Here is a 144,179-nt window from a genome sequence, read left to right on the forward strand (position 1 = left end):
GGAATTCCTGATGTATTTTGTAATTCCTTGTGTCTTCGAAATTGTGAAAAATATGCATATTGAGGAAGGTACTTGACTGATGTGACTTTTAATTTAACAGATAAATCCTTTTAAACACATTAAAGCTTTAATTAATAAAGATAATATATATAATTTATGCATTATATATGACGAGAGCAGAACTAATTGATCAGTGAAGGTGTGATTAATAGAAGTCTTCCTTCTAGGAATCACAGCATCTCTATTTCCACCTGAGATGAATTTCAATGGAACAAATAATAAACTATTTGCATTCTAGAAACATCTTAATCTTTGTAGTAGAGAAGATCTGAATTTGGATCCCTAGTCTATTGCTTACTAAGATTTCTTTAAAAAATTACTTAGGCCAGGAAGGGCAGCTCACACCTGTAATCCCAGCACTTTGGGAGGTCAAGGGAGGAGGATCAGGAGGTCAAGAGATCGAGACCATCCAGGCCAACATGTTGAAAACTGGTTTCTACTAAAAATACAAAATTAGATGGGTGCAGTGGTATACACCTTTAGTCCCAACTACTCAGGAGTCTGAGGCAGGAGAATTGCTTCAGCCAGGGAGGTGAAACCTTCAGTGAGCCAAAATCATGCCACTGTACTTCAGCCTGGTGACAGAGTGCGACTCTGTCTCAAAAAAAAAAAAAAGTTGAATTATGTGAACATCAGTTTTCCTATTTGTAATTTGTAGCTACACTGGAGTTACTATGTGGTTAAAATTAAAACATTTCTAATATTCCTGGAAGATAGGAAACTAATTCTTGTAACAAGTGTCCAGTTGGAATTCCACAGGGTTCTGTCCTTGACAAAGTTTTTTATATTTCCCTCACAACTTATAGGATCATCGGAATTTTAGAACGTGGAATGTCAACACTAGGCCTTATCGAAATTTTACCTTTCAAAGTTGGAATGAAAGACGAATGCAATAGATGATAGGTAGAATCAAGATTTGGGAAAGAAATCTTGGAAAGGGATCTTTTAGAACATGAAATTATAGCCTCTGTTGAAATCCCTGAGTTTGAGACAGGTAATAAATCTTAAAGATTTTTTATTGTAAAATCTCCTTTTCTTCTTATAAGGGATAGCAACGAAGAGAGGAAATGCGGAACAGAATTCAACATAAATGATAACATGGTACATTTACTTCCATACTTATGCTAAAGGGGCCTGAAGTATTCAAGCACTGCATAGGGAAGTTTTATTGGGTGGCTGGTAAGCATTGTATTAGATCAGTTTTTAATATAATATAGAAGGCAGTGGCTGGAAAGTCCTGTCTAAAAAAGTGTATCTCTTTCCCATTGTCTCTATTGAGATGAAACCAATAATTCAAATGGTAAAGATTTATGCCAATTTAAAAAAAGACAATGGCAATGATGTTTTGCTTGTATGTAAACCCACTAGAAGGCTAATACATTAAACTGTCAACTGCTAATGCTGACAGCCATATTGTCAATGAGCAAAGCCCTAAGCACAGTTAAGAATAAGGCGCTTCAAAAATGGAAAATATGGCCAGTGAATTTTGATGAGGAACACAGACAATAATTTCAGATCAAATAGTCATAGATCATACTGCTCAGGTCAGGTTATAGAGAAGTTTATAGGAGTTCCATTGATTTGCTTTTCTTTCCTCTATTAGAGCTGGAGAAAAATATAAGTCAGGGCTAGTTTTATAACTGTAGCATGTCCTCCATACCTTTGTATTATTCGAGCATGTGTATTTGCTGTCAAATAAATACATGTAGCTGTCATCCCTGAGATGAAAAAGAGAAAACCCCAGAACTTGAAGAATTCCATAATTGTAAGAAGACAAGTAAAAGCTCTGCCCATGACTTTTCCCCCATAGATACTAATGTTTATCTTGACATCTTCCTCATTACCACTTCCAAAGGTAATTGGGCATAATTATCCAAATATAATTGCTAGATTAGTTTTCATCTTCCCATCTCCAAATCCTATACCAAGCCCTGTAGACTCAATCATTTTGTACATATTCTTTACCATTTTCATAAAGTTCTATTTTAAACAGCTCCTTTGGGTGTTTGAACAGATAGCTGGGATGAGTGGGAGGTGCCTGACTATTGCAGTATGGACTTCATTTCAAAGTGAGAAAATTAAGGAACACCACCTTTAGAAGATGTCATTTTGACCTTAGCTGGATGTTCTATCTTTTCAAATAGCAGTAGCACAGAATACTTGCTTACAATCTCAGGCTATGCCTAGGCCAGATCTGAGGGCACCATAGTCTTTCCTACAGAGACAAGTAAATCCTATAATGAGTATGGTAATCTTGTTAATATTTCTCCAGTTTCAAATTTTTGAAATGGTCTTCAAGTCAGAAACCACCAGAGAGCTGTCATTCTTTCCAATGGCTAGCAACTCTATCAGCTTCCTTTCTCTCTCTTTGAAAATTCAGGGTAATATATTCACTTCCCAGATTTCAGGAGTGTGCTTCGTTTTTTAATATATATATATAAATGGGATTATAATATTTTATTTTTATTTATTTATTATTTTATTATTATTATTTTAAAATATATGTTTTATTGCACTTTAGGTTCTGGGAGTGTGCTTAATGGCCTAAGCTTTAATTATCCATCAACCTCCTTTGTGTTTCTCTTCATTGAGTATAGTTTATTAGTCCAAGCCTAGAAAGAAACTCAGGCCTATCACTTGATTCCAAAATGAATCAATTTTTTGTTTATTTATTCAACAAATGGTAAAATTTCCTCTATCCTGGAATGGTGGCTAATGCCTGCAATCCCAGAACTTTGGGAGTATGAGGGAGGCAGATCACCTGAGATCGGGAGTTCAAGACCAGTCTGGCCAACATGGTGAAATCCCGTTTCTACAAAAAATACACACACACACACACACACACACACACAGCCAGGTGTGGTGGTGGGCACCTGTAATCCCAACTACTTGGGAGGCTGATGAAGGTAAATCGACTGATCTTGGGAGATGGAGGTTGCAGTAAGCTGAGATGGCGCCACTGTACTCCAACCTGGGTGACAGAGTGAGACTCCATCTCAAAAAAAATAATAATAAATTCCTCTAGCTCATATTGTATTAAATAAACTATATAATTAAACAAGTGAACATATAATCAGAATAAAATACTTTCATATTATGAAATTCATTTATTTAAAATAACTCCTGCAAAAATGATAGGACTCTAACTAATAGAAAGTGAATGGCTTTAGGACTAGTGGTCCACGAGTAAATGATGATGCTTTGTGGTGACTGTAATCTGGTTTCCTGAGGATCATGTTTATATTACGGGCACACTTTATAGTCACTCTTTCTTTACACTTTGTAGCCGCTGAGCAAATGTAAGCTGCAACATGAACATCTGGGACTGCAATCACTTTAGCTGGTAGTTTCTTTGTCAAGCATGCTTTTCCACCAGTGGGTAGAGGGGTTAAGTAGGGATCACAGTGAGAATAATTTTACTTGTATGCAGAAGATGTTATTGGCTATACTGGGTCAAAGGTAAGGAAAAAAAATGACAATACTTCTCAAAGCATTCATTGAATAATCGCTATTTCAATAAAATAGGCATTTCCAATAAAATACAACACAGACATTTGAAAAAATGTCAAAACTCAGATAATTAATTTTAAAATATATATTGTGTTAGCATATGTCTATTTTACTCTTCAGAATTTATTTTTCTGTCCAGCATATAACTATTATAATGTTTATAAAATTTCATTGAAAGAGAAGATTTTATTTGCCCCTGTAAATAAACTATACAATTAAAAACAGTGACATGTAAAGTGCCTTGTAATTTCATTTTATTTGGGCTGTTAAATAAATCTCATCCAGACAAAATACTTTATATTCTATAAAGACATAGATAAAGCAAATTGGGGAAATGCTGAAGCATCGAGAGCTTTTAATCTAGTATAAAATACGCTGAAACCTGCATTCACTGTTTACTTATAAGAGTGAATCACCATTTTTAAATGAGAAATAAATCGCTGCAAATATTTTTAGTACCCGAACTGCTAAACAAAAGATAGAGCACGTTGTGACATACTTCTTAGGTTTGATGTAAATAAAAATCCACCTCAATATGCGTCTTTAAACGTATGTATTTATAGATGTCACTGAGGAAAGTATGTGTACAATATAGAGGTAAAAAGAGTGGGTGTGAGGGCAGTTTATCCTTCAAAGCAATGTGAACTTTCCTCAGTGAAGTGCATATGGCATGTGATTTAGCAAAGCCTCTCTGGCAGCCTCCTATCTTCCCTCAGAGTCTCTATTGCAGAGTACCCTTTAAGACATGTGTCTCTCATGTGGTTCGATTTCAGACTCCACACATGCACCCCACTATGAGTGGCACACCTTCAGTAGTGTCGAATGCAATTCCCTTACACATGAGCCACTTTCTTCTTCTGGTCCCTTTTGGAATTATCCTGACAATTCTGCATTCCTTCTTCCTCACCAAAAAGTATCCCAGAACGTATGTATTTCTCACCCAAGGGATTACCGAGTCTCTAAACTAAAAACTGCTGTTGGGTTTACTTCTGTTCTCTAAACGTACCTTTCCCAGGGCTTCCTGGAGAATACCCTCCCTCAAATCTGCCATCTCTTGAAGTGTTTGATTCTCAATTCTAGGACATAACTACTTAATTTTTTTCTTCCTCAGAATATGATCTAGTATGAGTTTTGAAAACCCCTAAGATAGTTTGTATTATAGTAAATGAGCAGTATAAAAAATGAACAAAATAAAAGAAGTAATCTTCTTCTAGCAAAACAAACTAAACTTTGAAACACCTATCTTTGAACTGAATATTCTTTATAATACAAGATGCTTTGTTATCTATCTTTGGGGATGTGTAACAAATATCCCCAAAACTTAGTGGCTTGAAATGACAACAATGTATCACATCTCATAACTCTGCAGATTGACTGGACATGTCCTCTGCTTCAGACGGTGTTACCTACAGCATTGCCATCGCAAGAAGGACCAGGATCACCTTCTCACGTGACTGCAAATTGGTGTTGGCTGCTGGCTGCTCACTGGAAATACCACTGGGACCTCGCCACTTGGCTGTTTCGACTTCCTCTCAACAAGGAGATTGGAGTCTAAGAAGGAGCTTTCCAGGAAGGATGTGAAAACTGTCAATCATCCTAAAGCTTGGGCTCAGAAATCTTTGGAATAATTCTGTTTGTCAAAGCAGTAAAGGGGCCAGCACATATGCAAGGGTCGGGACCAGCAGGGAGGAAGCAAAGGGCAGAAACCATGTTTGGAGAGTGTCTACCATGGCATTGGGAAAAACAGTCTCCACAGAACTAAAGTACAGATTTTACCCTTCAGGCACATGTCTAAATTATCCCATAACTTCTTTCAGAGTCTAAAATAGACCTTCTTCCAAAGGACTCTGACTCACAATGATGTGGTTAATTCCTCTCAAAGCAACGCCTCTCCTTTGGGTTTCTGTAAGTAAAACCTATCCAAGAAATACATTTCCCTGGGCTACTAAAATATTATCCTGCTACGAAGTACAAAGAAGATACAGCATGCACTGATTATCTTGTCATCAGAATGCCTCATTATGTCTTTCTTTTAATAAGGGCTTTATTTGTGAGATTCTTTAGCTATGAAATACATTCTAATTAATTTTGGAATATTAATTGATTTTAAACATTCTAAATTTATAAACCAAGAAGAATAAATTTCTTTATATGGCATAATCAATTCCATGTTGTGAGCGATTTATGGCAAAATGTTGGCTGACCATGGCTATAGATACAGCAGCGTACACAATTAAAATGGCAATACAGATACTGAGAAACTGTTTTATACCAAATGAAGTTTTAATTAGAATCTGATCTTTCAAACATTAAAAACATATATACAAGCATGTGGTAAAATAACTCTAGAACAATTTCTATTGAAAGTTATGTAAAGAAAGCATCCATGCTTACTTAGCAATATTAGACTAAATGGCAGCCTATGTATCTATCATCTAGTCATCTTTCTATGTGTGTCGTAACTGATCTTGTACCACAGAGCGTCTAAGTGATCAGCTTTCGTTGTTAGATCCAACTTTCCATTCTTCATGGATATCTGGGCCTTTGACAAAGACTCAGTCATCACCTTCGCTCTCCAGCATCATGCTATCGACCTCCTCTTGCAGACACTCAACCTAATTACAGCTTGAGGACACACACACGCACACACACACACAGGTACACACGCACACACACAGGCACACGGACACACATGCACACACACGCGCATGCACACACACACACACACACACACAGGCACAGCACACACAGATTAACTATGGCCTCCTTAGTAGGCACTGATTCCTAAACTAGGCTAAAGGGGATGTAAGGATAAGCCTATATAGATTTTCTTTTACCTGAGCAGAAATATATATGGAGGCAGAGTGACCCATGAATAATATAGGACAACAATATGGAACAACGGATATATTATTTTAGTAATATACTTTAGTTCAAAGAGTTTTCTTTGTAAAGCATAAAATTGCGCCAAAATTAAAGTGGCTTAAGTTTTCAAGAAAGTCTATTCTTAAATTAGCATGAATCGGTAAGGAGGTCAAAGCACTTTTCTTTGAAATACTGAATCTTCAAACACTATGTTACTTCCCCAAGATAACAAGAGTCTAGTAGCCACCTTACCTCTTATCAGAACCATCATATATAACCTTATTTATCTTTAACAAAAATTATTACTGAAAAATTAAAAAACAGATGTTAAACTTTAAAGTTTATCATTTAACTTTGTAGGTTATCTGCACAAACTACACATAGCAATCTCCAATTTGAACAAGAAATAAAAGATTTTCGATGTTTGAGCTCTGTCCACCTTCTTTCCTTTAGCTGATTTTATAGATTTCTTCCTGAGGTCACTCTTCCATCTCTTCAGAATGGATCATTAAAAGAAATTCAGGGCCGGGCGCAGTGGCTCACGCCTGTAATCCCAGCACTTTGGGAGGCCGAGGCGGGTGAATCACGAGGGTAAGAGATCGAGACCATCCTGGTCAACATGGTGAAGTCCCGTTTCTACTAAAAATACAAAAAATTAGCTGGGCACGGTGGCACGTGCCTGTAATCCCAGCTACTCAGGAGGCTGAGGCAGGAGAATTGCCTGAACCCAGGGGGCGGAGGTTGCGGTGAGCCGAGATCACGCCATTGCACTCCAGCCTGGGTAACAAGAGCGAAACTCCGTCTCAAAAAAAAAAAAAAAAAGAAATTCAGTACCAGTTGAGCTACATGTGTAGGCCTTGATCTATGCATACAAGACAAAAACATCTTAAAATTATCTGAAATCCAAATTGATGAACAGATAGCTCCATTATAAAATTCAACTGATTTAAAAAGTATTGACAAACACTTTCAGATAGATACATTCCATGATTTAAAAAATTTAAATAACATCTGACCTTACTAATTTTCATTGAGAAACTCATTAGCAGCCAAAATGGAACAGTGTTCAAAGAGCAATTTACTGGGTGGGAACCTAATACACACGACATTCATGAAATGACATTGGCCAAAATATGCTGGGAGAAACATATTGCTTTGTAAAACTCATTTCAATGACAAACTTGCAGCCTCTTCAGCACAGTCTAATTTCCCCACCCCAAGCTTGTATCATAAGGAATGTCCTTTTGAAAGCAAGATCTGTAGCTGCACCTACGCATTTGTGATGTGGATTAAGAAGCTGCTCTGCTGTAGCAGGTGACAACCTCAGCACACATCCCCGAGCCGGCCCTGGTGAGCAACACAATCATCAACAGCAGGCAATCACTTCGCTCTTCATTTCTGATGGTGTCTGTGTCAAAATGACAGAGTAAAATGCTGCAATCTATTTTCTTAGTCTGACCATCCAGGCTACTGTTTATGGCAGACATTGTGCGCCACGTCCAAACAAATGAACATCCTAGTGAAAAAAATGTGAGAACTCTGCACCATGGTAAGAAATAATGGGGACTCAATATATGCGCATTGTTCTCAGTCTTTCCTTCTTTAAGTGACTGAGAATAAAACAGAATTTAAGTATCTTTTTTGAGATAATTATAATTAGAGATGGAATGTCTTCAGAATAGAAAACAAGGAAATTCATATTTATTTTTAATATTTAAATTAATGTTTCATCTTCTGTATGCCAGAGTAATCGGGAATTCATGCTTTCTCAATCATTAGGTCTTTCCTAACTCTGGGATTGAATTGTCCAGAAAACTGCGGACGTGTAGAGCCCCAGGGACAAGCCATGGTTTAAAGCCATAGTGTTCCTGACATCTTCCATGGACTTCCATGGACTCCACTTCCATGGAGTCCACTCTGTGCTTCCATGGACTCCACTCTGTGACACAGCATCACCACAACAAACACTGGACACCAACAACTGGGTTTTGCCTGCAGCCTCTAGTGCTGATCTACAGTGTTTTTCCAGGAAACTGTGAAGGAAGTAGAGGTGTCTCTGTCACCAGCCTTGGGCTGGTCTTGGTTGCTCTGTGCCCAGGCGCTGAGCTGCTCCGTGTTGCAGCAGTTTATGTACAAGTGCTAGCACATGTCTCTGAGCAAATGACCATGGTTGCTAGAGAGAACACTTTCTTTCAACACTCCATGTGGGTATGAGGGTTCCCATTGTGGGCTGAGGTTTAATCCTTGCATGTGGAAGAATCCACAAGAAAACTCACTAACCCAGCCATGATGGCTGGTATCTTAATCCATTGGAGCTGTTATAACAAAACACCAAAACTAAGTGATTTATAAATAACATGAATTATTTTTCACAGTTTTGGAGGCTAGGACCTCCAAGAACAAGGTACCAGCAGATTCAGGGGCTGGTGAGGGCCCATTTCCTGGTGCAGAAATAATTGTCTTTCCCTCTATCTTCACAGAGTGAAAAGGGCAAGGATGTCTTTTAAAAGAAGCATTAACCCCATTCATGAGGGCTTGACTCTCATGACTTAATCACCTCCCAAAGGCCCTTCCATCTGGGACCATCACCTGTTGAGGTAGGACTTCAGTATGTGAATGTAAGGAAACATAAGCTGTTCAGAGCACAGCAGCTGGATTGGTCAAGAAGCGCTCATGTCTACCTGCCTCCATGTCTCTCATGAGTCTTTGAACTCTACATCAAGTAGAGTAAGACACAGCCCAAGCAAAGTCTCAGCAGAAAACTGCCCTGCCACACAATCACCCTTGACAACAGCCACTACCTTCCCTATATGTACAAAACTGAAGGAGGCACTTCAATATTCTTGCTTAAGGAAGAATAAGGAAAATCTGATTTAAATCTGGAAGCTTCTCCTACACTAGGGAGAAGTTAGCAACTTTCAAATAAAAACCACACAAAGTTAAGCTAGAAGTGCCTAACCAGAATTTGTAGCATATAAATAACATGGGAATTTATATTTTATTCAGTGAACTTTACGTCATTCACATTTTTATCAGCTTTTGTGTTTCCAGTCCCAAACTCATGCCTTTGAATTCAATATTTCCTTAAATAAATTTACATTCTCAATATCCATTGTTTAGGGAACACTGAATCTAAATTCCACGGTCTAATGAGGTGTTTGTAGATATTAACATTTTGTTCACTTTGAACTGAAATTAACATTTTTATACCTAAAGAAATTATTTGCATTAATAAAAACACTGACAAATTCCTGCTTATATAGATACACTGACATGTACAGAGGACACACACTGTTTTCTTCAGGCTAGAATGCTCAAAAGATGGGCTGTCTATAAAAAACCATGGGCCAGTGTGGTGGCTCACACCTGCAATCCCAGCACTGTGAGAGGCTGAGGTGGGTAGGTCATGAGGTCAAGAGATTGAGACCATCCTGGCCAACATGGTGAACCTCATCTCTACTAAAAATACAAAACTTAGCTGGCCATGGTGTCCCATGCCTGTACTGTAGTCCCAGCTACTTGGGAGGCTGAGGCAGGAGGAGACTCTCTTGAAGCTGAAAGGTGGAGGCTGCCAGGAGCCAAGAACACGCCATTGCCCTCCAGCTTGGTGACAGAGCGAAACTCTGTCTCAAAAAAAAAAAGTCATAAAGTTGGATATGTGGCAACAAGCAAATCAAAGAGGTTATTTGAGTTTTTGCATTTTTGTTTGGCTGAAACATCTTTGGACTGCACTGATTTGTAGTTTTATTGCCTTTTAAATTCCAGATATGGAGCAAGACTTAACTTACAACATTATTAGTATACAGCAAGGTAAGCCATACAACACGTTTCCTGATAAATTCAACAGAAATGGTGTTTGGACAAAAAGGAAGATATTTGAAAACAAGTAATATCTTGTCACAATACCTGATGTTCAATTTGTGTATGAAAACATATTTTCTGCACACTCAAACATGCATTCCACTTTACAGCATAAAGGCATATTCACATTGATATCTTGATCTCATTCAAAGAGTAAATATTTGTCATGTCTATTTAAAATATTGCTACCTTCCTACATAAACCAGAAAATCAAGATAAAATTTATTTGAAGGTGAAAGGGAAATAGCTGAAATGCACACAAAGGGTACTTAGCTCTCAGAGTTGACGTGGTTATGATGACAATTACTATAAATTGAAAGTTTCCCTTTAATAAGACTATTAGAAATATAGAAACAAAACATGTAACATACATTCATAATGCAATCTATGATTGATTCTATATTTTTCACTTGAATATACTACACATGTGACTAGATATTTTGAAATATTTAGACATGAATTTTGGCTTTAAATTTTTAACAAAAACATGCAAAGTGCAATCACTTTTGTGATGTCTCCAAAGCAAAGAATTATGATTAATTACATATTGATATTTTCTTTAAAATATATTTATTTAAATGTCATTCAGTAATCAAAATTTTATTTGAATCAATAATCCATGTTTATACTGAGATTACACTGAGAAAAAAATCTGAAAAAACAGATAGTAATTCAAATACTTTAACCCATAATTTTAATGTTGTAAAATAATTGCTGATTTGCAATCTGGTTTTCTGATTTGGGTTGAATATCTTAAAACAGAACATTTTTATTGTGTTTTTCTTCAATTCTAAAGTTTAATCGCTATTATTTTTTAAATTAGATATGATATCTTTCATATGAAGTCTTAAATTGAATCAGAGACAATTTATCAGCCTGTATACTGGAACCAAAAGAACATAATTCAACAGAACTTAAAACAATAATATCAAGAATCAGTAACTTTTCTTTCTCATCTGATTTCAGAAAGTTTTCCTACCTTCATACTTTGGCATCTGCGACATTGCAAGTACCTTGGTGAGAGTATCACTCACTATGTCTATCACATTGTAAGAGTGAGTTAAAAATATTTCAATGAAAAGTTTGTGATTATTTCAGAGCCAAATAGTGAGAGAGAAGTAAGGCACTGGGTGCCAAATGTTTCAGACTTGTGGAAATACAGAAATGAGGAAGAACAGGGGAAGCAGCGTTGTAATGACAAACCCTGCTTGCTGTGCAGTTCTTCCTCACCTTGGCCTGGAATGTCTTTGAGTATTTTGATTATTTTGAATTTACCATGTTTAAGCGGTTATACTTTTTCCACTTGATAGCGTATTGCTTTATATGAATTTATGAAAAAGAGATTGTCTGTTCTGAAAAATAATGATGTGTGAATGTGAAGTGAGATGTAAAATTTTGCCAGGATTTTAATTCAGAAGTCATATTAAAGTATATATAGAATTTTCTGAGAATTACATTAAAAAATCACTCCCTCCAAGATGATGTAAGCTTATATGTAAAATCAAAGGGCCATATTTACAAACCAAGAAATGTTTGCACTTCCTAAAACATTTTTAAGGTATCATTATTGATAATTGAAGTTAAAATACAAGAATAAAATCCATGATTTGGATTTGTATGTATCTATCTATTCCTATTTATAATAGGAAATAACAACATAAAATATTCTAACTCATCAATATTAGACATATCAGAAATAAAGAAATTAGAAATAGTACTGAGAGTGATTCTGGTGGTTCAGAAGCCACAGTGCATAGTGACACTTCATATCAAAAAATAACAAAGTAATATTTTACCTTATCCTGTTTTATGCTCTAAAGTTTCAAGAAATATCACACATAATAACTAACATGAAAATTCTCATAATTAATTAATTATTACTATTTTTTTAGGTGGAGTCTTGCTCTGTCACCCAGGAGTGCAGTGGTGTGATCTCGGCTCACTGAAACCTCCACCTCCCGAGTTCAAGCAATTCTCCTGCCATAGCCTCCAGTGTAGCTGGGACTACAGGTGCCCACCACAACGCTCAGCTAATTTTTGTTAGGACTATCATGCAGTTTGTGTTTTTTCTTAACTCAGTAATTGACTAAAATTAATTTAAAGGCATATATGCATACCCCTCCTGGATAGAACATCATCTACCTAAGTCCTTGCTTTCTGCAGGTCTTAGGCTAAGAAAATGTCCTAACATCAATGATTATGTTCCCCTTGTGTTAGATATAGCATGTGAAAATAATGGCTTTCTCAGAAAAACACGTAACTTTTCAGATGACTTGAAAAAATACTTAACTTTTAGCCTATTAATACTTACAGATAATGTTTAATATAACAATGGGCAATCTTTTTCTAGCAGGGCAAAAGCACAATGTAGTCTGCATCAGCCTGTGGGGGAAAATGCGCATATAGTAATTCTTTGGTTGGAACAAACAGCATTCCTTAATAATGTCGAGATTCATGCTTCTATATTGTAGCTAAATTGGTTATCTGAGTTTTCTTTCAGGTACAGTTGAATACTGTAACCGTGTTTGTAGGATAAGCAATGGCTTCCTTATTCCAGACAGTAAAATGAGAAGTGTAAGATGGCAACAATATCAAAGACAACAGTTGGTCTGTCCTACAGCAGATGATTCCCTACTGCCTATCTTAAAATGCTGGGATATTTTCCTATTGATATACTACTGATTATAGACATTTGATGTAACAGCTTTTCATATTTTCATTAAGAGCTTATTGAAACTAATACATGCGGTAGAACTACCATATTATTTCATATAACCTGCTTCTGGCTCATTTAGTGGCCTTGGAAGAATACTCTTCTTTGGAAGTTATGAATGTCTCCTTAACAAAGTTCCATCTGAGGGTTTTGGCAGTCTATTTTCTTTAAATAACATACTAAGTCTGTTCTAGTTGGTAACTGGAACAGGTAAGCTCCATCATTATTTCCTATTCTTTCAAGCACCACTTTCCAGAATTCTAATACAACATTTCTATATGTTCGCTAGGTTTCACAGCTTGTCAAATTATTAAATTTTCTCCACCTGTGGTAGTTCGCCTGGCCATGAAAATGTAAAGAATGAGTCTTAATGTATTTAATAACTGCCAATACATTCTGAAGTTGAGATATAGAATATATTCTATATCTTGCAAGTTCCTTGGTTAATTTGAAGACTATTTTCTTAGTCTAAGACCTGTAGAAAGTGGGGACTTAGACTAACCTTTATTCCTTATACTTCACTGGAAGGCAGAACCTCAGGATAGCAAGAGTAGGGGTTATGAGGCAGTATAGTATGGGGAGTAATGCAGGAGCTACATCACTGTGCGGGTCACTGCTTCACAAGAGGCTATAGAATGACCTGTTGAATGTCCAGCAAGCCCACTTGTGCTGCCTTCAGCATCATCTCGAGAACAGAGACACTGCCTTATGGCATGGAGGTTTATGCAAGGCAGAAGTGGGGAGATGAGCTAGAAATGTGGTGAATGATATTGGCCAGCCACAAATAGTGGAACTGAGGAGACTGAACAAAATTGGTTAGCTGTGAGCATCAGCTAAGGCTGAATGTATTCGTTCATTTTCATGCTTCTATGAAGAAAAACCTGAAATTAGGTAATTTATAAAGGAAATAGGTTTAATTGACTGACAATTCTGCATGGCTGGGGAGTCTTCAGGAAACATACAATCATGAGGGAAGGGGAAGCAAACATGTCCTTATTCACATGGCAGCAGGAGAGAGAAGTGCAGGATGAAGTGGGAAAAGCCCCTTATAGAACCATCATATCACGTGAGAACTCACTACTATCATGAGAACTGCAACCTCCACCACCTGAGTTCATAAATTCTCCTGCCTTAGCCTCCAGAGTAGGTAGGACTACAGATGACAGCCTTCATGATCCAATCACCTCCCATAAGGTCCTTACCCAACACATAGAGATTACAATTCAGATTATAATTCAAGATAAGATTTGTGTGGGGCCACGGAAACAGAATGCATCACCGAGCTAAGCAACACAGTGTCAGGGGAAAATGTGGCCAACAGAAGCTCTGGAGGTACCTAAGGTAGGTCTGGAAAAGAAAACACATTAGACTCGGCATGTTGTGACCCTCATATCCCATGATCTTTGCCTGAATGCCCAGGGCATTTCAGTGTTACACTCCACTTTTGCTCTGTGAGTTGTGATCTGAACTTTAGCTGCATCCATAGCAAGATTTCTCAGCCTGGCTCTGTTGACATTTGGGCCTGGATACTGTCTGTTACAGAGCTGTCCTCTGCATTGTAGGATGTTTACAATAGCATTCTTAGTTTCTACTCACTAGATGCTAGTGGCTCCCCACCCAAATTTTGACAATCAAAAGCATCTTAAGATATTGCTAACTATTGCACAGGTGGCAAAATTGCTCTAGTTGAGAACCACTGATTTATACATACTCATTAGAATCTACCTGTCTAGTCTCCCAATTCCCTAGCCTACTTTTACTTTCTGAAGAGATTGCCTCTACAATTGTTAAGATTATACACAAGCAGGCTATAATGAAACACTGCAATCTGGTTTTCAAGTTGTTCCCCTCCTCTTCCCTGAGAACCCAGTCCCTGACTTTTTGACAGTTCATCTTCAAGGAGCCTAAATAATAGTTTGAATACAGAGGTCATGTTTGCAGATCTGGCCTACTCTCTGCGTGTATCAAATTATCTTTGTGAGCTGGATCCCAGTATTTTAAGCATCCCTATTTGAGTGGAGTGGCATAAGCATGGGCTCTGAATCAGATTGGCTAGCGGTGAATCCTAACTTCACCTCTTAGAGCTGCTGGAATCCTAGGGGAGATGTTGAAAATAAATAGCAATATCCACCTCTTAAAGCTGTATTCGAACTACAGGAGAAAAGTAACATCATGAGCGTAATATCAGTATAGTAGTCATGATACTTGGCATATTTTAAACAATGAATCCTCCCTATTATCCTCATCTTTGATTACATTGTGATCTCTCACCTGTGCTTTGCTCCACGTCTTCAGGAGATATGCGCTTATTTCTTCTGAGATCTAAATATTTTGCTTCTCATTGTTCTCATCAAAACAAACCCACTTTGTACTACTTTGCAAGGACACAAGCTTTGCCTTTCTCTGAATTTAAAATTTTTTGAGGTGGCTCTACCGTTATCTTCCACATCTAGTCCTCTTATTCTCTCTTGAATATAATATCACCTCATATTTGGATTGTGCTTTATGGTTTTGAAAGCATTTTCAATTTGGTTCTTTCAAAATACCAGTGACTCAGGAAGGACAAGTACATTTGGTATTAATTCAAAAGGAAAATAGTGCTATTTAAAAAATACTATGAGGCAGACACTGTTCTGGTTTCCAGGCAATGAAAATAACGATCATGTCCCGGATTATTATAAAGTACCTAACTTGTTACCTTGGCTCTGGGTCGGTCCCTTTGTCTTATCTTCTGGATAATTTTGTCAAAATACACTAGCATAAAGATCTAAAATCACCCCATATGCTACCAAAGAGTTTTCCAGCACCAGCTTTGAATGTGACTTGTATTTCCCAGTACTTTTTATAACATTTTAACTTCTAAAACTCCATTTTGATCAAGGAAGTATGCTCACTCTCTGTCATATAGTCTGGGTTCATGTAACCATTTTTTTCTCCCACTAATACTGCTTTTTTCTTCATGGAATTCTAGTCTTAATCTTTTTGGATTGTGTAAATCCTACATGTTATTTACAAGTGCAATTTGCTATGCCTGCACTAGTGTAGGATGGTATTTCATAGGTCTGGGCTCTTTACAATTCTAAGTTTTACACTGTTTAACATGTAATTATTCTCCAATTATTTTATACATTTTAGATTCTGCCTCTTGGCCATGCTGGTAAACCTAATAAAAGATGGAATCATACAGGCCAGTACTTTTATGCTTATCAGACATTTAGAATTTGATGTCTATTTTTAAATATCTTCTGGATGAGCATTTGATCTTTATAGAGATGAAGAATAATGACTTATTCCAAATAGAAACTATGATAGAGGAAATTTCTAGTACACTGGTCATCTGGGGCTTGCAGCATCTCTGAAAACATACCATATGCCACCCACTTCTTCTAGTTAATATTCTTTCTGGTCATGCTCATTTAGACATGATTTTTTTGCCCTTCAACAAGGCTGATTAAAAAAAAAAACCCACTCTCTGAAAGCACTCTCCTTATCATCTTGGCAGAAAATCTTCTTTCTCCAGCCAAGCCAGGAGTTACATCACAACTTCCAGAAATGAGTGACTCACTTATACCTAGTGCTTGGTGTTGTCACAGTGTGTTTTCAAAGGTAAAAGATTAGTATTGCATTAGAACATATAGGTATGTCGAGGGTATTCTTATAACTTTATACAAATGAAAACTTTTTGGAGGACGGGGAAAGAAATAGATTTACAGTCCTGTAGAATTAGTCCTAACATAAACAAGTACTTTTAAAAATTTTATTTTTTTGTCTACAAAAATCACACCTGATTTTACATGTTATTCTCAGGGGAAGATTGGAAATGACACTGGCAGTTAAGAATTGGGGCTAGTATAATTTCAGTTTTCACTTGTATTCTTTTGCATCAGTCCAAAGAAATTTGGCTTTCAGGTCAATTTCATCTTTCTATTACATACAGTCCATTAAAATATACAAAAAAGGACATCTGTGTCAATCAGTTTTCTAAACACAAAGATCCCTTATTTTCTGTCTTTGACAATAAATTTGAAAGATTTCTCCACTCTGAAAATTTGTCTCTTCTAATAAAATATGTGTAAGTTATGTAGGTTGAGTTTGAGTGTTATTAAATTTAATCACTATACATTTAGAGATTTTTCAGGATGCTTTAAAACTGAATTGTGGATTTTTTTAAAAAGTTTAAAATTGTAATATTTATTTCAGAATTATGTGGCTAAGATGTTTTCCTGAGTGGTTTCAAAGAATGATACCTCACTGTGGATTTTTGAGACCTGCGAAGTCAGTTTCTTCAACCTTTTCCCATGGTTTGTCAGAACACCAAACCTAAATTTCTTGATGGTTTCCTCTTTCTGTGTTTAAATGTAAATATCAAATCTCAGATTCAGATACAAAAGAAGTAAGTAGATGTGGAGGAAGGTGAAAGAGTTTCTCTTTTAGCTACAGAGCCAAACGTGAGTCTCTGAGTAAAAAAGCAAAGAAAAGCTGAATCCACAGCAGCAGCAGGATTAATCTATGGACTCTCCTCACTGGGCAGCATCTTAAATTGAAAGTGTTCTAAGGTCACCACGGTTAATGAGTCTTATTTACAGGAAGTAATTTAAGTAGCGACTTAACTTCCACATCATGCACAACTGTGCCTTGACCTGCAAAGGAAATAAATAAGACTTTGTCTATGTCTCTGGGGTTACAATGTATGTCCTGTGAACTCATCAAAGGAGCTGGGAGATGAGTAATTATTTCTTCCCCAGTGAACAAGAGGAATAGGAGCCAGGTGAAAAGGAAAATAACATTCTTGAATGCCGAATGCTGCTGTTTCAATACCATGTGTTGACCACTGAGGCAAAAATACATCTTGTGACTATGACATCTGAACCACTGGTTGAAAAGTGAAAAATCCATTAACAAGCTAAATGTTCTATTTGAGAACTAAGTACGATTGTAAAATCAGAGGACTGAGAGTGCTTTCCACTTTAGAAAGCTGTTGAGTAGGTGTGATCTCTGACCGACGACTTCTAAGAAAAAGAAAAGAATAAATAATCACTATGACAGTGGCAGATCTTCCAGTTCCAGCTATGGAATCTTTTGGCAGCTATGAGGAGCATGCTATCTGCCAACTATTCCATAGCATGAAATGTCACTGGCCGCCGTGAAGGGGATGTGGCAATTAACTTTCGTCTTCCTGTCATTTGAGTGACAAGGTGAAATTTCCAAAAATTACATGAGGATAGTTCAATATTAAACATAGACGTTATTTGGAAGCTTCTCATCTTCTCAAAAATTAACTAAGTGATCATTTAAAAGTGACTCCAAATATTCTCAATAAATATTTTTAACAATTGAGCTAAGTTCCTTATTTTGCATGTGGTATAACCTGGGATAAATTTATTATTTCCTCATTTGACTCATAAGTAACTCTTTGCTGTTATACTCTCAAAACTTTGTGTAAGCACTATCTGCTCTGCAAAAGCTTGCCTAACTTCCACCCTGTGTACCCCTGAAAAGAATAAGATTATTTTCTTCATCCTTCATCTGCTTGTAAGGTGTCTGCCTATTAATAAAATTTATTATAATATACATATTTTTGAGACAGAGTCTTGCTGGAGTGCAATGGTGTGATCTCAGCTCACTGCACCTCCGCCTCCTGGATTCAAGCAATTCTCCTGCCCCAGCCTCCCGAGTAGCTGGGATTACAGGAACTTGCCACCACAGCTGGCTAATTTTTGTATTTTTAGTAGAGATGGAGTTTCGCCATGTTGGTCAGGCTGATCTCAAACTCCTGACCTCAGGTGATCACCTGCTTCAGCCTACCAAAGTGCTGGGATCACAGTCATGAGCCACTGCGTCTGGGTTTCTAATAATATTTTTCCGTAAATTTGTTTCCTCTTTTGGTCAATAACTTTCTCTGAGTAAGTTTGTTGCACAAATGTTGGAAGGATACACCTTGGTGTCTAGCAGAGTAGATAATTTTTAAATAGATGAGTATTTTTGTTGCATAAAACTAAACAATTTCCTCATAATTCTGTGTTTTCTCAAGAGTTTGGGTTTGGATTTTATTATAAATTCTGATTTTATATAGGAAGTCATACTATTATAGATATAGCGTGTGTGTGCATTTTTACACGTGTGTGTGTGCACCAAAGTAACTCTTCCCTATATCCTTCCCTGGAAGTCTAGGACAGTCTAACCAGTATTTCTACGTGTACAATTCCAATGTGGAAGCAGAAAGAAGGTTGGACTTGGATTTCAACAGTTTGGGAATTAAATTTCGCTTTCTTCATTCACTAGATATATAAATCTGCAAAAACATCTGAATTGCTCTGAACATCCATTTCTTCATGTGAAAACTGGTGATGAAAGGAGTACCCCCCTCAAAGAGTTACCTGTGATGGTAAGTAAATTTTTTTTTCCTGAAAATTCTTGAGAAAGTGAATCATATCAAATGATTTTTTTCAGTCACGATCCTTTAGACATGCTTATTTTTAGCAATAAAAGGTCTGCCTTGTAATTAGCATTTTTATTCCTGTGTCTCCCATTATAATGAGAACTTCTCAAGGGCAAGTGCTTTGTTTTTCTAACATTCTAACCCTATGTAATACACAATAGGGCGCTTTAAAAATGTGTTGATTTAAGGATGCGCTCCAGACTATAGAGAACATAGAGAAAGTAACAAGAGAGAACAGAGAATAGCAGAGGAATAAAGGCAGAATGCTGTATTCCATAGCGGAGCGTGTTGTTGAAGTTCTGACCTCTGCTCTGCAGTCCTGTCTTCACCTGGACCCGCTAAGCAGCCTAAGAAAAGGAAGTCATTCTTCTTAAACGCACAGATGCTCCTTGCCTGTGCCTATGAGAAGACAGTAGTGTGAGCACTGTCAAGTTTGAAGATCAACCCAAAAGGAACATCTGTTCGATTTCCAATCTAACTAATTCTTTTAAATTTGGGTATGGAATTTGTAGTTTATTAAAATATATAATTAGTTGCGTAACTTAATTAGCAAACTACTTTTAATTACTCATTTCCAGTTTGTGGTGTCCAATATTATACTTTGTATGCCATTTTGGAAGCAGCTTTGGAAAGGAACAATTAGACAATGAAAATAGTTTTTCATAAATTAAACTCCTTTAAGATTTGGTAACAGCTGGGAAAACAGTTGTGATGAGGAGATAAAGTGAGATTTGACTAGAAACAGGTGTTAAAAGAAAACAGCAATAACAGACGTTTAGGCTCATAAGGAATAATTGAGGAAGTAGGTCAATGTGACGATGTGGATCAAGCGCCTTATTTCTACATTTTAAGGCTAAGAATATTACTAAAGAAGAGAGAAGCTATCTTGAAAATAATTTTAAAAATCTTCAGCTTTGGTAACCTCTTATAAATTCATACCCAGATACTGGACTCTACACTGAAAAGTTTACTTAATTATTTGAAAACCTGCATTCCAACTGTTATTACTGAATTCAAGTATGCATGTATCTATATATTTACAGTCTAATTTTCTATATTAAGTAATAACACCCATCATATGTAGAGGACTATAATTTTAATATGCTAATAATAAAACATAGAAAAGAACACAGTGTTCTAATCCTAAAGTAGTTACCAAATTAACAGAAAGAAAGATAACCGTAGAAGGCACTGTGAGGCTGAGTGTTGGATTTTGATGCCAAGTGCTATTTATTGTAGTGGTTCTCAAACTAACTGATCTTATGAATCAACTAAGCAGATTATGAAGTATATAAATCTCTTTTGCCACACTTGAGATCTGCTGAAATTTTATAGAAAAGTAGACATTAAGGTATAAATAAACTTGAAAAAAGCAAACATTGGTCATAAGAGTATGTGGTGGAGCCATAAAAAATGGCAAATTCTTTTTGCAAGATGATCACTAATAATTACGGATGACAAAATGGAGTGAAGCAAGGGTATTTATGAAGAAAATAAAAAGGTCATAAAAACACTTACATGTTCTTCCCTAGATAACTAGAATGTTAGGCAATGTGGAACCATTGATATCTTGGGGACAGGGAGATAATGGGGAAGGACTATCTGTCAGCAAAGACATATTAATGGTGTCAACAACGTCATGTCAATCATGATGACAAGATAATGAGATAGACTAGAGAGTGCTGGTATGACATTTTAATAATAATTCAGATGAGTACAATGGGGCTGTGTACATGGACATTATTGGAGGGATTTGGAGGAAGGGTGGCAGGGATGGTGTTAGCTTTCTAGCATAGAACTTTAGATTATTGCATTAAGTCAACTAAGACAAGGACATAGAAGGAAAATGATTTGTTCAGATTGGTCATTTTGCATGTATAATACCTATAAGATATTCACATGGGCATATGCAGCAAAAAAGCTGTAAATGTTGGGTAGAAGTTAAAAAGAAAACTGAAAACTTGAAATATAAATTTGAGCATCATTTTAGATGTGACATTAATGACAAACAGCAGATGAGATCAATGGTAGAGATGGCAGAGATCAGAAATAACATAAAGGAAGTGAGAAATGGGGAAAATTTGAGTTAGAGAAGAAGAGAATAGATGGTCAAGAAGGTAAGGTGATCATCAGAAGAATTTAAGTGCATATACTACAAATCATGATGATGAAGAAAAGTGCTATGAGGAAAAATAATGGAATGAAGAGTAGGAAGACAGGATTTGGTGCTTAGGAGGAAAATGAAATTCTGTGCTGATAGTAAATGTTAAATGCTTTTGCCTACTCACAATCCAGCCCCCCTTCTTCAGGTTCTACCTTGCAGGTGTTTCTTTGGATAACTAGCCTTTTTTTTTTCAAAGTACCTATGATAATACTTTCAACAGAGCTGTTAAATGATGGACACATATTCAAAAGTTAGCAAATCGGAATGTTTCAAAACATGACTCCACAGTGAAAGAAACTAAAAATGATGGGAGAAGATTAATCTTTAGAAATATCCTATGTAATATGGTTTAGCTGTGTCCCTACCCAAATGTCATATTAAATTGTGATTCCCACAGTCCCCACATGTGGTCAGAAGGAACTGGTGGGAGGTAACCAAATTATGGGGGCAGTTTCCCCATACTGTTCTCAGGATAGTGAGTAAGTTCTAATGAGACCTGATAGTTTTCTAAGGAGCTTCCTTCTTGGCTTGATTCTCATTCTTCTCTTCCCTTCTTCTCCGTGTGTAGAAGGATGTGTTTACTTACCCTTCTGCTATGCTTGTATGTTTCCTGATGCCTCCCCAGTCCAGTGTAACTGTGCGTCCATTCAACTTCTTTCTTTTATAAACTACCCAGTCTCGGGTGGTTCTTTATGACAGCATGAGAACGGACTAATACCCCATGCAAAGTGTATATTTGTTGATGCTACTTAGCCTCCAAACCTGCTGTTTTCCTGCCATTTTGTGGCCTGCTCATTTGACATCGCCACCTATCTCATTTTCTTCCAACAAATGCTTCTTTTGCTTAAATTAGTCAGATTTAGTTTTTGTTGCTTGCAGTCACAAAATTCTAAGTGAAATGGAAATTAACACAAGTAAGGGTTAACATAGAACAGAATAAAGATACTATAATGTTTGAATCTAGGTAGGTGAGAAAGAAGTGAGAGTCACTCTATGTTGATCTAGAAGTTGGTTCCTGCCCTATGTATTTTTTTTTATTTGATTATAGGTTTTGGGGTACATGAGCAGAGCATGCGAGACAGTTGCGTAGGTACACACATGGCAGTGTGCTTTGCTTTTCTTCTCCCCTTCACCCACATTTGGCATTTCTCCCCAGGCTATCCCTCCCCATCTCCCCCTCCCACTGGCCCTCCCCTTTTCCCCCCAATAGACCCCAGTGTTTAGTACTCCCCTTTCTGTGTCCATGTGTTCTCATTTTTCATCACCCACCTATGAGTGAGAATATGCCCTATGTATTTTAAGATGGCTTTTAGAATCTTAGCTAGAAACATTCAATACATGGAACTGGATTGGCCTCTCACTGTAACTTCAGAAAGGTCTAATCTCAAAGAGACAAAATTTGTTTAAATCTGACCAGGGTGGTAACAAATGCAGAAAGGAAATGTTACTCTGGAGATATATTTTGGTAAAGAAAGAGATGATAATTTTGGTCCAAGGATTCCTTGTTTTCTTCTAAGTACAGGGAGAGAAGACATGAATATACTTGTACATTTAAAGAAGGATGCCTTGGGAAGAAAAAGACTCATGCAAGATAAGAGAAAATAAAACCAGTGACCTGCAAAGCCAGAAGGAAATGAGGGTAACAAGGGTCCCATGCTCATTCAATAGGCATTTACTGAGGGCCATGGATCACTCAGAGTGAAATCGTGGAAGCTCTCCATCAGTCCTCAGTGCCAACCCTACCTAACAAGATATTTCAAAAATAGTGTCCTTGATAACTCAGTGTATCTTCTGCCTTCACAAACAGTATCCATTGTATGCTTCCTTATGCAGCAAGTTTGGAGCTACTGCTACGGAGTGTTAATGGTGAAGTTACATGGCCATGATTAAGTCAAGATAAACACCTGCCCTCACAGAGCTTGGGGTGGTGGGAAGTGAGGAGGAGTGTGTACTGAAAAAAAAAAAAACGATTAAGGAGTCTCCTTGCACTGTGGTGTGGGGAACTATCTAACCAGGTTTACAAGGGAAATAAAAATCCTATTGAAAGGAGTGACATCTAAGGTAATATAGAAAGGATATGTTTAAATGACTCAAGGAAGGGGTCTGGAGGAGGAGGAGAGTGTTCAAATCAAAAGGACAGTGGGTACAAGAAGGAAAGCCCAAGATTATGCTGAGAAAATAACAAACCTATGCAAAATAACAAATTAGGCTCAAAATGACAAATATAACAACATTGCTGCTTTCTTAATATAGCAAGTTCATATAGAAAGACTAAATAATTTAAAGAACATAATATAATCAGGTAACACAGTAAAACTGGAAATTGGAAAACATTAAATCAAGTTTTTTTCGGTGTAATGAAATATTATGTTTACCTTAGAAATGTCACTTAAAGTAATAGAAATTCCTCTCTACAGACAGCTATTCCTTGACATAAAGTGATCACATTCTATATAGCTTTATACCTATTTTCCCTATTTTATATTTCATATACTTAATATTATGCATGATTCTTATATTTTTACTTATGATTATTCAAACTTGACTTTGTTTAAGTTTAGAGATGAAAGAACAGTTTACATTTTATGTTTTAATAAATGTGTTTATAACCCATTTCCAGGCTGGAATTTTAAATTTTGTATAGGTACTTGTAATTTCTTTGTTTTGAAGTCCTGTATGAATATATTTATTTAGTGTACCAGTTGATTCTCTTTTTCCAGTCAGGCTTCCATGTTTTTAACTTCTTCTTTTTTAAGTGTTTAGTATCTCATGGATTCATGTTAACTTTTGTATACCTTTGTATCTTTCAGGGAGTGTCATGTTAGTTATTTTACTGAAAACAGCAACAGCTTTGGCGCTAGAGACATGGATTGCTTTTCTCTCTTTTCCTCTTATTGGAGGATCCTACAGAATAATTCTTAAGTTGTCTCAGCTTTAGTTTCCTAAACTCCCATCTAATGATGTTTTTTCTCCCCTAAAATGGTTTGACACTTTAAGCATGACTTAAAAATTTGCACATCTAGTTGAGAAATTTAACTTTAGAGAATATCGTCTGCAGAAATAACACCAATACATCATAAGTGTGAGCAAATACGTTTGCTTCAAAATCTTTTCAATAACAATAAATGGGAAAAAATGTAAATGTTCGTCAACCATGGAATGACTGAAAAATACACTTCATCTTCATGATGTAGTTATAACAGACACTTATGCTGTTAAAAGCAATTAGTCTTCTAGTAATGACACGGAACGATACGCATAATACGCTGAAATAAAAATTGTAAAAGAAAGCCATTACGAAATAATTATTTACTGCAATAGCTAAAGCAATGAATGCATTGACGCGCTGCATTGAAGGAGCATAGTGAAGACGTGGCAGCCAGATCCAGGAAGGGCCAGGGGCTCATGGTGATTCCAGAGAGGCCACAGTCATCTTACAGAGGTTACAGGCTTCCCATAGAAGTTACAACAGTCCCACACATGTCATGGCCATCCCGTAGAGGTTACTGTGGTCACACTCAGGGTCAGAAGGATGTGGCTTCTCTTAGGTGTGGGGCAGAAAAGAAACATGAAACCCAGGGTTCCAGGGTGTTGATTTCTGAATATATGAATTGGATGTCTAGTAACATTTAAACAAACATTGGGAATCACCACAAACTTTTCATTTGATGTTGAATTTTACCAGAGGTGAGGTAATTAAACATTTAACATCTCCCTGCAACCTACTGTTATGTCAAAACACACAAGAAATTATATTTTACTTTAAGATGATCAAGAATCCTGGTCTTCTGGTGGCTCTGCAGACTGTACAAATCCACTTTGTAAAAATTCTGCTCCTTTGTTCTAATTTTTCTCTTTTTGATGCAGACTGGTGAATAACCCCAAACTGGCACATAGACATGACTCTAGGAGCACCTGCCACAGTGTCCCCATTAAGGACCTGAAGAGTAGACTCAAATGCGGAAGGAAGATAAAGTGAAGGCTGCTTCCTGCTTCCTGGTCTAGATACTGAGTTTGAGAGAACCTCCACTTGTATTTTTATAGTGTCATGCATAAAATACAGCCAATGGTCTTTATTTCTCTTAAGAGTCCCCAGGCTCTAATATTTTGACAAGGCCATGGCTTATTTTGGTTTTTTTTTTCCAGCATGTTATTTGATCCAAAGATTGTAAAAGCATGAATCCAGGAAATAACCCCAGTTTCTAGAACTAGGCTGACACCATCAACAAGGCTATAGATTTTTAGCTGATCAACTGAACGTTGTATCTTCCTTGTGCTCAGCTAAATCAGAGAGAGGATCAGGATCACAGGATGAGAGTATGGGCTGAACTGAAAGGCGAGAGCCAATTGCCTCAGCTGTAAAGGCAATGGACCCAGACATGAGAGTGTAAGCTGATTATTACACTTAGCTAGAAGCAAGGCATTAAAACAAAACACTAGGAGCTCCCACCCTAACTGCCATAGCTAAGGGGATGCAAAAACAGGTGTCCTTGTCTAAGGATATGCCATGCACACCACGTGAATAATCCATGTGGAAGTCAGATGGTACCGGCCATTTGGCATTTGTAAAATGTAACCTGGTGTGAGGCAAATTTTTAATAATGTGATTATGAGCTGAATACTTCAGAGAGTAGCACACTTATATACATTGCTGAATTTCTGTGTAGAAATATTGTTGATGGCCTTTATTGTTTATGAACTTCTGATTTGATAGCTGAAAACAATTAAAAATAATATGTTGGTCTTTGAGAATCTCAAGTCAGACTTGCTTTTGATCCTTAGACTATTCTGGCTGTTGTAACAGAATGCCATAGACTGGGTGGCTTATGAACATCAGTAATGTATTTCTTACCACCCTGAAGTCTGGGACGTCCAAGATCAAAGCATCAGTAGATACAGTGTCCAGAGAGGGCCCACTCACTGCTTCATAGATGATGCTTTTCACTATATCCTTACATAGTTCCTCCTCTGTTTGCCCATGAAGAGGGAGAGAGCTCTGATACGTCCTCCTCATCTCAGAAGGACATCAGCTCTATTGTACTGAGACCCCACCCTTATTACTCAATTTAACATTGATCACCTTTTCATGGGCCTCTTTCCAAATGCAGTCACACTGCAAGTTTGGACTCACTTCAACATATCAATTTTGTAGCACACAATTCCGTCCATCTCAATAGCTGTTATGGATGAGATATTTATATTAATTAAACTCCTCAACATTCAGTGAAAACTTGTGTGCCATTTGGTTTCTGTAAGTAACCGGGAAAACCTGGCAGGGTGCAACAGCTCACAACTGTAATACTAGACCTTTGGGAGGCTGAGGCTGCTGGATAGCCTGGCTTTAGTCCAGGAATTTGAGATCAGTCTGAGTAACATAGGGGGACTTTGCTGCTACAAAACAACAACAGCAACAGCAAAGAAATGAATTAACTGAATGTGCGTGCCTGTGGTCCCAGCTACTTGGGAGGCTGAGGTGGGAGGATTGCCTGAGCCCAGGAGGCAGAGGTTGCAGTGAGCCAAGATAATGTCACTTCACTCCAGCCTGGGACAAACAGTGAGATCCTGTTTCAAAAACAAAAAAAAAAAAAAAAGAAAAGAAAAAGAAAGAAAGAAAGAAAAGAAAAGAAAAGAAAGAAAAAAACAACAACAAAAAACAAAGCTAGGCGTGGCCTTTGGGGTAAACCGCCTCCTCTTCACTCCTCCCAGAACACTAACGCTGCATGGCACGTTTTATGTGTTCTGTGTGTTCGGTTGCATTAAAATACTCAGGAGAAAAGCAAGCTGGGAACGTTTTTATAAATTCATCTTATAAAATGAGGAATAAATCACTATAAAGGAAGGGTAATAAGTGTATGAGTTTAGAATCAAATGGCATAGTAATTGCATGTAGATTGGGCCCAAGGAAGAGCCCCAAATAACTTTGGTGAAGGAACAGTTTGCACGGGTGAGGTCATAGGGAGGGAGTTGGAATCCCGTTAAACTCTTTGTCTGCATAGTAAAGAGCAATACCCCATAAGAGGTAAACCTAGATGCGGAAAACGTTCACTCAGGCACAATTGAAAGCAAATGTAATAAACAGTTTTTATAAGGGTTCATGTACCAAGAAATGTATTACATAGAACTTAGATTTCATTTTCTTTCAAAGATTTTACTGGATTATTTTCTTGTGTACAATTTAAAAAGAAGAAAAAATTGCTTTCATGTATTTCATTAAAAATGTGCATTTTAAGAGCAAGCACAAATGAGAAGATTGGGTGTTCTATTTATGATGCTTGATTATAATCACCCAACAACGCCCCCGTAATTTTGTTCAAGGCAGTCTAAACAGAAATTATTAGGAGTTAAAGTAGAATCCAGGGAAGTGCCTATGGAGAAACTGCTCATTTTCATTTTCATAAGACTAGACTGTAGCCCACGGCATTCTCTGATGACAGAAATGTGCCGACTGACAAATTACGGCCATCTCTACATTGTTTTGCTGTGAGGTCCAGCTAGTTTCTCCTTACAGTGGCAGAACCAAACAAACTCAGGATCTGCATTTATTCTCCTCTGCATTTAATCTACTGTCCAGGTTTTACATTGCTGCCGCTGCTTCCTAGATCAACACATCAGCTTCTGCCTTGAAATAGCTCGAAAATATGAGCTATTTTAAAAAAAAAACCTTTTAAAAATTTTTCCATAAATGTACTGAGACACGCTAACATGAAGTTTATCTGTGTTGCTCCTGTGTGTGTTGAGTCTGTGTTTTCTAAATCCTAGAAACTGCTCAGGGACCACTGCATGGAAAGTAAAAATGAATGGTGAGAGGAACAAAAGAATCTACTTCTCTGAATCCTTAGTTGGGCCTGGTGGTGAGGGCACTTTTCCCTAGTGGCATATTCCCATTCCTGTAGATCCTATTCCAGTTCTGAGGACCTATTCCTCAGCCTCCAGCCCACACGGGACCCCTGAAGCTGTGTGCTGATGTGTTTCCAACGACATCCTCTCACCCAACCATCTTCCTTCTGTGCTTCCGCAGGACATTAAAGTTCTGATCTCCATGACTGGATCACATGCTGGAAACCCTCATACAGGAAGGAATGATCTCCCCAGACATGGCTGTCCTTAGTTTTTTGCAGGCAGTCCTTCTGCTTCCACAAACCTGTGTCTGTGTCTGGCAGCATTTTCTCGTGTCCCTTGTCAATCTTTTCTTCCTTTATCTGTGAGAGGTGGTTCAGACCCACCCCGTGTCTCCGACCTCTTGCACATTCATTCTTAATCTCTGAAATGATAGTGCCCACATCACGTCTCACATCCCGCAATGAAAGACACTGACAGCTTTTAATTTCCATTTTGTCTCCTGTCCCCTGGCTCTTTACCCACTGTCATCAGATTCACCTCCACTCAATTCTGCAAACTTGTCTTTCATTCAATGTCTTATTATGTTGAACATTCTTTTCCCTTGGTTTTTGAATAATCTCTTCCTATTTCTTTGCCTTCTAGTACTTTGAATTTCTTCTTTATAAGAAATTATAAGATTTGGATTCCTTGTAGAAAATAGTCAAAGTTTTTTTGGGGGCAAATGTTCTGAGAAGTTCTCTTTTTACTCCCTAGTTTTATCCAGATCTGTATTCTTACTGGAAATGTACCTACTTGGGATGAGTATTTCATTTCAATTAGACATGAGATCAGCTCAATTATTTTTCAAAGAGAAAATCCTTCCAGTTACAGTTTTTGGTTTGCAGTGTTTTAGGTAGATGGAATATGTTGTATATGGAGAGAGAGAGAGAGAGAGAGAGAGAGAGAGAGAGAGAGAGAGAGAGAGAGAGAGAGAGCATGTGACAGAGAGAAGGAGAGAGAGAGAGAAAATGAAATGCAAAATGTTTCAGAATTATATTTCTGTCTGTGAGCAAGTGAAATATTGAAATCCGAATGTGGGAGTGAATGCTGCTGAACTGTTATTTTCTGGTTCAATATATTTCACATGACAGGTGATGTCTTACCTGTTGATATAAGCAAACAAGGCAGGCTTCGTAACAACTTGACCAACTGGCAATTTGACAAAACTTCATTAATTGATTTAATATCCACAATTATATAAAGCCAGGAACATATCTCCTAGTTTTAATGTAAAACCCGTCAAACCCATTCAGTTGCTATATTGTAATTCTTAAGATGAACCATACCACTACTCAGAAGTGACAAAAATGCTGTTTTAGTCTAAAAATATTCACTTGGTGATGTCAAACCCATGTGAGCTACTTCTTTTTCTTTTATTTTAATTAAAAATATATAAATAGGCTTCCCATGCTGAACTCAGAAGTTGCTACTGTGGAAGGAAAATAAATCTTGGGGCCCCCAAATCACTAAGCTTAAGGGAAAAGTCAAGCTGGGGACCGCTTAGCGCCAACCTGCCTCCCATTCTGTTCAAAGTCACCCCCTCTACTCAATGGGATAAATGCATATCTGAGTTCAGTCTTTGAAGAGGCTAATCAGAAACTCAGAAGAATACAACCATTTGTGTGTTGTCTACCTATGACCTGGAAAATGCCTCTCTGCTTTGAGTCTTCCCTCCTTTGCTTCCAGTTGTCCCACCTTTTCAGACTGAAACAATGTTCAGCGTGCATATGTTGACTGACGACTCATGTCTGCCTAGAATGTGTAAAAACAATCTGTGCTCTGACTCCCTTGGGCACATATTGTCAGGATGTCCTGGAGCAGTGTTACAGGCACCCGTCCTCAACCTTGGCAAAATAAACTTTCTAAATTAACTGAGACCAGTCTCAGATTATTACAGGGGGGTTCACACTACTCTACTCTAACAAGTAGAAAATTAAACTAATAGAAAAATCAATAACTCTTCTTAAATCCATCAGAAAGGCGAGGTCACAGGAAAAATCATGGTCCCAAAACTTGCAGAGACAGACAGGTGCATACAGAGAATCACAATCTACCAGAGCAGACAACTTATGAGCAGAAACCTCCACAGAACCAGTGCCAGAATAGGGAAACCTAATCTACAATTGACAAATTGTTAGAGGCTCAGAACGGACAAGGCTGAGAGTGAACATCTCCAGGGAGACTCTGGCGTAAAGGAATCCCTACACTTTTGTGCATTTTACCTCTAGGAGCTCTCCCAGGAAGACAGAGCAATTATAGGAGAAAAATCCCCTCATTCTTCCTGCAGCAGCGGAAGAAAGGGAACCATTCTGAAATACACCAGAGCATTCCATTCTTCTTTACAAGGTCTGCCTCAGGAAAAACTAGGTAACCAGAGCCTAACCTCTTGGGGTTTTTCATCAGAGGCTAACTGACCTAGGGGAAGAGAAATACCCAGGCCAGCTCCCTTGGTTTACCCCATCCTTCCTAAGAAGGGGAAGAGTAAGAAGCACTAGTGAAGCACACAGCCCAGGGCACAAGCTCACCAAAAAGCTGACACCTAATCACAAAATCACAGAATTCTTCTGATGTGGTTTGGCTCTGTGTCTCCACCCTCATCTTATGTCAAATTTTTATCCTCACATGTCATGGGGGAGACCTGGTGGGAGGTAATTGGATCATGGGGGCAGATTTCCTCATGCTTTTCTCACGATAGTGAGTGAATTCTCACAAGATCTGATGGTTTAAAGATGTGGCACTTTCTCTCTGTCCCTCCCTCTTTCTCTCTCTCTCTCTGTCTCTCCCTCCCCCCACCTCCTGTCACCATGTAAGATGTGCATGGTTTCCCCTTTGCCTTCTGCCATGATTGTAAGTTTCCTGAGGCCTCCCCAGCCATGCAGAGCTGAGTCAATTAAATCCCTTTTCTTTACAAATTACCCAGTCTCAGATAGTTCTTTATAGTAGTATGAAATCAGACTAATAAAGAAAATTGGTGCTAGGAGAGTGGGGCATGACTTTAAAGAAACCTGGAAATGTGGAAGTGATTTGGAACTGGGTAACAGGCAAATGTTGGAACAGTTTGGATGGCTTGGAGGAAGACATGAAGCTGTGAAAAAGTCTGGAGGTTCCCAGAGACTTGTTGAATGGTTTTGACCAAAATGCTGATAGTGATATGGACTTCACAGTCCAAAGCACTGAGGAACTTGTTGGGAACGGGAGTAAAGTCACTCCTGCTATGCCTTAGCGAATATACTGGTGGCATTTTGCCCTTGCCCTAGAGATCTGTGGAACTTTGAACTTGAGAGAGATGATTAAGGGTATCTGGTGAAAGAAACATCTAAGCGGTAAATTGTTCAAGAGGAAAGAGCACAAAAGTTTAGAAAATTTACAGCATGAAAATGGACAGAAAAGGAAAACCCATTTTCTAATGTGAAATTCAAGCCCACTGCAGAAATTTGCATAATTAATGAGGGGCCGAATGTTAATCACCAAGACAATGAGGAAAATGTCTCCAGTGCACATCAGAGTCCTTCACAGCAGCTTCTCCCATCACTAGCCCAAAGGCCTAGGAGGGAAAAATGGTTTTGTGGGCTGGGCACAGGGTTGCCCTGCTCTGTGCAGTCTTGAGACCTGGTGCCCTACATCCCTGTACTTCAGCTTCACCCACGGCTAAAAGGGGCCAATGTATAGCTCAGGACATTGCTTCAAAGGGTGGGGGCTTACGGGTAGCATTGGCCCTGTGGGTGAAGAGAAAACAAGACCTGACATTTGGGAACCTCTGCCTAGATTTCACAGGATGTATGGAAATGCCTAGATGCCCAGGCAGAAGATTGCTGCAGGGGCAGAGCCTTCATGGAGATCCTCTACTAGGGCAGTGTGAAAAGACAATGGGAGGGCCATAGCCCCCACAGAGTTCCGAGCTGGGGCACTGCCTAGTGGAACTGTGAGAGGAGGGCCAATGTCTTCCAGATCCCCAGAACAGTAGATCCACTGATAGCTTGCACTGCACACCTGGAAAAGCCACAGGCACTCAACACCAGCTCAAGAAAGCAGCCAAGAGTGGGGCTGTACCCTGCAAGACTATAGGGGTTCAGCTACGTAGGGCTGTGGGAGAGCCAACTTTGTGCATCATTGTGACCTGGATGTAAGACATGGAGTCAAACGAGATCATTTTGGAACTTTAAGGCTTAATGACTGCCTATTTGGATTTCAGACTTGCATGGGGCCTGTAGCCCCTTTGTTTTGGCCAACTTTTCCCATTTGGAATTAATGTATTTACCCAACGACTGTACCTTCATTGTGTCTAGGAAGTAACTAACTTGCTTTTCATTTTACAGACTCATAGGCAAAGGGAGTTGCTTTGTCTCAGATGAGACTTTGGACATAAACTTTTGTGTTAAGGCTGGAATGAGTTAAGACTTTAGGCTGGGCATGGTGGCTCATACCTGTAATACCAGCACTTTGGAAGGCTGAGGTGGGTGGATCACAAGGTCAGGAGTTCACGACCAGCATGGCTAACATGGCGAAACCTTTTCTCTACTAAAATTAAAAAAATTAGTTGGGCATGGTGGCGGGCATCTGCAATCCCAGCCACTTGGGAAGCTGAGGCAGGAGAATCACTGGAAACCAGAAGGCAGCAATTGTAGTGAGCTGAGATTGCACCACTGCACTCCAGCCTGGGCAACAAGAGTGAAATTCCATCACACACAAAAAACATAGTAATAAATAAAAGACTTCAGGGGACTTTCGGAAGGGCATGGTTGTGCTATGAAATGTGAAGACATGAGAGGGGAGGGGCCAGGCACAGAATGATACGTTTTGGCTCTGTGTCCCCGCCCACATCTCGCGTTGAATTGTAATCCCCACCGTCCCCATGTGTCAAGGGCAGGGCCTGATGGAAGTAATCAGATCATGGGAGCAATTCTCCCAAGCTCTTCTCCGGATAGTAAGTTCTCATGTGATCTGGTGGTTTTATAAGCATCTGACATTTTCCCTGCTTTTCACTCATTCCATCCTGCCCCACTGTGAGGAAGGTGCCTGCTCCTCCTTGGCCTTTTGCCATAAATGTAAGTTTCCTGAGGCCTCCTCAGCGATGTGGAACTGTGAGTCATTTGAACCTCTTTTCTTTGTAAATTACCCAGTCTCAGGCATTTCTTCATAGCAGGGTGAGAATAGACTAAAACAGAATGGAAACATTTACCCAATGCCTCTACCCACATCGTTTCTGGGAAGTAACTCACTTGTTTTTTATTTTCCAGGCTCCTAAGCAGAAGAGACTATCCTTGTCTCAGATGAGACTTTGGACTGGACTTTTTGGTTAATGCTGGAATGAATTAACACTTTGGGGACTGTTGAGAAGGTATAATTGTGTTTCTCAATGTAAGAAGGACAGAATATGTGAAAGCAACCAGGGGCAGAATGATATGGTTTGGCTCTGTGCACCCACCCAAACTTCATGTTGAATTGTAACTCCTATATGTCAGGGGACAGACCTGGTGGGAGGTGACTGGATTTTCGGGTAGTTTTCCTCATGCTGCTTTTGTGACAGTGAGTGAGTTCTCACAAGATCTGAAGGTTTAAAAGTGTGCCTCTTACCAGCCCCATCTCCTGCTGCCATTTAAGGCATGCCTTGCTTCCCCTTTGCCTGCCATCATGAATATAAGTTTCCTGAGGAATTCCCAACCATGTAGAAATGTGAGTCAAATAAACCTCTTTTCTTTATAAATGACCCAGTCTCAGGTAGTTCTTTATAGCAGCATGAAAACAGACTAATACAAAACTTCCCATCTATACCCCTTATGAGCACATCACGAAAGGCCTGTTTACCCCGAGTCCTTTTACACAGTACATTATGTCTACTGTGTAAAAAAAAAAATTACAAGACAAACTAAAAGGCGACAAATAAAATTTGAAGAGTCTGAAAAAGAGCCAGAACAAATGTCAGATACGGCAGGAATGATGACTAATCAGAAATGAAATTTAAAAATGTATAGTTATTATGCTACGGAATTTAATAGAAAACTTAGACAACATGAAGGAGAGAATCACTTGAACCTGTGAGATAGAGGTTGTGGTGAGCCTAGATCATGCCATTGAACTTCAACCTGGGCAACAAGAGCAAAACTCTATCTCAAAAAAAAAAAAAAATAGAGGCTATTAGAAAGGATAAAAAAATCCAATTATATGTTATATAAAATACAACCACTTTAAACATATAAGCACAAATAGATCAAAAATAAATGGATGGAGGAAAGGTATACCATGCTAACACTAAACAAAAGAAAGCAGGAGTCACTATATTAATTACAGACAGAGTAGACCTCAGACCAAAGAAAAAATATAACAGATTAAAGGGGCATTGCATAATAATGAAGGGGCTTGTAAACCAAAAGCTATTGTGGATGTGCCCAAGAAAAAGAGGCACCAGCTTCAGTAAGACCTGTGGCCTGTACTTCTTCCAAAGAGGACTTTGAGGCTACCAGTATTTAAAGGGGAAAAGTGGGCAATGGGAGGGTAGATAAAAGAGGAAAGGTGTTGGTTTCTTTTGTGGTTGAGATCAGCAAAAGGAGGAATTGGAAGCATTTGTCTTGTGCTCAGTGAGTCTTCATTTTTACATAAGATTAAATAAACACAGAGTAGAAGACACAAATAGAGATTTGTCTCAGGTGAGGGGAAGCTTGACTTCTGTTTCTGCTTTGTCCCATACCTGTAATAAGCTGTTAATTTACATTGACGGTATGAGATTCAACAAAAATCTTCTGGGCAAATATCAGACATAGGGTCTGATGTTGGAATAAAGATCTTGAGACCCACAGAAAATTTTCTGAAGAGTCAATTGTGAGGAAGCCCCCCTGGGGAAGTATGCGACCTTCGATCTTTATAGCTATCTGTTTAATGACAAAATGGGAAGCAGTTTTGTGTGACTCGGCTTCCAAGCTTAACATTTACCTTGGCATAGGGTGTTTTGGATCTCAAGATTTCGTTTTCCTTTTACAAATTAATACTCCAAGGCCGGGCACTGTGGCTCGCACTTGTAATCACAGCACTGTGGGAGGCTGAAGTGGGTGGATCACCTGAGGTCAGGCTTTCAAGACCAGCCTGGCCAATATGGTGAAACTCTATCTCTGTTAAAAATACAAAAATTAGCCAGATGTGGTGGCATGCATCTGTAATCCCAGCTATTTGGGAGGCTTAGGCAGGAAAATAGCTTGAGCCCAGGAGGTGGAGGTTGCAATGAGCCGAGATCCTGCCACTTTCCTTCAGCTTGGGAGACAGAGTGAGAATCTTTCTCAAAGAAAATAAACTTAGTACCCCAAGAAGATATAACATTATTTAATATGTATTCATCTAACAACATATTGCCAAAATGTGTGAGGCAAAAACTGATAGAACTGCAAGGAGAAATAAATGAATCCACTAATATAGTTGAATATTTTATCACCCCTTAATCAGAAACACACAGATCTAGTGAGCAGAAAACTAGTAAGGACATAGATGAACTCAATACACCATTAATCAACTGAATATAACAGACACGAATAGGTTACTTTATCCAAGAACGGGAGGATACACATTTTTAGCAATTTTATATGGAACATTCACCAAGATAGACCACATTCTGTGCCTTAAGTTTGTTTGTTTTTTATTTTTTTATTTTATTATTATTTTTTGAGATGGAGTTTCACTCTTGTTACCCAGGCTGGAGTGCAATGGCACGATCTCGGCTCACCGCAACCTCCGCCTCCTGGGTTCAGGCAATTCTCCTGCCTCAGCCTCCTGAGTAGCTGGGATTACAGGCATGCGCCACCATGCCCAGCTAATTTTGTATTTTTAGTAGAAATGGGGTTTCACCATATTGACCAGGATGGTCTCGATCTCTTGACCTCGTGATCTACCCGTCTCGGCCTCCCAAAGTGCTGGGATTACAAGCTTGAGCCACGTCACCCGGCCAAGATTTTTTTAAATAGAAATCATGCAATGTCTCCTCACAGACCACAGTGAAATTAAACGAGAAATGAATAACAAAAAGATAACTAGAAAATCTCAACATACTTGGAGATTAAACATCAGACATCTAAGTAACCCATAGGTCAAAAAAGAAGTCTCAAGAAAATTAAAATATTCAGAGCGAAATGAAAATACAACTTATCAAAATTTGTGGGAAACAGTGAAAGGAATGCTTAAAGAAAAAAAAAACAAACTCTGAACTTTTAAACTAAATATCAGAAAAAGAGAAGACCTAAAAATCAATAATCTAAGTTTTTACCTTAGGAAACCAGAAAAATAAGACCAAGCAAAATGCAATGTCAGCTAGAGAAAAAAATAATACAAATTGAAGCAGAAATCAGCAAAATAAAAAAGACAAAAAATCAATTTTTTATAAATCAACAAAATTAAAATCTGGCTCCTTGAAAAGATCAATAAAATCAATAAACCATTTGTCAGGCTTATGGGGAAATAAAAGCTTTGCTCAGAGAAGGTTTTTTTACCCTTAGAAAGAAAGAAGACCCAAATTACTAATGTCAGAATAAAAAAGGGAAATTGCTACAGATCCCATGGACATTACAAAGATAATAAAGAAATATTATGAACAACTTTGTGACCACAAATTTGATAACGTAGGTGAAATTGGACAATACTTTGAAAGATATGATTTACCAATTTTCACACAAGACCAGATAAACACTGTGAATCTGCCACTTAACAAATTAAATAAATAAATAATAACATTTAAATAACCCCAGATGGGCCACTGGTATACTTTACCAAATATTTATGGAAGAAATTATATCTACTTTCTACAATCTCTAACTTAAAATAGAAGCAGAAGGTATATTCCCAACTTATTTTATGATACCAGTATTACCCTAACAAGACCAGATAAAGGCATTGCAAGAAAAGAAATCTGTAGACCCATCTTGCTTGTGAACAAGATAGAAAAATACAAAAACCCTCACAAAATATTAGCAAATCAATTCCAACTGTATATAAAGAGAATTATTACCATGACTAAGTGGGATTTATCCCAGCTATGCAAGTCAGGTTCAACATTCAAAAATCAATTAATATAATCCTTCACATCAACAAGTTACAGAAGAAAAATCACATGGTATCAATAGATACAGAAAATGCATTTTAAAATAATCCATTATGCATTTGTAATACAAACTCTCAGCAAATGGAAGACAAAAGGAAATTTTACATATTTTATAAAGAACATCTACAAAAAACCTATAGATCATATCATAATTAAGGGTGAAGAACTTGAAGCGTTCCTGCTACGTCAGACAAGACAAAGGTATTTCTTATCAACACTGTTTTTCCACATCATACTGGAAGTCCTAGCTATTGCAATAAGTTGCAAAATAAATACAAAAATATATAGTTCAGGAATGAAGAAATAAAACTCTTTGTTCTTAGATAATGATTGTCTATGTAGAAATTTGGGGGAACAAATGTCAGAAAAAGAAACCCTGGAACTAATATGCAATTATAGCAAGTTTGTAAGACACAAGTTTAATCTGGAAAAGTTTATTTCCTAAACACCAGCAATAAACAAGTGGAATTAGAAATTAAAAACATATCATAAAAAAAGAAATGAAAACATATTACCACTTGTATTAGTGTCCAAAAATAAAATAGGTGTAAATTTAGAAAAAGATCACATGATCTATAGAAGGAAATCTACAAAATTTTGATAAAAGAGATAAAAGAAGAATGAAATAAATGGAGACATAGTTTATGTTTATGAATGAAAAGACCCAATATAGTCAAGATGTCAGTTCTTCTCAACTTGATTTATAAAGACTCAATGGCATCCCAATAAAAATTCTAGTAGGTTTTAATGGATATTTGCAAACTGATTCTTAAGTTTATATGGTCAGAGAAAAGACCCAAAATAGTCAAGTCAATATCGAAGGAGAAGAAAGAAGCTGGGGGACTAATACTACCAAAATTCAAGACTTACTGTAAAGCAATAGTAATCAAGACATTGTATTATTGGAGAAAGAAAAGACTGTAGATCAAAGGAACCAAATAGAAACTATATAAATAGACCCACATAAATACTCAACTTTCTTTGACAAAGGAGCAAAAACGGTGCAATGGAGCAACGCCTTTCAAACAAATGATAACACTTGGACATCCACATTTTGCATCATATGTGAAAGTGTAAATCTAGATAGACCTATCACCCTTCCCAAAGTTAACTCAACATGAATCATAGACTTCAATGTAAAATGCGAAATTATAAAGCTCCTAGAAGATAATTAGAATAAAACTTAGATGAATCTGGGTATGGTGATGACTTTTAAATACAGCACTGAAGGCATGATTTATGAAAGAAGCAAATGACACACTGGACTTCATTAAAAAGAAAAAATTGTGCTATGTGAAAGACAGAGACAAGAGAATGAGGAGATAAGTGACATACTGGGAGAAAAACAGAAAACACCAGATAAAATATTCACATCCAAACTATACAAGGAACTCTTAAAACTCCACAATAAGAAAACTAACAACTCAATGAAAAAACAAGCAAAAAAAAAAAAAAAAACCCTAGTACATAACTCATAAAAGAAGACATACATAAGACAAGTAAGAATATAAAACGTGTTCTGTATCATATTTGAACCATGAGATATTGCTACACAGTGCACTGTTAGAAGAGCCAAAATTCAAAACATTGACAACACCAAATGCTCGCAAGGATGTGAAGCAACAGGGAATTTTCATTCATTGCTGGTTGCAGTTCGAAATGATCCAGCTGCTTTGGAAGACAGATTGGCAATTTCTTATGAAACTGAACATGGTTTTATCATATAACTCAGCAATTGTGCCCCCCGGTATTTACTCAAATGCCTTGAAAATGTATGTCCACCCAGAAACCTGCACAAAGATGTTTACAGCAGTTTTATCCATCATTGCGACAAAACTTGGAAGCAAATAAGATGTCCTTAGCTTACTGTAAATTTTCTACTTCATAAACTTTTTTGTGAAATGAATTAGTTGACTAATTTTAGGGACAGGATCTCACTGTGTTGCCCAGATGTGATCATAGCTCACTGCAGCCTTGAACTTTCTACTTCAGCTTCCTGAGTATCTGGAACTATAGGCACATGACAGTGTGCCTCGTCAATTTTGAGGCTTTTTGTAGAGACTAGATCTTGCTTTGTTGCCTAGACTGTTCCTGAACTCCCGGCTTCAAATAATCCTCTTGTATCAGCCTTGCAAAATTCTGGGGTTACAGGCAAGAACTATTTCTCCCATCTCTACTTATAAACTTATTAGAAATGTTTGACCCTTTTGTATTAACGGTTACCTTACAACATAAGCACATCGTGCAGTTGTACAAAAATATTTTTCTTTATATTCTTGTTCTAAATGCTTTTATTTCCATTTCTAAAATTATTCAGTTGCTTTTTAAACGTTTTGTTAAAAACTAAGACACAAACACACATATCGGCCTAGGCTGACACAGGGCCAGGGTCATTCATATCACTCTGTTTCACTAGCACATCTTGTCCCTCTGTAAGGTCTTCAAGAGCAAGAACATGCCTGGAGCTGTCTCTTATGACACTTAGACTGTCTGCTCAGTTACCTCCTGATTGAACTGCCTGAGGTTGTTTGATAGTTAACTTTTTTATTTTTTTTTGTAAAATAGAAGCAGTTCACTCTAACAATGAAAAGTATAGTAAATACATAAGCTAGCAACATAGTTGTTTATTACCAAGTATTATATACTATACTTAATTATATGTGCTATTCTTGTACTTGATTGCAAGTGCTATAGGTTTGTTTATACCAGAATCAACACAAACATGTGAGTAGTGCATTACACTATGACATTATGAGGGCTCTGACATCACTAGATGATTGATAGGAAGTTTTCAGGTCCATTATAATCTTATGGGACCATCATAATATGTGCAATTCATTGTTGACCAAGGTGTTGTTATGTGGCACCTGACTATATCTGTATCAAAAATCTGATTAATTGTCCACATTAAAAATAATTTCAGGGTCTGGCGTGGTGGCTCATGCCTCTAATCCTAGCACTTTGGTGGGCCGAGGTGGGAGAATCACCTGAGGTCAGGAGTTCGAGATCAGCCTGGTCAACATGGCGAAACCCTATCTCTACTAAAAATACACAAATTGGCTGGGCGTGGCGGCGTGCACCTGTAATCCCAGCTGCTCAGGAGGCTGTGGCAGGAAAGTTGCTTCAACCCAGGAGGTGGAGGTTGCAGTGAGCTGAGATCACACCATTGTATTCCAGCCTGGGCGACAAGAGCAAAACTCAGTCTCAAAAGAAAAAAAACGTAATAAAATCAGCAAAAAATGACAAACATTATCCCCAGTCATGTGATGAAGAACAACATTAATGGTGGCAAGTCCCACTGACAGAGTGTACCCTGGATACAATGTGATAAAAACGGCACATTACCACTGTGGTCTTCTCCCCAAAACTCATAACCTCACTCTCTTTATGTGAAAAATACCAGACAAGTCCTAATTAATGGATATTCTGCAAAATACCTGACTCATACTACTCAAACCCTCAAGGTTATCAAAAATGAGGCAAGTCTGAGCAACTGTCAAAGCTAAGGAAACATGACAACTCAATGCAATGTGGTGTCTGGGATGTGAGCCTGGAACAGAAAGAGGACACTAAGCAAATCGAGGTAGTGTGGACTTTGACTAATAACAGTGTATCCTGATCCGCTCATTAATTCTGCTCTATGTACCGTACTCATGGAAGATGTTAATAATAGAGGAAATTGGATGTGGTCATATGGAAATTCTCTGTTCTATCTTCTCAATTTTTTCTGTAAATATAAAACTAGTCATATTCTAAAATGAAAATTTTATTGAACAGCAGATATTCTGAACCTAATATAATTATTATTTATTTTTACGTAATACTTTCTGATGCTTTCACTGAACAGAAGTGATTATAAAAGACTAGGAACATCAAACCTGACACACAGAACAAGAGCAAATCTCTCCCATCAGAATTCTCTCTGAAGGGAACACTAAAATTTGCATTAAGTACAAATGCATTTTCTTAAGCCTCAAAGGTTTATTTACATAATATATAAAATAGCAAGATGCCTTCTTCTGGTCTTTTCTTTACCAGACAGGTAGATGTATCACCTTGGTTATGCTTCTTTCATTCTTGGCCTTACTCTCCTCATTCATAAATAAGAAATTTTGTAATATATGTCCACATCCTACCCTCTAGTTTAATAATTTTATTATTTAATGGTTTTGTTTCCATTTCTTCCTCTACTTGATGTTTTAATACATGAAACTATGAAAAGTTGATCAAAAGGTGCAAAATATTAATCACCAAGCAGCATTAAGTTTTTGGTAACAGGGTTAGTTTGTTTCAAAGGAGAAACAAGTTTCTGTGTTACACATGCATTCTGGAAACATGGTATGATTGTATTCATCCTCTGCAAAAATAGGCAAAGGGATGCATGCTAGAACGTGTTCCCCTAAGTATTTTTGCTGCTGTTCATGGTTTCCCTTTAGTTGTAGCCTAAAAAATAGAGAGAAACAGTCTCTCATGGACCATCACTTAGCTTCATCATCTACCAATATTTTGCCATATTTTATTTGTCCTACTCATTTAAAGAATTACTTCCTCCTGTATCATTTAAAACCAGTTAAATGCTTATTTCCCATTAATTATTAACTTTCAGAATAAATAACTTATTTTATGCAATTGGTAAGGCATTTGATAACATTTGTTTTATTTATTCATTTTCTCTTTCTCTTTTTACTGCTTTTTCTTCATTTTATTTTATTTTTTCTGAGATGGAGTCTTGTTCTGTTGCCCAGGCTGGAATGCAATGGCGAGATCTTGGCTCATTACAACCACCACCTCCCAGGTTCAAGTGATTCTCCTACTTCAGCCTCCTGAGTAGCTGGGATTACAGGTGCATGCCACCATGCCCAGCTAATTTTTGTATTTTTAGAATAAATAGGGTTTCACTATGTTGGCTAAGCTGGTCTCAAACTCTTGACCTCAAGTGATCTGCTGCCTCAGTTTGCAAAGTGCTGGAATAATAGGCTTGAGCCACCATGTCCAGCCCTTTATTTTCTTTTAAAATCTTATTCAGTGCACAAAACATGTTTCAATCAATTGTTGTCATTATTATTATTAGTGTTTAGTTATTCTTTGGTAGTTTGTGGTTTGGTCTTTAATAGGTTTCTCAAAAACGTTAAGGAAAACACAATCTATGAACCTTGCATGTTCATACATATTTGTCTGAGTCATTGTAATTGATGGTCAGTTTGGTTGCATACAAAATCTTTGGCTCATGATTCTTTCCTAGAATCTCGTAAAATTGTGCTACGTCATCTGCTGTTAAGCATTGCTGTGAAAAGCGATGCCAATTTGTTTTGCCTTCTCTGTGACTCAGCTTTTTTGTTCAAATGCCCAAATATATTTTCCTTATCTTAAAAACAAATAGTTCTTCTAAGACGTATCTCAAAATGAAGCAGGCTGAGTTAAACATCATAGGTAAACAATTTTTTCATTCAATATTTAGATCTACGTATACATCCTTTAGAAAACTTTTCTCCGCGAGGTTATAGCATTTGTTGGTTTATATTTTGGGACTCTTCCCAGTGACTTTAAATCTACGTATGTAATAACTCCTTGGCCTTTCCTTTATGTCCGTCATTGTCTTTCACGTCCTTCTGTACATCCAGTTTTATCTGACTCTTCTTTTTCCTTCTCTGTTTTCCTATTCTTGTTTGCATCTATTTTCTCATCTCCAACCACTGTGCTCTTGTTTCATAAAAGTTTTCTCTCCTTTTTTCTTTATTTCTGTTTAGTCACTGCTTCTCTCAAAGCCAGTTTTTGTTTTTCTTCTTTTTCAGTTATTCTCATTCTGTCTCATGGTGAGTTTTCATAGCCTTTTGTTGTGTTTTCTGATTTTTCCCTTGGTATATTTTGATACATCAGTGTACATGTTTTCTGTCTTTTGCATCCACCTTTTATTCAGTCTTTTTGAGACCTGTTGGATTATTAGTCTTTTTTAAAAAGTGTAATTTAATTTAAGTTTCAGGATACATGTGTAGGATGTACACGTTTGTTACATAGGTAAATGTGTGCCATGGTAGTTTGCTGCACCTGTCAACCCATCACCTAAATATTAAACCCAGCATGCATTACCTATTTGTTCTGATGCTCTCCTTCCCCACATTTCTCCTCCCTGACAGGCTCCAATGTGTGTGGTTCCCCTCCCTGTATCCATGTATTCTCATTGTTCAGCTCTCACTTATAAGTGTTCCCAGCTACAAATCGGAAAGTTTATCTTCTCTGACAGTGTAACATTCTACACCCCATGGCCTTTTTGTGTACCTATCTCTCTCATTTGCACGATCAAGCCTGAGTCAGACACCTTTCTGGTCTCTAGCTCTGTATCTCCAGAACTCTACCAAAAGTGTCTTTTAAGGCAGAGTTTTCACCTTGAAATATTGTACTTTCCTGTTACAGAATATTTTAGACCTGCTGCGTCTGTGCCTCTTCTCCGCTTGGTATCTGACGTTTCTTCTGCCTGAAATTCTTCAACATTTCTGCCTTACTCAATTTAGATTCCATTTCAAGCAAATTTTAAAAATTACTTCCTGGTGGAGTTCTGTCCTTCTAAAAGGACTTGTTGAATATTTCCAAAATTTTTGAGGGCTCACAACACTTTGTGTTATTTGCATTTTCGTATATGTTCCCAGCCGTGGTTCCTTATGGTCCCACTTTGCTTTCTGAAAGCCTGAAGCCCATAAAATATTCTCCCGGCCTTGCTGATTATTTTGAGATTTGTTAACCTAGACTTTACCCAGACAGAGATGTTCTTCTTTTAGGAGTGAATTTCATTTTGCAATCTGGTTTCCTTTCTCCTCATTTTCTTTGCAACTGGGACTGCATATCCGCTTATCACTCACATGTCATATTGCTGTCTGTGTTTTGGTGACACCTATACGTTGATGCTTATGGGATTATTTATCTCCTACTTTATTGAAGATGTTACCAGTTATTTGTTGCTTTTTCACTATCCTAATTGATTTATCTATTTTGAATGAATAGAATACAATGAAAAATACGTTTATATTACCATTAAATATTTGCCATTTAGTCAGTAAGGATTTCAAATACTTCATCCTTAAAACAATACAACTCAGAAGCTGAGGGGATGACACTGCATGTAAGGTGGTCATGGCAGCCTTGCTGTTACCCTTGCTTAGGTAAACTTCAGACAGGTTTCTTCCTAACTCCAGCCCCTCATCTCTTTTCCTAGAGCATTAAGGAAGCTACAATTATAAACTCTTTCTCTGCTCCTTTACAACGTAAATCTTCACCCAACCATTTTCCAGTTTTACAATCCAGGAATGTCTTTTTCAAGGATCTGGTAGCCATTCTTGTAAAATGTAGTCATCAAGGAAGATGGCCTGCCTTCCATTCTCTGCCTAAGGGTCAGAGACTAACTCTAATACACATCAACTAGCAAGCAGAGATGACCTGATCCCGCTGACCAACTTCCATCCTCATGTCTTCCAGGACAAACTCCTCCCTCCACTCACCCCAGCATTTTTACTTTCACGCTTTCCTCTCAGGTTGGTTGGGCTTGATCTCTTTCTCCTGCTGCAATAACCTTGAATAAACTCCTTCCAGCCCTGTTAACTGATCCGGTGTAATTTGTCTTTGACTAGTCTAAGAAGACCGATGTAAATTTTTATCTCTGCTTGGCCCAAAAGTCACGTGTTTGCTTTCATGAATTTCCAATTCATAAGGTCATTTTCAGAAGACTAAGGAAAACATTTTCTTAAATTCGGGAGCTTACATTTCATTTGTATAAGACCACAGAAAAGATCTTTCATTTTCTCAGACTCGTAAGTACATACAAAGTCAGTGAATCATGTGTCAGAATGAGAATGACACTGATGGATGATAACTTCATAGTTTTAGAAATGAAACATCTTAATGACAATGAGTTGAACTACAGGGCAGAAAATAAAATGATTTAATTCTCTAAATTGATGTTCCCAAACCAAGACAGTCCTTCCACGTATGTTTCACATTCTTAATGTGTTAAAGGGATCAGCCAATGAGACAAATAATACCAGACATGCATACACATGCACACACACACGCACACACACACACACACACACACAAATTAAAAGGTGCATTTCTATCTTTTGGAAATCTTTTATAAATGACAAATTACTTGATCACACCTGGAACGCGGTTTTGTCTTGAATTAGTATTCCAAGCCCCATCTTCACAAGGATAACTACCTCTATAGGTTTAGAAGAAGATATATTGTAATATTAAAATATAGATACGTTCCACTTGAGAGACAACTGCTAGGAAAGCAAGAAGTAATCCATCGTTTCTCCCTTTTTCTTCCTGCTTCTTTCTAAAACCTTCTTGGAGTTGCAACTTCCACCTTCCTCCCAATCTATATATTTAGACAAGTGATTGTCTTACAATTGTGTATGAGCCTGTAGAATTCCAGCACCAGTTTTGTGTGGCAGACAGAATTTCCCTAAATCTATTTGTGATCCATGGTCAAGCAATTGTTTATTTTCTAGTGGGGAGAAATGAGGGTAATATAGTAAGCAGCCACTTTTATTTGAGGAATGTAATAAAAGAGACTCTGTAGACGGGCTTTTGCATCTCATTATCAAACGTTCTACTAAAGTACTTCTTTATAATGGAAAAAAGGAGTCCTTTCTCCTGAGATGAGCTAACGACCCATGCTGTTCATTAAAAGGGCTGAACAGAGAGGTCTCACATCTTTATTCAAAGCTGACATTAGACAAGTCTTTTAAAAAATTATTAGAGCGCTCTTTGTTGCCAATGCTATCTCGTTTCTTTAAACTCATCCTCTGGATGTGCACAGAAACCTCCAAAAAAGCACATCCAATTCCCTTTACTGCAAATGAAGATGGACATGCTACTGTGCCACATTAATTTTAACCAGTCGGGGGGCACAGGCAATCTGGAAGTGTACGCTGAGTTTATTTCTTTTCATTTCTAAAAGAAGCAAATCCATTAAAAACTACTTGACTGGGGCCCAGGAACACAAATTATACTGGTGGTAAAGAAAGAATTACTATGAGGTTTTGAGGCTAAAGATATTCTAATCCTGCCTGGCTGTGATAAGAACAAGCTATCGGGTAACAGAATGGGTCAGGCCAAACTCATTGCTCTGAACGAAGTAATGCTGTTCCTTTTTAGTTCCCACACTGAGACATTTTCTTAATAAACAGTTGAAATTAACCACACATTTTCAGAATCACCAAAGATGAATAACCAAGTTCATTGTCACCCCTGTGAATCATTCTCTTTGGCCTTGTCCCTTATGTTTAGAAAGACAGTCCATGTCCATGAATATAAAAGAAGCTGAAAATAACACATTTTATGTAATTACCATTGAAACCGCCGAAAGTCCCACCTGGGACAAGTTCTGAACCCATAAAAAGACTACAGTATTCACACGCGGCTGGCAGCAGTGAGCGGAAGCTCTGCTATTAAATTTAGAGAATGTCAGGGCTCCAGGTCCATGCATAATGAGAAAGTCTCACCGGAAGCTGGCTTGGTTTTAATACTCTATGGTAATGTGGACACACATGAGGCAGGGATCTGTCTTTCAAACTCTGCTGGGTTGTGAGCTAAGCATAGGGGTAACAACAGGCTCTAAATAGAGCCAGTTGAGGGTCAAAGCCTGATTATCCCTTTAGTAACTGAACAAGCAACTTAATGTGAGATGGGCACAGGGTTGTGGAGGTGACATGAGTTACTAAATATTTAGCAGTTAGAACGCTGACTAGCAAATTCTAGTACTATACAAACAGTTGTTATTTCTAACAGCTTGGTTTTACAATGATGCTTCTTTCTTTCCTTTTTTATGTGACTCACAATTATTGCAAAAACAAATTTAAAATACAAGTAAACCAAAAGAAAATAAGATCACTCCAATTCCCATCATCCCAAATACATAGGTATATAATATCCATGTAATTTGTTTAATACCAATTTATATATTCGTTGATTTAATATATACTTATTATGGACTTATATGTGTCTTATTCTACATGATGTTCTATGTAATTAAGTAAATATTCTGCTTCAAAGACTATTATGAATAAAAAACAACTAATATGTACATACATATATATCTAAGATATTAAATTACATGAGTGCTATAAAAATGTCTGTTAAATAGTGAGTGATGGCCCAAGTTATTTTAGATTAGGAAATGCTTTTTGAGGTGATAATGCAATAGACACCAGAATGCAGTGAGGGGAAATATCAAGCAGACATCTAGGGAAATCATTCTCTAGGTAGAGGAAATAAGGGGCGAGCACGTTTGGCACGCAGGGAGTATTCCAGACACCATCGAATAGGTGTGCCTGGCACTCTGTGAGAGGTGACAAAAGGAGAGATGCAGTTAGGAGCAGCCAATAATCAGATAGCTACGGATTGTTGCTCAGTGCAGGGACATCAAATTTTATTTTAAGTGGAAATGATACCATTGGTGGGGATAGGGGCGAGGAGTCAGAGTAAAGGAATATCAAAATTTGTAAATACCTAAAAATAACTTTCTATATGGTTCTGTAACAAATGCATGTGTTTTATAATTTATACCTCAATGATATAGATAAACAAGCATTTAGTTAGTCGTTGAAACCAAGGCAATTTTGAGAAAAGAAGGGCTGTTAGTCATTACTCTGGGATAATGGAGAGGGTGAACCATTTCAGGTACAGGAGGATCCAATACACAGGAAGTCAATTCCAATGTGATGTTCCCTCTAGGATTTCCTTTCAGGAAGCTGTGCCGGTTCCAGTGACAGAAATGACAATATGGCTTTATAATCATGTAGTCTGTTTGCATGGCCAACCTGAAAGAAATGGTAGCCAGATAGCATCGTGACCCAGATGCCTTCAAACACACAAGCTCAGGTTAGACACCTCCAAAATGTATGCTTTATGTTGGATAAGATAGACCATGTTTTACTCCTCTCTTCGTTATTGTTTTTACTGTATTTATATTATTCTTTAATGTTTTGTTTTATAAGCATGTGGTTTTGTTCATTATTTAGATGTATACTTATTATTCTGATAAGTAGTGCCAACTTGATGACTTTCACTGCTGCCTGACTTCCCACTCCTTCTGGGCAAAGTTTTGATTGTTAGTAATCAACGCAAATATATCAAATTTTTATAAATTATATTTTCAAGTTTCAGTCACGTTGGCATGCCCTTTGTACTTGTTCACTTTTGAATGGCCTGCTCATTCATCTTCACACATTTTCATGTGTTTACTTATTATACGTAGCATTCTTTATGTATTCTGACTATATGTGCCCAATCTGATTCTCCTATGTTTTGTTTTTAAATTAATATTCATTCAAAACTCTCTATATTCATTTATGACGTTTATGTTTTAAGTTGTGTTTCAAAGTCCTGTTTCCCATTTCAAGATTTTACAGATATATATTCTTTCATTTAAGAAAATATTTTTCTCATATTATATTTCATTTAGGTCTTGAACCATTTGGAAGTTTTTGTTATATGATTTAATGCTAGGATTTGACTTTAAAAAAAAATCAACATCCTAAAACATATAATTTCCTCCATGAGTTATGTTTCTGAGGATTTTTGTTCCTCTCCAGTTTTTCCATACACCTTTGCACACCGAGAGATTGGGAAGCCTAGAAGCTGTGTTCCCCAGATGTGATATTAGATGACTTCCTGATAGCTCTGACATGGGAGGTCCCTGCAGGTGCTTGGAGGTGGGAGGAATGAGGAAACCATGTATGTTTCTGCTCTGATCAGCCTCAGAGTGGGAGCGGCAGCAGACGAGGTGGCTTTGGTGCTAATTTCAGTAGCATGAGCAGCTGTCCTGGTACCTGGGTGCCAGCCTGGTGGCTGGGCAGATCCCAGCAGGAGCAGGAGTTGCTCAGGGTGAGCAGTGACACGTGGGCTCCATCCAGGGGCATGACATGCCAGGCACACATCTTTCTCTGTACTGCCCCATCAATGCATTTAATGTTTTAAATCATTCTTTATATTAAACATACATTTCACATGCCTGCAGTGGCTTCCATTTTCTTCTATGGACAATGACTACATGCACCAATTATTTGCCAAGTTGTCATTTTCAGTATGAGAATTCCCTCCATCCCCCATTCAACCCTCATCAGCACTTAGGTTTCATTTCACATGCCCTACTGCAAAAAACCTCTACCTCAAAACACTCAAACAAATCCTTCTGCAGTCATAAGAAACTTTTCCATTTCCAAGTCTCATTGTCATTCTTAGCTTTGCAGAAAAATTTGAAATAGTAACCATGCCTCCGATATATCAGTGTTCTGTAGACAGATCTACACGATGCAACCTGAAAGGTCTCCTTTTACTCCAGTAATGGCCCATCGCAACCGGCATTCATTCTCGTTGGCTATGCAAACCGCACATTCGTCTTATCCCGTCTCTCACATTGCATGTTCCTTTGGACCCACATTTCATGTTCATACTATTTCTTCTCCCTTGAGTACTCTTTCCCTTCGTTCTTTTATAGTCTTGCTATATTCATTACACATTAACTCAAGACCACTCATATCTCTCTGATTAGTTGAACCCCCATATCAGTTTATTTTATTACTGTGTATCTCTCCTACATTCTACTTGTAGTAATGGAGTAATTACAAATTTATGTTTGCAGAAGAGATTTCTGGATTCACATCCGGTCTCCCTTATTCCAACTAGATTCAAAACTCCATGCATACAAGAGCTGTGTCTACGCTTGCTCATTCTTTGACCCCAGGAACTAGCATGTTGCCTGCAGGTTCTATGATTGCTTGTTGTTGCCGTATTTCCGAGATTCTTTATTGGACTCATGTGTTATTCCATTTCTGTCTAGTATTCTTTTGTTTAATTAAGAAGCACTTGAATATGTTTTGCCACATGGAATAGCAAGCTTTTGCATTATTTTTCTGTTTTCAAGATTTCGTTGGCTGTTCTTGCCATTTTTCAGATGAACATTATCATTCTTACTGATACTAAAAAAAATACCAAAACAATAAATTCAATGACATAAATATAAATTATTAGGTTTTGAATAATCATTAATTTTTATATACTGTATTGTTTAAGTGAGGACAGTATTTTTAAGCAGTTCCTTAGTATTGGACATTTGATTGGTTTACAATTGTTTATATTATCAACATTGTGACCATATGCATGTGTAATGTATATTTTATGATGCTTAGACATCTTAAGAAAGAAACTTTATCTCGTCTCTCATAAAATAGATTTTAAAGCAACAAAGACCAAAAGAGACAAAGAAGGACATTACATAATAGTAAAAGGATCAATGCAACAAGAAGAGCTAACGATCCTAAATATATACGCACCCAATACAGGAGCACCCAGATATATAAGGCAAGTTCTTAATGACTTACAAAGAGACTTAGACTCCCACACAATAATATTGGGAGACTTTAACACTGCATTGTCAATATTAGACAGATCAACGAGAAGAAAATTAACAAGGATATCCAGGACTTGAACTCAGACCTGGAACAAGTAAACTTAACAAACATTTACAGAACTCTCCACCCCACATCCAGGAAACATACATTTATCTCAGTGTCACATCACACCTATTCTAAAAGTGACCATAAAATTGGAAGTAAATCACTCCTCAGCAATTGCATAGCATTTCACAAGTTTAAATAAAATATTGGTTGGCTGCTTGTTTGTTATTTTCCTCCCTTATTCCTTCCTGTCTCCATTGTTAAGCACATTTATTGGCATAAAAGAGGTTTTTAATATCCATTTTTAGACTGCATTCTAGCCTGGGCAATAGAGCAAGATTGAATTCTCTCTCCCTCTTTCTCTTCCTCTTTCTTTCTCTCTTTTTTCTTTCTTCTTTTCTTTTTCTTCCTTTCTTTCCTTTTTCTCTTTCTAAAAAAAAAAAGAAGAAGAAGAAGAAGAAGAAAATATAATTTAAGAAAACTTAATTTAAAAAAAAAGTAACTTTATATGTGGGGAGATGCTGCCTCTCCTGGGACTAGTTCATTCTTAGAAGTGGCAAGGGGCCTGCCCAGATGAAGCATGCCTTTCAGACACACACTAGGGAATCCTGCATTCCTTGACCAACGCACCTCTTTTATCTGGTGAATTCACCCTAGAAGGCAATATTCTTCCGCCTTAGTCGTCCTGGGGAAACTTACCAGGCAACTAGAGACAACCTTATATCCCAAAGCCCACCAAAATCATTCAAACCAGACAATCTTGAAATGCTTATCCTGCCCTGCTGTGCTTTTCTATGGAAACCCCAATAGAGGCCATGGCCTAAGCTCTCTCTCTATTTTGTCTCCTGATGACCTTAATGGTTCACACTGTAAGATTGGGTGGCCTGTGGCAACCTCCTCTCAGGAACCCGTGACTATAATAAGCTTCTTCCTTCCAAATCTGGCTCTTGTTTCTTCTGTGGCAGCAAAGATTTCACCATACCATATTCCAACCTGCACATTCTAGAACAGCATGTATCTTCACAGTTTCTATCTCTCTCTCTATATATATTTTTAAGCTAATATATATGAATTAAATAAATTAATACATATGTGTATTAGTTCAAATTCCAAAAAGTGTAATAGCTAGTATTACATTGGTTTTTGAATTAATAGCACAAAAAAAAAAATTAGTAGAGAGACTTTGAAATACAGAGCTCTAATTAAGATGACACATCCTAGAAGTGACATGGCCTTTAAATAATATTTTGAGTGTGTATTTTATATTGATGTATACTAGTGAGCAACCTCTTTCCTATGTTCTCTGTAAGGAGATCAGAATTACAGTGCACATAACTATTTTTATATGTTTTCCTTGGAACAATATGACCATATCAATAAAATGTTGGAACACATAAAAATAATGCCAGTGCACACAGATGCAATCTTGAAGAAAGGGAGCCACTGATAATCAGGATTCTGTATCTCATTTTACTCATCTATATTTATGTATAAAGTTGAGTTATATAACATAGAGTTACATAACCATTGTCATAGTCACTATCATGGCTATATGGCAAACAAGATAATGTCTTACATATTCTGAAAATTGCTAGTCTCTTTTGAATATGAAAAGAAATATAGAAATACATGCATGCTTATAAAATTTTTAATATGTTCTTTAAAGCTAAACTACAGAATATCAGAGAAAAAAATTATTTTTGATATTCATAAGCATCCAAACTAAGTTGCCTTATCTCTTTATACAATTTGACCATCTTTATTTGATGAATACTTTTCTTGTTTCCTTTTTCATGGGTATCTAGAAATAGCCACCCAATGTCTTTTTCTCTTTTTGAAATGTCTGAAAGGCCTTTTGGCAATCATGTGTATTATAACACTCAATTTACTTCTCATAAACTATTGTGTTTACTGCTTATTGCATCTGCAGAATTACAAGACTTATGAAATATTTTAAATATATAAAATATAAATTTTAGACTTCATTGTTTATTATTTCTTGAGAGTTTGATGCATTAAATTGTCCTGTGGAGAATAATCTCCTCTATGGATAAAAATTTCCGCCCATACTTCCTTCATGATTTGTTCTTTTATCAGCATGCAGATTTTGCCATGATATGTTATTTCAAATGTATTGCAAGGCTTTAGTAAACATGCACACTTATAATTACCTTAAATGGCATGCCTAACTTGATTCTCTCTCTCTCTTTTTTTGGAAATTCTTCCATTTTCATTGACATATGTCAAATTAGACATATTTTTAATATGTCAAAATAATGGAATACTAGAAAGGAAATAAACTGGGACCACATGTGGTTTTCTGCCCTTTTAACATAGTTATTTTTTCTCCCATGGTACACAAGATAACCAAGTAGGACTGAATCAGTTTCTTTTTTTTTCTTTTGGCTGCTATCATAAATTATTACAGATTTAGTAGTATGTTGTTTGATCTCATAGTTCTATTTATTTATTTTTAATTTAATTTCAATTTTTTTGTTTGAGCATATCACTCTGTTGCTCAGGCTGGAGGGCAGTGGCACAATCTCAGCTCGCTGCAACTTCTGCTTCCTGGGTTCAAGTGATTCTTGTGCCTCAGCCTCCTGAGTAGCTTGGACTACAGGTGTGTGCCCCAGTTGATTTTGGTACTTTTAGTAGAGATGGGTTTCACCATGTTGGCCAGGCTGGTCTTGAACTCCTGAGCTCAAGTGATACACTTGCTTTGGGATGTGTATCCCACACAAAGTGCTGGGATTACAGGTGTGACGATTTCACAGTTACATTGGTTGCAGAAGTCCCAGCACCATATGACTTAGCCAGGTCCTCTGCAGGGAGGCTCAGGAGGCAAAATCAAGGTGTGGCAGGAAGGTGTTCTTATGGGGAACTGGGGAGAAGCTGCCAGCAAGCTCCTCATGCTGATGGTAGAATCAAATTTCTTGTGAGTGTAGGACTGAGGTCCAGATTTTATTGCTTGCTGTCAACTGACTGCCCTTAGTTTCTAGAGGCCTCTTGCTGTTTTCTGCACATGGATCCCTACATATCAGAGACAGCAAAAAGTACATTAAATCTTCCTCCTACTTGAAATATTCTTGATTTCCTTTTTTACTGCCTCTCTCTGATCCTAGTCCTTTGCCATTAAAGGTTCAAGCCCGCCTGGGTCAACAGGGTTACTTTCCCTACTGTAAAGCTGGTAAGCTTATGTTAACAACTGTTTGCCCACATGAGGTTGGGAGCTGCCATAAAACCATAAAGTCTTGTTGTCAGTAAAAGTATATAGCAGAAAACAAATGCTACTATATACTTGGGAAGAGAGCAGAAGTATTCCCTGGACTTGGGAAGGGAGCAGAAGTATTCCCTGGGAATGTTTCACCACAGACATGAAGCACATGCATATTTGGGGTTTGAACTATTAAAACAATTGAATATAACAAATTTTTTAGCCCCCTGAATTATTAAAACTATTAAATACTACCAATTTACTTGCCTAATGAGTCTCAAGATTTTTTAGATTTTCTACATTAAAAATTCACTACCAGTGGGGTCAAGAAACCTTAATCTGAGTAATTAACCTAAAAATAAGGCTCACAGTGATAATATTTCTAAAGCAACTTCGCAAAGCTAACCTGGAGCTGCATGCCCTCTATCTGGATTGCCAAGAATTTTACAAATAAAACCCCGATGAAGATAAAAATTCAATCCAAATTACAACTCACATTTGAATGCAACGCCCAATAAGTATAAGTTGCAAACATATTAAAAAGTGAAATTAAACCAAAGGAGCTTCAGATAATAGGTGTTTTTAGATCCAATATATATCAAACAAATGATTAAAACAGAAGATTAATAACAAAATAAAACAGTTAGGCTCAAAAGGAAACAGTAGCATATCTATGTGTGGAAAAATTGAGTCTGAAATAAAAAGCCCACCAAGTGAATGAAAAAGATTACTAGACACTGCTAAAGAGACGATAGTAAATTGGATGATAGATTTGAGTAAATCAATCAGAAGACAATATAAAAGGCCAAGGAAATGATAGTATGAATGATATATTTTATACATTAAAGAAGAAATAGAGAAAATGCAGTTACACAGTAAATTGGGTTGCAGCAGACATCTCAGATATGATAGAGCAGAGGTCACATTGGAAAATGTTATGACTGCTCATTTTCCAAAATATATGGAAAGTTTAAATCTTCTGTGTGAGAAAGTCTAGTGAACACAAATGGAATATTTCACAGATATAAAATTATGAAAAGGAATCAAAATGCCAATATCTTCAGAAGAATTCAAATAAAGGTTATAAAATAATGGTATTAGGTTGCTAGGATACTGCAAAAACAGAAAAGAGAACAACAATTTAATATTGTAAAAGTTCTTGTAGCATAAAACCATTTTGATATATACATAGCTAAATCATTGTTCAACAATAAGTATATTCAAAACAAAGATATTATCAAAAAAGCTGAGATACTTTAACACTCACAAAACATCATTTAATGATGAAACAACAAAAAGACACTTAATCAGCAAGGGAGAGAAACAAAACACCAATGAGAAAATAAACTGGTAAAATGTAAGTAAATGCAAATGAGCGCTGCACATAAGGCAACAAAAGTGATGATGATGATGATGATGATGGTGACTGAAGTTTTCCAAATAAGATTGAAATTAAATACTGGATAATAAATATTCAGAGTAACAGAAGAATCATTGCAGTTAATGCCTTTAAGGTCATTATATGGTTTGGGAGGCATTTAAAGCAGTAATTAAGTTTAAAAATTCATAAAATCAAGCATATAAATTGCATTTAAAAGATTCCACTAAAAGTTGACAAATATATAACTTTCATTAATAGAAGGTAAAGTATATACTAAAATTTGAATAATCAAATACAAACTTGCAAAAAGAACTGAAAAATGAAAAGCAAAACTCTTGGTGAATAAAAATTATAAAATAAAAAAAAATAAATATATATATAAAAATAAATTACATCAGAGAAATAAGTAAATATACTGCTATTAAACCTACTAGAATATAGATCTTCCATATTGGTTTTATAAAACTTAAATTATAGTTAAATTTTACAACTTACATTTTTAAAACTTAAATTTAAAAGAGATATCTAAATGTTAAAGACATGAAGTAATCAGGAAAATGCTGACTATCACAAGCTGGGTGAGTTCCCGTAAGGCTACAGACCAAAGGGAGGAAAGATCAGGGATAGGTGGGCAGAGACTCAGGTTTGAGTGGAGGTACCGAGCAAGGGAAAGAGGGAAGCAAAGAAAATTGAGAAGATCTTCAGACTGCAAGGCAGCTCTGAGAAACCGGTTGATGGAAGCCCCTGAACAAAGACTGCCCATTGACGCTACACTGTAGCACTACACTGGGGAAGCCTGGTCCAGCCCTTCCACCTTGTTCCTAATCACTCAGCATCTAGGAGCCATGTGGCAAGAGCATAGGCTCAGCAGGAATCTTGTGGTGGATATGCTCTGAGCAACACGGCCCTGGTTGCAACAGCCCATCCCTCAAAGATCCACTTCTCCACTTCTGTGTGTCCTGTTGGCCTCTGTTCCCGAAGGACTCTTAGAAGATTCGGGTGAGTGGAACAAAGTACACCAGTCTTCAAGGAGGCAGCTGGAGTGCCTCCTCTCCCTTTGGAACCACATTCCAAATTCCTCTCACTGCTTATGCAGTTGGTAGCTGATGTGGAGGATGACCCTAATGCTCATTTCTGAGAGGTCCAGGCCCTGATGCTCAAACCCTTCTCAAACTGAGGCTGCTGTACTTTCCATCCATAGTCACCCTTTTGGGAAAGGAGTAGCCAGTGGCATCCCAGCGTATCCCCTGGACTTCACAGGTATTTCTCCCTGCATTGTGCAGATGTGACCTCCTCCCACTAACCAGGTGTAGTCATCTACGAAGACGGTGACTCCTTTTCTTGTCCAGTTGTCCTTGGAAACAAAGAGTCCTGAGTGCTTAGGTGGCAGCTACAGTTAGCAGATCAAGGGGAGCTTTTCTGTGTCTCCTGGTAAGAGTGCCTCTTTGGGAACCACATCCTATTACTCTGCACAACCCAGAATTGTGGAAACAGAAAGAACCAAGGCCTAAAACAAGTAAGGGAATTGGTGCTAAATTAGGCCACTCCTGCTTCCATCACCTGGCTCTGGTACCCAGGTATTCTCCCAGCACTCTTCCATACAGAGGCCTGTGTCAGTGCATATGCTTCATGGGGGATGATGGTCCCAGATCCCAGCTGGCATGTTAGCTGTGCCTTCCACCTGTGTTCCGATGCTTTCCACTGAGGCAACATCCAGATGGCGTGGTGTGTAATATGATCAGTAAAGCCCATGGTCACAAGCCCATTTCCTCACATCCCTCACTGTAAAGTGGATCCTTAATCAGGTACAAATTGGAGGGACTTTGCCAGACACTGGCAGCCTCCAGTTAGTGGTACCAGCTACGCTTTGTAGTCCCGAAACACAAATCTTTGCCAGGATAGATAATTATGCTTCCAACTGAAACCAACTCCATGGTCCCACAGATAGTTCTTTTGATAAACATAAAACTGACCCTTCTGGTCTTAAAACTTGAAATCTGCATTTATCTGAGTTCTTTCCTCAGGAAACAACCTTCAGTCCTCTAAAAAATAATATCAAAGGACTAATACTTAACAGATCAAAACATCCAGACAATGAGATGCTGGCCCCCAATTCATCATGATTGCCCCCTTGCCCCTCCCTAGTTCCTGTTTTCTTACACATTGCTACATTTCTTCCTGCCTACATAAGGCCCCCAGTTGTAGTCAGGGAGATGAATTTGAGACTGAGCTCCTGTCTTCTTGGCTGTAGCACCTGATCAAAGCTTTCTTTCTTGTCAATAATCATTGTTTCAGTCATCGGCTCTCTGTGTGGTGAGCAGCAGGAACTAGACCTAACCCTTGGTGTTTCAGTAACACAAGGATGAGATACCAGTCCTTCCAGGGTGGAAGGAGGCCAACCAATTAACTTTCCATCAAGAACCCAGTTGGTCTATGTGAGGAATGTGGCCTAAGGGCATTGTCTGTTGATGGTGGTGGACACTCAGGGACTGCAGTGGTTAGCTTAGTTGCTACACACCCTTCATCTCTGTCACTGTGGCCACTCTCTTCCATTGCCAAGTTCTGGAGTCATTGATGCAGAAGGATGGATAATGCCAAATGGCTGAGTTCTGTCTTCTGCTTAGCTGTTCAGAGGCTGTCCCTGAGTGGATGAGTGGACACCCGCTACTGGGTATCAAGCACGAGCTATGACAGTCCTCACACTTGGTGCCCACTCCCATATGTCAGCAACAAACCTGTAGTCCAGACGGCCTTGTCGATGGTTTTCCAGTACATTATTTCCAGGTTCCTGAGCGGCCATTAGGAATAGAATGAAAGACCACTTTTGAGATGAGAGAAGGTGTGTGAAATTTCATACAGTTGAATAGAAGTAAAGCTTCAGATTGTATGAAAGTCCTTCTAGTAGAGATATATGTGTAACTACTATTTGCTATAATCATGCAAACAATTATTATATAGCAAACAATTTATTTTCTAAAGTGGGAACATAGTAAATTATTTTTTGGTGGAGTCTCACTCTATCACCAGACTGGAGTGCAGTGGCCCGATCTCAGCTCATTGCAACCTCCGCTTCCTGGGTTCAAGCTATTCTCCTACTTCCACCTCCTGAGTAGCTGGGACTACAGGCTCACACCACCACATCCAGTTTTTTTTTTTTTTTTTTTTTTTTTTTTTTTTGTATTTTTAGTAGAGACGAGGTTTCATCATGTTTCCCAGTGTGATCTTGATCTCCTGACCTCGTGATAGGCCTACCTTGGCCTCCCAGTGCTGGGATTACAGGCGTGAGCCACTGTGCCCAGCCAGTAAATATTTTTGAAATAATGGACCATAAACGCTCTGTTGCAACTACTTATGTCTGCCATTGTAGCACCCAAGCAACTGCAGACAACATGGAAATCAGTGAGTGTGACTATTCTATGACACAGGACGGGTGCTAGATTTCAGCCTACAGGTCATTCTGGTAAGTAAATGAAATGAATGATTAAAATGATATTTATAATGTGCTAGCAATTACTTACAGCTTTAAAAAGTTTTAAAAATATTTAAACATATGACAACTATTTTTAATGCAGAAAATGGCAGTTCATTCCTAGGTCTAATTTAAAAATCAAAAACAAATATCCGCTAAAGACCTGTAGAACAATATTTATGGCATATTTATTCATGATAATCCCAACTAGAAAGAGCTCAAGAGTCCATCGTTAGCAGAATGAAAAAAACAAAATATGACTTACTTATATGATGAAACAGTATTGGACATTCAAAGAAAATAAACTACAATAAAAATGAATCTCAAAATATTATGGTAATAGAAGCTTTATTTTTAAAAATATGGTATGTATGTCAAATTCTTTTGTTTCTATTAAGTTCTAGAGCAAGTATAACTAATTTATGGCAGAAAGAGATCAGAATAGTGTTTGCTTTGAGGTGGGGGTCGTGTGGATATTTAATAGAAAGTAGCATTTGAGGAGTGATAAAAATATTCTTCATATTTTTAGAGGCTTGAATTACACAGGTATATACATGGTCAAAACTCATCAAAAAATAAACTTACATTTTGTACTTCTTATTGTAAGTGAATTTTACCTTTAAAGAAAAAGAAATAAATACATATTGTACTCTAGATTACATGCTTGCTGAAGCATTTAGTGGTGTTCTGATGTCAGCAACGTACTTTTAAAACATCAGAAAATAAGATTGGTTAATACATGAATGGAAGGATGGATGGATGGATACGATTTTAAAGAAATAATCATTGTAAAATCTTAATAGTTAGTATTTGGCAATACTAATGGTAAAATCGAACTGGTTAGTATTGGGCTGCCTAAATATGTTCATGTTCCTATAATGGGATACCTGAGGCTAGGCAACTTAGAATGGAAAGGGATACACTCCAGTCTGGACAGCAGAGTGAGATCCTGTCTCAAAAAAAAAAAAAAAAAAGAAAGAAAGAAAGAAAACAAAGAAGAAAAAGCTTATTTGGCTCATAGTTCTACAGGCTGTACAAGTAGCAAGGCCTCAGCATGTGCTTCTGCTGAGGGCTTCAGGCTGCTTCCATTGATAGTGGAGTGTGAAGGGAAGCTGATGTATACAGAAATTACCTGGTGAGAGAGAAAGCAGGGAGGGTGGGGTGTGGGGAGCAGGTGCCAGGCTTTTTAACCACCACTCTGGTGAGAATGAATAGTGAGCACTCAGTCACTACAATGAGGATGGCACCAAGCCATTCATGGGGAATCTGCCCCATGACCCGAACACCATCCTTTAGGCCCACTGCCAACACTGGGAATCACATTTCAACATGAGGTTTTGAGAGTCAAATATTCAAACTATAGCAAGTGTTAGTCACGATAAAATTGTTTTAATGTTTCTGTAGGTTAGAAATTTATCATAATAAGATATTGGAAAAATAGGAATTGTAAGCATCATATTCAGAATAATGGTATTTGCTATTATGATTTTATTCCTGCTGCTTCAGTTGAATTGGAGAAGTAATGACTTATCATGGAGAATGTATAGAAAAATAATGTGAAGTTTCACTTTTATATTGGGTTCTTTTTTTTTCTTCTTTTTTTTTTGTGAAACGAAATCTCACTCTGTCACCCAGGCTGCAGTGCAGTGGTGTGATCTCGGCTCACTGCAATCTTCCCCTCCCAGGTTCAAGCAATTCTCTTACTTCAGTCTCTTGAGTAGCTGGGACTATAGGCATGTGCCACTACACTGGCTAACTTTCTATGTATTTTTTAGTGGAGATGGGGTTTCACTGTGTTGCCCAGACTGGTCGCAAACTCCTGAGTTCAGGCAATCTGCCAGCATTGGCCTCCCAAAGTGCTGGGATTACAGGTGTGAGGCACTGCACCTGGCCTATTTGGCTTAATTTCTATTAATATATTCAAATAAACTTGCTTAAAATTTATTTTTTGTTGTCTATGGATCTGTTTTTCATGGGTTATTGATGAGTTCTGGAAAGATTCTGTTAATTAATGTAAAGAAATTTTTTTCCTAGATAAATGATAGTCACATTCTGTATTTTCGTTTTACTGTAACATATTTCCTCATATGTTTCACATGTACTAAATAATGCATTCTACAAGGATCTTTAGTGAAGGAATTTATTTAAACATGGCTGACTAAAATATTTACATGACTCAGTAATCAAAGTAGGTACTTAAACCTTTCTGGCAATATGGTTGACATATGCTTAAAACAAAGTAGTTTTCTTAAATTCAAGGTAAATTATTCTCCCTTTTCTCTTTCTCTCTCTCTCTTTTTTTGAAAGGTGGGTATTCACATTTCTCTCATTAGAAGCTCTCAGATTAAAAACTCCAATTTTTCCAAATTAAAAAAGAGATATCTTATAGGAACACATTTTAAGGTTGTCATTCTTTGCAACCTTACATTGCTACTATATTTATTTTAATATTATTTATTAGTTTATTTTCTTACATAAATTTAAGCTCTTTCTTTCACATAATATTAGTACTTGGTAGTTTATAACGATTACTCCATAGTGTGGGTTGAGTAGCATCCTCCAAATTCCTGTGTTGAAGCTCTAAACCCAGTAACTCAGAATGTGGTCGTATTTGGAGATAGGACCTTTCCAGGCCATTAACGTGAAATGAGGTCACATGGGTAGGCCCTAATCCAAAGTGACTGGTGTTCCTATATGGCGTGGAGATTAGGCCACAGACACACACAGAGGGAACAACAGGTGAGCACACGGGAGAAGATGGGCCTCTACCAGCCAAGAAGAGAAGCCTCAGAAGAAAACAATCCTGAAGATACATTGATCTTGTACTTCTAGGCTGCAAGACGGTGCTTAAGTCTCTCCATCTCTTGAACTTTGTCATGGTTGCTCTGGGAAGCTAACAGGATGTTGGCTCTCATTTCTCAAATTATCCCTCAGGAGGAAAAAGTCTGGAAAGTGTTTTCAAGTTTTCTCAGGTTTGAATACTATGTGATATGTCTCATTTATTTTGGAAAAGATACAGTTCGCAATGACACCAATGGATGGTCATTTTAGATGCTCATATAGAACTGACACAATGGATTAAAAAGGAAACAAAGACACTTAATCTAGATTTATTCATTTTTATTCCCAATATGACATAGCTTTTGAAAAATTTTAAAGATTGTTTAAGAAGATAGAACAGTAAGTGGTTATATTGTGTACACACCTACTCTCCTCATGTGTATTGTGTCTGGATTTTAAAATATCCACTGACAACATCAGTCACAAATTCGCTAAATGCTCTAAGTGAAGCAAGTTAGATGGAATGGAAGAAAATGTACTCTTGGAAAAAAATGTGTTAGATTACTCACTCTGATGCCATAGATATATGTGAATAGCTGAATAAAGTTATTTTACATAAGAGTGGACATATGCTATATATCTAAATTAATATGCCATTTATGTAATATGTTAATTAAATATCTGTAACGAAGTGAATGAATCTTAAAATTAGACATTTAAATACTTCATTTACGTCCTTAGAATTTTGATACCAAAGTTCACGAAAAACTTTCGTTGTGTTAAGGAATATATGATTATTCATTTAAAATAGGCCAGTAGGAGATTGTGTGTGTGTGTGTGTGTGTGTGTGTGTGTGTGTGTGTGTGTGTGTCTGATGCATCTATTCTGCTTTTGTAATCAGAAAAATTGACCTCATAAATAAATTAGGGAAATGTTTCAGCATAAGATTTAAAAAGAGGGATGCACTGACTGCTTGAAACAGTATAACTTGTGTTCTCTGAAGTCTTTGCCCCTCTCTCGTACCAATGAGCCTTCGCAGTGGCAACAAGGGATTCTAGATACTCAGATATTCCCTCTGGGCTGAAGTCCACACAGTAAGTGACTCCCACTTCTGCCCCTGCTTGTTAGTGCAGCACGGGCCAGAGGGGCACGGAGGTGGGAGGAAGAATGCATGAGGGTGTCCATCGGTTTCTCAATCCATCTGCTTTACTCTCCACACTTTTCCCTTTCCACGTGGACTTTGGAATCCTCTGACTCAGTGGAGGAAAGCCATGACCCAGCCCCCACCAGGTGCCTCTTCCCTAACCAACCAAGATAAGGGATCAAACAGTGAGGGAGAGAAAAGATGGATGGATAGTCACATATGAAGCTAAGTAATCTGCCCCTCTGAGGTGAGACTTACATCCTAAGTGTCTTGGGCCAAATGGGCCAAGAAGGAATGGTAACCCTACTAGACAAAATTGGTCATTGAAGGCACTGATAACTTCCCATTTTCTTTGGTGAGATTTTGGAGACAGCGTAGCTGACTGCTGTTCATATCACACCAGCATAGTGAAAGTCACGAGGCATCACTGCTTCTACTGTTACAGAATATCCAGGAGACCAGAGAGGCCAATGGGTGAGACACAAGGATTTTATTAAGGTGGCCACCTGCGGATTAGCATCCCAAGTCTGAGCCCAGGAGAAAGAAAATGGGGTACTTTTATACATTCAGGATGATGTAGCAGCTAACAGGTTTACAGAAGTCAGAACAAAGAACAGTTAATTAATTAGTAACATGTCTTGTGATGTACATTATATTTGAAAAAAATAGCATTTTGTGAAACGCATTGTACATTGTTTGAGTGTTATCTTGCCCTGTGACCTTGCAGCTAGTCACCAAGAAAAATAAGAATCTTGAGATGCCTGAGAACTTTGCTGAGAATGTGGGGACAATAGGTAAGGTAGGCTTTACAGGGAGTTGGTTAATTTTAAGCAGAGCTGGGGGTTAGCTTTTATATCAAACAGCACACAACACAGCAAAATTTACTTTATTATACAGCAGCTACAAAGTATAAGGTTTTGTTTTTACTATTTTTGCTATTATTTAATTCTCTTCTTCACTATCAGAAAGAATCAAGAGGTCCTGATGTCCTGAGAGGGGCATTGGAGTGGCTCGGGGCCACCCGCGGGTAGACTAGACTCCATGGACCAATGCAGAGAAAATGGTGGAATGTAACTATGCTGCAGCACAGGTTGAGTAGAGGAGGGCACTGCTGTAAGTACCAGGGCAATTTAAAAATAACACAAACCTCGCCTTAGTTCTGACCAAGGCGATGGGGGACAAGAACAGACATCATTTTGAGTGACAGTTGGGTATAAAGCATGAAACTCACTCAAAGATAATGCTGAAATTATCAGGATCAAGAACTACAGATCTATGTGTCAGCCAAGCATCACATCGCCATCTTTTGAGCTCCTTTCAACAGCTGCACAACAGATTGCTGATGAGTGTGGGAGGGGTGTTAGCCAAGAACACTTCCAGACTGAAGACACCAAGGGCTGGGATTCATCCCTACTGAGATTTGAGGCGTCACTGCTCTGATAATCATGTCATTGAATAACAGTAATACATCTCTTGTTAAAATGAAAGATTGGAACTATTAGTCTTACAATAAAACTGTATGAATAAAACTGGATTGAGGAATTATTCAAATTCTTATATTCATTCCTAATTATTTAGAAGTCAGGCTACAAACAAAGGCAACATTATTTATAAAAACGCAACTGCTAACCTAGCAATATTATTTTATATGCACAAACCCAATCGAGCTAAACTCACATCAATCTGACAGTTTATGAAAACAGCTCCTTAGAAGACTTTGAAAGAAAATCTGTTAGTTAAAGAGCCAAATGCTGTTTGTGAGTAGTAGAGTGAGAATTATACTCTGTCCTCCAAACACACTTTCCGTTCTGTAAACTCATAGTCAAATCACTATGAAATAGAAAACTCACTTAAATGCTATTTTTAAAACCCATAATTTTGAGATGGAGTCTCTCTCCGTTGCCCAGGTTGAAGTGCAGTGGCGCTATCTCAGCTCACTGAAATCTCTGCCTCCAAGGTTCAAGCAATTCTCCTGCTCAACCTGCCAAGTAGCTATGACTACAGGCATGCATCCCTATGCCCAGCTGATTTTTGTATTTGCCAGGCTAGTCTTGAACTCTGACCTCAGGTGATCTGCTTGTCTCAGCCTCCCAAAGTGCTGGTATTACAGGTGTGGACCACCGTGCCTGGCCACATAATAATAAAAATGATGATTATTAAAAATAATCATTTTTAATTTTATGATTATCAAATAGACTTCTTAGATTGCTAAAATTTTAACAGAAACATTTGAGTAATGCTTCCCCCTGAAAATCTGACTCCTGATGTATCAAGTGAGCATTGTCCTAAAATTTTGGAAACAGATCAGAAAGCCCTCATGGGGCCGTTAAGGCTGCATGTCCTGCCTGCTGCATGTTCCCTACCTTCATCTCAGACCAGCTGCTCCCAGTTTCCTGTCCTCTCCAAAACCCTGGTCTCTTTTTGTCTGTTTGTTCCAGTTTTTCAAAAGTGCCTTGCTCTTTCCCTTCCCAAATGTTTGTGCATGCCATTTGTCTCAGAATAATTGAGCCCAGCCTACCTTTACAAGTGACACCTTCTCCTTTTGTAGATCTCAGATAAGCACCACCCTTTACCTGCCCTCTGCTTTCCCACCTTCCCCACCACAACTGGCTCCAACTCTGCCTTTATCACCTGAACAGTTTACCTGTTCTCAGAGCAATCGGTAATTTTAGACATAGTCTTCATTCAAGTTTGGGACCATTTCCTTTAGGAAATTGTTATTTGATTAACATGATTTTCCTCTCCCAACTTTGAAAGATTCTTGAAGGATCTAAGTGTTTGTTTTGTTACCATGATGTCTTGAGTTTGTGACATATAGTATATGATCAATAAAAAGTTTTCATCTGTTAACAATCTAATGCCAAGGGCCAAATAACATAAACTAATCTTAGATGTTTCTAAAAAGTCTATTAGTTGATTATCATTCTTTGGAGAGATGAAGGGCAAAGCCGATTATTATTCTAAAGCATATTGACAAGCCAACATGTGCCCAATCAACGGGTAGAGAGAATGAAGTGTAATGAGAAGGTCCCTCTCGTGTACCTCTTAACTCCTCCATGCATAAAGATTCTAGTGCACAGATCAGTGAATTTGAATATACAGTCAATGAAAGAGACAGGAGGTCTACCCTTTACAGGCTGTCTTTGGGTATTGACAATTCAATACTGTCATACTTACCGTAGGAAAACCCATGTCCCAAGACAAGCTTCTGAGTCACATCCTGAGAGAAGGAAGAGAGAACCACACGACTTTTCTCAGGTTTTTATCCGGATTCCAGAGTCGTTTGTCTCAGATAGCACTAGTAGTGTATTGGTGTCACAGAAAAGAGCTACATTTAAAAAGTTGAATCTAAGAGTTCATCTTTATTTTGTTATCTAGTTTTTGCCAAATTTTTACAAATCAAAATCATTCTGTTTTTCTTAGTTTCTTAAAACCTGACATTAGTCACAAGGCATAATTAATTGTGTCTTGAAATCATCTTCGTGTGGTTTTCACTGGGTATATAACTAGAAATAAATTGCATTAATAGTTTCTAATTTATCCTGCTTTTAAAAGCAGTCTGAAGATGCAGATTGAGATTTCATATCAAGGAGTATATATGAATTTGTGTTGCATCTTTTGCTCATAAGTAGTTCATATGAATGAGGTTGCTATGGGGTCAGTGAGGGAATCCCCAAAATGGTAGGAGGAGGAAAATTAGAGGAAAGAGGCTTACATGTTTAAAATTAATACATATGCAATGTATTAACAACGCATGGTTTTCAGTAACTGTATTTAAAACTCCCCTTTGCTTTTCTATGCATTTTTCACGTTGCCATCTTTCCTTTAATAAGATTTCCTCTAGTCCTCATGATAATTCCTGCTACCACAGCCTGCAGTATCACCTCTTCTGGAACTATAATGTAGTATCCTTAGCGTCTCATCAGTTTATTAATTTACAAAACTAGCCCAAACTTCAAATCACAGTTCCTGCAACAAGACCATGAATTATTTTGTGCAGAGAATGGCTATCCTATGTCTCAATGTAAAGTGCATCCAGGAAAAGTGAAATTTGTAGCAAGATTGCTACCCAGCCTTCTCATGGCATCTCTTCACCTCTTTGGGTTTAACACAAGAACACGAGGTAATAGGGCTTTTTAAAAATGCATGCATCATTATTTCATGTACAAACCTTCTACACTAAAGAGGTCAGGAAAGTTACTTCGATGGGTAGCTTGGAGAATTTAGTGGCATAATAAACACATACTAAAAGCATGAGAAAACACCTAGCACACCTACAGAAATATAAAACATTATTTTTGTAAAATCATTTTTAATTTTTTTACAATATCTATAAAGCTAACCACAGAAGTCAGAATAATGCCACAAGACAAGATAAATAACACTTCGATAGGCAGGAGTTAATGCGTAAAGGGCTAATGGGAAGGCCAAAATGTCAAATACCCAAACAGACATGAGACAATCACTGGAGAGAGAAAAGGAGTGGACGGTGGGGAAGAGGAAAAGTGAAGAAGACAGCTGGGAAAACGGGTTCATGTAGCCACCGTTAAAGCCGTTTCTATCAAGAAACTGCAGACATTTGCAGAAGTGTCATGGCTCCAAGTTTCCACCGTCCAAGTAACATATTTCTGTAGAAATTTTCTCTGTCCTTTTAGAAATTATCGTGTTCTTTTATCAAGGCAAACATTTTAAGGGCTACAGTGCACTTGTTTGTCTAAGTGTCAAGTGTGAGAGTTTACGTAAGGGGATATGTAATCAGATGCTTCATTTTGTTGTTTAATTTAGCTTTGGGTGTTAGAAGCTAGCCTGTATTGTGCCTTTGGATGAAGAAGAATAAACACTGATGCGGTCTACTGTGGATGAGCCTAAATGTCTGTGCAGAGGTGGGGAGGGAGGTACACTGCCCTCCATCTCTTCAACAAAGCAGAATGCACAGTTATTTTGGCCTGTTCCCACATGAAAGCTGGAAGTGATGCGAAGATGCTTTCCTCACACTTGGACTCAAATTCTTAGGCAAAAGGCCATCTTTCTTAAGTTTAGAGCAGCCAGCTAGCTCTATAATGGAACTTCACCAATAATAACTGAGAATGAAATGAAAACAATTTGTGTTGTTCAGAGATAACAAAATAAGCATAAGAGGAAGAAGAGGTTAGTGCCTCATGACCGAAGAACATTCTTTGTAAACCACAAATTTGACTATTTTCTTTGGTCTCATTCCAAAAACAGGGAAAGAAAAATGCTGTTACTAAGGACTCAGTAGTGGGTGGTGGATAAATAGCATCAAGAAGGATGTGCTAATGATGGTGTCTTAAAATAAGTAAAGGCAATTTTTGTTGGCCAGAAGCCATGCCCTATGATTTATTATGTTCAATCCAAACAGTGTGATTCATTAAGAATCCTGAGAATGAGATGTGACGTCTGAAAGTATTCATGCAGGACACTGAATCCAAGTTAAGTTAATTATTTGAAAGAAAAAACCTGCAAGTAATGCCCTAATCATTTCCACCTGAAGGCACCAACTGACGTCCAATCAAAATGTCTGACACTCCGTGCATTTAAACAGGGTAAGAGGACACTTCAAGCACTAACTACAGAAAACATTCTATCAAAATAAGGGTTATTATAACAAAGATGGCTTTGGTCATCGGTTGTTACATGTTATGCCTATTTGTACTGTTAACTTGTAATAAAAATATTGATATATTTTCTCCATGTATTAATTATATATTTTTGTATTACATTGTGTTTTCAGAGAGACTCCAGAACAACATATATAAAATGTACATTATATATGACATAAAAAAGTATTGTGCTATTACTAGTAAATTAAAATCATATTATTAAAATGACACAATTTAAAAAATTATTTTAGTATAACCCAAGCAAATGTACACTTTCATCTTATCATACAAGGCTCCCTAAGAACCAGAATAAATTATTTTTCTTTACCTTCTGGTTTATAGAAGTCATCTCTTCTTTGCAGAGTCCTTTCTGTCGATAGTAATCCTGGAGCTTTTTACAGATTACATATTTCCGGAAGGCAAAGTCTCATTCAAGTTCGTCCTCTTAAATATATGCAGTAGTTTATTAGAACTGCTACTTTGTACTAGTAATACTATAGTACTACAAATCTAATTGTGTATAATTCTCCGCTTATGTGAAATACAGACAGTGAATAATGTTGGGAGTGATGTTAAGAGCTTAATGGAATGGAATGTTAAGTTTTGAAAAGATTGAATTCGGTCTGTCAGCTCAGGGGCAAGGCGGTAGCAGAGGCTAGAGAATTTCTGAGTTTTCTGAAGACAATGACTGTTAATTGTTCTGATCCTAAATAAGTTTCTGGAGCCAGCATGCATTCATTCATTTATAAAGCTTTTATTGGGGACTCATGTTGTTCTGGGAACCTTGACATAGGATCATGAATATAAACATGGGCACAAACAGCACCAAAACATCGTGCTCTTTTTGTCTATAATTGTTCCTGCTACTGTAATTGAGTTACATCCTCTAAAACGAAATGCTTAGAAATGGGCAAAATAGGCTGGGTGCGGTGGTTCATGCCTGTAATCCTAGCACTTTGGGAGTCCAAGGCAGGCAGATTGCCTGAGCTCAGGAGTTCAAGACCAGCCTGCACAACACGGTAAAACCCTGTCTCTAATAAAATACAAAAAATTAGCCAGGCATGGTGGTGTGCGCCTGTAGTTCCAGCTACTCAGGAGGTTGAGGCAGGAGACTCGTCTGAACCCGAGAGGCGGAGGTTGCAGTGAGCCAAGATTGTACCACTGCATTCCAGCCTGGGTGGCAGAGCAAGACTCCATCTCAAAAAAGAAAATAAAGAAAAAGAAAAAGAAACGGACAAAATAAGCTGAATCCCATGGCTCTGAGAAGTTAATCACTAACAGCTTAACAGACAGGATTTGCTATCATTTAAAAACAATTTTAAGTGCTTGGGAAAATAGTCTCAAAAATCTCTGATGCAAAAACAACATAACTTCTTTTAAGAACATTGCAATTATTTAGTGATAAAATGGCAATGAGTCTCTACTTCACCAATGTTTGCCAATCTTTGTAAAGAAACAATACCTTGAACGAGATGAAATCGGTACACAAATAAGGAAAACTAAATCTTTATACAATTCTGTACTTACACATGGCTGTAATAGTATACTATAATAATACTGAAAAAAATGAATCACTTTTCAATAAGTGTGTATATGTATATCCTGAACTGGGGCATGCAATAAGAAAATCAACCTAAAAATTCTCAGTCACCAAAAATATCTTTATTCTTTGCTAATTGCCTACTTAAAATATAACAGACTATTTACAAATACTTTAAAGAAAGAAATTACATGTTCTGGATAACATTTCTTATGTTGTTACATTTTCTGGGAAGTGCTTAGCCCTATTTAAAGAAATTAATTGCATCTTGTATCTTTTGAAAGGATTAATGGAATGTTTAAGTGTGTACTTTCAGATTTCATAGAAGTGTTAAAACATGAGAATGGCCTTTAAGTTTCAAAATTCAAATATCCTGAAGCACAAATGTAAGTACAAATCATTCACTAACTGTTGTATCACATAAATGGTACCTGGGCAAAAAAATAAAGAGAATGGGCGAGTAAGTAAAACTTTTTCACTTGGAGAACCATGATTTGACTCTTGGTATCCCCAGAAAGAGCTGACAGTGGGTGAAAGTCAATACAAGAAAGATAATCCAGGGTTTCCAAACATATTAGCATTGTTGACACATGAACCGGTTCTGACAGGTATGAACACTGAAAAGTTATTACAAATTAGCCAAACTGTTCACACCATCAATTAGTCCCCAGCTCAGTGATACTCAGGCTTCCTGTTCTTCCTTTTCCGAACAGTCTTTGAGTACCTCCCTCTAATAACCACTCTGGGGTCCCTTTCTGCCCTAATCGGTGATTCCATTTTATTAAATTACTTCATGTTTCCATTATGCTACATGTCCTAGGTGAAATGGAGAATAGAACATGTCAATACCTCTGATAACTAGAACAGTAAAAACAACCCTAATTAAGAAGTCAAAGAAGTTTTTGAGACATGCTTTTACACATGCATGTAATATAAGCTTATTTTAGTCCTGAGTGAATGGTATTGTATATTAGCTTTAATTCATGTCAGATGAAAATACAATTTGATCTGTCCACATCAATTTAGCACCATTGATTTAGCAGCTCTCTGTAAAACATCAACTTTTCAATAAATGGTAAAATGCAGCTCCCTCTTCTTCTTCTTCTTCTTCTTCTTCTTCTTCTTCTTCTTCTTCTTCTTCTTCTTTTTTTTTTTTTGAGACAGGGTCTTTCTCTGTCACCTAGTCTGGAGTGCAGTGACACTATCATGGTTGACTGTAGCCTCAAATTCCTGTGCTAAAAGCAACCATTCTGTCTCAGCCTCCTAAGTCACTAGGATCACAGGCACTTGGCACCATGCACAGCTCATTTGAAAAAATGTTTTTGTAGAAACAGAATCTCACTTTGTTGACCAGGCTGGTCTCAAACTCCTGGCCTCAAGGGATCCTCTTACCTCAGCCTCCCAAGGCACTAGATTAGAGGCATGAGTCACCTCACCCACCAGCCTATACTTTTATGAAGTGTTTGTTCCAATTATAGTTTTGTATGTTTATACTTACATATGTTATTTTTAAAATATAAATATAGATGTGCTGTTGCAATCAGTTTGCCTGTATTTTATTGAAAATTTTTGCATCTATGTTCATCATGGATATTGGCCTGAAGTTTTCTTTTCTTGTTGAGTCTCTGCTGGGTTTTGGTATCAGGATGATGTTGGTCTCATAAAATGATTTGGGAAGTATTTTCTCTTTTTTGATTATTTGGAATAGTTTCAGAAGGAATGGTACCAGCTCCTCTTTGTGTGTCTGGTAGAATTCAGCTGTGAACCCATCTGGACCTGGGCTTTTTTTGGTAGGCTCTTAATTGCTGCCTCGACTTCAGACCTTGTTATTGGTCTATTCATAGTTTCAGCTTCCTCCTGGTTTAGGCTTGGGAGGACACAGGAGTCCAGGAATTTATCCATTTCTTCCAGGTTTACTAGTTTATGTGCATAGAGTTGTTTGTAGTATGTTCTGATGATGGTTTGAATTTCTGTGGGATCTGTGGTGATTTCCCCTTTATCGTTTTTTATTGCATCTGTTAGGTTGTTCTCTCTTTTCTTTTTGATCAATCTGGCTAGTGGTCTGTCTATTTTGTTGATCTTTTCAAAAAACCAGCTCTTGGATTTATTGATTTTTTTGAAGGGTTTTTCTTGTCTCTATCTCCTTCAGTTCTGCTCTGATCTTAGTTATTTCTTGTCTTCTGCTAGGTTTTGAGGTTTTTTGATCTTGCTCCTCTAGCTCTTTCAATTTTGACGATAGGGTGTCAATTTTGGATCTCTCACTCTTCTCATATGGGCACTTATTGCTATATATTTTCCTCTAGAGACTGCTTTAAATGCATCCCAGAGATTCTGGTATGTTGTGTCTTCATTCTCATTGTTTTCAAAGAACTTTTTTATTTCTGCCTTCTTTTCATTGTTTATCCAATCAACACTCAAGAACCAGTTGTTCACTTTCCATGATGCTGTGCAGTTCAAAACTGGAAGCATTCCCTTTAAAGTCAGGCACTAGACAAGGATGCCCTCTCTCACACCTCCTATTCAATATAGTACTGGAAGTTCTAGCCAGAGCAATCAGGCAAGAAAAAGAAATAAAGGGTATTCAAATAGGAAAGGTGGAAGCCAAAATGTCTCTATTTGCAGATGACAAGATAGTATACCTAGAAGACCCCATTGCCTCAGCCCCAAAACTCCTGAAACTGATAAGCAACTTCAGCAAAGTCTCAGGATATAAAATCAATGGGCAAAAATCACAAGCATTCCTCTACACCAATAACAGACTTAAAGAGAGCCAAATCAAGAACGAACTGCCATTCACAATTGCTACAAAAACAATAAAATACCTAGGAATACAATTTACAAGGAACGTAAGGGACCTCTTCAAGGAAAACTACAAACCACTGCTTAACGAAATAAGAGAGGACACAAACAGATGGAGAAACATTCCATGTTCATGGTTAGGAAGAATAAATATTGTGAAAATGGCTATACTACCCAAAGTAGTTTACAGAATCAATGCTATCCCCATCAAGCTACCATTGACTTTCTTCACAGAACTGGAAAAAACCACCTTGAACTTCATATGGAACCAAAAGAGAGCCCGCATAGCCAAGTCAATTCTAAGCAAAAAGAACACAGTGGGAGGCATCACATTACCGGACTTCAAACTACACTACAAGGCTACAGTAATCAAAACAGCATGGTACTGGTACCAAAACAGAGATATAGACCAATAGAACAGAACAGAGGCATTGGAGGCAACACAACATATCCACAACCATGCAATCTTTGATAAACCTGACAAAAACAAGCAATGGGGAAAGGATTCCTTGTTTAATAAATGGTGTTGGGAAAACTGGCTAGCCATGTGCAGAAAGCAGAAACTGGACCCCTTCCTAACACCTTACACTAAAATTAACTCCAAATGGATTAAAGACTTAACATAAGACCTCGCACCATAAAAACCCTAAAAGAAAATCTAAACATAAGACCTAGCACCATAAAAACCCTAGAAGAAAATCTAGGCAAAACCATTCAGGACATAAGAGTAGGCAAGGACTTCATGACCAAAACACCAACAGCATTGGAAACAAAAGCCAAAATAGACAAATGGGACCTAATCAAACTCCACAGCTTCTGCATGGCAAAAGAAACAGTCATTAGAGTGAATTGGCAACCAACAGAATGGGAAAAAATTTTTGCAGTTTACCCATCTGACAAAGGGCTGATACCCAGAATTTACAAAGAACTCAAACAGATTTACAGGAAAAAAAAAAAAAAAAAAAAAAAAACAAGCCCATTCAAAAATGGGCAAAGGAAATGAACAGACACTTTACAAAAAAAGACATACATGAGGCCAACAAAAATATGAAAAAATGCTCATCATCACTGGTCATTAGAGAGATGCAAATCAAAACCACATTGAGATACCATCTCATGCCACTGAGAATGGTGATCATTAAAAAATCTGGAGACAACAGATGCTGGAGAGGATGTGGAGAAAAAGGAACACTTTTACACTGTTGGTGGGAGTGTAAATTGGTTCAACCATTGTGGAACACAGTGTGGCGATTCCTCAAGGCCTTAAAAATAGAAATTCCATTTGACCCAGCAATCCCATTACTGAGTATATATCTAAAGGACTATAAATCATTCTACTATAAGGACACATGCACACGAATGTTCATTGCAGCACTGTTTACAATAGCAAAGACCTGGAACCAGCCCAAATACCCATTTAGATAGACTGGACTGGGAAAATGTGGCACATATACACCGTGGAATATTATGCAGCAATCAAAAATGATGAGTTCGTGTCGTTTGTAGGGACATGGATGAATCTGGAGAACATAATCCACAGCAAACTGACACAATAACAGAAAATTAAATACCACATATTCTCACTCATAGACGGGTGAGGAAAAATGAGAACACATGGACACAGGGAAGGGAGTACTACACACAGGGGTCTATTGGGGGGAATAGCGGAGGGACAGCAGGGGGAGGAGCTGGGGAGGGATAGCCTGGGGAGAAATGCCAAATGTGGGTGAAGGGGAGGAAGGCAGCAAAACACACCACCATGTGTGTACCTATGCAACTATTCTGCACGTTCAGCACATGTACCCCAAAACCTAAAATTCAATAAAAAAGAAAAAAAAAATTGCAAAACTGGTGAACCTTGGCATTATATATTGTCATAAGTGATGGGATTGTATTTTTGCTTTAATTTTGCTTTAAATTGATTTAGCTGTCTACACTTCAAAATAAACAGGCTTTTACATTGAAAACAATAATAAAATAAAATATAAATATAGATATAGATATATAATATAAATGTAAATTTTATATATTTATTCACATGTTTATATTTGTGTATGTTATTATTTTAGATTGTCTTTATTGAGTTATAATTGACATACAATAAATTTTTTATACTTTTTTTTTTTTTTGAGACAGAGTTTTTTGCTCTTGTTACCCAGGCTGGAGTGCAATGGCGCGATCTTGGCTCACCACAACCTCCGCCTCCTGGGTTCAGGCAATTCTCCTGCCTCAGCCTCCTGAGTAGCTGGGATTACAGGCACGCACCACCATGCCCAGCTAATTTTTTGTATTTTTAGTAGAGATGGGGTTTCACCATGCTGACCAATATGGTCTCGGTCCCTTGACCTTGTGATCCACGCCCCTCGGCCTCCCAAAGTGCTGGGATTACAGGCTTGAGCCACATAAATTTAGACAATTATAGTCATGAAGTCATCATCAATCAACAGGTCTATGACACTAAAAAGTCTCCTAATTTCTCTTTGCAATAGTTAATCCCCTCCTCTGACCTCTGGGCCTAGACAATCCCTGGCTTCTCAGTCAATGTTGTATATCTTTTTTTTTCTTTTAGAATTTCATGTAAATAGAATCATAAAGCATGGAGTCCTTTTTTTTAACTTCATACACTTGTGTTTGCATATATTAATTATTCCAATTCACTGCTAATTAGTATTCTATATGATAGAAACATAGCAATTAGTTTATAATTCACCAGTTGATGGTAATTTAGTTTTTTTCTGTTTTTTGTTTCTATTATGATACATGGTTTTATGAACATTCATATAGAAGTTTCTGTGTGGATGTATGATTTTGTTTGTTTGTTGGTTTCTGTTTTTCTCTGGAGTACATACCTAAATGTGGCATTGCTGGGTCATAGGATGTGAGTCTGATTCTGCAAAGACAAAAGATGACCACATGATATTAAATGGGTAACATTAGTACTTGGGAGAATAACTGTGAGAAAATAGGGAGAGAAGCCACAAAGAGAAGGCTTCGGGAGGGTTCTGATTGCAGTAAGTCTGCAGCAATGTGGAGGAGGTGGGTGAGAAGATCTGCTGGAGTCCAATCCAGTGAGTCAGAGAAGCCATGGGCATCCTGAAGCCAAAGTTGGTGAGAGGATGACTGACTCCCCAGGCTGCTGTTGAGGGTCTGCACTGGTAACATGGTCACACTCCATCACTGGCTGGGGACAGTGTATTACGAGCACAGCCTCACTACAGAAATCATGGTGTAAATCAGAGTACAACAATTGGGCCTATTGATCACCTCTGCTTCCAGTCATTGGAGGTCTGGGGAGTGCTTTCTTCAACCCACCATGGATGTGAGAGGCTGCTACTGTGTGCTTCATTCCCACTAGTGAGGGAGGAAACGTTTCAACCACTTCACATCTCATGCTTTTCTTTTTGACTTCCCCCACCTAATGGAACACTGAAGAATCTTCTGTGTGGATGATCAACCTTAGAGTTGCAAGGGTGGAACCATGGGAATTATTAAGAAGCTGTTAAGGTGGTCTCAATGGCAAATGGCATTAATCTAAAGTCACAGTTCTCAATGTGTGCTCCCAGGAGGACACTCAGGGTCTCTGGGGTCCACTCAGGAGTCTGTCGTCAGAACCCTTTCAGTTCTAAGCCTTTTACTTTCTAACTCTTATACATATGGGTACCACTGAATTTTCTAAATGCAACATGACCTGATAGTTTAGTTGATCTGATGGCTAATGCAATGTTTGTTCATCTATTCTGGTGTTTTCTAGAATTTTCTAAATTGGAGTAGGTTGTCATATGTGTGTTTTCAGAGATTATTTACCCCACTTTTAAGTATTTAAACTGTGCTGTTTTCAGCTATCTTTGGTTACACCTGTAAAAATCTTTGTGATCACATTATTATTCAAGAAATCATTAGTTAGAAATCACCAAAATTTATTTGCTGCCATACCAAAAAGCAAGAAATACACTCTGTGATATTATTTAAACATTTTAAAACTTTTCTAAATTTTTGAATTTTGCCCTAACAGATTATTTTCAAATTTAATATTTTTAAACTAAAGGAATGTATCTATTTTAAATTTAAAAAAAAATGGAAAACAAGAGACTCATTTTTCAACCCTAGCTCACTATTTATTTCTTAAGATGCTGAAAGAAAAAACGAACCTAACATATGAGAAAATTCTCTGGCCCATAGAATAGGAAATCCTTTCCAATGCAACTGGATAAAACTACAAATAATAATTAAATAATGCAAAATTTCATCATTCCCTTGACTTATATGTTAACGACTTATCGTTTTAGCAACAGGAAAAATAATACTGGTACTGGTTATGGTAGATCATTTTGAAACTAGTAATTTAGAGTTGTAAAAATTGATTGAATAATTACCATAGATGTGATCAACTCTTTGAAAACCAATAATTATCTGGTACATTTTTCCAATGCACATATAAAAAGAACACTGATGCCTCTTGCTGGGAACATTGTCATATTCCATTGATCGTGAAAGCAATAGCATGGTCAGCATCAAAATCTTGTACAATTGACACTGCTGAATACTTGTAGAAAGAAATGGCAATAAAATAAATCAAGGAAGTGACATTTTCACTGATACAATAACTCACCAAATTATAGCTTTAACTGTAAAAATGCAGGATAAATTAATATTTTGTTTTCAAAATAACACATTTAACATTCAAATGGATGGATCTACAGATGCGGATAGAGCTTTCTTTTGCTAGTATTCATCTGGTGTCAAGAACAACACATCATCAAAAACAGTCATGAATTCTTGGTGATAATCATAATTAGTGTGGAAATACTGAAAATGATACAAACCTTTTTTTGAGTTTCATGATTGATCTTGGAGCAACTGTGAATGCTGAACTGCCACAAGACACAAAAGACTTGCAAAAACACTGTGACCAAACTTTAGCCTGACCTCCACCTGCACTGGCACATGTCCCAAAGCTGACTCCAAGTCCCTGAGCCCCTATGCTAAGATTTCCCTTAAGAAAATGCAATATTGCCAAACTGCAAAAATGTACATTGTCCCAAACTACATTGTCAGACCATTTTCAGACATTCTCCACTCATCCCCCTTCTGTAATTTTCTCTTCACCTATAGCCCACCTGGCTCCTTTTTGTTTTCCTTTTTTTACATGTTGACACAACGTTGTTGACTTTTACACTAATGGTGAAAAACTGATGGGAGGTGATATTCCTGGAGCTTTAGCATGAATCAAGGCAGCAGAAACAAAGTGCATGAGTAGTCATGAAATCCTCACTGCCACAAGCTCCCAGTTAAAACTAATGCCAGTTTTACTTAATTATGAACTTTCCAAGCAGTAAGATATGTTTAATGTTGTTAATCCAGGCTCCTGAGTATACATCTATTTAATATTCTGTGTAAGGAATCTAAGAGTACATAAATCCCCCTGCAGCATCCTGAAACCCAGTGGTTGGCCCCAGAAAAAGCACATCTGTGGTTGAGTTTCAAGTTTAACTAGTTGCTTTTTTCACTCAATAGTATTTTCAATTAGAAAAGTAACCATAGAAAAACAATAGTTTTTCAGGCTTATGCGTTTGTCAGATATGTCTGAAAAAAAAAGCAAGGCTCTCAAATGTTTGTAATCTATGCATATAATATATGTATCATATATACATACATATGAATTTTATATATATACGACTTTAAAGAAATATAATTTTGAAAAACTTATATTTGCCATGGCAAAATAAATAGCTTCCATTTCTTAAAGAACTTTCACATGAGATTTGTGACAATATTAATGAGCACATTTATTTACTATTATGTGATTAAAACTGGCAACACTTGAAAGATCTGTGTAATTCAGTAGACCAGTATTTTCCAAAATGACCTATTCATATAGTCATGATGCTTTGTATGTATGGGTAAAAGATTATTTCAAAGCATAAGATGTATCAATGGATTTTAGCATCAAGATAAACAGTTTTTTTGACATAATTATGCATTTCACATTGTAATTACTCTTTAAGAAACTGCCATTTGACAGGTTTTAGTATAGTAGCAAATACAAGTAATCCATATTTATCTGAAAAAGCTCATTAAAAACTCTTTTTTAGCTACCTTTTTCTATAAGGCCAGATTTTCTCTGCATACTTCAACCAAAATAATACACTGCAAAATGTGTAATGCAGAAACAAATGTGGAATCCAGTGTCTTTTATAAGCCAGACATTAGAGAAGATTTCAAAAATGAACAGCAATATTACTTTAAAAAATTATAACTTACAGTTGTTTATAAAACTATGCATATTAACATGCAACATGCACAGAATTTAATGTTATGGAAGTGAATTTAAAATACATATTTTAGACACATATTTTAAAAGTTTTTCAGTTTATGTCCTGAATTGTTAAATATCAATAAATGGAAAGCTCTTTGGGACTGCTAATACTATGATGTTTAAACCTATAAAGGGAAGTGGATCACAGGGCCAAAAGTTTGAGACCCATTGGCCTAAATGAAGGTAATAGTTGGACAGGCAGTGAGAAGTTGCAAACTTCCATATACATTTTAAAGAAATAATGGATGGCATTTTATAAACAACAACAAATTGGGGATAGGAGGGTTACTGCAAAACATACAGTGGCCATAGGCATGGCAGGAGAAGAGCTGGTTTATGATATGTCAACTTTAAAATTGACTGTTTGATATCCAAGTGAAGAATTTGAGTTTGTTTTTTTTTTTTTTTTGAGACGGAGTTTCGCTCTTGTTACCCAGGCTGGAGTGCAATGGCGCGATCTCGGCTCACTGCAACCTCTGCCTCCTGGGCTCAGGCAATTCTCCTGCCTCAGCCTCCTGAGCAGCTGGGATTACAGGCACGCACCACCATGCCCAGCTAATTTTTTGTATTTTTAGTAGAGATGGGGTTTCACCATGTTGACCTGGATGGTCTCAATCTCTTGACCTTGTGATACACCCGTCTCGGCCTCCCAAAGTGCTGGGATTACAGGCGTGAGCCACCGTGCCCGGCCCAGAATTTGAGTTTTTAGTTGGATGTATTCATCTGGATTTCCAAGAAGCAAGGTTGCTGAATCACACATCGCAAAGTTGTCAGAATGTTGATGACATTTAAGAACAGGATAATGTCACTCATCTCAAGAAAGATGTGGTTAAAATCTACTTAATAGGCCCACCCCATGCCCCATGCCCTCAATTGCTTACAAGTACTTTTCCTTTCTTTTCTTTTCTTTTCTTTTTTTTTCTTTTTTTTTTTTTTGAGACAGAGTCTTGCTCTGTCACCCAGGCTGGAGTACAGTGGTGCGATCTCGGCTCACTGCAACCTCCACCTTTCAGGTTCCAGAGATTCTCCTGCCTCTGCCTCCTGGGTAACTGGGATTACAGGCACCTGCCACCTTGCCTGGATAACTTTTGTATTTTTTTTAGTAGAGACGAGATTTCACCATGTTGGCCAGGATGGTCTTGATCTCTTGACCTTGTGATCTGCCCACCTTGGCCTCCCAAAGTGCTGGGATACAGGCATGAGCCACAGCACTAGGCTACAGTGCTTTCCTACAAGTTTCCCATGTTTAGCCTTCAGGTTTACTTACTTTATTTTCTCTCTCAGAAGCCATTGTTTTAGTTCTTTGGGAAGCTACCAAAGACTTTCCAAGAAACAGAAAACGCTTTGCTCCATGATGATGCCTCTCTGGAAATATAAACTCTGAAATTTGGAGTCAGGGCTGGGCATGGTGGTTTATGGCTGTAATCTCGGCCTTTTGGGAGGCTGAGGTGGGAAGACTGATTGAGTTCAGGAGCTCAGGATCAGCCTGGGAAATATAGTGAGATCCCTGTCTCTACAAAAATTCAAAAATTAGCTGAGTATTGTGGTGTACACCTGTACTAAGCTACACATGAGGCTGAGGAAGGAGAATTGCTTTAGCCTAGGAGGTTGAGAGTGTAGTTAGCCACGATGGTACCACTGCATTCAGCTTGGGCAACAGAATGAGACACTGTCTCAAAAAAAAAAAAAAGCAAACATTTTCATTTTTCTGTAAGTGTCAAGTGTGGTTTTCTGGCTGCTGGGTCTGAGGGAGAATCACAGAACTGGATCATTTCTGTGGGTAAACTCAGCCTTAGGCTTTAATCAAAATAAGATAATTATGTTGACAGAGACTGGTAAAATCTTCAGTGTCTGAGTGGGTTCATTTCTTTAGAAAAAAATTTCTAAGTGTCTGAAAACAGTTATAGTCTGGTATTTTATACATGCACATTCATACAAACACATATATAAAAATATACATATGTACATATTATTATGTATATATATATATTGGATATTTGTACAAACATATATAATGCATATATATGATTTTTAATTTGTGTAATTGATCAGCCACTGAAAATTTTGGTTTGTGTAAAAATGTTTTGGTAAAAATAAGGAATATATTATCTTTCTATTTGATCCAGTCATATATAATATGCTTTTAATTATCTCATGCATAAATTTAATGTTTCTAAAGATGCCCTCCAAAAAACACTTACTCTTGTTCGTTTGTTTGTTTGTTAAAAAAGACAGAAACTCACTCTGTCACTCAGGCTGGAGTGCAGTCGTGCAATCTTGGCTCACTGCAACCTCCGCTTCCCATGATCAAGCGATTTTCCTTCCTCAATCTCCTGAGTAGCTGGGATTACAGATGTACACCCCAACACCCAGCTAATTTATTTTATTTTTAGTAGAGACAGGGTTTTACCATGTTGGCCAGGCTGGTCTCAAATTTGTGATGAACTCAGGTGATGCACCCGCCTCAGCCTTCCAAAGTGCTGGGATTACAGCCATGAGCCAGCACGCCCCACCAAAAAACACTTTTAAAACCCTTTCTAAGGCCAGGCGCGGTGGCTCAAGCCTGTAATCCCAGCACTTTGGGAGGCTGAGGCGGCTGGATCATGAGGTCAATAGATCGAGACCATCCTGGTCAACATGGTGAAACCGCATCTCTACTAAAAATACAAAAAATTAGCTGGGCATGGTGTTGTTCATCTGTAATCCCAGCTACTCAGGAGGCTGAGGCAGGAGAATTGCCTGAACCCAGGAGGCGGAGGTTGTGGTGAGCCGAGATCGTGCCATTGCACTCCAGCCTGGGTAACAAGAGTGAAACTCCACCTCAATAAATAAATAAATAAAACCCTTTCTAATGTTTAATGAAATGTATTTTCTGTAAAGTCTTTATCCTCTTAGTTTTTTAATTCTCTCAAATATTCTCCATAGTGCTAAGATCATTATGTACAAATTAGAAATGGTATTAAATAATAACTTAAAAATGTACTTCTAGTCCTTATCTGGAGTCAACAGCTCTACATTTTCTTTCCCTTCGTAAGTTTGATTTTGAGATGAGAAGTCTTTCTTCAATTTATTCTAGGAACTCATCCAACTTCTTTAGTCCATCTTTGTCTACAAAGCTTCCAATTGTAGCACTGATGTCTAATGCGCCTGATGAAATTATATCTCCCTTTCAGCGGCAGAGTTTCTTTACAACATAATTTTCTGCCCATTGTAATTCACAAGGAATTCTGTAAGTTTAAAACAATCATAGCTGTCCTTTAAAAAATATGCAAGATTAGCAGTATTGTAAGAGTTTTACAATTAAAAAATACTTCATAAAGTCAAAGTAGCCAGGCTGTTCTTTCATGAAAATCACTTTTTCACCTCTCTCCTTGACCAAAACCATAGGTGTGTTTGTTCTTAACGCTGAGTGGAGGCATCTGCAGCTTTGCCTGCAGATCTGCCACCTCCTCTTCTCATCTGTGAGATCTCTCCAGGCTGACTGTGCTGCATCCATGCCACAGCAGACTCACAAGAAAAGATGGCCCTGACAGTCCCTGTTTGGGTCTGTCTAAGTGGCTGGGCTGGTGCCAATTGTAATAGTTCAGTTTGCCCAAGGGCCCTTTTCTTCTGCTTCAACAGCAAACAAAACCATTGACATTTCCCAGGCTGTACCTAATACAGGAGAATAGTTATCCTTTATAGACTCAGATATGCATACTATCTGGAAATTCTGTGGTCCCTCATCCTCCTCCGTTTCCAGAAATGGCCTGGGATCACTAGTAGCACACAGCACCCTCAAGGGTCCCAATGTGTTCTAGGCCCACTGTGTCCTGTGCACTTAGAGTAGCTTTCCCAGTCTGAAGAAAAACATGGCTTTGACTTTGGACTAATCAAACTTCCTTTTAAATCCATATTACTCATGGCAAAAAATTTTTTTGCTATAATGTTCTTAAAGACCAAGAATTTGTCCCTCGACATCCCTTCTTCAAGGAAGAATATATTGCAAGTGTTGTCAGCCACATCCTGGGTGAAATAGAGCAGCAAAGCATATGTGGAAAGGGAGAGTTCTTGGTAATTCAAAATATCCCCTGCTTCACTTTATAAATGTATCTGAATTTCCTTTGAATATCATATATTAATATTTTAAATATATGTAATTTTTATACATACCTTTATTTTTTGGTATTGAAAGTCATCCTCAAAGAGTCTCATAACCACTAACAATTTATTATATTTAATGTTGCAAATATGGAATTTATCTCAGGTTAATTTTCCAAGTTTATTAGAGGCTCTGCCTATGAGACTTTTGACTTCTTCCCCCATTTATATATGTGTGTGTATATATATATATATATAATTTTCAATGTGCATACTTATATATTTAAAATATTTATTCTGAAGAAACACATCCCTGATATAATCTCATAAATAATTTGCTCCCCTTCTAGCACTATTTTTAGGAAGAATATTTTGACACTTTGTCTTTCTTTGTACAGTCTTCTCAAGCATGAACAGTGAAAAAACTGTGTTATGCACACGAACCAATCTTTCCCACAGGAAGTGTGTTTAAAACAGAAAGAACACTTTGTTTCGGAAGGGGAAGGAATGCAGAGTCAATTGCAGATGTCACTATCTTTCGTACCTTTTTTAATCTGGAAAGACGAGATGTATAAAATAAGATTTCTCTCTCCAACATTTCATAACACCACATAATAATTTGATGGTTCTTTACCATAAAAATATGATTTGAGCATTACTTAGAGTCAAATTTACTAGTCTCTGAAATATTTTAAATAACCTTTTATAATAAATATCATTAGTTTTTTAAAAATGTTGTTAGTATACTTGTCAGCACTGAAAAATGTGGACGATCATAGTAACGTTAATTATCACATAAAGGTTTGTGATGTGACGTGTTTCTGTCCCTCCTTTGCATAAATGAATGAGTTTTGGCTACATCTTGAGCTTAAGGTACAACAAAGGAGGAAGAGCTTCATGCACTCAAATGTACACAGTATCTTGGAATTCCGTGGTTCCTCCTCCCCCTTTCCCAGAGATGGCCTGGATTTGGGGGTAGCACACAGCACCCTTATGGGTCCCACTGTGATAAGCAAAAAGGTAAAGAATTTTAGGTTCAAAAATGGTATTGTTTTTATAAATATGAGCAATATAATTGTCTCATTAATAAACTCAAAATTCATCTTTTTTTCAAAAATAGTATCTGCCACAGTTTTTGAAAGCCTTTCCTAATAATCCCTGAATACGAAAGTTCATAATGAGTTCAGTTTTATCTTCTGTGGTAGAAAATCACAGAGAAACATAAGCAGCATCCTTTTGGGGACAAGTCTGAGAAGCTGGATTATGGGAGTTGTGGGGACTTCATCATGGTCACTTTATTAATTTCCTATTGCTGCTGCAACAAATTACCACACATTTAGAGGCATAAAACAACCCAATTTAGAGTTCTGGAGATGAGAAATCCAAAAGAAACTTCATTGAGCTAAAGCCAAGGAGTCAGCCTGGCTGGGTCATTCTGGAGACTCTAGGGAAGCATCTGATTCCTTCACTTTGCTGGCTTCCAGGGGCCACCTGCGTTCCTCACCTCATGATCCCTTCCTCCATTTTCTTTCCTTTTTTTTTTGAGACGGTGTTTTGCTCTTGTTGCCCAACCTGTAGTGCAATGGCTCCATCTCAGCTCACTGCAGCCTCTACCTCCTGGGTTCAAGCAATTCTCCTGCTTCAGCCTCTCAAGTAGCTGGGATTACAGGTGCCTGCCACCATGCCTGGTTAATTTTTTATATTTTTAGGAGAAATGGGGTTTCACCATGTTAGCCAGGCTGGTCTCCAACTCCTGACCTCAGATGATTTACCCGCCTCGCCCTCCCAAACTGCTGGGATTATAGGTGTGAGCCACCTCACCAGGCCCCTTCCTCTGTTTTCAAAGTCAGCACAACATCAACACATATCCATTGCTGACTCTTCACCTTACGGCCTCCCTTTCATAAATACCTTGTGATTATACCAGGTTCACACACATGTTCCAGGATAATCCCTCATCTCAAGATAATTAAACAATTCCGCTATGTCCTTATTGTCATATAAACTAATCTATTCTAGATTCCAGAGATTAGGATGTGGACATATTTGGAGGGCCAGCAAACAGCTGGATAGAACGTGCATCAGTGGTTAAACACGTAAGTGCTTACAGAGAATTCGATGTTCTTTACAACTTTCCTCCATACTGATGCTAGTTTTACAATATCTCTGTATAAACACTTAATGTTTCTACATGAAGAATGCATTCTGCTATCAAATGCAGTAAGTCTTTTAAGCCCTAAATCACCCCAATATTGTAAACTTCTTGCAAGGCTACACGTTTATTTGATTATTCAGATTTTTAAGTATGATTTAGGCTAACTAAAGTTTCAAACTTCTGTTCTTAATGAGAACATATGCAGATAAAATCGTACTGCACTCTTCCTGCAAATCTTTTAAGAAATGCATACACGAAATGCACAGAAACCACAGCTGACAGGTGGGTACAGCACCCCAGATGCACCCACATAATTCATAGTACCATGTCTTGGATTTGCTTCTATTCAGTCTACATTTTGTAACTTGTTTTGATTCTTGAAACTACTACAAAAAGGGTTTGGTGTGCAGTTTGATTTGTTAAATGATTGTTATTTCCGTTAACATCAGGCACTGATTTTTTGTTTTAAGGTTTGCATTGTTCTTGCTGTTTTCCTCTCTCCCACACATCTTATACAGCAGGAAATGAATCCTTTAGTGCACCAGGCATTCAGGAAGAGTAGAGCCTGATAGTTGGGATTCTTTATTTACATTTTCAGTTATTTTTTTAAAGGACAGAATCACTTATTTTAATGTTCATACTAATTATTTGACTCAGTGATTGCATGTGCATTTGCCAATGAGGCTTCCGGAGATTTAAGCAGCTATTCAAGAACTCAGATAACCCCAAAATGGAAAAGCAAATGGAGTTTTTAGTTTGTGTGGAGGCTTTGGAATCTGGAAGCCGGGACAGTCAAATCTAGCTGCTGTTCTTTGGCCCATTTGTGTAGAGTCTTAAACAGGAGGCCTTCCCTAATCGTCAGCTGATCACAATAGAAGGGTTTTGATGCTCAAGCTCTTGCTTAGCATCTGTCATCTAAAAATTGTATAATATTGCATGAGTAAAATGTAAAACATCAATCCACCTGCACTAAAAGGACTGTTATTTAATAAACTTAAATTTAATTTAACTTCAATTAAAACATGTAAACCTTAAATAAAAATACTTAAAATGTTACAATATATTTTAGGTGACTTAAGGGACCTTTCTTTTAAATGTCCTCTGTGTACACTGCATAGTATTACCCAGCGCATGCCCAGCTGTTTTTCACTTTCCTGACTTTCTGATATGCTTCCCCTAGAGAGATCTGTACAAACCTTTGTAATAAAAATAATCAATTGTGGCTAAGCCAATTATAAAACAAGGAGGAGATCAATCAAAAGCTTTGCTGCAATGGATATTAATGTATGTGTGCGTGCATGTGTGTACGTGTGCTGTGCATTTATTAACAAATAATATACAAACACAAAATTTTTCGTAATAAATGTGTGCATTTATTATCAAAAGAAGAAAAAGTTTAAAACTGGATGAAAGAATGACTTGAAAGCCATCCAAAATCTGTGTTTCAAGGTCAGAAGAGTGCCCATCTACCAGCCTCTGTGTCTTGCCAGATACAATAGAAGCGTCCCTGCCCTCATCTTAAGCGACACACTCCTTTTCATATCTCAATTCTATGTGACGGCACTTTCTTAAAAACTTTTCTTCCTCCATTATTCTTCTTCTCCTAGAGCACTGCTATCAGTATGTAAGACATGCTCCACCTTCTACTACTTTAAAAGTACCCTTGACCCCCGTCTCTTTTCACAATCAGCCTATTTCCCTTTTCCCCTAAATAACAATTTGTCCACACAGACTGCGTCCATTTCTTTTTTAAAATTCTCTCTTCATTCATCTCTGATGCAGTTGCCGAACTTTGCATTTTACAGAAACCCTGTCGTCGAGTTCAATTATCTTTCTGCTACTCATATCACTGCCTTTTGTTGGTTCTCTTCTTTCTCAGAAGCTCAGTAGCATCTCTTACTTGAAAAGATCTTGCCTTCTGAAAGATTACATTTTGCTGTACTTGCTTTCCTTTTGAATTTTTTCCTTACCCTCCTTTTAGTCTCTTAGAAGACATTTATCAAACCAATCTTCCCAAACTCTAAATCTTAGATCTTCCAAATTTTATTCTCAGATTTCTCCTCTTTTCTACAAACGTTTTTATTTAAGCAATAGTATTGCCTTGCGTGGCTTTAAAGTGTATGTGATGACGTGCTAAACATTTCCCAAATACCAACTTGGCATTTCCACTGTAGTGTTTAAAAGCAATCTTAATTTAATCTATCCCAAACACAATGCTCTCGGTTCCACCCCTCCTAATGCTTACACACCTGTGTGTGTGAATTTGAATTAGCGGTGGTCCCGCTTTGCTCAACCCCTAAACCTGTGAATCTAGGTTTTTTCCCACATCTCTCATTCCCAATTGAGTAAAAAATTTTACTCCCTTTCTCTCCATCTTCATACAATACCATCAACTGTAGGTAAAACTACCATAATCTTTCTCACTGACCCATTCCACACCTTTGCAAGGGTCTCTCTTTGCTTTCCTTCCTGCCTGTTAAAAAACCACTCCTTGTATGGCACCAAGTACACTTTCTATTGCAATTATTTTGTGTGTGATTTTCCTTCACACAAACAGAACCTAAGCTTCTTGGAGCATGCAGGTCCCTACTGTGGTGTCACAATTTCATTCTCCCCTCTTCGTTCCCTGTGCTCTAGATAGTTCTTCATTCCTAAAAATAGAAGAAAAAAGAAAAGAAACATACGAAAAGCATAGTTCATCCTCTAAGATTAACACACAAAAGTATATTTCTTCCCCTAAGACCAACACACAAAAAGCATATTTCTTCTAAGATTTAGCAGGTGCTGTTGTTGGCCTCCCTTTCCCTAAAATCTTTTCATGACCTACTCTTCTAGTGTCTTACATCTCAGCTGAAATTTTTGCCCTTGATGATACGTTATCTTCTTCCTCAAGTACAAATACGTTTTCTCTTTGTCTGGCAAACTATAATCTAAAAAAACAGTAATACTCATTTCCAAACTGACAGTGGCAGAAAAGCTGGGCTATGTGAATATGATGCACTGCTAGAAGGTGGAACATGAAAAACAAGCAATACTCCCTTCTCCTCGGCTGCTGTGACACCTCACTGGACTCCTTTCTGGCATTGCAGGGAGTCTCTGTGCTTTGCCCTAACTCTGTCGTTCAGCAAAACCCCCTGTGGTTTTTGCCTGTGGCTCTGCCCGTCCATTCCGGGGGATCCTTTTTTGCCTGTCATTTTCCTTGGCCACAGCACACAAGGGAACTTCAGAGGATATCGCCTTTAAACCTGCCCTCTTGGGGACATGGTGATTATTTTAGGGGATTAAGAGTCACGGACATTGGCAAAACAGGTTTAGGATTGTTTTGGCAGTGCTGAAGGCTACGAGAATCTAGCAAGCTGTGGGCCTAATTGGTTTCAGTCTGTTTCAAGTATCAAAAATAATTCAAATAATCAACAAAAGATCATATTAGATCTAATCGCATAGGTGTCTTTCATTTAGCTTCCGTGCTCTGTGGCATCATATCACCCTCTTTCAAATTTAGGCTAGTTCCTAGTGGGTAATTGAAACAATGAGTTTAGATGAAGAGGCAACACCCTTAATCTCAGTGTTGCCAGCAGGCAAACTTTCATCTCTTGCTGTGGCTGCCACTTCACAGCCTGCTTCAGTGCGGGGCATAGAACAGTTGGCTCTTTTCATGGTATAAGGTTCCAAGTGATGTGAATATCGGCACACCTACATTATAATATGTTATATTCCTTTGATAGCCAAGTTTGGGAAGAGTAGAATGTTTTTATTTGTTTATTGATATTTGCCAGTTGCTTAGACTAATGCCTGTATAGAGGAAGTGCAGAGTACCACGTATGTTGAGTAAATGAATGAGTAGGTAAGCCATGTAATTTGTTAAAAATGCCACATGTTTTTGGGGATACATTAATATGTAGTAACATTACAATATATATTTGCTGGGATAACAAGTAGCAGCTTTAAGAGTGGTTTACCACTGTGGAAGATGGAGGAAAGGAAAACTGGGGGACATGGAGCTTTAACTATGTGTGTAGCTGTTTATAATTCACTGAAAAGTTCATTTTTCAAGGCCAGTATTTCAATTCATTAAAAATAATGTTTAAAGCAAATATGGAAAATGTGAAAATATTGGTATTTATTATGTGGAGATACCTGGTAACTTCACGTATCTTTTTATTTTTTGAGATAGTCCCATTTGAATCTTTTTCTAAACAGTATTATTAGGGGTTAATTGATATAACTGCATTTATTTAACAATACAGCTTGAAAGCTTTGCCAAATATGAATACACTTGTTCTGTCACTGCCACAACATGGATAACTGACGTTTATATTTGCACAAAAGCTTCCTGATGCTCTTTATTCCCCTTTTTACATATATTTTGTATGAGGTTAAAGTAGTTTATTATTAAACTTTTCAAATTAATTTGAAACAGCAAAAATAGATTCCATAAATATGCGAAGTTAAAGTGCTGGAAACCTACCTCTGCCCCATTGAACAGTGATAAATGCAGCTGCTCCAGTTTTATGAGGGCCTCAGGAACAATTGAGGCTTCGATGTCACGTGGCAGATGCAAAACTACTGAACAACTTTCTTCCCTTCCTTTTCATCCATTGCTGCCTGTCTCTCTTTGGGTCATCGCCATATGAAATGGAAGGTAGCTTGAGAATCATGGCAGACTGGACTTTGCACCCAAGACTACTCTTCCTATTTAGACCCTGGTTTGGTTTTCTGGAGTTAGCCTTCAAAAAGTTTCCTTATGTTTTTTACTCTTGGAGGTGTTTTAATACATGTATAGTTTCTGTATTCGACACCATCTAAGCTTGGTCTTCCCAAAATATAAAACCTGAGATGAAGACTTGTAGGCAGGTATGTTATCAGGAGATGGGGAAACATGGAATCTAGAAGGAGAGACAGCCCAGCCTAGTAGCATACTTTGTGGACCAGCAGGCAGTGGGTTCTGAGTTGCCAGGCCCCTTATGCATCAGCCCAGTAAGTGTGAAATTCTCCACTCCTGCCATGGGGCTGAAGATGCACTCCCAGACATCTCACCAATGCACAGTGGGAGCCAAGGAGATCCAGGGCAGAACCAAGAGATACACAGTGCAGGTGAGACCAGAGTCTTGGCCTGCAAAGGTAATTGTGGCAGGAATGGCCACAGGGAAGGTGACTGTGAAGTAAACATAGTCCAGCATGGATATCCAGCTCCTTTCAGAATGTGATTACGTTTTGTTTATTCCATAAACAAGCATAGATTGGATGCCTATTAAATAGTGATATAATTTTTTTTTATCACCTTCTAGGGACTGGTTTGTTATTTTGCCTTTTATAGGCAACCAATATTTAGATTTTTTCAACTAATATCATTTCTTATTACATGAATAGCATGCCTAGGTAACTTAATCTTTCTAATGTTTATTAAAATATTAGAAGATTGAGTTCAATTAAATTGTAATAATCACGTCCCATCAAAAAGGAAGCACATTAGCAATAAGTAAATAGATAAACAAATTGAATATTTGAGAGAAAAAAGTAATTACATCCAAAAAATATTAATAAGGGCAAACCACAATATGAAAATTTGTGCCAAGCACTATCATAAGATTTTATACCAATTAAGTCATTTTATACCAATAATAATCTTTGAGTTAATGTCACTGTTTCAAGAGAAGTAAAATGAAGCGCAAAATGATTTGTAACTAGTGTCTTCTGAAAAATAAAATGGAGGAATTTCTAATCCATTGCACTAGATTTTCTTTCTTTTTAGAGAAGAGCAGAAATCTGTGCATAAAAAGTGAACAGAGGCTGGATTCATATCCTGACTCTGCCTAAATTGACTCTGCAATTTTGAATACATTATTATTAATTTCTTTAAAAAAGTATTAAAATTATGTGTAATATAAATAACATATTTTATAAGAAAATAGGTACATTGCCCCAAACAAACGAAACAGTCATTATAAAAATGACTCTCAGCACATGAACCTCCTGAAAACATGTCAGGGGGACCCTCTGAGGAATCCCCAGGACCCACTTTGATAACTGCTGCTAAAAATACCAACATTGATCATCAATTTAAACAATTCACTCCAAAGTAAAACTGTCTCATAAAACACTCCGAAGGAAGGCATTATCTAGACAAATCCAGCAACTGATTGGCTACATTTATCAATTTTCCAGTGACATATATACATATATATATATATAAATTTTTATGAAGATTTAATGTAGCCCATCTGATTTTAAAAAGCTAATCTAAAGGTTTAATAATATATTTGGAAGAAAGGATTCTTTTCATTGGATAGCAAAATACCAATGCAAGAAAGTTTCCAAATGCTTTCAGAATTTCAGAATGCTTAGTTAATCAATTAAACAAAAACACTTAGATATTTCTTTGGCCATGGAGCAGAAGGAAGGTGGGTGTCAGAATTTTGTGTCTCATAATGCTTGTGCAATAGTTCATTAGGTTCTACATGTGAGAACAAAATAAACACTTATTAAAGGTCAATTTCTGGGTACAGCTGCAGGTTCTCTTGCTTTCCTGCTCTTCAGAGAGAACATAAGGAGCCCCACTTGTAAACCTATATTGTATTCCAAGTATTAAGTATTCTTTTATAAGTTTGCTTGCCTTCTGTTTAAATAATAGATAAGATACTCATTTAGCTTTTTCTGTATATGCTTCTTTCTCTTAAAATGCCTGAAGTTTCAGAGCAAAGGTATTTTTCATACAATCCTACTTAGAGATCAGGAAAACTATTGTTGTTACTGGCTGTAGGTAACACCCCCATCTCTAATTGTCAACCACTATTAATTGCAAAATAGTTAATCTCACCCTACCATGCTTCATTCAGTGGTTAAATTGTATTAATCCATCGATTCAGTCAATATTGCTGAACTCACTTTAGTTCTGAAGCATTTAAGCAGAGAATCTGCTCTTGGTGTTGTTTTGCCTGAATTCTAAAACAAGGAAGCTGTTGATCGCTCTGTCTGCATTCCAACTTAGTTAATCCTCCGTAGAAGCAGTTATGCATTAAACCACATTATCTTTACATGAAGAAATCTCAGATTCCCTCTATAGTCTAAATTCCACTTAATGCTTTTGTCATTCTCAACAGAATCCTAAAATCCTGTATGTCACAATTCTCTTGGTGATCATACGCTACAATAGTGCTTTCCTCACACCTGCCCCCTTAAAGAAAAAACTGATGGTAAACATTCTTTTCATGCTGTCCTACTGGAACTCAACTTTCATGTTCTCATGATTTCCTCAAACATTTTCTCTTCTGTTTTCTCCACCTTTTTAATGATTTGGTAAATGTTACAAATTAATTTTGTGAAAATTTGTTTTGTAACATACATCACTTTGTACCTTGCAGTATAGCCTCTGTGGAATTACATTGTTGATTAAAATGTAAGATCTGTAACAGAGTTATTTCACTTTTTTGTTTTCTGATTTATTGTATTTCTTGTACCTAATAATTAATCAATTTTTGCTGACATAAATACCTTACTCGAAATATATATGTCAAAAATAGGCTGCAAAATACTGTTTGTTTTGGTGCCAAGCAAATTTTGAGGAATAAACTATTTTTGCTAGATCTATAAATATCAAAAATATTCATAAGGTGTAAAATTAAGGTAATATGCCACATAAAGTGTGATTGCTTCATAAGATTCATAGAAACTAAACCAAAGTAGATAAAATTAATGTTCAAATGCAAAATATCCCATAGGCTGTATACAGACTATACCACATTACAGCCACTGAAGCCCTTCCTATAACTAATGCTTATATTAATTAATTGCCATTGGTTTTGAACAAAAATAATCCATGAAAAAGCAATAATTTAAAAGATTATTAAAATAATAGCAAATTGTGAATTGTTTTCAGATATAATCCTATTTTGTTCATTTCTGTTTTCTCTAGGAATTAAACTTTCAACATTCAAATAAGAAGACTTGGAAAATTCAAATAGACCAATAACTTTGGAACAAATTGAAACAGTATCAAATGATGACTACTAATAAAGAAAAAAGATATTGATAAGAAAAAAGATAAATCTATACAGAAATTGTTTTCAACTTTTTTTTTATTTTTTTGAGACAGAGTCTTGCTCTGTCTTCCAGGCTGGAGTGCAGTGGCATGATCTGAACTCACTGCAACCCCTGCCTCCCTGGGTCAAGTGTTCAAGCAATTATCTGCCTTAGCCTCTGAGTAGCTGGGATGACAGGCACCTGCCACCACACCTGGCAAATTTTTGTATTTTTAGTAGAAACAAGGTTTCACTCTATTGGCCTGGTTGGTCTCGAACTCCTGACTTCAAGTGATTCGCCTGCCTTGTCCTCCAATAGTGCTGGGATTACAGGCGTGAGCCACCGCACCAGGCCAATTCTTTTCAACTTTTAAAGAACAGATAATGCCAGAAGATTTATTAAACGTGTGCTAGAAGACACCTTAAAGACATAAGAATTATAAGAATGTAATGATATTAAAATTTTTAAAAAATCTTTATAGGTTAAAAAATTTTCTTCTTTATAGATAAAAGCTCTATTTTGATCATTCTATGGAATTTATTGAAATGCAATGTATATTATGGATTGAAATAATTTTTTAGTAAAATAGGAAGAGCTCTATGTTAAATCATAGATCTCTGATTAATCTGAAACAAGCTGACAACATTATTCTAGTAAAAAGCTAGGAAATTCTAGTCACAATCTAAAAAGTGAGTTATTTTGCTGCTATTGTTCATAAATAATAATAAACTAGTACTAGATATAACAATTATCATAATTTTATTTCACAGGCATTATGTTCAACATTTCTTATGATTAATTTTTTTTTGAGTCTGCATCAGCATAGCTCCTAGGGATTAATCAGTTAATAAAAGAGACAAAAATGACTGCCCCGTGGCGTTTACCACAGGCTTATTAGGGAGTTATTATGTAGTGGCCACATTTTACAGATGAGAAAACAGACTTAAAAATGCTAATTAATTTTCTCAAAGTGATGCAGTCAGTGGCAGAAGTGATTCACACCTACGGCTATTTAGTTCCGGGCTCCAATCTCTTATTTATGCCCTTTATTACCGTTCCTTCATTCTTCATAAATTCGTACTGAATTCTTCCAGCAGGGAAAAATCACACATACAAACTATGCAAAGCAGCCCATGAAAGCAGGGATTTGTTTTATTTACTACAGATTTTATGTACTCCCATGGGAAGAAAAGAAAATCCAATAATAAGAAGACCCAGGTTTCTGCAGAGACAGGCTGAGAAACATGTAAATGACAAAAAGAAACAGCTTGCAGGGCCATGTTTCTCAAGAAAAGACCACCACTCTTATGAGTTCCTCACTTGAATCCTAAGGAGGACCCCCAGCAGGAAAATGCTGTCAGTAATTTACCACATAAACTGTGTGTGTTTCATGAGAGCCATAGAAAGCAAATCAAAGTGGACGGAATTAGTCTTCAAATGCAAAGCATCCTGTAAGTGGTAAGACAGACTGTAACACATCACACCCTCTGAAGTTCTTCCTGTCTCTAATGTGTATATTCATTAATTGCCAATGGTTTTCCAAGAAGAATGAAAATTTCTGGGTTGGCAAATGTGACAGTACTTTGTAGGTTAAAATGAGAAGACTTCCTACTTGGAAGAAAGAATAGTTATCTCCAGCTCTCTGCTCTTTTTTCACTTTCTTAGAATCAGCTTCCTTGCATACAGATGCTGATGAGAACTTTGCCTCTGGCTGGGAAGTCTGGGCCAATGATGAGGAGAGGACATTTTCTCCAGTGACGCTTATGCTAACCCCATGGCTGTGCGCAATGAACAAGCCTTTCCTCTCTGTTGGGTTTAGAACTAAAACAACCTCTGGTTCAAACTAAAGAACTTGGTAGAATCCAGTCTAGATCACTGAATTTTTACTTTAAGTCCAGACCATAATAGCAAAGATTACATATGGCTGAATCTTCTAATCTTATTTTGTTTGCTTTAGAAATTTTCGAAGTAGATAGAGGACTAAGAACAGGGTTCAAATATTGCTGGGGTCCTCTGGGTAACATCACCATTCCATCAAGACATTTATTTATGAAAATAAAAGTGAATGATTACATTCAGACATTTGCCTAGGACGATATTTCATCTTATTTAAGTGGTATATTTCACTTACCTTCTAATGAACTCCAAATTACGCTACCAAACCAATCTTCCCACCTCCATGAGCTCTCCACACATAAATCTTCAATTGCTTTATGTTACCTACAGAATAAATTTCTAAATCCTTATCTAATGTTTGATGGTTTCAAATATGGTCCTGAACTGCCTTTATGTTATCTCCATCTATCATTGTATTCAGCAAAAACAATTTTATTTTTGTTTCTCTACTGTATCTATATGTATACCATGCTTTTTTATCCTTCGCTTTAATTGTTATCTTGATTTAGTATATTTCAGTCATTCCTTTCTTTTCATCTTGTTCTACACATAATCAAAGGCTCAGTTTTACTACTATCAGATTCAAACTAGCCTCATTCTCTGGTTCTTGAAATGTCATTTATTCATTTAATACTTAATTATAAGTTGTCTTATGTTATTTTAGTGCATAAGCATCTTTACCCTATATACACTGTGAAATTTGGAGGTTAGCTATGCTGTCTTAAACTTACTTATATTCTCTGAATGTTAGATAGTGCTTGAATATGTTAGGTCTCCTTATTTTTTGTTAAAGTACATGCATATGTATATTATATATCTGTGTGTGTGTGTGTGTGTGTGTGCGCACATGTATGTATGTGTATGATATATGAAATACAACTCTTTGAAATACAAATTGTATGGATGAGGTTTTCTTACAAATACATAGCAGTTAATATGACATTTAAACAAAGGGCAATTTCTGGTGGTGTTATCAGTCTTTCAAGAAAATAGGGAATTTCTGTTTATTTGAGTGATCCAGATAGTCACAGAAAATTCAACTTTCAAAAACCAAAGTGAGTGATCTTTCAGATGAGATATCAAAAAAATAAATGCCAATCGTCCAGAAGGTGACTGAATTTAAAAGTTTAGGTTGCCAAGCAGAATGTGGTATTTTCACAGAAATCTCACCAAGCATGTCCGTCATGATGCATACCACTAATTAGGCATCTGTGAGCACCTTATGGTTGATGAATTAAGAAAAAAAAAAAAAAAACACCTCTCTTTCTTACAGAAAATACACCCACAACTTCTAAAGAAAAATTATTTATGTCTGAAAGTTTCAAAATTGTCACAGTAATGAATTGTCACCACGATGATTGCGGTTTCTGTGAATTATTAAAGTCCATTGTAATCAGTAACGGCATCTGACATTTACTAAATGCCTAACATTGTTCTCAGCATGAGAATGAACTCCATACACTCCCTATCTACAAGAGGATGCTAATATTATTCTTCTAAGGTCCCCAAGCTGGTATTTGACAGAGTTGGGGTTTGAACCAAGGCAATCTGTTTGTTTCTGTGCTCTTAACCACTGTATTATACTATTCACTGTAGGAAGGCAATATTATTAAACAAAGAATTAATGGAAGAGCTGAATTTTAGGCTTAAAAACCAAAGTATCATAAAAAATTTCAAGATACATACTAACCTTAAAATTAATAGGACCCACTGACTGGGCACGGTGGCTCACACCTGTAATCCCAGCATTTTGGGAGGCCAAGGTGACGAATCATGAGGTCAGGGAATCAAGACCATCATGGCTAACACAGTGAAACCCTGTCTCTACTAAAAAAAATTATCCAGGCATAGTAGTGTGCACCTGTAATCCCAGCTACTCGGGAGGCTGAGGAAGGAGAATCGCTTGAACCCAAGAGGTGGAGGTTGCAGTGAGCTGAGATGGCCCACCACACTTCAGTCTGGCAACAGAGCAAGACTCCATTTCAAAAAAAAAAAAATAATACAAAACCAAAAACACAAACCAAACCAAATGAAAACAAAAAACTAATAGGACCCAGGACTGACGCTATGGCTCAAGCCTGTAATCACATCACTTTGGGAGGCAAAGGTCAGTGGATGACCTGAGGTCAGCAGTTCGAGATTAGGATGGCCAATATGGCAAAAACCTATCTCTACTAAAAATACAAAAATTAGCTGGGCATGGTGGCAGGCGCCTGTAATCTCAGCTAATCCAGAAGCTGAGACAGGAGAATCGCTTGAACCTGGAAGGCAGAGGTTGCAGTGAGCTGACATCAAGCCATTGCACTCCGGCCTGGAAGACAGGAACAAAAAAAAAATGTATGTAAAAAAAAAAAAAAAGATCTAATGAACTTCAAATGTACTAAGTAGAAGACTAATAAAATTCCTGTAAGCAAACTGTCCTTTATGTGAGCAGTATAATATTTCATGAGGTGAGTGAAACATTTAAAGTTCTTATGTTTTATTTTATGAATAGAGTATATCATAAAGTTTGTAATTTAAGACAAAAAGATAAAATCAAATTTATTGCATCTTAACAAGCACTATAATGTACAGATCACAGAAGTCCGTAGTTCATGGATTATTTTATCTAAGCCTTGCCATGCCTTAAGAGGTAGTTATTACACTGAAATCACATTTTATGCAAATGTCATGTTTTAGAACAACTTTTCATTGGGTTATAACACATTAGACAATGAGATTATCATATGCAGTTTTTGATACTCAGGCATTACACAGTTGCTGAATTAAGCTGATGGGATATACCCATAGTGTTATGGTTAGTAGGAGTTCACTGTTTCTTACTCTCTTAGAATATTGCATTGAATACATTTACCATAATTTATTAATTCCTTGTAATCATTATGAACCATTTAGCTGTTTTAGTTACAGGCCACTATGAATAATGCTGCTGTGAAGAATTCTGTGCATGTCTTCTAGTGCACATATGTGAGCATGTGTACATATATATAGACACATATATACTACATATATATACACTATGTATATGCACTACATATATACACTATGTAGATATATGCATATCTATGTAAATGTCTATGCATTTACATAGATAAGTGTACATATTTATATATATATGTGTGTAATATATATGCATAGATGTATATAAATTGAAGATATATACACATATATGTATACATATACAGAAACTAAAAACTGTATTTTCTCACTTATAAGTGGGAGCTGAACATTGAGCACATGTGGACATAAATATGGGAACAGTAGACACTGTGGACTCCTAGAGTGTGTAGGGAGGAAACAGGGTTGGGTGAAAAACTCCCAATCAGGTACTATGCTCACTATTTGGGTGGTGGAATTCATAGCCAAAACCTCAGTATCCTGGAATATTGTCATGTAACAAAACTGCATATGTACCACCTTTACTTAAAATAAAAGCTGAAAAATTTTCAAAAAGCAAAAATAAATGTTTTATGAGAAACAAATGGCCCAATAAATCTGCTATCCAATCTAACTCCAAGAATTAATGGTTATGAGTCCACCTGAGGCAATCAAATTATGCATGTGTAATTGGTTAAATGTTGGCTTAGGTTCCTTATAAAGTCTATGAATTTTTTTCTTTTTTCTTTGTTGCCTTTATAATTTTCTCTTTTTCATTAGTTTTCAATATTTTAAATATAGTGCATATTAACACTACCAGGGTTTCTCTGAATTTATCTGTGGTTTTCTATTTTGGTATTATACTTAAAAATTATCACATATAATATCTTTAAATATTTCTTCTTATCCATCTTTCTCATCTCCTTCTAGAGTTTAAATTAATACCTATGTTTGATTATTTAATATTATTTGATAGTTAGTGAATTATCTGCCTTTTCCCTTCTTTATTCTCTGTTTTCTGGTTTGGGTAATTTCTTTAAGGTTTACCTTCAGGTTTACTGATCCCTTTCTTAGCTGTGTCTAGTCTGATGTTATTAGAAACATCATTAGCTGTGTCCAGTAAATGTTTCAAAAACTCTCCTTATCTCTTTTACCACATGACTTGTTTTTACTTCTAGATTATCAGTTTCACTCATTTCATAATATCAGTGCTGCTGCTGAAATCTGTTAATGCATGTTGTCCAATCCTGCACTAAAGTTTTTAACATACTTTCATACTTATTTTTAATCTCTGACTGTTTCCAACACCTGAGTCATTGCTTAGTCTATTTCATTGATTCTTGTCTCACTGCAGGGGGATGTTTTTGTTTAGTATGTCTTTTTGTTTTCCTCCCAATGTAATACTGCATAATTGATCAAATTCAAGGCTGAAGGACAGTTTGTGTAATTTTAGCCTAACTTGAAATTACCTCTCTCTCAAAGGTGTACCCCAACAAAGTTTTTAATTCAGAGCCTGTTGTGAACAATATTGTCTCCCCCACAGCAGAGTCATGAGCTCTTGTGTTTTTCTCCTTCCCACAATGAGACTGATGAGTAGTTCTCATTATATTTAAGGAGTTTTCAGCAAAGCTCTTTAAGCTGTCACCCCAGACAGCCTCAGAATTCAGTAAATGTCTAGAAAAAAAAATTGACCATGTTTTGAGGCCATTGTTGCAAATGCTCTATGGGTTTCTCTTTCCTCCAACAGCAGTTTTCTTCCTAAAAAGATGACTATAATGTCAGTCTCTTACCCATGCCCAGAACTGTCAAATACGCACAAGAACAAATAAACTGCAAGGTATTTGCTTAATTCATTGGGATCTCTTTCTCTGAATTTTTAGCTACTCCTGTTCTTGTTATCTGAGGATCCTCTGATGCTTTTAATGAAATAATTTTTGCATTTCATTTATCAAAATTCTTGTCACCAAGAACATTGGTCTGGCATGAACTACACAACTCTGTCTTGATACAAAAACCTACAGTCCTATTTTGAAATAGGGTGACATTAATGGTCTCATTTATATGAGAAAATTGTACTATAATACCATCTCCCACATTTTGAAGCCTTAACAATATTATGTAATTTACAAGTTGATCCATCTTCCTTGGAAGTTGTAACTTTTGTTTATGCTTTTGCCATAAAATGGTGCTTTTTAAATTACTAAAAAAAATTTTGGACCAGCTGCTTATTTGCATAATATATAGTTAGGATTTTGGGTTTTATGATTGCTATTAGTATTTCAGTTGTTTTAATTTACATAAGATGTTATCTAAATGCTTTTGTTCAGTTTACAGTTCTAGTGTTAAAATTTGCACTCCAAACTTGGAACAGAAGTTGTATTAATAAACTACAACAGTTTGGTGGAACAATCTTCACACTCTTTTCTATTGTTTTAGAAGAAAGAATTTAAAGTAGTATATTAGAGATAATGTCAAAAATGGAAGACAGTATCAAAATAAGACATGCATCCTGTTTATCAATTTATGCGTTCTGTTAATGTTCTTATTTGCAGTAGTCTGTACCTCCTGAAAGATAAATGTAGAGCTACATGAATTCTGAATTATATACTATACAAATGTGTACTATGAAAGAAAATTAAATAACATGGGAAAAGAGCAGCCAATAAATAATAGACTCCAAACCTTATACCTTTAATCATGCTGTACCAGCTTTCGAGGCATCTCTGTAGTTGTGCTCTATTCATGTACTCAACAGAAATTTACTGAGTCTCTACAATGTTCCAGAAGCCATTCCACATCTGGGGATGCAAAGACAGTGAGGACACACCTCCTGCCTACGTTGAGCTGGGAGGCTATCAGAGAAATTCAAGTCTACTGAGAGGTCAAGATGTGACAGTGCTCGAAAAAGCATTAACTAAGAAGAGGAATAACTGGATTTTTTTCCCAGAAATTATTATTTTAGGACTTTGAAATCAATCAACACTACTATAGAGGTGAAAACTGTTACATTATATAACGATTGAAACTATTTAAAAGATTAAACATGAATACTCATTTTTTAGCATTAAAACAAATTGCTTTTCAGAATATTTATAAGCAATAATATTTCATTTTATGTTTATCATACCAAACCCAGTCCCTTTAAATTTAATTCATCAAAACATTGGCATGATCTCTCCTAGTGTACTTCATTAATCCACCTCCCTTTCTATTTGATCATCCTTCTTTCTCTTCGAGGGAGGAATTCTACACATTATCCATCTGAAAAATAGCTATTTATCTTTCAATACCTAGTCTGGAGGTGATTTACAGGATGATTTTGACTCCATCCCACACAATGGACAATGCAACAGAATTTGCATAAAACTTCACTGTTTTAGCATATCTACCACTTTTTTTATTGCATTTTAGGTTTTAGCATACATGTGAAGAACATGCAAGATTGTTGCATAGGTACACACATGGCACCATGATTTGCTGCCTTCCTCCCCTTCACCTATATCTGGCATTTCTCCCCATGCTATCTCTCCCCAACTCCCCACCCCACACTGTCCCTCCCCTATTTCCCCTCAACAGACCCCAACGTGTGATGCTCCCCTCCCTGTGTCCATGTGTTCTCATTATTCAACACCCACCTATGAGTGAGAACATGCTATGTTTGATTTTCTGTTCTTGTGTCAGTTTCCTGAGAATGATGGTTTCCAGGTTCATCCATGTCCCTACAAAGGACACAAACTCATCATTTTCGATGGCTGCATAATATTCTGCTTTATGGCACTAAATTGTTTTCAGATTTTCCTCAGTAAGTGTGAAAACTCAATGAGGGAAGGGGTATAGCTCCTTCATTTCTGTATTTCTCAGCACATAATAAGAGTATTTTTTCAAATAAATTATTTTAGTCCTAAATGTATGGCCTAGAGTTTTCAACCTTTGTCTAGGTTATTATGTCAATGTGTGACAAAAGATCTATGTAGAAATGTTTACAGTAACACTGTTTATATATGGCTGGAATATAACCAGTGTAATTTGTAGGGAGGGGAGCATAGGAATATTTTTGTAGAATCATATGATAGAATACTGTGCAGTACTAAGAAAGAATGTATTGGGGCTAAGTGCATCAACAAGGATGAATATAACATACATAACACCAAAAGCATGTCTCTAAAGTGTAAATTACAAAGTCGTGTCTAGTTCTATGGGTTTCTACACAGGCAGCGAAAGCATGCTATGTTTGGGAATGAAGAATACCAGTGGCAGGGTTCTGGTTACTTCTGGGTGTGCCGGGGCATTAGGTGCAGGTGAATGTCACTTAGGAGGGTAAACCAAAGGCTTCAGTTGGAAAGGAGTGCTCAGGAATTCATTACTCTACTTTCTATGACTTGACAAATGTTTTTCAGGAATACCTAACGTAATGGTTAATTTTATATGTCGACTTAACTGGACTAAGTATGCCCAGATAATGGATACAACATTTCCAGGTATGTTTGTGAAGGCGATTTCCAGCAAGAGTAGCATTTGAATCAGTAGACTGAATTAGGAAGTTTTGCCCTCACCAATGTGGGTGGGCATCATCTAAATCCATTGAGGGACCAGATGGAACAAAAAGGTGGAAGAAGAGCAAATACACTCTCTCTCTTCTTGATGTGGGATATACACCTTCTCCTGCCATGGGACACTGGTGCTTCTGGTCCTGGGGTCTTCAGACTTGGATGAGAATGGACACCATTGGTTCTCTAGGTTCTTAGGCCATCAGGTTCAGACTAGAGTTACAACACCAGCTCTCCTGGACCCTCAGCTTTGAAACAACAGATCATGAGACTTCTTGAGTCTCTTGACATGAGTCAATCCCTAATAATAAATATATATCTCTCTATTGATATATTGAGAGATAAAAAGGTAGGTATCTATGTTGGTACATTTACCTTTCTATTGTGTCTGAGTTCTGTAAGTGTGTGTTTTGCAGGTTCCTTGGGATCTTCTATTTAGATGATCACAGCATATGCAAATAAAAAGTTTTTTTGTTGTTACCTGATCTGTGAGCCTTTTATCTTCTTCTCTAGCCAGAATTTACAATATTTCCAACATTTTCTAATAAAAGTAGTAAAAATTCCTTGACAGTTTTCTCAAGAAATCTCTCTCTCTCTCTCTCTCTATCTATCTATCTATCTATCTAATTGGTTCTGCTTCCTCTGAAGAATCCTACTAATATGCTTTACGATAAATTTTAAATAATAACTTTTTACTATATTCATTATAACTTAAGAAATTAAAAACTTAGCAACTATTTAATTCTCTGTATTTCTCCCTTTTCCATCATGGTTTACTTTAAGTTAATAGATTCTACACATTAGAGGATACCACTAATTACTACAGCCAGGTCTCATTATATTGTGCTTCATATTTTTGTGTGCATTTTTTTTTTTTTACAAATTGAAGAGTTGTGACAAGCCTGCATTCAGTAAGTCCATTAGTGCCATCTTTTTAACGGCACATGCTCTGTTTGTGTCTTTGTGACATTTTAGTAATCTCACAGTATTTTAGACTTGCTTATTATTGTTATAACTGTCATGGTGTTTGGTGATCAGTGATCTTTGATGTTATTTTTGTAATTGTTTTAGGGCATTACAAACTGTGCCTACAGCACAATGACAAACTTAATTGCTAATGCAGGTTCCTGAGTGCTCCACCAACCAGCCGTTCTCCGTCTCTCTTCCTCACCTTGGGCCTCCTTGAGACACAATGATTTTGAAACTAGACCAATTAAGAATCTTACAAATCTTTCTAATATTTCAAATGAAGAAAGAGTTGCACATCTCTCACTTTAAATCAAAAGCTAGAAACAATTAATCTTAGTGAGGAAAGTATGCTAAAAGCCAAGCTAGGTTGAAAGCCAGGCCTTTTGCACCAAAAGGCCAAGTTGCACACACACACACACACACACACACACACAAAAGGAAGTTCTTGAAGGAAATTAAAAGTGTTACTTCAGTGAACACACAAGTGATAAGAAGGTGAAACAGTCTTATTGATGATATGGAGAAAGTCTTAACAGTCTGGATACAAGATCAAACCAGCCACAATATTTCCCTGCTCCAAAGTCTAATGCAGAACAAGGCCCTAATTCTTCAGTTTCATGAAGGCTGAGAGAGGAGCAGAAGCTACAAAAGAAAAGTTTGAAGCTAGCAGAGGTTGGCTCATGAGGGTTTGGGAATGAAGCCGTCTTCACAGCAAGTGCTGATGTAGAGGGTGCCGCAAGTGGCCAGAAGACCTGGCTAGGATCACTGAGGAAGGTGGCTCCTCTAAGACCTGGCTAGGATCACTGAGGAAGGTGGCTCCTCTAAGACCTGGCTAGGATCACTGAGGAAGGTGGCTCCTCTAAGACCTGGCTAAGATCACTGAGGAAGGTGGCTCCACTAAACAACAGATTTCCAGTGCAGACAACAAGATCTGGCTGAGATCACTGAGGAAGGTGGCTCCACTAAACCACAGATTTCCAGTGCAGACAACAAGACCTGGCTGAGATCACTGAGGAAGGTGGCTCCTCTAAGACCTGGCTAGGATCACTGAGGAAGGTGGCTCCTCTAAGACCTGGCTAAGATCACTGAGGAAGGTGGCTCCACTAAACAACAGATTTCCAGTGCAGACAACAAGATCTGGCTGAGATCACTGAGGAAGGTGGCTCCACTAAACCACAGATTTCCAGTGCAGACAACAAGACCTGGCTGAGATCACTGAGGAAGGTGGCTCCTCTAAGACCTGGCTAGGATCACTGAGGAAGGTGGCTCCTCTAAGACCTGGCTAAGATCACTGAGGAAGGTGGCTCCACTAAACAACAGATTTCCAGTGCAGACAACAAGACCTGGCTGAGATCACTGAGGTAGGTGGCTCCACTAAACAACAGATTTCCAGTGCAGACAACAAGACCTGGCTGAGATCACTGAGGTAGGTGGCTCCACTAAACAACAGATTTCCAGTGCAGACAACAAGATCTGGCTGAGATCACTGAGGAAGGTGGCTCCACTAAACAACAGATTTCCAGTGCAGACAACAAGACCTGGCTGAGATCACTGAGGTAGGTGGCTCCACTAAACAACAGATTTCCAGTGCAGACAACAAGATCTGGCTGAGATCACTGAGGAAGGTGGCTCCACTAAACAACAGATTTCCAGTGCAGACAACACAGCCTTCTACTGGAAAAGGATGCCACCTAGGACTTTCATAGCGAGAGAAAAGTCAATTCCTGGCTTCAAACCACCAAAGGACAGGCTGACTCTCTTGTTAGGGTGAATGTAGCTGGTGACTTTAAGTTGTAGCCAATGCTCATTGACTATCCCCAGAATCTTAGGACTCTTTTTTTTTATTTTTATTTTTTTATTGCATTTTACGTTTCGGGGTACATGTGCAGAACATGCAAGACATTTGCATAGGTACACACATGGCAGTGTGTTTTGCTGTCTTCCTCCCCTTCACCCACATTTGGCATTTCTTATGCTAAATGTACCCTGTCTTTACTCTATGATTAAATAGCAAACCTTAAAGGATAGCACGTCTGTTTACAGCATGATTTACTGAATATTTTAAGCCCATTCTTGAGACTTACTGCTTAGAACAAAAGATTTGTGTAACTCTCTTTATTGCAATACTCACTTTATTGGGGGTGGTCTGGAATTGAACTTGCAGTATTTTTAAGGTGCGCCTGTACTATTAGGTGTGCCTGTGTTATCTCTCTGTTTATGCCTGCATTCCATTGGATATTCATCTTCAACCATGTGACTAGAATTAGATAAAGATGTAATGAACACACAGAGAAACAGGAAGTATGAAAGCTGCACCATCTGGTCTGAGGGTATTCAACAAAGTCTTTGCCCTGAAGCCCATGGGGGTTGTGAAGAAGGGAAGCCAGAAGGAAACAGAAAAGTCAAAGTGTAAAGCATTCAACCCAAGTCTTCCCTTTTTGGGATTTAGCCAGGAAATAAATATGTTTATCAAACACAGTAAAAGTAATGTTATGGGAAGGAGCTAGTGCCCTAAATCATGTGTAGGATTCTGAGAGTCTCTTAACCTATCATTCAATCTACAGCCATGGGACTATATAGAAATACGGGAAGAGGTAATGAGATATTGAGAAAAATGGAAGTAATGAAAGAAAACCCTTTGGTCTGGAAGGACTGGATATGTCTCTATGTGCTGATTTTCTAAAAGACATTTTCACTATATTAAACTTTTCTATCAATGAATGTTATACGTCTCTCCATTTCTTTAGGTATTATTTTATTCCGTTCATCAGCATTAGTTTTCATAGTCACACATCCTATCTATATCTCATTCTGTCTACAGATAAGTACTGCATTTTTGAGTGAGCGTAAATGAGAGTATAATTTTAATTTCAGTGTACATCTGTTAATTACTAGTTTGTATAAACACAATTGATTTTGTATAAACATCTTGTGTCATGCAAACTTGCCAAATTTGTGTATGAGTTGGTGTGTATTGTGTAGGTTCCTTGAGATAATCTATTTAGACAATTATGACATCTGCAAATTATAAAGGTTTTTTTTATTATTATTTTATTCTGAGATGAAGTCTTACTCCATCCCCGAGACTGGAGTGCAGTGGTATGATCTTGGCTCACTGCAACCTCTACCTCTGGGGTTCAAGGAGTTCTCCTGCCCCAGCCTCCTGAGCAACTGGAATTAGAGGCGCATACCACCACGGCCAGCTAACTTTCACTTTTTTTTTCAGTAGAGACAGGGTTTCCCCATGTTAGCCAGGTTGGTCTTGAAATCTTGACTTCAAGTGATTGGCCTGCATCAGCCTCGCAAAGTGCTGGGATTACAGCCATGTGCCACTGCACCCGGCCCTTATTTTTCCTTCTGTAATTTGAATGCCTTTTACTTTCTTCTCTGACCTTATTTCATGAACCACAATTTCCAATATTTCCAACATTTTTAAATAGAAGTAATCAAAATTCCTTGACAGTTTTCCCAATCATAGGGGATAAACCTTTGGTTTTTCAGCATAAGTTATGATGCTAGCTGTAGTGTTTTCGTGGGTTTTTTTTTTGTTTTTTTGTTTTTTTTTTAATCAAGCTAAAGAAGTTCCTTTATATCATGAGTGGGTTTTAATTTTTCCAAAAGCTTTTTCTGTATCATGTTATATGATCATGTTTCTTTATTACTGTTAATGTGGTAGGCTACAATAACTGATTTTCGAATTATTGAACCTCTTGCCTACTTGCAGTAAACCCCACTTGGTCAAAGTTCATACTTCTTTTCATACAGTGATACGTTCTATTTGCTAATATTTTATTAGACTTTAAAAATCTATATTCATTTTTCATACTTTTTGTCTAGTTTTGATATCAGGAAAAAATAAGCTGCATACATGTGTTTTTTCTTCTACCTTTTGGAAGAGATTGCGAAGAATTAGTGCTACTTACTTAAATAGTTGGCAGAATTTTCCAGTGAAATCATCTGGAACTGAGTATTTCTTTATTGAGAGTTTTAAAATTATGAATTAGATTTCCTAAGCAGTGATCATACTATTAAGATTATTTCACACTGGGTAAGTTGTGGAAGTTTGTGTTTCTCAAGGAATTCATTCATTTAACTTAGTTGTCAAATTTATGTGGGTAAAATTGTTTGCAGTATTCCTTTTCTATATTTCTGCAGGGTCTAGTGTGATACCCCTTGTTTCATTCTTGAAACTGGAAAATCATGTCTTCTTTCTTTTTTCCTTTTTCAGTATCTTGACAGGTTTGTCAATCTCACTGATTTTTTTTCAAAAAAGTAGTAATATGTTTCATTGAATTTCTCTATTATTTTTCTATTTTCAATTTTATTGATTTTTCCTTATTCTTCCTTTGGTTGTGTTGTATTTATTTTGCTCTCGTTTTTGGTTCTTGAGGTAAAAGCTTAGATTATTTGTTTGAGGTGGTGTTATGTCCTAAAATATTCATTTAGTGCTGTACATTTTTTCTTAGCACTCTGTGCCTCACAAATTTCATGTACTATATTTTTCTATATTTTCCATCTCATTCAATGCGTTCTTATTTTTATTATTGTTTTCTTTCAGACTTTCTCTTTGACGTATGGCTTATTTAGAAGTTTGTTATTTACTTTCTCTGTGTGTTAAGATATTCTGATATTTTTCTGTGATTGATACTTAAACTGGTTTCATTGAGGCCAGAGAAAACACTGTGTAATTTTAATTCTTTGAAATGTATTAATGTTTATGTCCCTGGATGTGGTCTATTTTAATATATATTTAATGAGCACTTAAAAAGTATGTGTATTCTGCTGCTTTTTAATGGAGTATTCTATGAATGCTGACTCCGTCGTCTTGATTGACGGTGTTGCTGAGTTCTTCCACATCCTTGCTAGTACTATGTCTAGTTACCTATGAGTTGTTGAGAGATGGTAGCTTTACATTTACGAATTTTTCCTTTTTGTTCTATCAGGTTTGTTTCATGTATTTTATGAATCTGTTGTTTGGTGCATACATGTTTAGAATTATTACATTTTCTTTAGGGATTGACTTTTTATTATATAAAAGGTTTCTCTTTTAATTCAATTTGCTCTAAAATTTAATGTGCCTTACATCAATATAGTTATTTTTTCTTCTAATTAACATTTACATAATATAGTTTTCCATGTTTGTATTCTCAGCCTCCTTATATCATTATATTTAGAGTGACTTATTGTAGACAATATGTAGAGTCATGATTTTCAAAGTGTACTCTACTAATCTGTCATTTAATCAGTGCTTTTAGATCACTTATGTTTAATATAATTATTGATATGTAAATGCTTAAACCTGTCATTTTATTTCTTATTTTCCTCTGTTTTTCATTTGCTGTTTTCTTTTTCCTGAATTCCTGTGGGTTACTTGAGCTGTTTTCAGAATTTTGTTTTAATTTATTAATAGTATTTTTGAGTGTGTGTCTTTACTGCTGATTTTGTAGCCTTTCTAAGTATTGGCTTATATATACACAACTGTTGCTAACTACTAGTGCCATTATTTAATCATAGACATTCCAGAGAGAAGTGTGGGGACTACAATGAGTGGAAATTATTTAAAAACTAATATGTAATAATTTAATAGAATTAAGAAAGTATAGGTTATCAGATTGAAAACCCCATTAAATTTACAGCAGAAAGAACAGAACTAATATTACTCTAGATACATCTTACTAAAATTCAGAGCATACAAAACAAATACAATGTCTGAAAGACACCCTGAGAGAAAAAAGCACCTGACCTACAACGGAACAGTATTTTGCCTGGTGGACATTTCATCAGCAATGACCCCGGCAATAAGAGGATGAAATGCATATTTAAAATGCTGAAGCAACATAACTGTCAATCTAGAAATCAATACTCAGACAAATTATCATTCAAGAGTGAGGGCAAGATAAGGACAATGTAAAACATACAGGTGACAAAAGCTCTATGGGTTCAGTTTAGTACAACCAAAGTTTAAATTGTGCATACAAGATTCTGATAGATGAAATTAGTGAATTGTGAACAGTTAAATAATACCTTAATCATTTAGATAAAATCTTGAAACACTCTTGTTTATGTACACACTAAAATAATTTTGAAATATATGGATCCCTTCACCTTTGTTTAAGGTGCCATCCATGTAACTGAAATGTTGTGTCTTTGGACCAAAATCTCCCCAGCTTCCCTTTACAACTGCTCCAGCTCCTGGTAATTACAGTTAATAATAACATATTGTAGTCCTAAAAAATGCTAGGAGAGTAGATGTTAGTGTTATCACCAGAAAAATGATAGCTATGTGACATATTGCTCATGTTGGTTAGATTTAGTTATTCCGCAATGTATAAATACTTCAAAATATCATGCTTTATGTGATAAATGCATATAATTATATCTGTCAATTTTAGCAATGTTGCCATCTATTTTTTTGTCTTAAATTTAAATCATTGCAATGATCATTATTACTAGAGCATTATTACCAGAGCATTTAACATTTTAAAATAAAACTGTTACCATACAGTATTAAATGCATGTGATGGATCCCAAATACCATAAGGATTTAAAAACTATCAAGATCTGGGAAAAGTGTTTTTCACTCTAAACCAAGTTAGCTTTTACTGTTTTATGGATGCTGGCAGAAGACCTGCTACTTGTGGGTTAGGGAAAGGATTTTATGCTTCACAGCAAGCAGACAGCATGACCCTCATGTTTGCACGAGGTCTCCCTCCTCCCAAGTCCCATCGAAATAATATAAAGTTGGCTACCACATACACAGTTGGTCTGTGGCAAAGCTAATGAGTCCCAAGTTTACAATTTTCCCTATTTTATAAATTGGCTGCCGGCATACCTGCCTGACCGATGTCCTGGAACGAGACACTATCTTTCCTAGTGAAAAACAAATATGCCTTCTGCATTGAAGGGAGACTCTCTCTACCAATGCTATTTGCTATAGAAACATACTTAAAAAGATGGCTTGGAACAAAAGCTGTCAATGCTTTATTATGAGACAAGGTATTTATGATATCCATAATCCGGTCCACGTCTTTCTGTCTTCTTCTCTAGCTATTATGCAATAAACATGCAATATATACCTGAACAAAATTATTTGAATGAGCCATGCTAATAATTTCTAATATTTATTAAGTTCAGACTCTTACATAATGCTTTTTATAGTTTAACACAAATGTATTTTATAACAACTCAGTCAAGCATCATCTTCAAAACTACAGAAGGAAACAGAGTTGAAGATATCAAATTGTCTCCCTAAAGGACTTGAGTATGGGACAGTTTTCTGCTTAGAATTCCTCCCAGTTCTGGCCTGGGATGGTGGCTCACACCTGTAATCCCAGCACTTTGGGAGGCTGAGACGGGTGGATCATGAGGTCAGGAGATGGAGACCATCCTGGCTAACATGGTGAAATGCCATCTCTACTAAAAATTCAAAAAGATTAGCTAGACTTGGTGGTACGCACCTGTAGTCCCAGTTACTCAGGAGGCTGAGGAAGGTGAATTGCTTGAACCCAGAAGATGGAGACTGCAGTGAGCTGAGATATTGCCACTATACTACAGACTGGGTGACAGTGTGAGACTCTGTCTAAAAAAAAGGAATCCATCCCCAATTCCAACTTCTTCTCTGACTTTTACTGAGCTGATTCCTACTCATATTTTCTGCTCAGTGCCTGTGTCACCTTCATAAGGAATCTTTTCTAAACCTTCAGGCTAGTTAGGTCTACCTATAATGAGCATTTGTCAAACACTCTTAAAATACTTATCACAACATTTATGTTTGTCCTGCCACTTGCTTATGTTCTTAACTTTACTTTATTTGAAGGCCCAGATAAGTTTGGTCGATCTTGGTACCCTTGTGTCTTAAGCTCTGTGGCTATAGTAAGCGTTGTATAAAAGTTGGCTGATTGAGAGGGCACATATCACTTAATTTTTGATGAATTTTTAATTTCTCATCAGGACAGAAGACTCTTGGTGTAGGCTTCTTTAAGTGATACAAAACATAAGCACAGTGATTGTGTAACACTAAAAAATTATATAAATTATAAATTATATAAATTATGTGTCAGTATAACACATAAGAAAATGAATGGCTTTCATTTAAACACATATTGGTGACATTTAATCTCAATTTTGAGGTTCTTTGAGTACAGAATCAACATGTATTTTGCTCTGAATATATTGTTATTTATTTACAATCATTAATGTAACATGAGTTTTCTTTATTATTATTATTATTATTATTATTTTGAGACAGGGCCTCACTTTGTTGCCCAGGCTGGAGTGCAGTGGTGAGATCTTGCCTCCACCTTCCAGGTTCAAGCAATTCTGCCTCAGCTTCCTGAGTAGCTGGGACCACAGGTGCCCCCCGTCATGCCCAGCTAATTTTTGTATTTTCAGTAGAGACAGGATTTCACGATGTCAGCCAGGCTGGTCTCTAACTCCTGATCTCAAATGATCTGCCCTCCTTGGCCTCCCAAAGTGCAGGGATTACAGGTGTGAGCCAGTTTTCTTCATTATTAAAGGAAACCCGCGGCCGGGCGCGGTGGCTCAAGCCTGTAATCCCAGCACTTTGAGAGGCCGAGGCAGGTGGATCACGAGGTCAAGAGATCGAGACCATCCTGGTCGACATGGTGAAACCCCGTCTCTATTAAAAATACAAAAATTAGCTGGGCACGGTGGCACGTGCCTGTAATCCCAGCTACTCAGGAGGCTGAGGCAGGAGAATTGCCAGAACCCAGGAGGCGGAGGTTGCCGTGAGCCGAGATCGCGCCATTGCACTCCAGCCTGAGTAACGAATCCCTTTATTTTCCTGCAGTACTATATCCCAATTTTTTAATCTCTTTATTTAAGTCCATGTAAGTCAAATCAAAACTGTCAACCTCTGGGAATTAGGTTCAGGAACTATACAATATTAAATGAAGGAAACAAAACCCTATGAATTTGTTTTTGTTTATTTATTTTTTCACTTTATATGATACATAGCAGAAGACAAAAGTTGCTCTTTTAAGATATTATAAAGTATTCCCTTAGCTTTCATAACTTGTGTGTGGTGAGGCGTAGAACTGTAGATGTAATTTTTACCAAGCCTGATTTAAATCATGTTTTAGAAATTGGATGCAGCACTCTTGCCAAGCAATGAAACATGCCTTTTGATGTTAAATTGGCAAGTCTTTCATGAATTCATTAAAAGTTTCTTTATTTCACATGACACATGTTCTGATTTGGATTTTAATTCTTACATACACAGGTAAGGAGCTGTAGATATAAAGGAAAATGGAATTTTTACCATCCTAGAGCACCTTCTCAGCAGATCCTTTCCTTTCTTTTCTTTAAGTACTTCTGTGTCTCAAAAAAAGACAATGAACTTGGCTACAAAGTGTCAATCAGCCCTAGTGGTGAGTGTGTATATCTGTGTATGTGTGATCAATATAATAGTGTCTAAGTACACAGATCTTAGAGTGAGAGTGCTTGTGCCCAAAACTGAGTCATACCACATACCTGCTCGTTGATCTCATAAAAATTATTTAACTTGTTTTTATGATTTTATGTTTTCTTTTCTAAAATGAAAAGCAAAAATAGTATTTTTCTTAAGCATCTATATGTGTGCATACTTACATACATGTGTATCCTAGAACAATGCTAAATTAGAACACACGTGTCAGAAATATTAGTTATCATTAAAATGTATAGTCTATGTAGACATTATAGACATTATAGCAGAAAGAAGAAAAATATAAAGGAAGAAGATATGAGGGGAAAAACAAAATAATTATTTCTTTTAGTTTCTCCACAAGCTTTGTTTTGGTATTGACAGATGCACTTCCATGTCATTTCCTGCAGCCTTTTTTCAGTTTCAATGTTGTATTCCACTACTGGAACTTTCAATGGAAAAATCAGCCAATGAATATTATTCCAAGCTGGCACCCCTCACTTTTGTTTAAGCAGAATGTGTAACCTTCACAGAGGAAAGGTCAGGTGAGAATGGTAGAGAAACTCAAATATACTAACGTTGTAGAAGACCCAATAAGAAGGACATTGCCATCAACTCCGCTTGCACTCTTGACATCAGCTCTTCCGTAGCCATCTCCTACCTGTTTCAACAGACTCTCCAACGTTTTTCTTTTTCGATTAGGAAGTCTGTCGACATCTAACTCTCATCATGTTTACCTGAGTTAAATGATGCTCAGTTCGTACATTTAACTTTTAGAATAGCGGAGCCAAATGTTAATTTGATTCTCATGACTGCTGATCGGCTCTCATCTTTCCTTTTGCTTTTGTGTTGCTCATGGCTCATTGTGGGGATCCCAATCTTATGAGTTCAATTTCTCATCTTTCAATCACTGCTAAAGTGACTCTGACTTCTAACAATTTTCCTCTTTAGTGAGAGGTACCATTAATAGAAGCACTCAATTGGCTCTTCCCCAGGAACTGAGAGCAGGATAACTGTATAGTGTATTCTATATGGCTTATATTTTAGGCTTCCATGAAACAAAAGTCACCACTCAACAGAACTTTAAATTAGCATACTCAGGAAATCAAGAGCTCCCAGTGTAATTAGCATACAGCTGCTAATTATCAAGTGAAATGCTGCATTGTAGAGGGAAGGGAGTTTACTGTTGATTTGGGTGTTAACATGAAGAGATAATAATTTCAAACCACTTTACTTCAACATTGTGGTTCTTGAACATATGTTTCTAATTCTACAGGATGCAAAATTTCATTAGAAAGATATATAAGGCAACTATTTCTTAAAATGAATCTTAATATTGTTCAATGAGTTCATTTGAATTTTGGATTGTGTTATATATCCTTGCAGACAGCAATAAGTATAGAGTTTTCTCTCATAAAAATTAACCATAACAATATTGTTAAGATGCTTTGGAAGTTACAAAATGCTTTATTATGCATATCACATATATATAATGCATAAACATATTCTCAATTACGTCTTTGTAATGTAACCAGCTTTTTCAGCTATGTGGACTGAGTTGCATCTATTTTATTTTTTCCAATTTATTACCTTAGCATGAATCACCTTTATTTTCAGAGCTGAATTATTCCACTTCTCTGTGCTCTGCGTGGCTCTTCCAAATAGCCCCCTTTGTCCAACAATCCTGGAGTTTATTCTATTAAAGGATGATAGACCTACTTCCAAAGGATGTTTTTAGAGGAAATTTAGAAGTTTGGTCAGTCAAGGGCTGTCTTCGCTCTATTCTGCCCCATCGTGTGGTTATTGACAAGCAGTCTTGCGTAGTGAGACAGACAATTTGCACTCTGCAGCCTTTCATTGGGTGAATTCTAGTGTAGAATTCAGAGGTGCTTCACCCTTGGTCCCCAGCTTACTGTCGAGCTTGTTCATATCCACATGGTCATCTCCTGTTCACAAGAGCATGGATCTCCAGTCAGTGTGGATAGCCTAGGAAACATCTGGAAGGAGAAAGATAATTATCTATTTTAGGCAGATATGAATTACAATGTTTAAGAAAGTATGTAGCAATAGATGAGTTTAAAAGAGATATGGAGTTGTCATGTCTTGAAGAATCTTTTAGAGCCATACATAAAACTGTACATTATTCCATGAGAAATGGGGAAGTTTGAAATGTTTTAAACAGTGGAACAACACTTTCAATTTTGCTTAATAAAGTGAACAAAAACTGCTGGGTGGAAAAAAATTGGAAAGAGACTAAAGTATAATCTCCATATAGGACATTATTGCAGTAATTCATGTGAGAGATAATGATGGAGAAAGGAATATATTTGAGCGAATGGGTAGTGCAGCTTACTGAAGCAAGGACCACAAAAGATAAGGCAGGAATTTTCCTTAGGAAAGTTAATGTGAAGAGCCATTTTCTTGTTGAGTCATGGACTGGAAAATAACAAATCTTATATTCACACAGAATTATGACTCAGGAGACTTCGAATGTAACACTGTTTCAAAGAAAGCCTCTTCTCAAGGGTAGTTTGGGTTCTTCTGAATAATTACATACAGTATGTCTGGGGTTCTAATTACATATTTGGTCCTCACCACAAGTCAATAAGCTGCATTGCACATTTCATTCTGCAGGTTTTACAAATATCTTCACTTTCCCCTTGAGAAAACTGTATCTGAAGGAGATTATTTTAAAGGCCCAAGAACACACCTCCACGAAACACAAAAATTTCAAACCTTAGATGCAAAATCAAATCCTCAGATATAAAATTATGTTTTTCTCCAATATTGCATTGCCTCTCAAAAGCAGCTCATGAAGACTACATATTGTCTGATTCATTCAAATAATTAGATGGTATTATTTAAAAACAATTTGTCACTGACATTAATCAAATATTTTAGTGTCTTTCATTCCAAAAGCTTATATCCATTTTAATCTTTATATGAAAATATTAACTTTATTAATATTCAACAAAAGTGTCTTAATTTGTACAGTGTTTATGTTAGCTATTACTGTTATTCTTGGTAGATCAGAGGAGAAAAAGATACATCTCAAAATGTTTCAAAAATAGAGAAAATGCTTACAAATTGCAGGACTCAGGGGTAGAGTAGATAAAATTGAGAAAGAACATATGAAAGTAAATATGAATTTAATATTTCAAAAGAAATAAACATGAAGTGCCATTGACAAACAGAAAAGCATAGAGAAGGGATTGGTTTGACAGGTAATGCATTTGATTTTGTACATTTAGAAATATTTGAAATCTGAAGTCATAAAGTAACATTAAATGGAAAGATGAGAAGAATTAATAACATTTGAGTGAAATACACAAAGAGGAAAAAATGTTTTATTGAATGACGCAACACAAGGTATTATGCTAATTACTCCATTTTGTTTTATACAATTATTTACACAATGAATCTAGGGATGGTTACTACACCCAGTTTTCAATAATAATAATAATACAAGCAGCATTAATTACATGTACAATAGTCTAAGCATTTTATATTGATTAATTTATATAATAACCCAAAGAGTCTTAGGAATAGGATCAATTGTTATACCCATTTTACAGATGAGGAAACTGAGGCACAGAAATTTTAGTTCTTGCCTAAGGTAACCCTATTACTGAAAGTCACAAGACTCAAATACAGTCATAAAGCTTCAATGGGCTTAACTACATTTAAAAATAAAAATTAAATATTTTTAAAAGGCTTTGTTTTTTGAACATTTTTAAGTTCACTGCAAAATTAAGATAATAGCACAAAGATTTACCACGTACTTTTTACCCCAACACGTGTAAAGCCTCCTCCATTATCAACATCCCCCACCACAGCGGTGCATTTGTTACAACTGATGAACCTATATTGACACATTATAATCACCCACAGTCTCTAGATTACATAAGGATTCAATAGGTATGCAGTCTATGGGTCTAAAGAAACATATAATGACTTATACCTATCATTGTGTTAAATGCAGTATTTTTACTGTCCTAAAAGTCCTCTGTCCTCTGTCTATTCAGCATTCTTTCTGTGACTCCCTAGCAACCACTGTTATTTTTTCTGTATCTATACTTCCGTCTTTTCCGGAATGTCATATAGTTGGAATTAGTACATTATGTAGTCTTTTCAGATTGGTTCTCTCACTTAGTAATCTGCACATAAGTTCCCTCCATATCTTTTTTTTTTTTTTTTTGAGACGAAGTCTTGCTCTGTCACCAGGCTGGAGTGCAGTGGCACAATCTCGGTTCACTGCTACCTCTACCTTTTGGGTTCAAACGATTCTTCCGACTCAGCCTCCCAACTAGCTGGGACCACAGGCTCGTGCTAATTTTTTGGTATTTTTAGTAGAGACGGGGTTTCACCATGTTGGCCAGGATGGTCTCGATCTCTTGACCTCGCGATCCGCCCGCCTTGGCCTCCCAAAGTGCTGGGATTACAGGCGTGAGCCTCTCCATATCATTTTACTCCTTGATAGTTCATGTATTTTTTAGTGCTGAATAATATTTCAGTTCCTGGATGTATCACAAATTATCTATTCAACCATTCAAGGACGTATTGGTTGTTTCCAAGTTTTAGAAATTATGAATAGATCTGCCATAAGCATCTATGGATACACTTTTGTTTGGACATAAGCTTTTAAATCAGCTGAGTAAATATCAAGCACTGAGATTTCTGAACTGTGTGGTGAAAGCATGCTCAGTATTTTTTTTTTAATTTTTTATTGGATTTTAGGTTTTGGGGTACATGAGCAGAGCATGCAAGACAGTTGCGTAGGTATGCACATGGCAGTGTGCTTTGCTTTGCTTCTCCCCTTCACCCACATTTGGCATTTCTCCCCAGGCTATCCCTCCCCACCTCCCCCTCCCACTGGCCCTCCCCCTTTCCCCCCAATAGACCCCAGTGTTTAGTACTCCCCTTTCTGTGTCCATGTGTTCTCATTTTTCATCACCCACCTATGAGTGAGAATATGCGGTGTTTCATTTTCTGTTCTTGTGTCAGTTTGCTGAGGATGACGTTCTCCAGATTCATCCATGTCCCTACAAACGACACAAACTCATCATTTCTGATTGCTGCATAATATTCCATGGTGTATATGTGCCACATTTTTCCAATCCAGTCTATTATCAATGGGCATTTGGGTTGATTCCAGGTCTTTGCTATTGTAAACAGTGCTGCAATGAACATTCGTGTACATGTGTCCTTATAGTAGAACGATTTATAGTCTTTTGGATATATACCCAGTAATGGGATTGCTGGGTCAAATGGAATTTCTATTTCTAAGGCCTTGAGGAATCGCCACACTGTGTTCCACAATGGTTGAACTAATTTACACTCCCACCAACAGTGTAAAAGTGTTCCTTTTTCTCCACATCCTCTCCAGCATCTAAGAAACTGCCGAATAAATAGTACCAAAGGGACTGTACTACTATGTGTCCCACAGACAATAAATGCTAGTTGATGTTGTTCCTTACTCTCACCAGCATTTGATGTTTTCAATGTTCTGAATTTTGGCAATTCTAGTAGATGTGTAGCGGCATTTCATTGTTGATTTAATTTACATTACCCTAATGATGTGACATGTGGTACATCTTTTCCTATCCTTAATTTCCATGTGTATGTTTTCTTAGGTGAGCTATCTGTTGAACATTTTGGATGATTTTTAAATCAGTTGTTCATTTTATTATAAACAACTTTTAAAAGCTTTTGGAGATTTTCGATAGCAATGCTTCGTGAAGTGATCTTGTGAAAATATTGTCTCCAAGTATGTAGGATTTTTTTTTATTTCTCTTGACATTGCCTTTCATAAAGCAGACATTTTTAATATTGATGAATTTTAGCTTATCATGTGATTTTTCACCAATTGTTCTAAAATGTATTGTATCTAAAATGGCATCACTATACCCAAAGTCAGTTAAAAATTTTCCCATTGTTAACCTTTAAGAAGTTACAGAGTTTTGTGTTTTGCACACAGGACGATAATCCATTTTGAGTTAATTTTGTGAATAGTCTATGTCTGGATTCGTTTTATTTCCTTGTGGATATCTAGTTGTTCAAGCGCCAGTTGTTGAAAAGATTGTCTTTGTTCCGTTAAATTGCCTTTGCTTTCTAAGTAGAGATTTTTCATGTGGGTCTATTTCTGGGGTCTCTATTCTGTTCCATTGGCTTACTTGTCTATGCTTTCACCAATCTTAATTACTACAGTGTAATAATAGTAGTTCGAGGCTGGCAGTACTCATCCTCGAAAACTGAAGATGAGTACTGCCAGCCTCTAACTTTATTCTTCTCCTTCCATATTGAGTTGACTATTTTGTATCTTTTGTCTCTTTATGCAAACTTTAGAATCAGTTTGTCAGTTTCTACATGAGAAATATCTGGGGTTTTGATTGGGATTTCATATTATCTATAGATCATTTTGGGAAGAATTAACATCTTCAAATTATTGTGTCTCCTTACCCATGAACATGGGATATCTCTTTTCAGTTCTTTTTGATTTATTTATTGGAGTATTGCAGATTTCCCTCATATGTATCTATTACATGATTTCTTAGGTCAATACTTAAATATTTCACTTAGGGTGATGCTACTGTAAATAATATTGTGTTTTTTTTTTTATTTTTTATTGGATTATAGGTTTTGGGGTACATGAGCAGAGCATGCAAGACAGTTGCGTAGGTACACACATGGCAGTGTGCTTTCTTTTCTTCTCCCCTTCACCCACATTTGGCTTTTCTCCCCAGGCTATCCCTCCCCGCCTCCCCCTCCCACTGGCCCTCCCCTTTTCCCCCCAATAGACCCCAGTGTTTAGTACTCCCCTTTCTGTGTCCATGTGTTCTCATTTTTCATAATGTGGCACATATACACCATGGAATATTATGCAGCAATCAGAAATGATGAGTTTGTGTCGTTTGTAGGGACATGGATGAATCTGGAGAACATCATCCTCAGCAAACTGACACAAGAACAGAAAATGAAACAGAAAATATTGTGTTTTTAAATTGCAAATTACTTCTCTTCATTGCTGGTAGTAGAAAAGGTAATTGATATTTGTATATGAACCTGATATTCTGTAACTTTGCTATAGTAACTTATCAGTTCCAGAATTCATTTTTTGATTCTTTCAGATTTTCTACATAGATAACCATGTCATCTGTAAACAAAGATAATTTTATTTATTGTTTCATTTTGTGTACTTTTTCTTGTCTTTTTGCGTTAGGTGGAACTTCAGCATGATGTTGAAAAGGAGTAGTGAGGGAGGATATTCTTGCCTTGTTCCTGATATTGGTGGGAAAAAAAAAATAGCTTATTTCTCACCATTAAGAATGTTAGCTAAAGTTTTTTGTAATTTTGAAATTTTTCTTTATTTGGAAAATTTTTGTTATAAATGGGTGTTGCATATTGTCAGATGCTTTTTCTCCATCTATTAATATAATTGCGTTATGTTTCATTACCCTGTTCATGTGATTGATTGCATTAACTGATTTTCAGATGTTAAACTGGCCTTCCCCACCCATCATAAATTCCATGTGGTCATAGTGTATAATTATTTTTATACATTGCTGGATTTAATTTTTAAATAATTTGTTGAGAATCTTTGCATCTATCATTATGAGAGATACTGATCTGTAGTTTTCTTTTCTTGTAGTGTCTTTGTCAGGTTTTGGTATTAGAGCAATGTTGGTCTCTTAGGAGTATTTTCTCTGTTTATATTCCCTGAAAGGTATTGTGGAGATTTGCATAATTTTTCCTTAAATGTTTTGTAGAATTCACCAGTGAGAGTCTCTGGTCCTGTTTTGGGAGACAGTTGGTTATGATGTAATTTCTTTAATAACATCAGCCTATTTATATTGTCTATCTCTTCTTATGTGTGAGCTTTGGCCCATTGTGTCTTAAAGAATTGGTTCATTTCGGACCGGGCGCAGTGGCTCAAGCCTGTAATCCCAGCACTTTGGGAGGCCGAGGCGGGTGGATCACAAGGTCAACAGATCAAGACCATCCTGGTCAACATGGTGAAACCCCGTCTCTACTAAAATTACAAAAAATTAGCTGGGCATGGTGGCTCGTGCCTGTAATCCCAGCTTCTCAGGAGGCTGAGGCAGGAGAATTGCCTGAACCCAGGAGGTTGCAGTGAGCCGAGATTGCGCCATTGCACTCCAGCCTGGGTAACAAGAGTGAAACTCCGTCTCAAAAAAAAAAAAAAGAATTGGTTCATTTTATCTCGGTTATTAAGTTTGTGGGCATACAGTTATTCCTAATATTCCTTTATTATTGTTTCAATGCCCACAGAACCTGAAGTGATATTTCTTCTTTCATTTCTAATACTAAGAATTTCTGTACTCGTTTTTACTTAGCTGGCTAGAGATTTATGGATTTTATTGGTCTTTTCAAAGAAGAGGCTTTAGTTTCTTCAATTTTCTCTGTTCACTTTCTGTTTTCAATTTCATTAATTTCTGCTATAATTTTTATTTTTTCTTCTCTCTGATTACTTTGTATTTGAAATATTCTTTTTCTAATTATCTAATGTATAAACCTAGATTATTGATTTTAGACCTGTGTTATTTCCTCGTATAGGCATTGAATGTACATATTTTCCACAAAGCATTGCTTTCACTGCATCCCACAAGTTTTGATAATTCATGATTTTGTTTTCCTTTAGTTCAAAATATTTTAAAATTTTTATTGAGATTGCTTTTTGATCCATGTATTCTTTAGAAGTGTGCATTGTTTAATCTCCATGTACCTTGGTTTTTTCTATTTACTATTCTGTTACTGATTTACTTGGTATTTTCTATTTACTTTTCTGTTACTGATTTATTCCAATATAGTCTGAAAGCAGAAATTGTATTTTTTTTTTCAAATTTGTTCAGGGTGCTTCATGGCACAGAATATGGTGGATCTTGGTGAACATTCTATGTCAACTTGATAAGTATGTGTAATATACTGATTTTGAATGAAATAATAAGTAAATGTTGATTACATTCAGTTAAATTTTGGTGATGTTGAGTTCACCTATGTACTTACTGATTTTCTGGCAGCCAAATCTGTCTACCTCTGGAAAAGAAGTGTTGTAGTTTACAACTGTGATATTTGATTCTTCTATATTTTTTCCAGTTCTGCCTTTTTTTCCTCATGTAGTTGGATGCTCTGTCATTAAGTGTGTATGCATTAAGAATTTTCAAGTCTCCTGAGAACTGACTTTTTGTTGTTATGCAATGCCTTTCTCTATCCGTAATAACCCTTCCTTCCTCTAAATTCAGCTCTGTCTGAAATTAATAATAGTTGTTTCTCTTTTCTTTTGACTAGTATTAGCATGATATATAATTCTTCTTCAATTTAGATTTAATCTATATGCATCTTTATATTTAAAATGGTTTTATTTGACAACATATATTTGGTGTTCTAATACACTCCAATGATCTCTATTTTTAATTGATGTATTTAGGCCATTGACACTAAAAGTGACTATTGATATAGTTGAATTAATATTTGCCATATTCGTTACTCTTTCTATTTGTTACCCTTGTTATTGTTACTATTTTTGTCTTCCACTGTTTTTATACATTTTGTGGCTTCCATTATTTTTATTTTTCTCCTTATTTAGTATATCAATTACTTCTTTTTTTAAAACTATTTTAGTGGCAGCCCGAGAATTTTCAATATACATTTACAACTAATTTAATCCAATTCCAGTTTCAAATAAAACAACACCCCCTTCAGTGATAGTGTGAATTCCTTCTAATAACAAAATAAACCTAATTTCTTCCTTTCATAACTTATATCATTGCTGTCATTTATTTCACTCATACATGTGTAATCAGAAGTACATTTATATGACATATATATAAGCACACATAATTGAACACCTTGTTGCTATTATTTTGAATGAGCTATTTTCTCTTAGAAAATTAACAAATATAAATTTTTATTTCACCTTCACTTATCCCTTCTTCAATGCCCTTCCTTTCCTTATGTGTATCTGAGTTTCTGACCTTTAACAAGTTTTTTATTATAAAGAAGTTAAAGTAATGTTTAATGGTTTCCTAATTGATAAAAAATATGTATATATGCATTATGTTAGTCCATTTTCATGCGCGGTAAAGACACACCTGAGACTGGGGAATTTACAAAGGAAAGAGGTATAATAGACTCACATTTCTACATGGCTGGGAGGCCCCACAATCACGGCAGAAAGTGGAAGGTACATCTCACGTGGTAGCAGGCAAGAGAGAATCAGAGAGCCAAACTAAAGGGGTTTCATCTTATAAAACCATCAGATATTGTGAGACTTATTCACTACCATGGGAACAGTAAGGGAAATCCACCCCCATGATTCAATTATCTCCCACTAGGTCCCTCCCACAACACGAGGGAATTATGGGAGCTACAATTCAATAACAGACTTGAGTGTAGACACAGCCAAACCATATCATGTGTTAAAATATCAGAATTAAAAAAAAAAAAAGTCTTTTTAGATGTAAATTCCTTGTTTTCTTCATTTCTTCATGCTTTCTCAAAAAACTAAGTTTAAACACACAGAATAATATGTTATTTAAGGAGACAGATATAGAAACAAAATGCAGAAAAATCGGGACAACCTGTTATGGACAGAGAAAAGAAACAGAAAGTCACTAAAGGAAAAGAAAAAAATAACTAAAGATTAATGAGACATCTAAGAAGTAGCACAAATAAAAATTAATGAAGAAAATCCACTGTAGAGAGAGTAAGTAGTTAACAATGCCAGTTGTCAGAGACACTAATACATTTTAGGTTGGATATATGAAAGATATATCTGTATTATAAAGAATATATGCTATATGCAGTCTCTGTATTATAAATTTATATATTATAAATTCTACTAGGTCCAAGCTCAACAACTCATTAAAGTACACCATGAAATGTAAGATTTTTTCCCACCAAAATTATTCTCTTCTCTGAATACCATTTTTAGGGAAATAAAGACATTGACTTTTTAAAGTTCTTGTAATTTTTCAGAAAACGAAAGAATCAGAACTTAGAACACTTAATAAAGTCATCAGGGGCTGCATTCTCTTAACACATCAAATAGTTACATTTTTGACCTACTGCAAATAGAATTATGTGTATTAGTTAATTGCTGCTTGAAAATCATTCTTATAATTTCCCTGTTTTTAGAATAGAGATCTTTTACAAAGCATTTTTCTTTTCTCTCAGCTCCTCCAACATTACTATCAAATGTATCACATTTTGTCATCAGTTAATTGACTAATCCAGGCATTGTCATCATATTGCAGACGGGAGTGGGCAGAGATGCCTGTCAGCACTGAGCTAACATTAGTGCTTGCTCAAAATGCTGGGTCACAAAGATTTGTATGATCACCATTCAGTTCAAAAAAGAAAAATTACATAATCAATTAGTAGCATCTGCCATGGTGAAAGAAGGAAAGGATAGAGTATCAGGCCATAAAATTACTATTCCAAGATTTTATACCACTATAGACTGAATGCTTGTGTCCTCCCACAATTCTTATGTTGAGTCTCAAATCATATTTGATGACATTGGGAGGTGGTACCTTTGGAGGATAATTAGGGTTTGATTGGGTCTTGAGAGAGGCACTCTTATAATTGGATTAATGTCCTTGTAAAATGAAGAAAAGATGTGAGCTCTTTCTGTCTCCATGCTTGTGCCAAGGAAACACAAGTAAAAGATCTGAGGAGAGACCTCATCCGCAAACCAGGAGGAAAGCCCTCACCAGACAGTGAACCAGACAGTACCTTGCTCTTGGACTTTGCAGCCCCCAGAACCATGAGACATACATTTTTTTAAGCCGCCCAGTTTGTGGTGTTCTGTTATAGCAACTACAGCTGACTATGTCAAGCTACTTAGGACTAAAATTTTAATAACACGAGTTTCCTACTAGATCCAGCAGAAGGATTCTTCAATATGAAATGGGATACAGCAGGGAAGGCTTTGTGAATTTAACTAAGTGAGGACTGGCTTTACACGTGACCTACCCCATTATCACAGTGAAGTTGAGTGAGTGGGCTGGTCAATGAACTTATGAGAAATCAGATAATTGTTAGAGTATTCATGTGTAGCCAGAGGCAGTGAGCCTTCCAGAAAGTGTGGGATTCCTGATGAAGATGTGGAAAGCTCCAGAGTGCATTTGGCTGGGTGGCTGATGCAGAGAAGCAGAGTATGCAAGAGATAAGAAAATAACCTTAAGTATCTTTCACATTCATAAAATGAAGTTAAATTTAAAGAATGGTAATAAAATCTCAGAAAGAAAAATATTACATGTTTTCACTCATACGCAAGAGCTGAAAAGCAAGCTGATCTTATGGAGTACAGAGTAGAATGATAGATACCAGAGGCTGGGAAGAATGTGGGTAGGTATGTGTTGCAGGGTGAGGGCCAAGAGAGGATGCTTAAGGGATACAAACATGCAGTTAGGTAGAACTCCTCCATTCTAATGTTCAATAACAGAATAAACTATCTATAGTTAACAACAATGTATTGCATATTTCAGAAAGCTACAAGAAAGGGCTAGAAGTATTGTAAAATCATTGAAATGATTTAAATACTCAAGGTGGTGTGTATCTCGAATACCTTGACTAGATCATTACACATTATATGCATGTAACAAAATGTGAGTATGCACAGTCACAATAATATATATTTATTAATAAAAATAATTATAAAAACTAATACTTAACAGAGAATAGTGATAAAAAATTATAAAAATAATTATGACAGTAGTTAACACAAATTTTAATACTAGGTAACAAATTGATATTCGCAGTATTACAAGCATTGAATTAAAACTTGCCCATAAAAAATAATGGAATAAATTATTGAATAAATTGAATAAAAGAACAGATATATGAAATAAAACTTAAATGTATCCATTCCTTTATTTAATTGCCCATTATTTGGTCTTTGCTATTTGCCCAGCACTAGTACATACATTGATCATTCAGTGGTGAGCAGAAATTGACATGATTACTCCATAATATTAAATTTTTTTATGACCTTGACAGAAATTGGTGGTATAATTAACCTTATATCTAGATACAAAATATGAAGTAATTGAGGCTGAGACAAATAACATGATTTGTCCAAAGTCACTCAGATACTAAATGCTATTGCTAGAATTTAAACTTCGGCCAACTGAAAGTCAGATGCCTCCTTTTAGTTACTAAATAATATGTAAACAAGTAAAAAAATTAATCATTAAGTTACCATGTCATAACTGTCAAAAGCAATAGGAAGAATAATGTACAAAATGTAATCACATGTACTGGTTGAGATGGGGGCTCAGTTTGAAGAAACTAAGTATAACTCTGGTCATGGTTCTCAGAATAGCATTAATTGAAGGTGGAAGAATACTGGTTAGATACAAAGTTGAGAGAGGGAAGGGTCTCAACTGAGTTTTGTTTTGTTTTGAAATAGTCTTGTTCTGTTTCTCAGGCTGGAGTGGAAGGACAATCATAATTCACTAGCCTTGAACTCCAGGGATGAAGCAATCCTCCCACCTCAACCTTCTGAGTAGCTGGGGCTAAAGGCATGTACCACCGCCCCTGACTAATTTTTTTATTTTTTATTTTAATAATGATAGGGTCTTCCTATGTTTTCCCAGGTTGGATTTGAACTTCTGGGCTCAATGGATCCTCCCAAATCAGCCTCCCAAAGTGTTAGGATTATAGACATGAGCCACTGTGCCTAGTCCAGATTTCTTTTTTTAGGAAATTACTTCAGATCTCTGTAGTGTTTCAAGTTGAATTGGTTACATCTTTCTCCCTTAACTCCAATACACACACAAAATAAGGTGGTGTGGTTAGAATAAAGAATGAGAAATGTGATGAAAAGCTCGGAACAAGAATGCCTTCTGATGGGAAATGGCTGGTGCATTTTTAGTACCATGAAGATAAGCAGTAAATTAAGTAATGTCTCCTACATAGAGCTGAAATTGCTGTGGGACTGTCTTCAATTCATCAAAGTGACAGTTCTGTGTCTGTGGTCTTTATGGAAAGGCAAGGAAGCATAGTGTTGTCTAGACTGGGAAGAGAAGCTGACAAGAGAAGAGGGCATATGATATGACTGCATGGCTTGGGACAGGCTGCAGTGGAGCAGGAGACTGCTTCATGGATGCAGCCATGAGACACAAGACTCCTGTGAAAAACTGCAAACATTGGGTTGTCCTCAGTGTCAGAAACATAATTGGTTAGGCCCAAAGCAAAAGGCAGAAAAAAAGTGATGTGAAAGGCAATACATATTAATTTTTTTTACTTTAAATATATTGTACTACTTACAGAATGTATTAAAATAATCATGACAAATGAGTAACAGCAACAACTTACAGATTGCAAAAATAACTTTGGAGTTTTAATGTAATATAACACATAGTAATACTTTATTAAAACGGTATCTCAATTGGGGATGAGAGGTTTCTGACTTGCTTTTCTATAAATTAATGGATTTTGTCATCAAAATCTACACTTTTAACCAATTCATTTTCAACAGATATAATTGAATGTGGCATTTGTTGCTGTTGAGAATGCAAGATCCTAAATATTTTGAGTAATTTTAAATTCTGAGAATGACGTTTTTGCTTATGTGATTGCTGTTGAAGCTGTGAGGAGTACTTTGTAGGCTGTAATAAAATTGGGATACATTTTTATAAATTATTCTAACATAAAATTTTATCACATCTAGAGATGATAATTTTCACAGAACAATAATTCTCAAAAGATTTTAATTCTTTATACAAATTAGTTCTATGTATGTTCAAATTCAATTTTAAATGCAAATTTGAAGACGTAGGAATTTCAAGGCAGCAGCAGAGTATTTTTAGAGCAGGGATTATAAGGGCAGGGCCCCATGCAATTGTGCAGTCAGCCCACCAAGCTAGCCAGCCCCCTATAGGTATTTTGCACCCCAGATTGTGAAACGAGGAGTCAAGTTAAATAAAAGTGAGATATCCCAAACCATAAGATTTATAGAGTGGTGAATTTGGAAGCCATATTGGCTTTATCTTCAACAACACCGGAAGACATCCAGATAAACAAATTTCATATTTTTATTTTTTAACTCTTTGGTGACTCACTCTGCTTTGACACTGTTCCTCCCAGTACCCAGTGAACCTTCCTATATCTGTAAACTCCAGGAAAACACATTTCTTTTCTTTTTTTTAATACTTTAAGTTCTGGAGTACATGTGCAGATAGTGCAGGTTTGTTACATAGGTACACATGTGCCATGGTGGTTTGCTGCATCCATCCCCCTGTCATCTACATTAGGTATTTTTCCTAAAGTTATCCCTCCCCAATCCTCCCATTCCCTGATATCCCTCCCCTTGACCCCTACCCACTGGCAGGCCTCTTTGTGTGATGTTCCCCTCCTTGTGTCCACGTGTTCTCATTGTTCAACACCCATTTTTGGGTGAGAATATGCAGTGTTGGTTTTCTGTTCTTGTGTCAGTTTGCTAAGAATGATGGTTTCCAGCTTCATCCATGTCCCTGCAAAGAACATGAACTCATCCTTTTTTATGGTTGCATAGTATTCCACAGTGTATATGTGCCACATTTTCTTTATCCAGTCTATCACTGATGGCCATTTGGGTTGATTCTAAGTCTTTGCTATTGTGAACAGTGCCACAATGGACATGTGTCTTTATAATAGAATGTTTTATAATCCTTTGTGTATATAACCAGTAATGGGATTGCTGGGTCAAATGTTATTTTTTATTTCTAGATCTTTCAGGAATCATTACACTGTCTTCCACAATGGCTGAACTACTCTACTCTACCATCAACAGTATAAAAGCGTTCCTATTTCTCCACATCCTCTCCAGTGTCTGTTGTTAGAACGGCGATCATTAAAAAATCAGGGAAACACATTTCTACTCAATTATCACCTGGACAATGGATTCAAAAGACCACTGAAATGATTTGTCCTTGAATAATTGCAAAAAAAAAAAAAAAAGCAGAGAAGAAAGGAATTACTCATCTGATAATACCCAATAATTTAATGCTATAAAAGAAACAAGAAGAGAAAAAAGAAAATCTGTAAAAATCAATTTCACTTTAATAATCACTTCTTAAAAAATGATGGAAAACCTAGTTTAATGATAATTAATCCTAGTATAATTTAAAATTTAATGTATTATTGGCACATTAGTAACACTTTGGCAGTAGACTATCTCTTATCAATTTTGAAGAGACTAAAAATGCGGATAATTATGAAATAATAATGGAAAATGTTGAACCTCCTCCTATTCTCCTTATAAAACTATCTAAACAAGACCAAACTGACTTTTTCCCCTAAAGAAGAATATAGAGGTATTTTCTAAGAGTTATCTCCCTCTCAGATTTCTAATGACATTACCTAGGTTACGAAAGCTTAAAAAGCATACATTTTATTCATTACTTTCAAGTATCTTATTAAATTATCCCTGTAACAAGTACATAGGTCTGTCCTTATCTTTATAGACAAAGGGAGCTTTGGCAATGAATCTTTTCTAGATTTGGAATTTGGAATAGCAACAGCCTGAAGTGGCAACTTTTTATCTTCTTCATAATCCGATCTGACTTGACATATTTGGAAGTGAAAAGCATGTCACTTGACCAACCATTTTCTCTCTCCAGCTCAAGTTCCACTCTACTATTGGAATGTAGAAAAAGACTCATAATCGCAGGGCCATGTCAAGATTTCCATTTAGAAGAAAAGCCAGCATACACACTGACTACTCAGTATCATAATTAGTTAGGAACTGTGAGAATTTCTTCCGGAAATCCTATATTTACTGAGACAAAGTTTGGATTTTGGGAAACTCAGTGTCATGTTTTAGTCCTTCTCCTTGGTCTGGGACATTAGAGATCACTCTGTGAAATCTCTCCTGACTGCCTTATTTATCAAAAGTAACAACTCTTCTCAATATAGTCTTGTATTACCCATCTCAGCATCTTGTTTGTGTACTTCCTTATTCTTGACACAAAAGGTAGAAAATTAATTTACCTGTAGTGAGTGTTTGTCATCAGTATGTATTTATACCTCCATCATTATTCAACAACAATGTGGCCTAGGGACTCTTGGCGGTCCCGAAGACCCTTTCCATAGATCTATTGATACAAGGTTATAACTACCTGCACATAAATATTAAGATATGAGTTTCCATTTTCTCTCACATTCTTCAATAAAAATAATCAGGGATCCTTGGAGAAATACTTGGTTTTAAAGACTCAGTCAAGAAATGCACAAACACACACACACACACATTGATGAGAGAATGTCAAAGAAGCACAGGAACCAACTGTAAAAGCTTCCAATGGACAAAACTGGAACAATTTGATATTACAATGAATAAAATAATAGTGTTATCTTTACTCAAAGAATAAATAAAATATCCATAAGTCCAAACTAATAGAAATAAACAATTGAATAAACTAGTAAATGGGAGACAAAAGGCAAATCTTCCTTGTAGAAGAATTCCAAATAAGTTATGTAGATATTTTGTCCTAAAAGAGGGGAATTAAATGAATGTCCAATTTTACAGTATGGGCTTCACATAGTGACTTATTTCCAAGTAGTGTTATACTGAAAGGGCAACACAGAAGGTAACTTTATGTTAGGGAGACAAATACTACTTCAGCCAAGCCATCAAGGTCAACGTCAACAGTGAGAAGCCACATCGATAGCATTTGGTTTGAGGTGAATAAAATTACACTTTATTGCTGTGGTCTTCCTCCTCTATACCCATAACTACAATATAATTATGGAAAAAAAACATCAGGCAAATTTCAATAGAGGAGCATTCTACAAAATACCTTTCAAATTTCAATAAAGCAGCATTCTACAAAACTCCTTAGAACTGTCCTTGTCACAAAAAAACAAACAAAATGAAAAACGGGGAAAGACTGAGAAACTATTACAGTCAAGAGAAATCTAATGATACACGCTGAAGTGTAACGCAACCTGGATGGAATTCCAGAACACAAGGCAACATCAAGCAGAAACTGAGGGAATGTGAACGAATTATAGATTTTGGTTGATAATGTATCAGTATAGGTTGGTTACTTGCAACAAATATAACATACCAAATTAAAGTATTAACATGAGGTAAAATGAGTGGCAATGTGTATGGAATACGGTGCAGTATCTTCACAAAAATGTCTGCAAATCTAAACTACTCTAAACAGCAAAGTCCTATAAAATACTCACCACAGAAATATGAATAAGAAGTATTAGCATAAATGATATATCCACCAAGACCATAAATATCTATTAACTTATGAAGCTTCAACTATTTAACACTTTTACAGTACCTACTAAATTTCAGTAACAGTCCCAAATACTTCATGATATTAAAGAATTTTATCCTTACAGCAACTATAACAGGTAATTAATACCATTATTTCTACTTTGCAGCTGAGGAACTAGTCACAGTGATGTTAGTTATGATTAAAGGTCACAAAGCAAGTAAAGTTTGAACAAGAATTTGATTTCAGTCATTCTGCCTCCAAAGACAATGCTCAGCCATTTTTAATGCTGTAATAATTTCACAGATAAAGTAGGAAAAGACAGGAAAGGGAGGCAGATAATGATATTTCTATTTTTGCCTGTCTTTCCACTTTCCCATCATTTTGACTTCTTCCTGTCTCAGAAAAGGAAAGTCAGCTAAAACAGAAGGAAAACTAAAATAAATCGAGAGTTAACTCCACTCTCTTAAGTACTCACCTTCCTGAAGGCCTAAAAGCAAATTTAGGAGTATTTAGAAACGTTTTTTGTTAAGAGGCCAGTTTCTACTTTGATGGCAACAGTTACAATCATATTTCATCTGAAGCAAATATTGATAGAAAATAAGCACATTTTCCCCCTTCAGTTTCTAGAAGCATGTTCTTAAGCTGTGACTTTATTTATTAACAGGGAAGAAGAGACTTGGGAGCAGAGAGAGGGAGAGGACAAATGAGCAGAGGTTCAACTCCATGTGAGCTGTGAACTCTATCCTCTGAACGTTTTACCCAGCTGGATCATGTATTTGCTGCTTTCTTAGTGTGGAACGTGATGAGGTCAGGAATGGGAAGAACCCGGAGTTGTCCTCGGTATCAGTAGTTACAAATGAATCATCACTAGTTGGCAGAAATTATTCTATTGCTGACCATCAAGGCACTGAGTTCACTGAGTCAATGGATCAGAGTAATGGTAGACTAAGAAGTTTCAATGTTGATAAATCAAGAAGTTTTGATGTTGGTTCAAGGTTATGGCTGTAGTAGTAATTTTAACTGGGATCTATATAATGCAAGGTGAGAACATTACAATTTATAGGGTGAAATTAAAATTCATACACATTAGAATATGTGTATCTTTAAAGCAAATCATGGAGATGCATGAGAAGATGCTATAATCCTTGTCTCCACCTCCCTCCAAAGTCTTTAGAGCACACAGTAGCCATTGCATGGCACACTATTGCAGAAGTGACCCACCAAGATGTTTATTAAACACTACACTTTCTGCAGTGTTTTAGATTCAATGTTTTTTTCCAGAGCTCCAGTTCTGCTGTAAAATTTGTCTTTTCCAATACTACAATAAAATTTTTAAAAAACACATTTTTTCAGTGGATTCCTATTTCTTATGATCACAGGCCCCAAATAAAAGAAATAATACTGCCCTAGTGTCTGCCATAATTTCTAGATTATTTATTTTCATGGTATTGGAGAGCCTGAGTTGTTTGGTTGGCTGCTGTTTTAGAGATTCACACATCTCTGGAGGATGTGATCTAATGAACTTTACTGGTGTAAATTGTCAAGTTGTCATCTGTCCTTCTGCCTTTGACCATTGTTTCACCTACTTCAATTTTCAGAGATGAAATACATTTTCATTAAAGCATCTAAATATTTAGGTCAGGAAGACTGCAGAGAAATCAGAACAGTGATTTTTATCTCAGTACTTATATTGAAATATAAGAAATAATATAATCTGTAGGACATAATATATGTTTAAATTGAAATACGGTGACATAGATTAGCTCAAACTACACTTCTCTTACACTAAACCTCAGACTAAGGTATATTTGCATATAGATTTTTGTTTAATTTCAGTACATGTTTTATCTTAAAGGTTATACTAATGCAGTTTATTTTGTGAATGGTGTGTGAACTCCTATTATAACGTCACCATCCTTTTTCGGCACTAAAGTGTATGTCAGGATTTGGGGCACTATTTCTGAGATATTAATATGACTTTGGTACATCGTTCACCTCAAGTTCACTGTGTGTGCGTGTGGATATTTAATGAGACTCCATTGTCTTTACAGGGTTCAGAACTATGAATGGCTTATTCTGGGGACTTAGATTACTCTTAGAGAGTCAGAGGTTGATATGGTTTGGCTCTATGTCCCCACCCAAATCTCATGTTCAGTTGTAATCCCTAGCGTTGGAAGTAGTGCCTATGGGAGGTGATTTGATCATGGGGGATGGTTTCTAATGGTTTAGCACCCTAGTGCTATCTCGTGATAGAGTTCTCAGGAGATCTGGTTGTTTGAAAGTGTGTGGCACCTTCCCGGCACTCCCTCCCTTCCTCCTGCTCTACCACTTGAAGAAGGTGCTTGCTCCCTCTTTGCCCTCTGCCATAATTGGAAGTTTCCTGAGGCCTCTCCTACCATGTTTCCTGTACAGCCTGTGGAACTCGGAGTCAATTAAAACTCTTTTCTTTATAAACTACTCAGCCTCAGGTAGTTCTTTATAGCAGTGTGAGAATGGACCATACAAAGGTTTCTTAAAATTATGAGTTTACTGAATTATGAAACAACATAAAGTAAAAATCACCACCTCCTAGAATATTTTGCCTCCTAGAATCATTAAATCTTGTAAAATTCCAAAATAATCTGCAGTCTGTTTAAAAAGTCCTCAGATCTACAAAACCTGAATAAAGACTTGGAGGAATGCAATTTCAATAGAAGCTGAAAAGCCCTAGGCATGCTAGAGTGCCATAGTGGGAGTATACTAGCATGACGGAAAACAGCTATTATGTTGACAGTAATCTAGCAATATGAAAGATTTAGGTTTTCCCACAGAGATGTCCTGTCCTGTTTCATGCCTTTGTACAAAAAAAAAAAAAAAAAAAAAACAAATATTTTGACTGAATTCAATATTGCCAGAGATTCATTTGTGGCATTTTTTTTCTTGCCTGTATTTACCAAAAATATCTCACAGGGAAGTTTTCTTACTTGAAGCGAACATTTTTATTAGTATTTTCTCCAAATATACTTATCTTCAAGCCTGCAGCCCACTTCAATGTAACTCTACAATTACCATCCTCTTGTATTAGTTTGCTTGATAGTGAGAATATATTCACAAATTTAACCTGGTTCCAGTCTGTTGAATAGAAATACAATTTTACTGTGAAATACGGCTTTTGAGGATTGTTTTTTTTAGGGGAACTTTTGGTATGAGATTAGAAGAAAATTCTGCTTTCTAATTAATTGAGGCTGTTTATGAGACAGTGAGTTCTGAACACCATGAGACAGACAACTGTCAAAAGCGATTTTCATAAAATCCCATTTCCTTTATTTTTTTAATAGAGACAACTGTCAAAAAAGCTTTTCATAAAATCCCATTTCCTTTATTTTTCTATGTAGAGACTGGGTTTCACCATGTTGCCCAGACTCATCTTGAACTCCTGAGCTCAGGCAATTCGCCTGCCTCGATCTCCCAAGTGCTGGGATTACAGGCATGAGCCACTGCACCTGAACTTCCCATTTTTTTTCTATTCAAGTAATACTAAGGAGTAACAAACCAATAAGGACATTATTTATTCAGCCCTCTGAGGTTCTTTTAAATATTTCAATATTGAAAACAAACAGAAACTCCCCCAAATCTTCCACCATCCTTATCTTAAGAAGTATTACGTTGGTTCAAAATTAACTGGTTTTGCTATTAAAAGTAATGACAAAAACAGCAATAATGTTTGCAACAATCTAATAAATTTTAAAAAGCACAGCCTCATCTACAGTTAAATTCTATGTATCCAAGAGTCAGCATTCTCCTTAGAGGCAAGATAACCAGTCTTCTTTTTAAAACATTTGTATTGGTAGTGTGTTTTCCAATTCCAATAATTCCTGTCTGTTTTGAGGCCTGAAGGGAATAGAATCTCTTTTTTTTTTTTACACAAGATATAATGAAGATAAGGATTAGCATGCAAAATATTTTCTAGGCATAAAGCATGCCATAAATGTCTTTGCAGAACTACTGATAATATTTTCATGAATTTTTTTCTTGGAGAAACGAATAGAGGACACATAGTAATTTCTCACAAATAATGATAAAATCATCTTTTTACCAAATAAAGAAATGAATGCCACATGGCAAATATTAAAGAAATGGTATTGGCTTATTAATTAAAATTGTCCAAGAGCCCCTCTGGAGGCATATTTTAATTAATCCCAGAATCTATATAAAGCTAACTTGAGGTGCTGAAATTAAAAGAAAAAATTCTAAAAATACATTTCTCTCAATTTTGATTAGCTGCTTCTTAAGACTTTATTTGCTATGAAATTCCCTAAATATTATTTCATAGCCATCTCTAGAGCTGGTCATTGTGATTTCAGATGCCTAATGAGACTTGCCCATGCAACAGGTTTTAGAATCAATATTCAGATGTTGCAGGCTCTATGCTTTCAATATATGTTTTAATGGAGACAATAAAGATATAAAAATGAACTTTTTTTTGAAAGTTACTAGCAAGTAATATCCCCAATCAAAGATAGTTATCACATCACAGGTCACTATGATGAAAAGTTATCTGCACATTGACAAGGAAGACAGATTTAAAGCTTTTTGACAAAACCTTAAAGAAATCAACTACTTAAAATATTCAGAATAATGAATTTCCATTTCCCATTACCATTTTCTTTGTTTGAGTGAAAATTTAATACTATTACTTCATGGTTTTGTAATAAAATTAGAAAATTCCTGCCTTTCTCCTTTCTCCCCAACTCTTCCTCAAAACAAAAGAAAAAATTCTCATTTGTTTATTTATAAATGTTCCATATGTGACTATGTTATCCACGAGCATCCTTTATACAGGCACACAATGTTGTCTATGATGGAAGCACATTTTATGTAGTAGAAAGTAATACAGTGGGTCCACACAAAAAGAATTTACTGTTTTTGCCATATGATTCATGATCCAAAACCTTGGTAGAAATGTGGCTTGGCTTACCAAAAACTGACTGTGCCAGCTGAAGCACAGCATGTTGGAGTGCTGTGTTTAGGGTATAGTTTATGGCTTAGCTTGGTTAAAAACACACAGTGCCTTTTCTCACAAGGCCAGAATTCATTCATCTGGAACAAAAGAGTAAAGATGGGTGAGGTCTTTTTTCCTTGCAGACCTGATAACCTCTTAAGGAATTTTACTTCTTCCCATTATACCTTTGTGTTCAGTGGGTTGGGAGATCCATGTACCCAGAGATACAGAATCATGAGGCTATCTCAGTTTCCATAAGATTTCATTAAATTGGAAGCCTAAATGACCCATGAATATTTTTTCCTCTTATGTAGATGAACCAATATACAGAGAAATGGGTTACTGTCCTGGCCAGAGTTATTGATTATTTTACAAAGGGGATATTTGGTTTAGCTGTGGTGGCTCATGCCTATAATCCCAGCAATTTGGGAAGCTGAAGCAGGCAGATCACTTGAGATCAGGTGTTGGAGACCAGCCTGGCCAACACAGTAAAGCCCCACCTCTACTGAAAATACACAAAAAATATATATATAAAATACATTTTATTTATATATCAATATATATTTTATTTATATATAAAATATAATATATTTTATTTATATATATTTTTTATTTATATATCAATATATATAATATATATAATATATATAATATATATATAATATAATATATATAATATATTGATATAATAAAATATATAAATAATACCACATATATATATATATATATCTGGGCGTGGTGGTGCATGCCTGCAATCCCAGCTAATTGGGAGGCTAATGTGGGAGGATTACTTGAACCAGGAAGATGAAGGTTGCAGTAAGCTGAGATCCTGTCACTGCACTCCAGCCTGGGTGTCAGAGCAAGACTGTCTCAAAAAACAAAACAAAACTAAACAAAAATGAAAAAAACAAAGGGGATATTTGACTACTGGTATGCTACAGAATAAAGAAGGACTCTCTAGAACGAAGGACATTTACTGGATCTCCTCTTAATACTCTCATGTCCAATAATTATGGTTAATAAGAAGCTGGCAAACAAAAGTAAAAGAGAATCACCAAGGAAAGTTTGGATAGCTACCCTACTGTAAAACAAACTAATTGTTTACCAAAAAGCCAGGGTTTCAGTCTAGGTCCTGCTGCTCACTGAACAGAAAGCCAATCGTGAGACAATGAGTATTGACAGGGAAGAGGCTTTCATTGGGTGCTTCAGCCAAAGAGATGAGAGATCAGTCTCAAATCCATCTCCTTGACCTACCAAAATTAGGAGTTTATACAGAAAGGAAGAAATGTAACTATGGTGGGAAAACAGGTATTAGGAAGGAGTAAGTAACAGAAGTTGGTCAATAAGAAGCAGGTGGCTGGTTAGAAAAACAAGATTTAGGAAAGGGTAAGGAAGAAATCATGAGGAATGAAGGGTCTGGCATCTCCCTGCCTGGATGCAGTGATCTGGTGAGTTTCAGTTCTGTGATGCTTTTGAAAGGTCTAAGAGTCATTTTTGGAGGAAGGAGCTCAAAGAAAACAAATGAAAGATTCCAGCCCTAAGATTAGAAGGATTAATTTCTATGTTCATCCAAAAACAAACAAATAAAACAAAAGAAAACAAAACTGTCTGTGGGACAGTTGGTTTTGTTTCATTAAAAAAAGAATAAAAAAGAAATTGGATGGTGGAAGAAACAGTTAAACAGTCAACTTAGACTTCACTGATGAGCTAAATTGTGAAGTTTGTAAAAACTGCATTTAGGGTGAAATAATTGTTCACTCTTGCCTCCTAGATTACATAAAGAAGACTAGAGGTGAATAAAGTTACAATCTAAGTTCATGGAAGGAATATAACTGAACCAACACATGGTGATGTAATGTCTAATGGACTTTGGACATTGCCTGCATTGAGATTACTGCAGTATAGGTGAAGAACAACAACAAAAAAAAACTTGACATATGAAAGAGTGAAATATATGTTATGTCCCATCTTCCTCATGCATTGTCTGCCCTTGCTGCTCTGCTCTGTGCCCCAGGAGACAGACCTCTATCATGCCTGGTTTCTGGTTGATACTGACTAATGGGAAACTCTGGTAAAACTTAGAGTAAGGAAGCAGAGGACGTTTGGGGTGTTTATTCTCTTTCATGCAGGATGTTCCTGGCTCAGTCTTGTTTGATGACAGCTTCCTTCCTCCATGACCTTAGATAGTGTTGAGAGCCCCGTCCTGCACAACTGAAATTCTCTTTCTTCTTAAGTCAATTTTATGTCTCTCTAAAAACTTATCCATTTCACCCTGGTTATTTAAATTTTTGTCACACAACTGTCTATAAAATTTTCTCATAAGGTTTTTATTCTTCTAAGTCAATAGTTAGGTCCTGTGTTTGTTTCTGGATTTCAGTAATTTGAGTCTTCTTCCCTTCTCTCTCTTTTTCTTGGTCAGTGTAGCTAAAGGCTTGTAAATTGTGTTTGTGTTTTCAAATAAGCAACTTTTGGTTTTGTCGATTTTGTCTATTGTTTTCAAGTCTCTATGTTACTTAATTCCTCTCTAATCTTTATTATTTCCTCCCTTCTTCTTGCTTTGAATTTGGTTTTCTCTTCTTTTTCTAGTTTCTAAAAATGTATGTTTAGGTTATTGTTTTGAAATCTTTCTTCCTTGTTAATGTAGCTCCTTGCAGCTATAAATTTTCTTCTGACAACTCTTTCTGCTGTATCCCATTAGTTTTGGTAGGTCATGCTTTGTTTTTATGACATAGCATTCTCTAACTTTTATTATGACTTGTTTTATCCATCAGTTATTTAGGAAGATTTGAAATTTCTACATGTTTTTGATTTTTTCAAAATTGTATTTTGTTATTGACTTATAACTTCATTTCATTGTGACTAAAAAGAACACTTCATGTGATTCCAATTATATTAAATTTATTTAAATTTGTTTCATGGGCAAACATAAAATCTATTTTGGATAATGTTCTATGTGAACTTTAGAAGAAAGTATATTCTTCTGTTATGATTGAAGTGTTTTTCCTAGATTCTGTTAGGTACATTTGGTCTGTAGTGTTTGTACTAGTCAGGGTTCTCTAGAGGGACAGAACTAATGAAATAGATGCATGTATAAAGGGGAGTTTATCAAGTATTAACTCACGTGATCACAAGGTCCCACAATAGGACATCTACAGGCTGCAGAGCAAGGACAGCCAGTCTGAGTTTCAGAACTGAAGAACTTTGAGTTTGATGTTGAGGGCAGGAAGTATCCAGCATGGGAAAAAGATGTAGGCTGAGAGGCTTGGTCAGTCTCTCTTTTCCATTTTTCTGCCAGCTTATATTGGTGCCGCTCTCTGGTGGCTGGGTAGATTGTGCCCATCCTGATTAAAGGTGGGTCTGCCTTTCCCAGCCCACTGGCTCAAATCCTTTGACAGCACCCTCACAGATGCACCCAGGTTCAGTACATTGTACCCTTCAACCCAATCAAGTTGATACCCAGTATTAACCATCACAGTTTTGTTCAGTTCTTCAGATTTCACTAATATTTTGTCTAGTTGGTCTATCCATTGTTTTAAGTGGGGGTATTGATATACCCAACTATTTTTCCTAAACTGTTTATTTTCTTTTTCATTTCTATCAAGTTTCTCTTCACATATGTTTTAGTTTGTTGTGAGGAGTGTATATATTTAACATTATGTTTTCGTGATGAACTGTCACTTTCATCATTATAAAATGCTCTTCTTGATGCTTTAACTTAAAGAATATATTTTTTCTGCTATTAATATAGACACACCATCTAGCTTATTGTCACTTTGTCTTATGGGATGAACTTTTTCATGCCCTAATATTCAACTCATTCATGTATTTGTATCATAAGTAGTAATTCTATACACAATGTATAGTTGGGATATTTACTAAATCTATTTTTACCAAATTCTGCCTTTTAATCAGAGAGTTTGATTCATTTACACTTAATGTAATGATTCATAAGGTGGGACATATGTCTACCATTTTGTTATATTTTCTACATGTCTTATTTTTTTCCCTCAATTCTCCATTATAGTATTCTTTTGTGCTAAGTAAATATTTTATTGTATCATTGTAATTCCCTTATTCATTCTTTTACAATGTATTTTAACTTTTATTTCTATTAGTTACCCTAGGTATAATTAACATCTTAATTTATAATAATCTTATTAAGATTAACACCACTTTTATTTCAATCATGTACACAAATTTTGTTTCTATGTTGTTCTATTCCCCACTCCTTTTATTTCACTTTTTTTAATTGCCAAGATATTCCTGGAATATTTATTTATTGTCACACAGTACATTTTAATAGATCATTTGTCCATCAGTAGAGATTCATAATAATTACATTATAAAATTGTATTTTAAATGATACAGACAAAAATAAAAGAGTTATGAAAAATACATTTATACTGTCTTACATTTAGTAATATAGTCACATTTACTGGTTAGATTTCTATTTCTTCATGTGGATTAGAATTACTCTCAAGTGTACTTTCATTTTAACCTTAGAAACTCTAATATTTCTTGTAGTGCAGATCTACTAACATCTGAAGTTTTGTTTATCTGAGAATATCTTACTTTCTTCTTCATTTTTTTAACAGAATTGTTTTGCTGAATATAAATTTTTTTTTCTTTTGGCACTTTATAGAAGTCATCCCATTAACTTGTGACCTCCATGATGTCTGTTGAAAAATCATCAGTTAATCTTTATGAGGATTGCTTGTACCTAATGATGTCATCCCATATGAAATTCCCAGCATACAAGGAGTGAGCTCCCAGATGGCATAAAATAGGAATAACAACTTTCTGGTTTTCCTAGTTTCTTAGTATTTCACTATCCTGTGGTGGTTCTTTAAATATATAGTCTCTTTTGAAAAATATTGGTTTTTAATTTAATTTGTTGTTTAAAATTTTAATTTAAAAAATAGGTGTATCCTTTGAGTATCATTTTTTTTTAACTGAACTGTGACCAATCAATATGGTGCTCAAATTCAAGCGAACTGAAACACTGTAGTCACCAAATATTTGCAAAGCAGAGTTCTAAATTCTACAGTTATTTTACAAAGGGCAACAGTAAATTTTCTATGAAATCATAATGTTTAATCTTGCCTTCTAATATTTCCTTTAAATATACATTGCTTTAGATGTAATTTATTCAACATGCATTTATTTTTCTTTGTGATATTGCTACAGATTTTAAAAATAAACATATCAAAACAAAAAGAGGATAACATGCATTCCTATAGTTATTATCAAAGTTATTTTTCATATTTTCATTTCAGTATGTTTTCAGCATTTTGTCAAAAATATCTATAAACATTTGGGGAGTGCCGATTATAAATGTTTTTCAAATTTTCTAAAGCTTTTTATGTTTTGAGATATAAAATTTAGGTAATAAATACCATTTCGTTTTCCTTAATTGAATACCATTAAGGTAACAGAAACATTTAGTTTGAGGATTTAATTTAGATGGATTTAATTATTTAAAGCTGTAGAGATTTGCACAAACACAAACTTGAAAGGATTTTGAATTACAAGAGTATGCATAAATGAAACTTAATGGGAAAGAGATGCACATATTTAAAACAACATCAGATTGAATAAACTATGTTGATGTATTATAATTGCTTAAAAATAATAGTGTGAATTTGTGAAATAATAATACATGGTTTTTCCCTGAGTCATCGTAAGTCATTTATTATTTTTCATTGTCCCTGTTCTCTTATCTGAATAACAATAAACCATAGAGTGTACACTTTCCATCCAAAATTATGAAATCAACTTTTTATTTGGAAATGAGTATAGATTTACAGAAAGTTTCAAACAGAGTAAAGAGAGGTCCTGCATACCTTTGACAAAGTTTGCCCCAAATCATTACATCTGACATAATTACAGTATCAAAACCAGAAACTTTACATTGTTCCAATATGTGAGAATAGCTGTATACCACTTATCACATGTGTAAATTTGTGTTGCTACCACACAGTCAAGATTTAGAGCTAGTTCATCACCCTCAAGATCTTCCTGCTGCCAGTGCTTCACATCACACCCACTCCTCCTCCTTTGCACAATGCTGACACCAGCAACAGCAAATTTGTTTCCCATGTTTTCAGTTAGGTTATTTTGAGAATGTTATGTACATGGAATCATACAGAATATGACCTTTTGAAATTGACATTTTCCAATCAGTAGAGGTCTATCCAAGTTGTTGTGTATCAATAGTTTACTAAATTTATTCCCTTTTATTGCTAATGGTATTCAAAGGTTATGTTTGTATTATGTATTCAAAGGTATGTATGTATTTCCTTTCGCCTTAAAAGAAAGGGAAAACTGAACACATAAAAATGTATAAACCGATGTAATATTAAGAAAGGAAGGGCTGGACATGGTGGCTCATGTCTGTAGTCCCAATTACTTGGGGGGCTGAGGTGGGAGAAATTTTTTTTCTAATTTTAATGTCTTTTTTGTTATTATCATACTTTAAGTTCTGGGGTACTTCTGCAGATCTTGCAGGATTGTTATATAGGTATACACATGCCATGGTGGTTTGCTGCCTCCATCCCCACATCACCTACTTTAGGTATTTCTTATTGTTATACCTCCCCAACGTCCCCACCTCCTGCTATCACTCCCCTAGGCCCCCCCAACAGACCCCAGTGTGTGATGTTCCCCTTCATGTGTCCATGTGTTCTCATTTTTGAACATCCACTTATGAGTGAGAACATGCAATGTTTGGTTTTCTGTTCTTGTGTCAGTTTGCTGAGAACGATGGTTTCCAGATTCATACATGTCCCTGCAAAAGACATGAACTCATCCTTTTTTATGGCTGCATAGTATTCCATGGTGTATCTGTACCACATTTTCTTTATTCAGTCTTTGATGGACATTTGGGTTTGTTCTAAGTCTTTGCTATTGTAAACAGCGCCACAATGAACATATGTGTGCATATGTCTTTATAATATAACAATTTATAATCCTTTGGGTAGATACTCAGTAATGGGATTACTGAGTCAAATGGTGTTTCTATTTCTAGGTCCTTGCAGAATCGCCATACTGTCTTCTACAATGGTTGCACTAATTTACACTCCCACCAACAGTGTAAAAGCATTCCTATTTCTCCACATCCTCTCCACCATCTGTTGTCTCCAGATGACTTAATGATTGCCATTCTAACTGGTATGAGATGGTATCTCAATGTGGTTTTATTTGCATTTCTCTAATGTCCGGTGATGATGAGCTTTTTTTCATATATTTGTTGACCACATAAATGTCTTCTTTTGGAAAGTGCCTGTTTATATCCTTTGCCCACTTTTTGATGGGGTTGTTTGCTTTTTTCTTGTAAATTTATTTTAGTTCTTTGTAGATTCTGGATATTAACCCTTTGTCAGATGAGTAGCTTGCAAAAATTATTTCCCCATTCTGTTGGCTGCCAGTTCGCTCTAATAAACCAAAAGAAATGGCAACAAAAGCCAAAATAGACAAATGGGATCTAATTAAACTTAAGAGCTAATGCACAGCAAAAGAAACAATCATTAATGCCTTTGCCAATATATTTAACTACATTTAGAAATTAATATGAAATACAAATCATAAATAATCTGCTAAGAAAGCATGTATTATATAGGTGTGTGGAGTTACTCAGAGAAACAGAACTAATAAGATATATGTGTATTCGTTTTAATACACACACATCCTATTAGATAATTGGTTCA

Source organism: Callithrix jacchus, chromosome 13 (assembly GCF_049354715.1).
Source record: "Callithrix jacchus isolate 240 chromosome 13, calJac240_pri, whole genome shotgun sequence".
Classification (NCBI taxonomy): domain Eukaryota; kingdom Metazoa; phylum Chordata; class Mammalia; order Primates; family Cebidae; genus Callithrix; species Callithrix jacchus.